This window comes from Mytilus californianus, unplaced genomic scaffold (assembly GCF_021869535.1).
Source record: "Mytilus californianus isolate M0D057914Y unplaced genomic scaffold, xbMytCali1.0.p SCAF_3, whole genome shotgun sequence".
Taxonomy (NCBI): domain Eukaryota; kingdom Metazoa; phylum Mollusca; class Bivalvia; order Mytilida; family Mytilidae; genus Mytilus; species Mytilus californianus.
The window spans coordinates 57,819,436-57,963,614 of NW_026262679.1; the positions used below are offsets into that span (position 1 = coordinate 57,819,436).

A 144,179-nucleotide genomic window follows, 5' to 3' on the forward strand; every position below is an offset into this window, starting at 1 on the left:
ACCAGAGAACAAATGACGTAGAATATTAGCAACTATAGGTCACTGTACGGCCTTCAACAATGAGCCAAACCAATACTGCATAACAAGTTACTGTACTTTATAGAGTCATACACATGCTTTTATTCATTTTTTAAATTACCATTTTTACCATGTATCAATTTTCAGATTAACAACCTCAAATTCCTGGAAGGATTAAACAATTATGCCCCTCAGAAAGCATGGCAAGATGCCAGTCCAGATGACTTCATGACAACTAGTAAAGAGCAGGATGAAATGAAGTTATCGTATATCCAAATGATATGTAAAGTGATTAGTAGATTTATACCCAGTCTAAGTTTTATGGGAAAAGTCGTTCCCCAGATTATGAAAGGAGATCATTCCAAATAATTGACAGGTAAACTATGCAGAATGTACTTATAAATACATATAAGTTTTACATGCAATAACAATAATAATGCAGATGTTTTTAATAGAATAACTGAAAGTTACATTTTGTAATACATCCATTTCACAAATACTAGTAAACGATTTAATATTAGCAATGCATAATTATTTTACAAAATACAATATATTTACAATTTTAATTTATTTAAATTTTATGCCTACTTAAATAATGTTTTTCAGGTGTACATGTTGTACATAAACAAATGGATAACGTGTGGACATTTTCATTCTGTAATATGAGGAAGGTGCTACCTTAAATGCCAGCTAACCAAATGTCCCTACATATAGTTTTTGTCTAAAATTGAAAAAAAGGCTTGTTGAGTGATATTTCCAAGTTAAGACTATCACTATTATATCTTACACTTCCCAATGCCCCAAAACAGAACTGTCAACAAATGAATGTTCCTCTACTTTCTTCCTGATATCAATATATGGGTCAGGCAAAATTACCCTTGCATGTGTATAACCTTCTTTTTCACCAGGGTCTGTCTGATCAGGGGCAGGGCCATTGTCATAAATATAAACAGTATTGGCTTGGTATTCAACTGAGTTCAACATCAATAGGCAATGCAGCTAACCTTTCTTTACTAATAATAATGTCAAAATAATTTAAGCTGGATTATACTGTTTTAAAAAAAAAAGAGCAGTTTGTATTTTTAACCTTCTTACTACAAAATCTTTAGATGTTCCATTTTTGCCCTGCATCCGTACACGAATAATATTAATTTCTTCAGGAAGTCTAGGAAATATTTTGGCTGGTTCATCTACTTCTTGTGGGAAAGTAACACAGTCAGAAGCAATACCCCCATGACCTAACATGTGAGCATTTATACAAGGTGAGATTCTACATATAAGTTGTTGTGTAACAAAAAAATTGTTCCGGCGTGGCATTTGTTCCGCCAGAACTTATTTCATAGGAAATATGTTCCACAGGAATTTATATCACAGAAAATTTATACCCGGAATATATATTATAAGGAAATATGTTCCAGCACTGTAAAATTTGTTCCGGAACTAATTTTTTTACTAAATGATAAATAAGTTCTGGGTGTTATAGATTTACATGATGCATTAACTTTATATCAAGCAAAACATTCTATAGTTGTACCTGACAAATTTGAATAGTTCATCATTGAAGTCTTTAAACAACATGAGATCATTCAAAATAAGGTAAATCTTTTAGAAATTCAAATTAAGTCAGCATATATATTGTACGTAGATAATATGCTTAAAAAACAAAGGCACAACTATGATTAACAACTGTGATAAATATTTAAAACACACTATTTCATTTTTTCTACAAATTCTGATATAAAGTAACATATGTTGAATTGCAAATTCATAAATAAATGATTGATTTATAAAATTTTTCTGATTGATTTTTCTTATTCTTCGCTTTTCTGACTCATTAAATTAGTGTCATTTGGGTATTTTTTTTATGGATCATGTAAACTAATTAAACATTTTGCTATACTCCTCAAATTCTAATATAAAGTAACATATGTTGAATTGCAATATTCATAAATAAATGATTGTTTTATAAAAAAATTCTGATTGATTTTTCTTATTCTTCGCTTTTCTGACTCATAGACAATAATAGTGTATTGACTTGACATATCAACGATATAAGGATGAGGCTTAAAAACGAGGAAAGGCGAGGCTCTGCCTGTATGATTGACAAGAGGAGACATATTGTTTACTGGTGGTATGCGTGGTTAAGAGGTCGAACCGAGTCGAAATTTAATTTTTCTATAGCGATTTAAAGAAAAAAGTTTTTATCGAGATTTAAAATAGTGAAATCCTATTTTATGCCAGAAGGAAAAAATTATATATATTATTTTAGAAAAAATGTGCTGAAACTTTCTGCCGTTACGGTAACACGAAATTTTTGAAAAAAAGAGAGAAAAAGAAATACATTATACACTTATTAAATGTTTGCACTGTGGATTATAAAAGCTTGAGCTAGTTGCTTAAATATACTTAAATCTTACTTTCTTGTTTATTTGACCTGTTGATACTAATTGTATTGCTTTTTTGTTATTTAATGTTATTCAGGGTTATATCTGGTCTATATACCAGCTTTGATAAGTGTTTGGTATAACTATAAATTTTCACTTCGTACTATGAACATCAAAATTATTTATTTTGTAATAATATTTCCTTTCTCTATTGGTACTGTACACGTATACCTAACAACAAAATTATTTTCATTTACCTGTGTTTAAAGTTATTGCATATGGATGGTATTTTTGTTCGAGCATATTGTTTTTCTTTAATTGTTTAACATTTCTTACCGATACAACATGTTACTTTTATTATTCTTCCCTTAGTTTATTTATTTTGTATTCAAAATTATTTATTTTGTAAAAATATTTCCTTTCTCTATTGGTACTGTACAGGTATACCTAACAACAAAATTATTTTCATTTACCTGTGTTTAAAGTTATTGCAAATGGATGGTATTTTTGTTCGAGCATATTGTTTTTCTTTAATTGTTTAACATTATTTCTTACCGATATAACATGTTACTTTTATTATTCTTCCCTTAGTTTATTTATTTTGTATTTACATTGTGTCATAGGTCAAATTTATTTGTTCAGTGTATGTTCAATGGTGTTAATATGTCCTTTGATTGAGTTAAGCTATTTCAGTTGATGTTTTATAGTGTGTCTTTCTATGTTGTGATGTTACACTATTGTTTCAGAAAAAGGGTGAAGGTTTGGTACCATTAAAACGTTTAAACCCGCTGCATTTGTTTGCACCTGTCCTAAGTCAGGAATCTGATGTTCAGTAGTTGTCGTTTGTTGATGTGGTTCTTAAGTGTTTCTCGTTTCTCGTTTTTTATATAGATTAGACCGTTGGTTTTCCCGTTTGAATGGTTTTACACTAGTAATTTTTTGGGGCCCTTTATAGCTTACTGTTCGGTGTGAGCCAAGGCTCCGTGTTGAAGACCGTACTGTGACCTATAATGGTTTACTTTTATAAATTTTGACTTTGATGGAGAGTTGTCTCATTGACACTCATACCACATCTTCTTATATCTATTTACATTAGAAATTCGGCTGTTGCTGTTGTCTGCTCTATGGTCGGGTTGTTGTCTCTTTGACACATTCCCCATTTCCATTCTCAATTTTACATTAGAAATGTCCATGTCACTTGATTTTATTGAATGTTATTACCTCAAATTAATGATATTATTGTCATGTCAAGAATTTATTCTTACTGAGTTTCAGCTTAAATTTACAGTGGAAGAGGGCATAAAATAGAAACTCGACTTGACATAAAAAAAAATAATTTGCAAATATTTTATTTGTGTATATATAATGTTGTTTTTAGTATATCAGTAAAACGTGTAATCGGTCATCTTTACTTGCATTTTAAGGTATATACAAATTAAAACTGTATCAAATAACCTATTTTTAACAAAATAGTTTTACGCTCATATCGAGTAGTCTCGGCTTGTATAAATACAAAGAGGTAAGGTGTTAAGTGTCGTTTGTACGTATGTATCTCCTTCTTTTTCTTTCTCGCATTGCTTTATACTAAATTTCAACGTTCAGGAACTATCATGTAAATGATGTACCAGAATATTACGATAACTACCGAAGAATGACATATTACTCTCCCGGTTCACAATTTATTAGATATTAATCGATGGCATTTGCCAATAAAGGCTAATTAACACCAAGTATGACATTTACATAATAAGAGGGTGATAAAATTTCGGCAAATATCATCTGCTTTTGATGTGGGTTCAGTACTTTATCTATGGCTATTATATCTATGATAGCAGGTTGCACACTTCCTCTAGTAATGGATTTGTACATGTTTTTATAATGTACTTGAATTATAACTTCAAACTCACTGATAACAATGCTCAGTATAAAAGATAACTTGTATAACCAGTGGAACATATTTCACAGACAAGGAACTTATCTCACCAGGTAAGGAACAAATCTCATAAACCCGGAACTTATTTCACTAGGTAAGGAACAAATTTCACAAACCAGAACTTATTTCACCAGGTAAATTGTGGAACTTATTTTATAGAGATGGAACAAATCATTTAGAATCTGTGAAAAAAGTTCTCCCAGAATATATTTCCTGTGATATTTGTTCCACTGGAACTTTTTTCACAGGAACAAATTTTGGCTCACAGTTGTTCAACAACAGTTAACTCGGCAAGTTCAGATGGAATATGTTTAGGGTCCATATTGTTTTCTGCTGAAAATAATTTTATTGATGATTTATCTAAATGACAATGCTTACATTCATTATCTTGTGCCATTTTCATATCCATTTTTCTTTCTTTGCAAATATTACAAAATTTAAAACAATAAGACATTTGTTTAATTTCAAAACTACGAATACAATCCATAACTTTATTGAATTGTTAATTTTCATGAAGAGGTGGAGGATTTGGAATATATCTTTTTCATCAAAATCCTGTACTGCACACTGGACTTTCTATTGAACTGGCAGAAAAAGTTACCAAATGTGTCCAACAAAGACGTGATTTACAAAACGAATTAGCCTATTTAAATTCCAATTATATTGGAAACATCATAGCTATTGTACAGGCTTATTCTACTTGAATTTACAATTTTAAGTGTCAGTACAGCATGAAGGTACAATAAGAACATTTTTTGTTAATTAAGTGTTTTATCACATGTACTAAATAATATGACTAAATGTCTCAGACTTGAAAATGAGGTTCATTTTACAGAGTTCTTTTCCATATGGCCTTATATTTAAAACATCTGTAAAAAGGCATATATACTGCAGATGGGGTGTTTTTTTATGCACATCCCTTCTAGCAATGTTGCAAACATACTTTTTGGCCAGTTTAAAAATATTTAACCAAGTGGCATTCACTTATTAACAATACATCTGCAAATTGAAATCTAAATCTGAAACTGTCCAAAAATTAAATGTCTTTAAGTGTATTTAAAATTGTCATAAACAATAATTATTTGGGGGGTTAAAATCAAGGGCAGATAATTATATTGATATTGATAGGACAATTTGTGTTTTGTTAATACTTCAAGAAAATAAGGCTCTGGCCCTCCAATTTTAATTGATATCTTAGAGATATTTATGAAAAGCAATTTCACTGACTAAGTTTCCCTTACATAACTCATATAAATTAACTGTGACTTTGTTAACTTTAATATATTTAAACCAAAAACAAAGTCTATGATCTAGTTTTTCTGTGAAAGGATGCAGTTTATTGACATCGAATTTTTTTACAGAAGTTGATGAAAAATCTATCATCCAACATTAAGACACCCCAGCTACCTAAAAAACAGATTTCAAATATATAACACATTGTTAGGATTAGGTGTCAATTTATAGACATAAGAAAAACGCCTATATGCCAATGTCAGTTCCATCCAGACCAATCCTTCTTTGAATCCACTCATGAAAATGTGCTGCATCCAGATATTCGCTTGCATCCATTTTGATATTCCTAAAAGACGGATGGACACGACCCAGGCATTTCTGAAATGGCCTAACAGACCTTAAATCATCAATCATCATAAGTTGATCATCATGATATGATGCATGTGAAAGATTTTTACACCGTACTTCCACATCCGAAATTTGATCAAAATTATCACAAACAGATTCAATGCTTGATAGAGCTCTTGTTTTCTTTGAAATATTCTGACTTGATTTATTTGAGAACATATGCTTAATATACTTTTTTGTCAATTTAACTATGTATTCCATCTGCAAATCAGCTGGAATATGAGAATCTATTTTCCCTTGAGTGTTTACAAACATTGAATACACTGTCATAGTTACACTTTTTTTACTAAGCAAAACTGTTTGCTGCATTAAAAAACACAAAACTTCTAAAGCATATTTGCTTAGATTGCTTTTAGCCTTGAAAACAATTAAGCACTGCTTCATTAAGCGAATTAAACGTTTTCTGTCTGGAAGCTTGCAGACACTCAGCAATTCCTTATACAACAAACCTAAATTCAACATAAGAGTAGCATAATTAAGTATTCCGTCTGTTTGTTCAACAATTTTCCCTTTCTCTGCATCCTTTTGTATTTGAATCTGTACATTTTTTTCCATCTGATAACATGATAGTGATAACAGAAGCTTCCTCTGCAAAAAGGCATTTAAAACAATCAATTTTTATCTGGGGACATTTTAATGATATGTTTCAATATGTTTTCTAATACATTGTATTCTAGTATAAAATTTATTGCTTTTGCTAAAAATTTACAAAACTGTATTGTATTTCTAAATAATAAAGAAGTTTAATGATAAATTTTCTATATAGTGGCAAGGAGATTATATGATACCTTCTCATATAACCTCCTTGATAGTGGTAATAATAGGGAATTCCCATAAAAAATATATCAAAAAAGTCCATTGCAAATTGGTCATTACTTTTAGTAAAAAAAAATTGAATAAGATCCTAATCATACAAGTCATTTTCATTTTGTGGAGGTTAAAAGATATATGCAAATTGGTTTTGTTAGTTTGACAACAATTTGTTTTTTTTCATAAGTCAATAATTATAATGTGTAAAATTTTGACTCATTTAAAAAACTTTTATAAACAATAGAAATGTTTATCTCAAAGAAATTAAGGAATGCCATGTGTTTTTGTTATTGTTCATTATATGTAATGTTTTTCCTTCTAATTGGATGTCAGAGTGTAATATCTAACAAGTGCAATAACTTTTCAGGAATTTGAATGTGTTTATCCAATTTTTCACTTTATTCATTTGACTTTTTTTTAAACGTTTTGTTTTGAAAATGTACATAACTATGCATTACCAATAACATCTTCGTGATGAACTTCTCTTGAATCATGGATACCAGTAGTACTACAATGAATCTCTGACTTTCAGTTTGGCTTGAACAAGTATTCATCCAATAAGTCTCCTTAAAATATGAAATATGCCATGTAAGGAATAAAATTAAATTGTTGCATGAAAGAAATAACATCCTTTGTGGTATAAGGGAGATAACTACAATTGTTTGATGCAAATTAAACCAAAATACCAATTAAGGTGGATCATCTTATACTTTGCAAAAATGTAGCTTTCAGCCTACTTTTATACGACCGCAAAAAATTTTGCGGTCGTATATTGGTATCACGTCGTCGTCGTCCGAAGACATTTGGTTTCCGGACAATAACTTTAGTATTAGTAAATAGACATCTATGAAATTTAAACAAAAGGTTTATAACCACCAAAGGAAGGTTGGCATTGATTTTGGGGGTTATGGTCCCAACAGTTTAGGAATAAGGGACCAAAAAGGGACCCAAACAAGCATTTTTCTAGTTTCATGACAATAACTTGTGGAACAGTGTATGGATCTCTCTGAAATTATACCACAAGTTTCCATACCACAAAGGGATGGTTAGGATTGGCTTTGGGGGTTATGGCTCAAACCGTTTAGGAATTAGGGGGGAAAAAGTGAGAAAAAACAAGGGTGTCCTGGTTAATGGACAATTACTTAAGTACAAAATACAGTGTAAGGGAGGTAATTCAAACACAACTTTGAATTACCTCCCTTACACTGCTTTTAAATTATGTATAAAGAATTTTTGTATTGTCTTGAGGTGATTAGCTGTCAATTATTTTAAAAATTCTGATTAAGGTAAATTAATTTTAGCTATGATTATGTATGTCATTTTCTATTTTAAGACTTTTATGATGTATTTAAATGGGTTATTATGGTTGCAAACTCCATTGGAAACTGAATTGAAATTATGACCATGACTGAGGGAAAGAATTTTTTTTTGGAAAAAATGTGGGGGGGGGGGAGGTTTAAAAAAAAATGGGGGGGGACAATTTTTCTCCTCAAGATTTCAGAAATCAAAAAGAAAATCCTTCAAAATTTTTGTTTTGAAAAAAGGGGGGGAGGTCAATTCGCAACAGCATAGTGTATTGCACAATAGCAAAAAATTGAATATAAATTCAAATCATATAACCAATTCTAGTTCTTTGACTACAGTCATTCTGTGTCAGAAACCTATTATGTGTCAAATATTGAATTACAATCCAAATTCAGACCTCTCATGATCAAGCGCGAATATTGTGTCCATTTTTGCCCCAACTGTTCAGGGTTGGACCTGTGCGGTCGTATCCAGCTGCGCTCAGCGAAGCAATTTATTTAAACATAATAAAAAGTATGGGTCATCTTGTTATTTTAAGTTGTGTAAAATTGCCCATTTTTTGCATAGATTATTCCTAAAAAAAAAATATTTTTGTGAATAAAATGAAAATGATCAGATCGAATTTTGAAATCATATATGATAAGATATGTTTTATTATAATCATTAAGAAAATGAAAGAAAAAAAAAACGGTGTCACCAAACTTGTTTATTTTTTTATATAAATACTGAATGAAAATTTCATTAACATTCCCTTTAAATTTTTTGTTAAACAGTATAAATATTTTTTAACCTATTGTCAAGTTAAGCCAGGTTTTTTTTTCTTCATCTCTAATAAACTCAGGAGGGATGTGTCTTGTTTGATTTGAGTGTATCGTTTCCATTCCAAAATATTCCAAAACCATTTCTAAGATATGTGCATCAATAAAGCTCACAATGAAATCCCCGACTGTATCATATGCAGAGTTCTTTAAATTTTGTCTGCTTTATTCTGCTTATTTCACACATCATTGTTCCAACTTCCTTAATAATTAAATTGCACAATGCAGTTTAAAGGCAACTCATATAGTTTGTAAAAACTTATTAAAAGGTATAATACTAATTGAAATATTTTGTTACAACAAGTGTCATTTTTGTAAATCTTCTTTTTTCCTTATAGTTTATATTTTTTTTTATATTCAACTGTACATTTTGATTTTCATTCTACTCTTTAACAAAATTGTGTATTTGTTTAATATATGCTTATGAGCATCAATGATGAAAACATTAATTTTTTTGAAATATGTATAATTTTTTTATGTAATTAGATTTGGTATCTTGTATTGTTTATTTCTATTTGAAAAAAGTGAAGATAATATAAAAAAGAAGATGTGGTATGATTGCCAATGAGACAACTCTCCACAAGAGACCAAATGACACAGAAATTAACAATTATAGGTCACCGTACGGCCTTCAACAATGAGCAAAGCCCATACCGCACAGTCAGCTATAAAAGGCCCCGAAATGACAATGTAAAACAATTCAAAAACGAGAAAACTAACGGCCTAATTTATGTACAAAAAATCAACGAAAAACAAATATGTAACACATAAACAAACGACAACCACTGAATTACAGGCTCCTGACTTGGGACAGGCACATACATACAGAATGTGGCGGGGTAAGATAATGTTCTAGCAGTTTAATGTCTTCTGATGCATCTAAAACCCTCTCTCTTAATATATATAGTAGCGTTAAATTAACAGATAACAACAAAATTACTTAAATTATATATATAAGAAATTAGTCATTTTTCACGTTAACTTATCTGATCCTGAACATGCATGAAATATTTTCGACTAGATGTTAAGCAATCAAACATCAGTCGATACTGTATCCACTAATATATGGAAAGAAACAACATATATAATAGAAAAATAAATATATATTTTGTATCTTTTTGACAATCGTTATTGTTACTAAATACTACCTGGATGCTGCTTTTATCAAACAAGAAAAAGTTGAATGCTTTCAGGAAATTCATGAGAAAATGGAAAAATTCAAAGGTTATTGGATGAAGATGTCCAAACTTGTCTTGTATGTTGTCTGTCCCAGCTCTTAATATCTTGGCTCCGGAAAACCGCTCTCTTGTCAACTGATCACCACCTATTTATGAGGTACATATAAAGAAACCAGACATCTTTTTAATTTTGTTGAAACAAATGCTCTACAACAGATTAAGCTAAGTTGGCAAGGCAATATAAAAAACACTTTGTCAAGTAACTGAGTCTATTGACAGAACTGAATAAATCACCATAGGTTTACATTACGTTGTGGTATAAATCCATCCTCCAAATCCCATTATTTGCTATTCCTTCCCAATTACACAAACCAAAAATCTGGAAAACATAAATATTGCAGAGTTGAAATTATCTTTTAAATTACCCATAAATTAATCCCAAAGACAAATATGTGCACCATTTTCTCTTGGAAAATATCCATTTAACTTCTAAAAAAAATCAGCATAACATGGACACTCTGCAAAAATAAAAATAAACAAATTAGAAAGAACCTTATTCAAACTTTCTCAATAATGACCGATGAATTGAATACTGGAGAAACATACCAATATCGAAACAATCTTCATCTTTAAGATCAACATTGGCCTTCTGATGAAGTTCATCAATCACATTTTCATAATGCTCTAAAATTTTCACAACATCTTTATACTTCTGTTCATTCAAGGGTTTTGTTTCAAGTGGTATAACTGTTGTTTGCTCTAAAAATTTTCACAAATTAAAGATGATTACATGTATACTATACCACAAAGTTTGAAAATACTTACCATGACTTATTGTTGTGATTAGTTACAACAGTATGAACAGCTGCAATAAGTTGTTATCTGTAAAGCATAATGAAAATTAGAAACAAATACTATACAGTAAGGCTTAATTGAAGTAAATATAACTGATATGAAAAAAAAAATGCAAATGTAAACATATCCTAACTTGTATCTTATTATATGGTCAAAAGTGTATCTAATTGCATGGTACAGGCTAACACATATTAATTTTTTTCTAAAGCTGTGAAGTCTTGATCTGTAAGAAAATGCAAATCAATCAATATTTAAACATTTGGTGCTTTGTTTTTCAGCTATATTTCAAGTTTCAAAGTAATTTAGATCCTGTTGGATATGTCAATTTCACATTTTTCCTGTCGGTGACTTTTATAGCCAATTACTGTACGGTATGGGTTTTTCTCATTTCATGTTTTTGGCATGTAAATGCTCACACCCACTTCATTTGAACTCTGGTGGATAGTTGTATCATTGGCAATCATACCACATCTCCTTACTATTTCTTTTTTAGAAACAGCTAAAGTCGCTCAGATTAGCCTTGCCTAATGAAGCTTAAATAATAGACTGAACTATTTCTAATAAATATATACATGTATCATATAAATGGGTTGATGATTCTTAAGTGCATGGTTCAAATTTATAGCATGATTATGAATACTTTAAAAAATTCCGCGAAAATAATTAACCCAAAAGAAAGGGCTTTGATAGTTGTTTTCAAAGACTCTAAGCAAATTAAATGACAATGGTTAAAAACTAGTGTCTGTATTCACTCTTATGATATGTTTTTCTTCCATAGTATTCTCCTCGGTTATCATAGAAATTGCATTGCACTTTGAATTTGATACGCATTTTGTAGAATTCTAATTGGCATCAAAATTCAAAAGGTACAAGGTCAAACTACGCAAGTTACGATAGATCGATATTTTAATTAGATTGCAGTAATCTTAGAAGAATGATGTTTCGCATATACCATATGTATCAACATGTTCACATGTTTACATTTTTCAGGATCGTCTTAAAAATCCATTTTTCTTTAAGAAAGTAGCACCATAATATCACAAAAATCTATACTCATGTTGTAATCATCAAATTTAAACATTGTATGATTAATTGAATAGATACAAGAAGATGTGGTATGAGTGCCAATGAGACAACTCTCCATCCAAGTCACAATTTCTAAAAGTGAAGTATACTTAACCAGTGGCAAATATTTCATGCATATTCAGGACGAAAACAAATGAACAATGAATCCAAAAGGTAGTTTCTGCAAAGTGGATAGACAAGGATGAAAATAAGGTACGTCGGAGAGAGGTTTAATATTAATAAATGAACAATGAAAATTATAACATGGTAAGGGAACCTCCGATAGCAATTGTGCAGATACTCTATAGTGATTCTCTGTCAGATACAAGCTTGTTTGTTTTATACCTGATAGCAACTGAAAAACTGAAAAACTGATCATGAAAACTTTTTATTGATCAATGAACCATGAAGATGAATTGAACCTCAAAGGACGTAACAGTTTAACAGGCATATACAACTTACATTGATGCTTCTTTCAATCTTTCCAATTTATTTTTACAAATTGTTCTTATGTTGTATTGTAACATTAGGAGAGGGTTGAGAGCTCATACACATGTTAAACACACCATATCCTTTGTGTGTCTGTATGTGTCTGTACATGTCCAACGCCTCTTTTTTGAAGTCGGGAACTTGTAATCCAGTGGTTGTTGTTGGTTGCCAGAGGCGGGTCCCGGTGAGGGCGTAATGGGCATACGCCCCCCCCCCCCTAATAAAAAAAAACAAACTATCGTAATCTGCTAATATTCCCAAGAGTTGGAGAATGATATTACTGATTATTACAATGCTAATATGCCTTCGCCTTCAGGCAAGAGATGAAAATCTGGAAGTCGTTTTGGGAAAACCAACCGGACAAACAAGAGTCAATGATGATCAACCTTAACTGATGTAAGGCATGCTCGACTTTATTCCAAACATCATGAAATTTCTATTCTTACTTGCTTTGACGAGCGTCACGTCAAGCTCCACCGAAAGAGCTAACTCATCACTTAAGTTGATCAAGAATGATTTGAGAAGCACCATGAAGGAGGATCGTCCAAATGCTCTGCTTTTTCTTTAAGTTCACATAGAAATTAAACTCGATTATGATAAAATAATTGACGATTACGCCATGAGAAATCCGCGTAAAATGGTTCTAACGAGTCCACTCTAGTCTAAGCATTCATTGAAAATGAGAGTCCGTTAGTATTTCTGTGTCTGTGTTCATTTTAGGTTTTGCGTTAAGGTACATTTATACTAGTAACATGTATACCGGTATTTGGAATAGCATTTTTACTTCCCATCTGGATAGCCTTTGGTAGTATTATATTGTTTCAATATCCATTAGTGAGTAACTAAGTGGCATTGACCTACATTTTGCCATGAAGTTCAAGCACCATATTTATTTATGTGCCATATACCTACTATCGGAACTCAGTAGACAGTGACATGATTGCTTTAATTTAGTACTGTAGTACAATGACGTCATTTTTTCATATTCAATCATGTATTCCACATTAAAGCCTACAATATTTAGAACGAAAGAACTTTGTTCTTCAGTGTTTGTTTGTCTTGTATCATGTGTGTCGTTCAACGAAACCAGAACTTAATCTAAAATAGAGGGATATTTATTAGTCTGGCTACTTCATAATTTGATGCTAAATTGTTGAAATCTGTGCTGTTACTGACCATGATTGATTGTATGTTGATAGTTCCTATTGTTAATTATCCATTTTATGGTGTTTATATATCTCAACTTGTTCGACTCGCTCGTGTATGTAACAACGTATTTGATTTTAACGAAAGAAATCTATTTATAACTGAAAAATTATTACACCAGGGCTTTTTCGTATGATGAAGACATAATCTTTCAGTCAGTTTAATTGAGGTCTGGAGCTGGCATGTCAGTAACTGCTAGTAGTCCTTTGTTAAGTTAGAATCATGTGCAAAACAGTGTAGCCGAGACCATTGATTGGCGCGCTAAAATATCCCATTGACTGGGTCAGATTATGTGAACGTTCGTCTGTAACGCCCACAACTCACGACGTATTTATTATAGACATTTAAACTGTGGGGTCACCAAAGGGTCTCAACGCCTAAATAAAATAATTCGAAAAACTAATCAGGAATAACCTTTGTGTTTTGATTTATATTGAATACTTAAACGTTCTTTACTTGTGTTTTCGTTATGTTTTGATAATCAATTTTTATGATATCGCACGTTCTTTCAGCAAAAAAAAGGATTTAACTGGCTTTAAAAGTTACAATGCATGTGTTGATTATTATCTTTTTTTTTCGGACGTCAAAGCGATTTAACAATTGCGGTTGTCCAATTATGCCATCTTTTAACTTTTATCTGGTCAAAATTTTATTTTAGAACGAATGCATGATCAACTTTAAATAGTGTGCGTACACAAAACCGTGATATAGACAAAATATACTTCTGTCCTGTCTTTTTCGTACTTGCAAGTTATTAGACAATAAAAAGGCTATTTGGATCAAGCCTTGTGGAATTTGCATTTACGTTTTTGAATAGGTAAAATGTATAGTTTGGTGAACTTTTCTGCTAACTACTATACTTGTGAAAAACCCTTGGCAACAGAAACATATTCAGCTTTTTTTTAATCGACCCAATTTACATAGTAATGGACGACTTCGTACATTTTATGATCGCAAATAAAATATGTATATAATATACTGTGCACTGTAGTTCGTATATATACTGAGACCCTTTGGCAACCCCACAGTTTAAATGTTTATAATAAATACGTCGTGAGTTGTGGGCGTTACAGACGAACGTTCACCTAATCTGACCCAGTCAATGGGATATTTTAGCGCGCCAATCAATGGTCTCGCCTACACTGTTTTGCACATGATTCTATGTGTCATTGTCATTTTGCTTAGTTTCTTTTGTTACCTATTCTGACATCGGACTCGGACTTCTTTTAAATTGAGTTTTACTGTGCGTATTGCTGTGTGTTTGTTTTTTCTACATTGGCTAGAGGTATAGGGGAAGGGTTGAGATCTCACAAAACATGTTTACCCCGCCGCATTTTTGCGCCTGTCCCAAGTCAGGAGCCTCTGGCCTTTGTTAGTCTTGTATGATTTTAAATTTTAGTTCATTTATATGTTTTGGAGTTTAGTATGACGTCCATTATCACTGAACTAGTACACATTTTTGTTTAGGGGCCAGCTGAAGCACGCCTCCAGGTGCGGGATTTTCTCGCTCTGTTGAAGACCCATTGGTGGCCTTCGGCTGTATTCTGCTCTTTGGTCGGGTTGTTGTCTCTTTGACACATTCACATTTCCATTCTCAATTTTATTAAATATGAAGTTTTACTACAAGTATTACATCAACTTGAGAGTAGTATCAATGATCCAAGACAATGAGGTCAGATAAACCAAGCCAGACAGACATGTACACCTTACGATCTTTCAGTGCACCAAATATAGTTGACATATTGCACATAGTATCTAAGAAACAGACTAACCCAAAAAAACAAAACATTAATCAATGAACCATGAAAATTATGTCAAGGTTTGACAAAAACCCTGCCAGACAGACATATACACCTTACAATCATTCCATACACCAAATATACATGTAGTTGACCTATTCCTTTAAGTATCCAGAAGAGGACCAAACTACTGAAACTTAACATTGACCAATGAACCATGAAAATGAGGTCAAGGTCAGATGATACCTTGCAGACAGACTTGACACTTTACATTCATTTCATACACCAAATACAGTTGACCCATTGTTTTTAGTATTTGAAAAACAGACCAAAACACAAAAACTTAACATTGACCAATAAACCATGAAAATGAGTTCAAGGTCAGATGAAACTTGCCAGACTGACATGTAAGGAGTCAGGCTGAACCATGAAATGAGGTCAAAGACAATGGACATATGACAGACAAAAAACTTCATAACACAAGGCCTCTGTATACAAGGTAAATGACTCTAGGTCTTCTACCCTTTCAAATACGGTATAAAGCTTCATACAGATAGATTCCACCGCAACTGGAGCTGGATTGTTATCCCTATGTCTTGCATTCTGTGCCTTTCATTACAGGCATGAAAATAAAAACTGAGACAGTGACCTAAGCACAAAAAAAACTTATGTCGATCAATGAACCAAAAAAATTAGGTCAAAGTCACCTCTCAGATGGGCATGTTCTCCTTAAAATGAATCTTTATACTAAATATACTATACTTACTGAGAAAAAAAATCAAATCATGAAAACATAAAATTGATCTATATAACATGATGTTGATATAAAGGTCAAACTTGTCAGACAGACATTTTGTCCTTCTAAAGATTAATTTCTATACACCAACCTTGTTGAATGACCTATTCACAAATAATATTTTCTAAGAAATTGGTAAACTTCAGATGATGGATTATGGATGGCTGTTTAACGTCCAGTGGCAAATTAAATGCATATTCAGGACAAGAAAATGTTAATGTAATATGAATATTAACCCTGCTTTGTACCGACAAGCTCTGCTGGATTTTTAATGTGCTAGTTCACCTGGTAACATTCCACAAGAAGACTTGCCACCCTACCCAGACACATTATTCTGATTCAGAGCCCACCAGTCTTTGTTCTTACTCCTTAATGCTGATTTAGATTTCACTACAACAAAACAGTACCATTGTTTTTGTTAGTGACATATACTAGACTAAAACCTCAGATCTAAAAGAAGCAATTTTGAAAATATGGAAAATATGGATAGTCATGATTTTCTACCTTTTAAAAAACAACTTTGTACAAATAGTGTATGCCATCATTGTTCAGTAACATTCATCACAGCTGACACAATAATGGGAACATTGGAAGTTCATATAAATAGTTATTGTTCACCCCATAAGCTATATTAGTGAAAATAATGAATGACGTGATAGACAATATAACATGTACTGGTGTTTGAGCAAACAAAGTGAGACATTTCTTCTCCTCTAAAAACAGAGTAATCAAAAAGAAATACAAAAGGTAACATAATGATTTTTTTTTATTATTTATTTACATATAATATACATGACTAAAAACAACAACTTTGCATGTCTCATACATAATTAATACAATAACATTTTAACATTCTATTCCTGTTTATTATATCAGTGAAATCTAAAATAAGATGAATAGAGTATGAAGGAATGTGAATACACTGCATTTAAATACACCACTGAAAGTTCATATTTGTTTAAAGATCACAGAATATGAAACATAGCTACAAAGTACTTTTCAACAAGAAATTCAATTGTATGTAACAGATTGACTGAAGTTCAATCAAGTCATATGAATTATTGTTTTGCATCAAATAAAACTACTGTCAATCAATTACCAATAACAAAATCAATTTCATTCTTTTGTTTGTATTTGGGATAAGTAACATTTTTGTTCACTTTGATCTTAAATCAACTGATTGACCTTCAATGGTATAATTATACATATTATATCAAAAGTTATCAAGCTGTATGTGTTTGTAGTCCCACCATCTTTAAAATCATAAAAAAAAGTAAAATATTTATTTCTCCAAATACAATCTAATGAAAATGTTACTAAATCTGTTTATCTTTGTTTTGAGGCTGGATTCTTTCGTAGGAAAAGTTCTGGATCTACACATAAAGATGAGGACTAGCTAATGATGGAAAAATCTGAAACTAAAAATTATTATGCTATATAAAGTCATATTCATTTCACTTCATTCCAAAGACTTCAGATTCTGTTACCTTAGTAACAATTCATAAATACTGTTGTATGTTTAATATGTAGTTTTACTCATGCAGGTGTTACACCTTTTTTGTAAATTCAACAAAAGCCCTTTTAGAATTATATTTTTACTAACATGTCTGTAGGGCAAGTACAAGAAAACACAGCTCGCATGCTTAAACTTGCAACTTGCCTTTAAAGAATACACACATCTTCATATATAAATGCCTGAGCATTCAAATTAAAAACATGATTCTGACTTTGAAGTCCTAAAACTGTTTTAAATCATGTGGAAATAAATGTGGATAGTGTCCACATGTGAACACAGATGATGCCCCCGCTTGCATATCATATAGTTATAAAGGGACATAACTGAAGAACGGTAAAAGTTACGCTACCCAAATTTGAACTTGGATCTGAGTTTTGTGGTAATAAGCATTGTGTGTAAGTCTCATAACATTTGGTTGAAGCTAACTTAAGTTAAAAAACAGAAACAAAAAATTTGTACTTGATCTTAGTTTTGTGGTAATGAATATTGTGTATAGGTTTCAGAAACTAAAAATTCAGCAATTTTTCTATTTGTAAACATGCATAACTCTAGAACGGTTGTTTATAAGTTTTATAAAATTTGGTTGAGACAAACTAAAGTTAGAGAACGGAAACAAAAATTCAGCAATATTTATGTTTATAAAGGGACATAACTCAAGAATGGTAAAAGTGTCGCCACCAAATTTCGTACTTTATCTGTATTATGTAGTAATAAGCATTGTGTATAAGTTTCATAACATTTGGTTGAGGCAAACTAAAGCTAGAAAACTGAAACAAAAAATTTGTTAAAGTGACACTACCGTACCTAAATTCAACTTGATCTGTGTTTTATCAGTGGAAGTCAAAATTAAACATTACATTGTATAAAGCATTAATTGTAGTTGATTCAACTATAATCATGGACAAAGGAAGATAACTCCAATTCAAAAATTACTTGATATTTAGAAGAAAATAAAAATTTTGCAATTTTTCCATTTATAAAGAGGCTTAACTCTAGAACGGTTAAAGTGACGCCACCAAAATTTAAACTTGATCTGTGTTTTGTGGTAATAAGCATTGTGTATAAGTTTCATAACATTTGGTTGAGGCAAACTTGAAGTTAGAGAACGGAAACCAATTTTGGGACGAACGTACAAGGGTAAAACTAAATGCACCCACCTCTATGGCGGGGGCATAAAAATTTCTTTATCCTTGCTCACGACTAACATTCTTAACAGGATTTTCAATGAGCAATATTTGGGGGATTTCCAGATAAGCAGCACATACAAGTTTTAAAGTCTATGGTTTGACCTATTAACATTGTCCAATTACATGCAAGATACAAATGTATGATGTCAGATGGGTCAAAAATAAAAACTGTTTTATTTTTAAATGAATATTATCTGTATAGTGAAAAACAGCTTGTTAATATCAAAAGTTACAAATGCACCTATGTTGACATTTTACATGTCAATCTTCTAACATGATACACTTTACTCATTCTTAATAATATTTACAAATATTTGCTCAATGATGCCAACTATATTACTAATAAAAAATGACTATAAAAAGGCTGCCACTTTAAATGTTTTTGAACTAAGTTATTTGGAGGATATTTCTGGCTACTTATTTGCACGCTCATTGTCTTAAACCCTACACCTAGGTTTGTTCACATTGTTTTTTTTTGTACATCTGTATTTCCCTCTTATCAAACCTACCTTTAACATGATTCCATAATTTAATTATCATCATTCTAATTTATGGTTGGGATCTCCAGTCCATTCCATCTGCATGACTCTTATTAAGTCTGTGCTTAAAGCTGGACCCATCAGAGGATTAAGTTGGAACAAAAAGGCCAATAACCAGCTGAAAAACAGTTCAAATTAAATGCTATATCAGTGTAACTTCAAAAGGTTTATTGTTAACATGTATCCAAGGAAAAGAAAAGAAAAAAAAGGTAAACATTCTGATCGTTTCTCCCATTGTGCAGTGAGAGAGAAGAAGTATTTATTGTGAATTGTATTCTATTATCATATCAAAACTAGACAAGAGGCTGTCAGAGTGACAGCAAACCGGATTTTCCTGCAGAGGTCAAACCCTGAACAGTTGAGCAAGTATGGACACAACATTTAAGCTTACAACAGTTCTGAATTTGGATTGTGATTGAATATTTGACACAGCATAGGTTTGTGACACAAAATGAATGTGATCAAAGAAGTGAAAAATTGGAAATTGGACATTTATCTATAATGGTCCAATATCCAAAATCTAAGTACATTGTTAGAATCAGCATATCAAAGAATCCCAAGAATTCAATTTTTGATGAAATACTTATTAATTACACCATTTCTGTTCAAAGGGAAATAACTCAAAATCATATAAAAAGAATCTCTTTTGCTACTGAAAGGTCTACAACTCAACAACCGGTTTGCTGTCACTCTGACAGCCTCTTGTCTAGTTTTGATATAATAATTTCTGTGTCATTTGGTCTCTTGTGGAAAGTTGTCTCATTGGCAATCATACCACATCTTCTTTTTTATATCAACAAGGAGAACAGCTAAAATCGTGAAAATTTAACTTGACCTTCATTTAGTCACAGGAAACAACATAACTAAATTGAAAAGATTTCGTCAAAGCGTTTTCATGTTAATGAATGGACACTCTTTGGCAGCCGCCTGCCCTCCCGCCGTACAACCCCAAATCAATAACCGATTTTTCTTTCGAAAATCCGGTTAAAAACTGACATGTCAGCAAGGGCTCATCTTGCACATTTTTGTGTGAGGCACAAAAACAAATAATTATAACTGTTGAAAACATAGCAACATACATGTATGTGCAAAGGTATCAATTTTCGAATTTATTCTGAGATGCATTTTAAATAGATATCAACTTTGGTTAAAATTCAAACACTATGATAATTTAATATATTTTGGCATTCATATTGGAAATGGAGGCCAACGCACAATTTTTTACACCTGAAATCAGTTTGATTGAATAGTTTATTATACATATTTATCAATTTCCATTTAAATTCTAGCACAAAAAGATTTTTCTGAAATTAAAATTTTTCTTTAGTAATAAACTGTTGACCATAGATATGTCTCCCCTGTATGTTATTTTAATATTATAATCATGATAATGCAAATGTTGAAATTAAAATGGCAATACTTTTAAACATGTAGGCTATGCAAAACATTCAGTCAACAAACCATGACTGAAGATGCACAACCAAATAATCTCCATGATAATGAGAATTGCCCATGCTAATACAACTGCATACAACATACCATAACATTGTTCTCTCTACACTGACATTAACACAAAGTTTAACATGTAAACTATGTAAAAGGATCAAAGTCAATGAACTGTGACTGAGGGGTAGGGCCATAAAATCTCCATGAAAATTGTACCTGCAAATACTTATATAATTGCATTCAAAATATCATTGACTTATCATTAATGGTTCATCTTAAATTGACCCAATCACAAACTTTAAAATGTATATACTATTCAGAAATTTCAAAGTCCATAGACCGTCACTGAGGGGCCAGGTTTACAAATCTCCATAGAAATGAGATTTGCAAATGCTAATCAATTAATACAACTGCTTACCAAATATCATTGACTTACCATTAGTGGTTCCCCTTAAGCTGACCTAATAACAAACTTTAACATGTAAGCTAAGCAAAAGTTTCAAAGTCAACTGACCATGCCTGAGGGGTGGGGCCAAATAATTTCAATGGAAATGATGTGAACCAATGATAATACAACTGCATACCAAATATCATTGACCTAACACTAGTGGTTCCCCATAACTTGACCTTATCAAAATAATACATTGTTGACTGCTGTTGGAAAGTCCTTAACAGTACCCTCCAGTCTCGCCTTCATGACCCTGTAGAGGCAAGATAAAAATAAGTTTTTAAGGTTTTACCATGAATTTGACACCTGGAATAAATTCAAAATAAATTTGTAATATATTTTACCTATATATTGATTTCCATTGAACTATAGAAAAGAGAGATGTCTCTAAAATTTGTGATATTTGTTTAAACATAAACAAATTTTTACTGCAATTTTTTTTATCCAATTTTCACTTATCAAAAATATGACACCAGTCATCAATAGCCTATTACCGGTACATGTATACCCAGTTTTGTTAAAATTCAAGATAAAAAAGACTAGCTTCTCAAATTTTGTGATTTTTTTAGAGGACTTAGGATTTACTGCTAAATTTTTATCCAATTTCAGTGAAATATTTTTTTTACTTTGGGAATCAATACACCATATTACAAACATTCCCATAAAATTTTGATATCACAAAATAAAATGTCTGACACCACAATACAAAAGTGATTGTTGTATGATGTCAATAGTTCAAGTGTTGCAAATTCTCAGGTAATTTAGTGTCACAGATTCCCTAACAGCTATAAGGTCTACATGGTTCTATATAATTATGTTCTGCATACAAGCAAAGATCAAATAAATTTGACAGTCACCGAAAGAATTCTCAAAGAATTTGGCTTTTTAGTTTATAAAGCCCTTTCAAATATATATACATATATGCTACATGTATTAACATTTCTTTTATATATCATAGCTTTTACATTCTCTTTTGGTCTCTGATTTTCAAAGAAATAGCATTATATTAAGAATACAGACCAGACACTTAATTGAACTGTGATGTAAAAAGTCATTTGTATATTTCTGTTTTTTCATAATAGACGCTGGAGACATTTTCTTTTATCTGGTATATGTCAATGTATGTACATGATGTATTTAACATAACAGTACATGTATAAAGTTCATTTGTTCAGCTGTATTTGCATATATATAAATGGCTGATTGCTTGATATATGATTTTTAGGTGTATAATATACTTACAATAACCAACAGCAGGCTGCAGTCATTGCTAACATTAACTGAACAACTCTGTAATTGTAAATAAGTAAAAATTATCACATATTACATGTACATTGTTATCAAATTCCACTTTAAATTGAGTATTATGAGAAAATTGTAACGAGAAACATCATCAATGGATTAAGAAAACAGACCTGTTGTGAAGTGTTTATGCATTTTGGCCAAATATATTGCCAATACAATCATGCATTTCCAGAATATTAAGATAACTGCACAAAAAAAAAATAATCATATTCACATTAACTCAAGAATTAACAGAACCTATAAAAAGTAAAGCTTCTCCACCATTGTTATTCTAATATTTGCACTTGGCAAAATTTAAGTGACTGGCGAATGACAATCTGAAATTTCTGAAGTGACCAAAACAAATACAAGAAGAAACAAAAGGGTAAGATTTTGAGCTGTTATATGGCCTAATTTATATGATAAAGTGAAAATATGGTGCATGCAGACATGTACATGTAAGCTGTGAGCAGTAAAATTACATTATTTTTTAGATCTTCTAGCAGTGTGGATAATAAAGAGATGAGAGGCTTTTATTTGTCTTGTGTTGTCCTGTACAATGTATATTCATAATTTTGGTATTTGCTTGCAATTATGACAGAGTTGCTTTCACACCACTCTAATCTCCTTCATCTCGATAACAAATTACTCTTTTTACCAAAGAACTACAGTGGATTCATTCTTATTTATGGAAATTGGGTAACAAATTTTTGTGGGTTAAGGTGAACCACGAATTTAAATGTTCAACTGAGAACAAATTTTTTTATAAGCTTGTATGCATACTTTGACAAAACCGTGAAATCAAATATCCTTGATTTTTTCCCTCAATCCATGAAAATTGGTTCACACAAAAATAAAAGAATCCACACTTCAGAGTGTGTTCTGAGTGATGTGGCCAAATCAGAATATTGCTCCTGACTGAGAATCCAAAAGGGAATAAACAAGTTTTCAATTTCCTTTTTATGAATGAACTGTCCATGTGGTAATTTGGGAGAAACTCCACAGATGCAGGACGTTTCGACACTGCTAGTTCGGCCACAGTCGTTTTGGCCTATTCAAGGTTTTTATTGTTATAAAGGAAGGAAAATATAATTGTTTCTAGAAACAGCAGATGTTAAGAAAAAATTGGAAAAATACATTTTTATTATACATTTATTTTCTTTGATAATAATATGTATCAATCAATATTGATGAATGTTACAAGAAAATTCTTAAAATGGTGATTATTAATAAAAAAATGAAGTTTTTAACGTAACAAAAAAGATATGATTGTTATTTGAATAGTGAAGAAGATTGTTGTTTTTATCATAAATATATATGTCTATATGTTTTTATCATAAATATATATGTCTATATATTTTCTATTTTCTGTTATAAAAAATATATTAATGAAGCAACAAAGTCAAAGGGAAACGTTATTATTGTATTTTTCATTTTTCTTCTTGTTTCTCAGCAGATGGTGAAGTACACATTATGACTTTCTCAAAGCAAACTTGTCAAAACAATTAATGCATATATATATATATGTTAAGAACAATATGAAATAGAGTGGCCAAATGTCTTGAAAGCAACTCTACAAAGGACACATTGTGACGTAAAGAAATATGCTCTGCAACATTAAATCTTTCCAGGCAAATGTACTTATTGGAAGATCATGTATATATTTTAAGTAATCAGTACACATGGAACTTTGCATTGTGGCTTACAAAAAGTAAGTGAATTACTGATGATAATGATCACAACATTAACCTTTCGAATATTATGTCGTCTTCATACTAGCATAGATGTATATACATCTATGATACTAGTCATCTACAAGCCAGTTGTTTTTATTGGACATTAAATATATAATCAAATACCCTTTATTTGTTGATCTTCTCATAAACAGTTGAATGAGGATTGGACATATTATTCCAACAAATGCCCAAAACCCTGTTACAATGACAACTGGCAGTGTTTTTCTGTCTACCATAACTGCTTTTCGACTGCTTGACAGGAAATAATATCATGTGATCGATTTTGTTACTGGCTGTTAAAAAATGTATAACAATAAGAGCATAGGGAAATATTAAAATTAAGGTACCAGTCATTAAGAAAAAACGCAGAACGCATCCGAAAATAGAAAATTATATCAGGTACCGACACGAGTATATTCCGTACAAAGGGCACTTTTCGTTACGATGTCTTCTAATACGTCCGCGGTCATTGATTTAAATAATATTATTAAATCTTTTTTTAGTAAAATTCACATTTGTTCGATATAAAGATTAAAAAAAAACTAAGTTTTATTTCAATTTTGGGTTATTGTATAAATCAAAAATAGTCACATGATCAAACTATGGCAGACGCCAGTGATCAAAAGAACAAACACACTAACTTTATATAAATCACCCAGATATTCATGTAGATGTGAATGACATTATCTTTAAATATGATTGTCAATTTCAGAAAGTTATTTCCTTCATTTAGAAAGATATCTGAGTGTTCAAGAACATTTAGTAATGTGAAAAATGATTTAAAGACAGAATATGATGCTGTTATAGTTGGTGCAGGTAATTTTTGTTATCCTTTTAAACTCACTTAGATCTAAAGGTCCATCTCAGCATAATTGTTTCATCACTTGGGCCTTGTCATCATCTGAACTTGTTGTACAGCAAGAACTTTTCAAATATCCTGTCTCTTCTTCTTCCAAATACTGCCCACATTCAACATGATGAATATTCTGGCAAGTTGTGCATGATTAAAAACAGGTTATAAACAGGATAAAAACAAATTGTTCTGTTGATTTAGTTTGTGGTTTTGGTGACTTGAGACTTGAATATCTCAAGAGACTTTGCTGTGGCAGTATCTGGTGGCAGTTTGTTCCAATCCTTGACAGTGTTTATGAAGAAGGACCATTTCCTACAGTCTTTGGTGGCTGGCTGTAATAGGTAAGTATGTTGTCCTGTCCGGTTTGAGCTTCTTGTTGGTTTTTGTAGATATTTATTCTTGTCTATGGCTACAAGGTCGTTTGTTATTTTGTAACACATGATGAGTCGTGCTTCTTTTCGTCTTGTTAATGTAAGCTTTTCCATCCTAATTCATTTATCATGTTGCTGACACTTGATCTATTTCTATGTCTGCTGGTTACATATCGTGCAGCTCTTCTTTGTACCTTTTCAATTTTATCTATGTGGTTTTGCTGGTACGGGTCCCATACTGTCGTGGCGTATTCCATTTGCGGTCTTACTAATATTTTATAGGCATGCTCTTTGATGGATTTTGAGCTAATGTGGAGGTTTCGATGTAGGAAACCAAGGCTTCGGCTGGCTTTTCCTGTGATTTTGTTTATATGTTCTCCCCAATCTAGATCATTTGCGATGGTGCAGCCTAGGTATTTAGTTGATGTTTCATGCACCAGAGTATGGCCGTGGAGTTTATAGTCCCACTTGGTTGGCTTTTTCTTTTTTGTAACAGTGAGGACACTACATTTTTCAGGATGGAACTCCATTTTCCAGAGTTCTTCCCATTTTGCCAGTTTGTCCAGGTCTTCTTGGAGTTTATGGCAGTCACTGTCTGATGAAATTGTCAAATAAACCACAGTATCGTCCGCAAACAGTCTCACTGTGGAGTGTAAGCCTTCTGGTAGGTCGTTGATGTAAAACAGAAAAAGACTGGGTCCTAATATTGATCCTTGCGGTACTCCGGATTCTACTTTTACTTTGTCAGATGTTTCGCCTTCAACAACTACTACCTGGGTTCTATTGGTGAGAAATTCCTTTATCCATTTGTTTGTTTTACTTCAGATGCCATAATGGTGTAATTTATGGAGGAGTAAGCTGTGGGACACCTTATCAAAAGCTTTTGAAAAGTCAAGTATTAGCAGATCTGATTGGTTTCCGTTTTCTGTCTGTAAACTTCTAACCTAAATCAAGGATTTGTATAGTCTAACTATACAAATCTTATTATAAATGCAACCAAACTTTATCTGAATGTTTCTTAGGGCATCTTCATACATGCAAACTTCAATCAGGTGGACAAGCATGCCATTTTCAGGAGCCTCTTTTACTCTGAGTCTCCTTTAAGGTGATACTGCCCTTGTATGATTTGTTTTACTTTTCCCCCTTTTATATCTTGAAAATTATAATAGATACATGTAGAGAGAACATAAATAATATGAGACATTAATTGTCATTGTATTTATCCAGATGATGGCTTTGAGAATGCCAAAATATGTTGGTCCAAAAATAAAATATTGTTTGTTTCCCAATCCCAACCAACTCTGAAAAATCTATGACTGTACGTAAAAATTAAATTGTCAAAATGCGGAGAAAATTTTGCTTTCAGTTCTCAAATTCTGCTGTATTGTTGGCCATGCTTTGACTTATGAGTATTATTATTTATACACATACAAGTGTTTAGATTAAAGTCAGAATTGTAATTAGTGATCTAAAGCGCTTAAGTGATGCATATAACTCCTTGATCCGGGTCACCATGGTCACAGAATAATTGAACATGTGGAGATGTAGGTCACACTATGTACTTTCTTTGATCAAATAAAAAAATTTGGGTCTCAAATGTCTTAAAAGAGTTTCTTTAAAATGGACAGATTTTGTGAGATCCTTTTAGAATCTGTGGATCTGACCAAAAACTAAGAACAATGCCACATGAATGCGTTTGATACCAGTTCGATTTCTGTTGCATTTTCCCCTGACCAACATTTTATTAAGGGGGAAATGGTTCGTGCAGAGTATGGAGACATATTCAAAACAGTATCTGTATTGTCATGACAATGATACCAAGTCTGGCTTTTATTTTAATGGGAGAGAACACATTAATTAACTTTAATTCACAATTAAAGTATGTACTATTTGACATTTTTATTGAATTTCAAATACCAAATATCAGGTTTTTTTCGCGTCTGCTTTTTTTTTATGACAAAATTGGCAGGTTTAATTTTCACTGTGTATAATTTTCGCTGAATGGGAAAATACACGCGAAAAAATAACTATCGTATTGTTACAGATGTAAACAACATGAACTTGATTGACTGACAGGTAATTGATTATAAATATAAAATATGAGTACTATAAACGAACATACACATAATTCAGAGAACTTTCAAGGAACGTAAATTATGTACATTAGGGCATGCTAAAAATTAAAGGTTTTGATCATTACAGATATAAAAATATCCATGAAGATGTTATTTATTTTTAATTTATTTTTAAATTATAGGCAAAATGTTCGGGTTATGACACCAATTAATAGATAGTAACTAATTAATATTTTTAACTTGTCACTGATTGCTGTTTTGCCAAAAGGTGTCTGATTAGCCAATTTAGTTATTATGAAAACAGAGATCTTAATCAGGTATGCACATTCTTATGACCTGTCAAACTTGAAAATTAACATTATAATGTATAAAACTTTCAAACAGCATTAAATTTTGGAATATGCAGGGAAATTTTCGCAGGGTCAAATTTTCGAGTTTCTTTAACTGCCGTGAACAAAGCGAAAATTAAACATATGCGAAAATAACCCGATATACGGTAAAATAATAAAAAAACATACATGAGTTTATTTCAAGATACCTTGTAAATGCAAAGGAAACATGTTGGTGAAGGAAAATATTTTAACTTATGATGGTATATTTCTGATTAAGTCCATGTTGCTCACATTTCAAGTACTTCCATCATCTCATTCTATTTTAAGTTTTTGATGTAACATGTAAACTGCTCTTTGTTCTTGACGTGAAAGATTTGATTCTTGCCTGTAAATATTAGCTGTGCATTTAATTTACTGGGAAACTAGGGTATTAAGTTTTTTAAATTTTTATAGGCCGTCAAATTTTTGACAGGACGTATTATGGTATACAAATGTCCGGCGTCCGTCCGTCTGTCTGTCTGTCCGTCTGTCTGTCCGTCCGTCTGTCTGTCTGTCCATCTGTCTGTCCGTCTGTCCGTCTGTCTGTCCGGCGTAAACATGTCGCACCGTAACTTGAGAATGACTTATCTAAATTTCATGAAATTTAACATAGTTGTTTCTTATGATGGTCAAACGATCTGTATACTTTTTGGTGAAAATAAGATTAAAACTTTTTGAGTTACGGGACTTAGTAACTAAAACAGGTGTGTGTTTTTTTTCACATGTCGCGCCGTATCTCAAAAACAATTTATGATTATTGCTTAAAACTTTACACACTTCTTAGTTATATTAATTTTAAGATCTGTATACTTTTTGGTGATGATTCAAAGTTTTATTTTAGAGATATTGAGTATTTTGTTAAAAAAGGGGGAGGGGTTTTTCACATGTCGCGCTGTATCTCAAAAACAGTCTATGATTATTGCTTAAAACTTTACACACTTTTTAGTTATATAAACCTTAAGATCTGTATACTTTTTGGTGATGATTCAAAATTTTATTTTTGAGTTATTGAGTATTTTGTAAAAAAAGGGGGAGGGGTTTTTCACATGTTGCGCCATATCTCAAAAACGATTTATGATTATTGCTTAAAATTTTACACACTTCTTAGTTATATTAATCTAAAGATCTGTATACTTTTTGGTTTTGATTCAAAATTTTATTTTTGAGATATTGATTTTTTTTTTTTAAAAGGGGGGGTTTTCACATGTTGCGCCGTATCTCAAAAACGATTTATGATTATTGCTTAAAAATTTACACACTTCTTAGTTATATTAATCTAAAGATCTGTATACTTTTTGGTTTTGATTCAAAATTTTATTTTAGAGATATTGATTTTTTTGTAAAAAAAAAAGGGGTTTTTCGCATGTTATGCCGTATGTCAGAAACTATTTATGCTTATTGCATAAAAATTCACTGACAAGACGACGGGCGTATCATGTGCTCATGGTGCAGCTGTTTATTTTAGCATTGAATGATCAGTTTGAAAGCATATGTAAATTGTGCATCATAATGTCACTTTCAATGTCTTGGTTAAACTTGATTGCTGAACTTTAAAGTACAAAATGTTTACATGGCAACATTAAGTCAGTTTTCTAGCAGTTTATGTTTGTGAACATTCCTCTTTTTCAGCATGTTCATTATACAATTTCCATGTAAAAACTTTTCATTTTTTGGGGAATAAACAAAATAATTTCCTACCTACCTACCCATAACTGGCAGAGTAGTGTCTGGTTTGGGGAAACAAACAATATTTTGATTTCGGCCTTGATCTGAAATACATAATACCTGCATTCCTATGAAGTGTTGTGTCCTGTTTATTCTTTGAACTTTTTACAATAAATATATATAAACTGTAAACAGTAAAAAGGACAGCAATACAGGATCTACAAGAAAATCAAGTGACAAAACAGTCAATTGATTTCTTGTATGGTTATTGTCCTTTTATGACATTTACAATGTGAGCTAGAATTGCAACAATGTTTCCACAAATCAGATAGGGTGATTTCTCCTTGTGGACAGATAAGAGAGTCTAAGGTTGGTTAGAGCAGGGTTTCACAGTCATAACACATAATATGTTCATTCATAAATAAAATTGAAAAAAAAACTGGACCTTAAAGTTTAATAGTCCATCCATCAGTGAGTTTTTCCATTTATCACAGCCATCCAATTTAATCAAAAAGCCTGTATAGAGCAGCCTAAACCATTATTAATTTTTTTTAATATAAATTCATCAGTTTCCTTTTGGAAAATTTTATTCACACTCATTTTTTTCATGGTTGACATAAGCCATGAATTACTATCTTCAAGGAGATTTATATTTAAATTGATTTCTTTGTCACAAGGTCTGAAACCATAGATTGCGATTTTCAAGTTTCTAGTCTCATATTTATAAACGAAAAAAGAAAAACCTGATGTTAGGTATACACTAATGAGACAACAACCCAACAACACAAAAAAAACAACAAAAAAGAAAAAAGAATCATACAACATCTCCTTATTTTTATATTTAAAGATATTTCATCTTCCTTTTCAAATCGACTGAATTTCAACAATTTGTTAATTTTTTTTTAACTATTTACTCTTTTTTTTTACAGGACATAATGGACTTGTTACAGTAAGTTGTAATCAATGATTTATTAAATCTCTCCTAGAATGTTTGTGTGTTAGACATCTGAAGCAAGACATTTTGGTCAATAATTTCATGAGAATAAATCTATAGAATCGAAGAGCCTGTATTGACCACATGGTGCATAAGTCACATCTATCTTGATTCTTGACCAATGTTAAGAAGTCTTGGTAGTGGTTGCAATCTTCACTGCCAAATAAAAATATCAAATTAGAACTGTAATACAAGCATGACAAGAAAAGGTATATTTAATCTGTCTAATCACCTTTTCTTAGAAATAGTACAATAATATTTCTTCTTTTAGCAAAAATATTTTTATATCGTTTATTACATCATATTATCCTATTTAGGTCCAATGTGAAATAACTTTGATTTGGTCATGATCTTGAATTTCAGACTTGCAAATTTCAACAAAATTAGATTTCAGCAATCAGCATCGGTTCCATGGTAATAATAATCCAGTGTGTAATATGAACATGATTAAGAAAAGTATATGAAAGTTCAAAGAATAGCTGTTAAATACTTTAATTTTTCATAGGGACCTTGTCAAACTGTAGTTTGCATGTGGCCATCTTGGATATCTGATCTGCATTTAAATTACAAGTTCACAGTAGATTTATTAATGTAATAACCTATCTTAAACCTGCATGCTCTGTCTACTAATGATGGATATTCCTCTATTTGCATTCACACTCCATAATAAAACAGGACTCCTTAAAGTAACTTCAAAACATCCATTAGCGACCAACCTCTTTCTTAAAAATCTCTTTAAACAACCAAAAGATTGTATACCTTACCAGGAGCTATAATTGCTTGACAAAGTTTCCTTAAAACCGTTCAGCATGTTTATATTAAAAAAATTTAATGAGCTGATTCCACTTAGTTTGGGAGATATTAAGTACCGGTAGTGCATGAAAAATATGAGGGGGTTACCAATGAGCACCATTTCCCAAATCCTGCTTTTTTGGTAATTTTTTCCACCTTCACACTTTTTTTCCCTTTTTTTCCCCCAGATCCCACCTTTTTTACCCCCTATAGCCAACATTCCTTTTTTCACCCCCTACATCCTACATCCTTTAAAGCCTGTAATCCCCCTCAAACACGCTTACAGAAAATCTCCTGGAAAGAATAGAGTTATTATGGAGGAGATCCCCCACAAACCAAAGGTTACAAGATATGATATTTGTTGTAGGCTGCATACCTACAGAAATCTGGTAAGAATGTGTGTGTGTTAGAAAGAAGACATGTGATTGGTGGAGCTGCTGTCACAGAAGAAATTGTTCCAGGTATGTCAGAATATATTTAATTACTTCTTATTTGAACATTCTGTATGTTATACATATTGTGTTATACATATTATGTTTGTCCTGTAATTTTTGGGAACTTACAGAAAGACAGAATGTTAATGTATTTGTCCATAATTTATAACTTGTTTCATAAAAAAGAGAAAATGGACCTCCATGAGATTAAATGACACATGTACAATATCAGGGGATTGGGGAGAGGGGAGAGGATTTGGGGTCAAAGTGTTCCATAAATCATATCATTTTTTAATAGAAAGGTGGATAAAAAAACTGCAGCCCTATAATTATAGTTTCCCAGCAGGATTTCCTACAGCATGGGCATTAAGGGGCAGAATTCTTAACATGGAACTAGTCAAAGTGGTATTAATGATATACCATATATATACTTAAAATGATTCTTAGTATTTTTTTTTAGGTTTTAAGTTTTCAAGAGCATCTTATGTGTTGAGTTTATTGAGACCACAAATAATATCAGATTTAGAGCTGAAGGTACATATTATAGTTAACAGAAAGAAATTACAATTTTACAAATTTAAACCTTTGATTAAAAGAGGGTAGATAACTACCGTACACTTATAAATTAAGAAAGTTGAATTTTTCATACTGTCATCAATAGTTTGTTTTTATTGTTAGGCATCCTAGTGGTTTTTATTCTGATAATCACTGTCATGACTGTGGATTTATTTATTTTTCTTGGATACCATTTTTTATGGTTTGAGTATAAGTTACTGTTTCAGGCTTTCTTTATTTTGTAGTAACATAGTAAGCCTATCTCAAATAACTAAAAATTTTCAGTTTTATCGAATTCTCAAGCAATTATTAAATTTACGTTTTTCCTTCACCCATAATCAACAAAGATGATTTATGTCCCGCAAATATCAATGAATCCACAGTACTTACTGACAGAAGTTTACATAATAACAAATAAAACCATCAGTTTTCATGTACCAGTATTCAAAAAACTTATTTTACAAGTTGTGTCCCTTTGGTATCTTTCGCCTCTCTTTTGTGTCATTTTAAACGGGAAAAATATGAGATACTAATCAAAATTTTGTTTGAATAAAGTTAAAACAATTGAATTATTTTTATGACCAGTTTACAATAGTAGAGAGGCATTATGTTTTCCAGTCTGTGCATGTTTCTGTTCATCCTTTCATCCCATATAAGGTTAAAATTTAGGCTTAAGGTAGGTTAAAGTTTTGGTTTTCAAACTTTGTTACTTTGTTAAAACTTGTACTCATGCTTATTATGAATAGAACTGTATAAATTATATGCCAAATAAGGTGTTGACCCAAATTTCAATATTCACTGAAAATGCAAATATAACAAATCAAGCAGGGCATGGACACATAATCTTGTTCTTCATGATATTTGTTTTGAAATAATATTTTTATTACAGAAATATGGACTAAAAGTTTACCTGCGAGATCCTAATTCCTATACACCTCTTATAAAACCTGGTGGATTAAATGGACAAGCTAAATCCCTTCTACTTGGAAGAGACACAGAAGAGAATGTCAGACAGATAGCCCAGTTCTCTAAAAAAGATGCAGAAGTATAACTTTTTATTGATAATTCATATTTACTCTAATAGTATCACTCATTCTTTGAAAATATTGTCATACTTGTGGATTAAAATTGGTAAGATGAAATTTAGTGCTTTTGGCCAGAATTACAAGCAATTAACCGTGATATCCAAATTCCTATGGAAAAAAAATGTCACTGAAAATTTTTAACTGGGTCTTCTGTTGTCTATTTATTTTTCATACAAAAATTAAATTCTTTTATACAATATTTTAATAAGTAGATTTTGTATGATTACCAATGTGACAACTATCCATTGACAAAAGGACAAATATGTAAACAATTACAAGTCACTGTTTGACCTTCAAAAATGAGCAAAACTATTTCCATACAGAAAGCCATAAAAGGCCCAAGTGTGACAAAATACTTGAAAGAAAACTTAATATAACTTTTAAAAGATGACATTTTAGAAATTTAGTAGCATAGCACCTAGTTTCTGGAAAAACCTTCACCAGATAATGTGTGCTAGAGACCTGAAGGTCATGAAGCAAATTACAAGAAATAGCGGTAGAAATGATCATGACTGTTTAAGAGTAATAAGTAATAATGTAGTCATGTAATTTATAAACTGAGAATTTAGTCAGCATCTACTATCTAAATCATGCAACCTATAAAACCCTGGCTACTGATATTGAGGCGTTGATAGTAATGTACACCTGGTGAAAAGCTAAACAACACCCTTAATTTTTTCAATTGTCATACTTGGAATAAGATTAAAGCTGCACCTTTTTAAGCATCACTAATTGACAACAGCTGTTAAAAACACCTAACAATAGCTTTTAAAAAATATGGTAAACTAATCAATATTAAAAGATGAGGGCTGATTTTTGAAGAAGAGCTTGTTTAATTAACCCTGCCAGGTATCTGTTTCAAGACAGGAACCTGATCGATGGTTGTCTTTTGTAATATTCTAGTGCTTTTGTTATTTGGAGAATTTGGTTTTAATGACATATCTTCAGTAGTTTCTGCTTAATTCATTCACAATTGTTTTAAGACTTCAGATGATTTACAGCTTACCATATTGTATCAACACCATTTATTAATGTAAATTGACCTCTTCTCCAGATTTCATTTTGTTATTTTTGTCATTGGGTTGCTGTTCCATTGAAGTTGATTGAAGCATACCCAACATCTCTCTTTCTCTATACTGACAGCTTGTTTTTTTTAATAAAGGAAAAATTTCACTAAAAAGACTGTTATGACTTTAGAAATTTCATGATAATATACATTTTATTCTAGATGTTTGTGCAATATGAACATATGTTAGAGAGAATTGTAGCTGCCATTGAGCCTTTATTAGACTCAAATCCAGTATATTTACCTCATGTCCTGTCGTCTGCTACTTTCAAAGAAAAATTGTCACAGTTGCCATCATTGAAGTCACTGATCCAATCAGGTATGAGGAATAAATGTATATGATTAAGAAAAATTTGCTTAAGTTCATTACTTTTGTAAGTAGTATTTTTTCTTCATGTGAATCATATATGTGAAGCATAGTGACTATTTTTAAACCTTTAAAAAAGGAGATCTCCAGATCTTCTAGCATTTCTAAAGAATATTTTGTAAAGAAATATTTGTCATAGTATCCATATTATAGTGTTTTTCAAAACATTTTTTGTTGCTTTTTGTAGTTTAAATACTAATGTTTAAAATATTTTTACAATAAACTTTTATATGAATCAATCAAAAATGAATTAATTTGCTAAAAACAACATATCACGAAACTAGAAATTCTCTTGTGTTGTAAACAAACAATGCTTCCACAATAATAAATATTTTTTTTGAAGATAATTTCAAATTATTGAAAAAATATAGACAGCTCCCACTTATATTTGGTAACTTGGGTAGATTTGTGACTGCTAAATGACCAGCAGACCCTAAAAACCCAACATATATATTTTCAGTACCTTCTGAAGAAAACGATGTTGCAGCATTTACAGAATTGATGACAGCACCAACAACAAAGGTTTGTGTATTATTCAATGTTATTATGTAAACAACTACAGGTCATCATTCAGCCTTCAACTATGAGCAAAACCCATACTGTATAGTAAACTATAAAAGGCCTCAGATAATATGACAGCGCCAACAACAATGAAATTGTGTATTATTCAATGTTATTATGTATTGAACATGTTTGAAAATAACTTATAAGAAAGTATGAAAAATTATAAAATGTGTATATTTTACCATATCTACCATAAAAAAGCAAGATTCTGATTATTGTAAATGTATTGATATTTTTCTGATTCTAACCATTGTATAACAATGCCCAGAAGCTTCAATGATATTGCCTGGTGCAAGTTATCAAAAATTATTACATTGTTAAAAATTAAGGGTTAAACTTGATATTGTCAAGTAAAATATTTCTGATGCAAAAAAAATATATTTTGTATTGATCTTAATAAAATGATTTAGACAAAAACCATTCAATTATTAAAGTTCCAGATTTTTATTGACAGATTTTAGATAAATGGTTTGAATCTGAGCCACTAAAGGCAACATTAGCTACAGACTCTGTGATTGGTGCAATGATTAGTCCAAAAACACCTGGAAGTGGGTAAGACCATTGATATTAAAAGAGACGTATTTTGTTGAAAAAAAAACCCATTAAGTACCAGTGTGTCTTTATAATAAAGAAGCAGACTTTGAGACTCTGAGAATAAATATTGTATATGTACTAAAACGGGAGTTAACTGTACAAAATTATATCTGACAGTACAATGTTATCATGCAATGTTTCTATTTGATTTTTTGTTATTGGTAAAAAAAAAATTTTGATTGTACTTTTTGCATTTTTTCCAAGCATACCTACAAAAGTTGGATACATGTAACAAATATTATTTCGACCCCAAAAAAAAAGTGTTGGAAGAAAATTGATATACTTTGATAAATTTAGTTTCTATAATATAGGTATGTATTGTTACATCATGTAATGGGAGAATTGGAAGGAATAAAAGGAGCTTGGGGCTATGTAGAAGGAGGAATGGGATCAGTATCACAAGCCATTGCAAACTGTGCTACAGATCATGGAGCATCAGTCTTCACCAATAAAGTTAGTACTGTGGATTCATAATTATTCGTGGGATACCAATTTTTCGTTGATTTAGTGGGTAAAGGTGAACCACAGTATATAAATAACACATAAATGAGAGGGTGATAGAGCAGATTGTTACCCCGAGAAAACATTGTCAACTGAGGCGAAGCCAAGGTTGACAATGTTTTTTCGAGGGGTAAAAATCTGCTCTATCACCCTCTCAGATATGTGTTATTTGATTTATTATACTGAATGTTCTGTTATTACTGTCTATTAAATTTCAAATTCAAAGTAATAAACTATGTCGTCTTGTACATAGCAATCATCCATATTTATTAAAGCTCACACCTGAGAAAGCGTCTCCGTGAAGGGTAATAGAGTATTTGCCGTGGCATAGAGTAAATTGTCTCCCTCGTATTAACCAATCAAAATCTGGCATTTTGACATGAAGTATAATAAATTTAAGGATGTTCGCTCCTCTTGTTTTTGAATTTTTGCCAGATATTTGGAATCCTCTGTAGTGTCATTAAAAAAATTCCCCGCTAACCCCTACTTTTCTTTTTATAATTTTATTACTAATAGTTTAAAAAGCCATATTTGAAAATCCTATAAAATCCTTGTTATTTTTTCTTAATTTTTGAAAGAAAAAGGGTGCCAATGTTAAATGTAAGAAAAGTCTAAAGAGAATTATTTCCCGCCAAATTTTCAATTACTTATATCTTTAAAACAAGCACACGGACCCAACATTTTTTTCTGCTTTTTCAATTCCATTATTTATATACTATCAGTTTATAATAGTCTTTTAAAAAGCTTGTTATTTTGAAACAGAGTAGCTAACATCCTTAAATGTTCAACTAAGTACAAAATTTCTATAGGCTTTTGGGTATGCTTTGGCAAAACCAAGAAATCAAATATCCAAGAAATTTGAATTTTTCCTCGATCAACGAAATTGTAATCCACAGTAGGTCATGTAAAATTTCGATTGCATGTGCTTCTACATTACTTATGTCGTATGATCTTATTGTGAATTTCTTAGATCATCAAAATCATAAAATATTTTGCAGTGACTTTTTATGAGTAAGATCTTAAATTTTGAATTTATAACCCACTAAACAAAGATTTTTGCACCAGCAACAAATATTGACAAGCAAAAATAGAATAACTTGTAAATTATTATGTTTTATGGAACAAGTCCAATTTTTTTAAGATTGTATTATTATATTGAAGTTAAAGGTTGAAATAATTTTTTTAAGAGTTTCTTTATTAGCGATAAGCATCTTAAATTTTTTTATGTGTATATCCTTCAAACTTTCACACAAGAATACGAATGGTGTTTATAACTTCATCTTCAACTTCTAAATTAAACTCAATGATTAAAATTCTTCTTTTTTCAAGATGGCTGAGATCCCGTTTTCATATCAGTCATGCATCTGCTTTGTTAAGGCATAAATTAACAGTTTGTATAAGTATTTTCACAGTGGTCGATTCAGGGGCATAATGCTCCCATTGGATTGGATTGGAAAATATGTCAATTTTTAGCTTAAAATCATCCAAAATATTTTTCAACTTGCTACGCTCTGGGTAATATATTCAGTTTTATGGAATTACGCCCCCTTTCAAAAATACTGCATCTGCCCTTGTTTCTTTTATTTGAATAACTGAACTGATGTTAATTTCAGCCTGTGTCCAGCATTATTGTAGAGAACAATGAAGCAAGAGGAGTGATGTTGGAGGATGGAACAGAAATAAAAGCAAAAGCTGTTCTGTCAAATGCAACACCCAAAGTCACCTTTTTAGATTTATTACCACAGGTAATTTTGAAAATATGTGTATACTAAAAGCATATAACTTATGAAATTTTTGTCTAATCACAGATTTCAATTTCATGTCATAATTCATTATGAATAAACAGGTAAAACTGTAAGATATGTTGATATAATAAACATCAATCATGCGTCACATACATGTATGAAAAAAGTGCATAATGGAATCCACAGTACGAGTAGCTATGTTGGATACAAAATGTTATGTGATTTACTTGAGTATCATATTGTATAATCTTCATTATAGTACTGAAGGAAAAGCTTGAATATTTTTTACAAAATTTGGAAATCATCCTACGAAGACAAGTTTCCATGACAAGGAGGTCAAATTTACATACTAGGAGTAAAAATTTGCATATAAATTTTTTTTTTGCATAAAATGAATATTTAATAGAGAACATTTCTCAACCGACCTTCTATTTTACTGTCATAAATAGAAATAAAACATCTACAAATGAAATGTTTAAACTTTGGATAATTCTTACATATTTTAACAGCAAGGAATAAAGGCATGATATACTAACTAGTTCTGTTTAAATATTGTTAAATACCATACTCATGGGCCTCTCATGAATACTGCCTACGGTATTTCAATTAAACTTTTCAGGAGATTTCATGAAACTTAATAGAAGTGTTTTTTTTCTGATTTTGTGTTTGTCTTTATGAAGGGCAGTATTCAAACCGATAACTGAGATAACTTAGCCAACTTCCTGTAGTAGCGAGCACGTTTTGACCATACTTTCCAATTTGTATGATTTCTTTTATTTCCTTGTTCCAGTAAGTAGTCATCCTGTTGGTATCGGACTGTGCAGGTATTTTATTGTCTGTTTTAATTTTTACAACATATATGGTCGAATTATGTAAAGGGGAGGTTTTGTGCATGTAAAACCGGGTTATTGTTTACCAGATTTTTGCTGCTACCAAGGCTGTCTTAAGCATGAGTTGTTTGTTTTTTGTTTTTGTTTTTGTTGGCTTTTTTCTCAGAGATTCTGGTTGGTGATGGTAAGTGTGATCTATTGTACTGTCGGATATTTTTTTGGTGATTCCTGTTATTATTTTTATGTATTTTAAAACATATAACTAAGTTAATATCTTGAAAATATATTGAAAATATAATATACACAAGTGACTAAAGTGAAATAATATACACATGTGACTAAAGTGAAATAATATACACATGTGACTAAAGTGAAATAATATACACATGTGACTAAAGTGAAATAATATACACATGTTACTGAAGTGAATAGATATGCACATGCGACTAAAAAGAAGTTATTTTCATTTAAAGTTCCAATTACTTGTATGTGAAAATTAGAATAATCAACTTGAAAGTTAAAACTACATGTATTAAGTGAAACATTTTGAAGTGTTCAATTTTTCATTAAAGAAAAACTTGTTTTGAATGTATATATATTTTTAATATTTCAATAGGGCAGCTTACCACAGGATATAGAATTAGATGTTAGGAGTATCTCTTATGAATCACCAGTCACAAAAATTAATGGTTTGTATAATTTGAAAAATATCATGGAATATATACTTTTTATTTTAATCAAAATCATGATTAAACTGATTTTATGCTTCTAAATGGGAGGCTTGCTTTGTTTTAATTTTGTTGAATATGTTAGTTTCACAGGGGTTCATGGTGTTTATATTGAGTTCTTTTTAGCTTCGCATGTTTATTAAAATTTCAGTGGAGCTTTAAATGATATAAGAAATAGTCTTGATTTCTTATGCTGAAAGATAATTGATTCAACATATGCCCAAGAATATTTCAACATATGCCCAAGAATATTTCAACATATGCCCAAGAATATTTCAACATATGTTGAAATAAAAATTAATCATATGCATACTTTATCTTAACACACAATGTATATACTAAAATATATTTTGCATATATGTAAAATTTCATTAATGGAATAAAGCAGGCATGGGTATATTCTTCTATCTTTAGAGAAAATTTGCTTATTAGAAATGAGATTATGACTAAATATTTAAATTTTATACTTTAATAGTCTTTAACCCAATTGTTTTTATAGAAGTTATTGGTCATTCCTTAGTTATCTTGACTCCAATTAAATTCTACACTCAAGAATATTTAATAATAAGAAAAATAATATGTTAAGTAATTATTTTTTAATTGTATTACAGTTGCAGTAAAAGAACTTCCAAACTTCCTGGCAGACCCTAACAGACAGAAAGGGGAGGTAATGCCACATCACCGAGCTACAATACATCTTAACTGTGAACATTCAGACTTAATCCACGATGCCTATTTAGATGCACAGCGAGGAACATTTTCAAAGAGGTGTCTTATGAGTATTCTGTAGAAAGTTATAGGAATTGTAAAGTCTTGTTTTAGTATATGCAAAATCATTGTTGATTATTAAATTAAAGATTAATTGATTGTTTGTTGCTTAACGTCTAGTGGCAAATATTTCATGCATGTTCAGGATGATTGAAGTAAAGTAACTTTGATGTAATGTGAAATCTGTTACAGTACAGTTGTAGTTACATGTGTACATTATATAATTGTGGAACAGTGGTAAATACATTATTTCCCCCTTTTTCAGGGGCAGACATTTTTTCTTGTTGCTCAGAATGTCTATCATTCTGGAAAGTGGGTCTTTTAGTCCATACAGATGACTAATGGACTAAAAGACCCACTTTCCAGAAGGATAGACAATATGAGGAACAAGAAAAAAATGTCTGTCACAGAAAAACTTCAAATTTTCCATAGGCTTGTATGCAGACTTTGACAAAACCATGAAATCAAATATTCATAAAAATTCAATTTTTCCTTACTCCATGAAAATAAGTACAAAAGGATATACATCAGTCCACAGTATTCTTTGCACAACATTGTAAGCAACTTGTTTGGATTTGTTCAATGTTAATTAATTCATCCCATATTAAGCCTCTTTAATAGACTTGTAAATTTATTCCCATAAAGTCTTTTGTTGAATAATAAAAAAAAGAACAAGTAGACCTTATTCTCTTCCTTTTCAGTCCAATGATAGAAATGGTAATACCAAGTAGTTTAGATCCAACTTTAGCACCACCAGGTAGCCATGTTTGTTTGCTGTTTACACAATACACACCATATGATTTACGTGATGGTCAGTGGGATGATGCTACCAGGAATCTGTATGCTGATACAGGTAATTGTTAACTGACAGACAGGTTAAGTACTCTGAGATTACTTTCAATAATTGTGAGTAAGAATTTAAGAAATAATTCTTGCATGCCATGATCTATTCTCATTTTTTACAGTATATGAAGTGTATTCCATGTAAATGGTATATTTGACTGTTTAAAAGATCAAAATGTTGTTATGTGGTCATGATATAATTTGCTAAAAAAGTAATCTATATTTAATGCATAGATGTAGCTATCAATATCTAGCTGATAAATTGTTCCAACCAGAGCTAGGACCATCTTGAAAATGTTAAGTGCATGTAGAATTTTGTGTCATGAATTATGCACTGCATACCTTCATTTTCATTTATTTCAGTTTTTGACATCATTGAGTCTTATGCTCCTGGATTCAAAGACAGCGTAGTAGGAAGAGATATACTAACACCACCTGATATAGAGAAAATATTTGGTTTAACAGGAGGGGTAATATTTTTTAACCATTTAAAAAAGGCATAATGACTTTTTATGTCAAATTGTGATATTTGAATAAGCTATTTCCATATAACCTACTTTTGACTCAGGTGTATATAATTTTTCAGCAGGTTACCTACTCAGAGGTAGAACATTCTGTCAAGGTAGAGTAAATAAAAAAAAAGTAAAACCTACCTTACAATCAGTGCAATTTGGGGGGGAAATTAACTGGCCCGAGAACACAGTTATTTCGTAGTGCATTTCTTTTAGACAATAAATTCAAATTAAAAAAATCGCACCTGCTCTATCTCAAAAAGATTTTCACAGTGTAGTGTACTACTATTGGGACAAATAATTTCAAAATTATAGAAAAGTCTACCAGCTCTAACTCAAAATATTGACAATTCTATGTTAAGGGGGTCTAAAATTCAGTTTGACAGCTTCAGACATACTAGTTTTTGACTTTTTTGAACTGGACCAAATCACTACTTAACATAAAGATTCAGCACCCAAATTTTTTTAACATGTAATTTCATCTCTTGACTTAATATTTCATGCATGAAATATAAAGAAATAAATTTGGAAAGTGTATGAAAACAAAATTTGCAAGTTATACACTGTCCACACTAGGGACTATATTTGTAGACAACGAAAATCTAAGGACGATAACTGTGTCCTCGGACCAACTGTTTTATGTTATCTATACTCAACACAATCATTGGAAGACAGTTACTTTTCCACAAAAATTTGTTTGCTCTTAAAATATTTTTCATTAATGATTGATTACACAATATTGTTTATTGGATGAAATCTGAATATTAAATGAAGTTAATGCTATGTACAGCTCAAAATACACTGACTGAACATAAAATGCTTGTTGTCAATCGAGAAAGATGGGAGATAACTTATCACAAAAATTTCAAACTTTGTATTATTTTTGTTATTAATCTGATTTATAAGCAACCTCCTTTTCTTTAAAGACAAAATGGAATCAAGAAGAAAAAAATAGTGCATTTAGAAAAATTTAAGGTTATTTATTTTGCAAGACAAAAGCAGGGGTTGTAATTTTAATGTCTACTGTTTTTATTTATGATGATTTGCTTTATAGAGAAGTGAATTGACATGTTATCTATTTTTACAAATACTTATTTACATATTTTCAGAACATATTTCATGGATCCATGTCACTGGATCAGTTGTACACCTCTCGTCCAATCACAAAACTGAGTAATTATAAATGTCCAATCAAAGGCTTGTATCTCTGTGGATCTGGTGCCCACCCAGGTATACCTTTTTTACAAATATGTTTAATTTAATATTGCATGAAAAACCCACAATACACAACCATTATTGTTAGAATTTTGAGAAAAATTGCATTTGTATGCTTGATCTATGATTGACAAATAAATTTCACTCTGTGTGTCCATCATGATAAAAAAAAGATAAGCATTCAGTAGTCTGCTGTAACCAATTTAGAAATTGTATTCAGCACAGACCTTAAAATTTTGAAACAACAGTATGCACCTGTGTGTCAACATCATCTATGTCTGTGCTCGAACAATTTCTTCAACCAAAACAACAAATATCATATGTTGAGAACAAACTGGTAGATATTTTTTCAGAAATTTAAAAAAAATGACTTTTCAGGATTGTTTTGGCTGATTATAGTCTTCAAACAGATTACATTTCACACATTCAGGACACCAACATTTAAGTATGATATGAATACTTTGTTTAAGGACTTTTGAAAGTTGTTTTTGTAAATTTTTCTGTTGTCAACTGATTTAACAAGAAAATGTTAAAAAAAATGTACTTTTCCTTCAATTTTTGTTTGATATAAATACTTATCACATCTTTTTTTAGAATTCTTTGCAATGAGGAAACATTCTATCTAAGTATGTGAAATGTTGAAAAAAATTATTTCATCACAAACATAAATAATATTACTACACAATTAAGAGTCTGTTTGATTAGAAATTTAGAAAGGTGTATTAATTTTTAAGGCTATTGTTTCAGAAAGTATATGGATCTTGTTAGCCTACTACAAAATTTCTAAATTTAACTATAGCAACTTAATAAATGTGTATTTTCATCAAAAATTACTATCAGAGGTAGACGTGTACAATTCAGATAATGATGAAATGGTTAAATTTAAATATAGTGTTTATGTTGATATTTGATTTCTTTTATGTGGGTATCATTTGGGTCTAAGCGGGACGCGGGATTAGCCGATTTTTTTGTAAATGTGACTCATGAAAGTCAATTATTGTGCGTGAAAACAGGAAACAAAGTTGGGGCAGGACACGTGAAATTACAAGCGTTATTATTACAATGATAAGGGGGATAAGGGAATCTGACAATACAATAAATGGGATCCGGAATCAGACCCCTCCAACGAGACCCCCTTTTATGTTTTATCAAATAAGGCCAAGGAAAATATCTTAGAAGAATACTATACATGCTATAATACAATCTGATTAAAACACAGATCCTATGTTGCTTTTGCTTACAATGCTCCTTCTACTTTCTGTTTTGAAGACCATGATAATTATCAGAACAGAATGTGGGAAAGAGCATTGTCAGATCCTTATAAGCCAGCGTGGACTCAGGATCTGCATTTTAATCAGATTGACTATAATAAAACAAAACACATAATTTAGTCAGTGTCACATGAGACAATACTAGTAGGTCAAATATACAATCTATATATGATTCTTACCACTGTATTTTATGTTTATTTTTAAGGTGGTGGTGTAATGGGTGTACCAGGTAGACAAGCAGCACTAGTGGCTTTAAAAGATCTTAAATAATTCGCACAAAAAATAGAAATTTGATTATGTTAGTAAACGTGATATTAATGTCTTTCCTAGAACATTTTAAAATTCTAAACGAAGTCATGAAAATTATGCAGTACTCAGGTTGTTACACCATAAAACCTGCATTCGCTAACCAAATTTTTTAATATTTTTGTTTAAAAAATGTCATGTGATAACACTGAAGATGGTATGATGAAATTTAAGATGAATTTCATGTAAAATCACATCAGTGAAGCTGTTTCACAGAACCAATGAGTTTACTACCTAACAGTTCAAAATAAAAATCATTTTGAGCTGACTGATTGCATAAAAGTTGGTTAACACATTTATTGTTTATAGTGTAATAAATAAGCTATTTGGTTGTGAAATTTTTTTTTTCTTAACATTCCTGTGACTTTGAGACGATTATTATTATGTACTTTAAATATATTTTATACAATATTTTTGTGTATCATTTACAAATAAGAAAATTGTGTATATTTACAATTGCAATTTACAGCTGTGAAATCCATATTGTTCTCTTATAATGTACCACATGTATAAAATCTCAACATGATGAGACTCATTTACAGCAATATAATGTGTTTAAAGGCTGAGTCAGAATTGTCTAGTATTAAATTGTCTGTTTTGATTTTGTTATATTATTATCTTCCTTTGATGCTTTTTACTAAAACATGTAATTAACTTCACTTTAAAGTACCATTTATTGTCTCGCCTTGACAGAGTCAAAAAGTGAGACATAGGTATGCTGTTTCCGGCATCGGCTGCGTCAACAATGAATTAGTTTGTGATTAGGTCTAGTTTATAGTGAACCACAAGTGGAAGGTCAATGATATTTTGTATACAGTTGTATAAGCATTGGCACATCTCAGTTCCATGGAGATTATTTGGCCCTGCCCCTCAGTCATGGTCTATTGATTTTGAAACTTTTGCTTAGTTTACATGTATTAGTTTGTGATTAGGTCAGTTTATGGGGAACCACTAGTGGTAGGTCAATGATATTTGGTATGCAGTTGTATAAGCAATGGCATATCTCATTTCCATGGAGATTATTTGGCTCCACCTCCTTAGTCATGGTCTATTGATTTTGAAAATTTTGCTTAGTTTACATGTATTAGTTTGTGATTAGGTCAGTTCAAGGGGAACCATTAGAGGTAGGCCAATGTTAATTGGAATTCAGTTGTATAAGCATTAGCACATCTCATTTCCATGGAGAATATTTGGTCTCGCCCCCTCAGTCATGGTCTATTGACTTTGAAACATTTACTTAGTTTATATGTATTAGTTTGTGATTAGATCAGTTTAAGATGAACTGCTAATGTTATGTCAATGATATTTGGTATGCAAATTTATTGGCATTTGCAAGTTTCATTTCCATGGAGATTATAAAGCCCCACCCCCTCATCATGGTTCATTTGACTTTGAAACTTTTACATAGTTTACAAGTTAATGTTCGTGTTTAGGTTTGTTTAAAGGGAACGACTTATGATTAGTCAATGGTATTTGGTATGCAGTTGTATTAACATTGGCACATCTCATTTCCATGGAGATTGTTCAGCCATGTACCTTCAGTCATGATTCATCGACTTTGAATATTTGCATAACTTACATGTTAAAGTATTGCTATTTTAATTTCAACATTTGCATTATCAAAATTACAAAAAGGCGAGACATATCTCTGATAACAGTTTATTGTGAACTAGTCAACATCTTGGTAATACGATACTCATTAATTAACAAACATAAACCTCAATGTGAAGCTTTAAATATATTGTTTTCAGCAAGTATTTTTTATTACACATTTTGCTGTACAGCTCACTTTGACTTTGATGCTTGCTAAATCTTTGTTTCTTTTTTTATCTCATTTATGTGCTTCATTACCTTATGTGTCTCCAACATGGTCCAATTCAACCTGCCACCCTTGGGGGTTTGGTGGGCAACCTTATGACCTGACGTTTCATTTGTTTTGACCTTTGACCTTCAAAAATGTTCATAATGAAGAATCAGATCAGTTTAGAACTATATTGTTTGCTTAAAAATTACCCTTTGACCTAAGGAGGGTACTCTACTGGAACCTCTAGTATGAATGAAATAAAAAAAGATTGATCTTTAGAGATTTATCCCTTGCTAATTCATCCTAAGTTAAATCCATAAAAAGAAGGTTTTTTTTTAAATTCAGAGTTGCAACATAGGTATACCACTGATATTTTTTTCCTGTTTCTATAACAAGATTTTACATCACTGTGTATTCAAAGTATTGCACTTTTGCCATCTAGAATGGTTTTTTTTTTGTACTGTAAATTCAGAAACTATTGCAAGGTTTTTATTTAATGCAAATAATGTGAATGGGTGAGAATCGCAATAATAAGAACTCGCGCATTCTTATATATGATAATTATACCTATTTGAAAATTTTCCTGAAATTGCAATATTAATCACGCATTTTTGTCCATTCTTCAAAAAATGCAATTATTTCTGAATTAACAGTATTTCCTATTCTATTGTTGGAATTGATAGTTTATAGCATCTTTTGAGTTTGATGATATCAATAGTTTGGCAGATACAATGATAAAAAACTTTGTTAAATATACCTTTTCTCACAAGGTCTTTTTTCAACAAGGTTGGTGAAAAATTTATTATTTTGTTACTAGTCATGTATTTCTGACAATCACAACACTTGTACGCAGTAACTTATTTATTAAAAAATATTTTACCAAATATAGTGTGTTTGTGTTGTAAAATGCATTTGTGTATTTTGTTGTTGCAAACATGTTTAGACTGTGGGGCTTAAAATTTGTTTAATGTATTTATTAGGGCCCCGCTGAATGGCGGCCACCCTATAGTGATCAGTCTGTCTGTCCGTCCGTCTGTCCGTCCGTCCGTCCGTCCGTCCATCCGTCCGTAACAAATCGTGTCCGCTCTATATCTAGAGAACCGTTATGATTTCAAAGTTTATACTTGACATGTATATTAACCAACACAAGAGGGTGTGTCATAATGTATGTTCAACTTCCTAGGTCAAAGGTCAAGGTCAAAAACTTTGGTTTTAGTTGACAACCCCATGTCCTATGGTAAAGATCGTGTCCGCTCTATATCTTGAGAACCGTTATGATTTCAAAGTTTATACTTGATATGTATATTAACCAACACCAGAGGGTGTGTCATAATGTATGTACAACTTCCTAGGTCAAAGGTCAAGGTCAAAAACTTTGGTTTTAGTTGACAACCTTTTTCCTATGGTAAAGATCGTGTCCGCTCTATATCTTGAGAACCGTATTGATTTCAAAGTTTATACTTGATATGTATATAAACCAACACCAGAGGGTGTGTCATAATTTATGTACAACTTCCTAGGTCAAAGGTCAAGGTCAAAAACTTTGGTTTCATTTGACAACCCCATGTCCAATGATAAAGATACAAATTTTTTACCACACATTATTCACAGCGGGGCCCACAGAGATGGCTCCCATCTCAATGATATCTAGTTAGTTCTAGTAAAGATATGTAAATATGTTTTAGTAAAGATATGTAAATATCAGTTTTCAAAGTAGAAGTATAAAAGAAAGAAAACATTTGGGCCTTGATTTTAATCATTCAATTTATGTATGTTTGAATCAAGCTACAATGGAAAGGTGCTATAATCTGGGAAAACAAGGTTTATTTATCACTAGTAGCTAGTAGTGGCTTGTAAATAGCTTTCAATAACTACCGATACAAACAGTATTAGATCAGTACTTTGTGTTTTTTGTCTTTATGTTATTTTATTTGTGCTTCATGCCTATCTGTTAAGCCATCTCCAAATGATTTTTATAGTTCTTTCTTATGTTGTGCTGTTACACTGTTGTCCAAGGTTATGGGGAGGGTTTGAACACACACAAAAATGTTTAATCCCACATGCTATATGTGCCTGTCCAAAGTCGGGAGCCTGTAATTCAGTGGTTGTCGTTTGTTGCTGACGTAAATCAGCCTGTTGTTTTTTGTTTTTGTTTGAACTGTTTCATTTTTGTCATGTCAAGGCCTTTAATAGCTGTCTATACTGTATGGGTTGTTTTCGTTATTGAAGTCCTTACAGTGAAATATAGTTGCTTAAATCCATTTCATCTGGAATCTGTTGGATAGTCGTCTCATTGGCATTCATACCACATCTCTTAATTTCATCAAGTTAAATGTGAATCTTTTTTTTTAAAGAAATACACTAATGTAAAAATTCCATGATATATTTCCCTAAGGATTGTTTCTGATAGTGTAATACACTAGTGTGAAGAAAGAATACACTCATACATTTTATGAACTGAAAATTTAACATTCCAGATTGTAAGTACCGGTATGCTGAATCAATTAGTTTATTGTGGAAAGCTCAGGTTCTTAAATACATTTCAGAACAATAACCCGATCAAAAGTACAGTCCATACAATAAGTAGACGTTGGGAGGTGCTGGGAACAGATGTTACTTCTTGTGAAATGAAATGTTATGTTGGTGAAACAATTCTAAAATTGAGAATGGAAATGGGGATTATGTCAAAGAGACAACAACCCAACCAAAGAGCAGACAACAGCCGAAGGCCACCAATAGGTCTTCAATGCAGCGAGAAAATCCTGCACCCGGAGGTGGTCCTCAGCTGGCCCCGAAATAAAATTGTGTACTAGTTCAGTGAAAATGGACGCCACACTAAACTCCAAAACATATAAATGAACCAATATTAAAAAACATACAAGACTAACAAAGGCCAGAGGCTCCTGACTTGGGACAGGCGCAAAAATGAGGCGGGGTTAACATGTTTTGTGAGATCTCAACCCTCCCCCTATACCTCTAGGCAATGTAGAAAAAAAAAGAAACACATAGCAATACGCACAATAAAACTCAGTTAAAAAGAAGTCCGAGTCCGATGTCAAAATAGGTAACAAAAGAAACTAAGCAAAATGACAATGATACATAAATAAACAAAGGACTGCTAGCAGTTACTGACATGCCAGCTCCAAACCTCAATTAAACTGATTGAAAGATTATGTCTTCATCATATGAAAATTAGATATGTAATACTCTGCCTCTGTCATCCTTCCATAAGTTGTCTATCAATATTTTTTCACATTTTGATCTTCTTACTTTAATGACCCTTTAACCAATAAATATCAAATTCTAATGAAAAGTTCCTTGTGAGGTAGTTACTAAATGTTGCATCTTTGATGATAATAGACCTTATCACTATTTCTGAATCTGCAACAATCAGGCCCAGAGATTTTGCGACTCTTAAACTATTGACGTCATACAACAATCACTTTTGCAATGTTGCATAATAAATTTTCTCTTATGAGTTAAAAGTTTGACAGGAACTTCTGTAATGACTAGTAAGGTATATCAGCTGTGATGGTCACTTTCTTCATGAGAATTACTCCACCAATTAGCCCTTTTAGAATCTTAAGGACTATACTATAGGTGATTTTATTCTTTGCACCTCAAAATGAAAATAATTTCACCTCAATGATTGAATTTTCATTGTTTTGGAAGTTGTGAGCCCATCATGAAGTTTTGGCAACACTTTCTAAAATATTTCTCAGACAAAAATACTTCAGATTCTGAAATGGCACATTGAAATAAAATATAGCGGGAAGGTTTCTTGCAAGGAAAGAGTACTGTCATTTTGATTTAGTCCTACCCTGACCTACAGTATATGGCAATTGGTACATAATTTAGTATTATATCAAAGCTATTGAAAATAAGTAAAAAATTCTAGAAAAACTGCAGAAATAAAATTATGACCGAAAGATATTCACTAATGTGTCACTTTGGTACCAACTGACCTTGTATTATTGACACCAGTGTTTGATTAAGTTACCAGTATACTTTTGAAATTATAAGAACAACAACAACAAAAAAACTGTTGACACAGAGTATGTCTCGCTTGTCACAGAAAATTCAGAAAAACACAATCTGATGGACAGCAACATTGCTAATTAATTCAAAGTTGCTGGACCATGATCTAAGAGACAGGGCCTCAAAATAGTTGTCAAACTGATATGTACTGATAATAATGCAACTTCATACAAAATATCATTGATCTATCACAAGTAGTTCCTATATATATATATCAAAATGAATTAAGCAGAAAACCTAACATTGAAAATTGCTAATTAATTCAAAGTCACTGGACCATGACCTAGAGGACAGAGCCTCAAAATAGTCGTCAAACTGATATGTATTGATATTAATGCCACTTTATAGAAAATATCATTGATCTATCACAAGTAGTTCCTATTAAACTTACTTATGCAGAAAACTTAACAATCGTTGACACCTATGCTGCCAGAAATGCAACACCTATGTTTTGTTTGCCTTCCATGACTTGGCACAAACGAGACAAAAACTGCAAACAAAAGAAGTATGAAATTTGGTTTTAAAGATTTGACAAAGCGTTGTTACTTTGGTGTCAATTAGCTGACTAATTTGGATACCTGCAGAAACAATTCTCCGTTTCAGAATCTAACACACATACAGTATCCTCTGGAATCAGAGGAAAAGTTGGGACAAGCTAATATTCTTTGGTCTCTGGTGGAAAGTTTTCTAATGGCAATCATACCATATCTTTTTTTTTTTTATTTTGACATATAACTAAAAAGATGCCAAGCACAGCATTTTATTTGTTTTTATTTTTCTTGCATAATGAAAAGTATTACAAGGAAAATTTGTAGTTGCATGTATTTACAACTTTTTCCTTTACAAAAAAGCAATAACAAAATATTGAACATTAGGAATAAAGCATGGTAATCACAAATTTTAACAAAATATATGGAAAGCACATATATCAAACACAGCACACACAAAAAAAGGGAATTTACAACGTAACATTAATACATGAAAATCAATCAGATTGAAATACAGACCTCACTGTGTCCACACTTCACTTACAAGGATCTGATAATGCTCCAGTCTACTTTCTGTTTTAAAAACCTTTCGGGGATCTCTGGTTTTGTCGATACATACCTTCATAAATTTGAAAGCAGAAATTTCATTGGTTGAAGTAATATTAATTACTAGAATTTAAGAAAGTACAGGTGTTGTCAGATCATTGTAAGCAGATGGTGGACACCACATCTGTATTTTAATCAGATTTCATGAAAATAAACATTTAATAAGAATACTTGTTGTATATATATATATATATACAATTTCATGTAACATGTATTTTTGAGGTACTAGGTTTATTAAAATAATACTTCTAATTTATACCAGTAGTTTGTTTTAATGGAAAACAAAAAGAAATTGCAAAAACAACCTGACATAATACCATCTGTATGAAATGTTCATATATAGATATTTCCAAAAGGTTGACAAACAGTGATTAATTTAATATACACAGAAAAATAATGAAAGTGAGTGTAAACAAAATTTGAAATCCACCATCTTGAGCACAAATAATATTGAATGACCTTTTTTCAAAGGATACGTTAACTAACATTAGCAGTATTGTTTGGTTTCTGCATCAAATATAAAGTAATAAATAAACGTTTACATGAACAATATATTATCTGTGCAAAAACATCTATGATGTTACAGTATTATAATATTAATACAAACATATAGGAATTGAACATTGGAAATATGCAGAGAAAAATTGTTGGTCACCAAAAGGTGAAATCAAATGATTGGCTAAAGCTTGTGTTGAATCGTATTGGCAATTGAAATTAAGGTGGTACCAAACACCTTGAGTAAAATAAATTTGGCTCGTTTAATTGCATAAAATTTTGACAAAACATTTACTTTGACCCTTTGACAAAAATATAAAAATTTCAAAAAACTTGAAAAACACACTTTATCGGAAAAAATTCATTGGATATATAGCAGTTTGACAAACACTAATTTTGATCATTGAGAAGCTTAATATTTCCTGAACAATAGAAGGTGATTAAAACGTTCAGCTGATTTTTAAAGAGTTATCTCCCTGTAGTATTATGTACCACCTTAATCCAAGAGTGTTTTAAATTTTCATGTCTTTTAACCCCATGCACCACATTTTGTGCCAGTAACAAGTCAAGCTATCTGGACCATGTGTTGTTTTTGTGGTAGTCTTCCCTGTTTTTTATGTCTATTTGTTTTGGAGGAGTTTGTGGTTGGTGTGGTCTATTGCTGTTTTGGTAATTCCTTGCTTTTATGATCAATGTAATATTAAAGTTTTTGAATGTTGCATATTCTTTTGACAGAATAAACCGAAAAGAGACTTTCTTTTTTCAAATTTTTATGAGAACAAGGTACTTGAAGTAGTATATAGGTTGTCTCACATCAGCATGAAACGTATAAAGCTTGGCAAACTAAATAATTCAAATTGCAGTTTCCTTACTTAGAACAATTCAACAAACATAAGATCCTTGGTCTGTTGCAACAACAACCATATCCAGTAATTATAAAGACCATATAGTCCCCTCAAGTGGCCCATATTTGTAAACTTTTATTGTTAGCTTGCTGTCAATGTTGCTGACCATCATTTCCTTTTATTGATGTTTTTCTGCTTATGAAGTTTGAAGTCATTTATTTATTTCTTATCATTTTTGTGGCATTCAGCCTTCATGAGAATTACGATTGTCATCAAACCCGTAAACTCTAGTGTGGACACAGAAATGTATGGTTTAGTAGTCCAAATATCTAAATACTGTAAACTGACCTAATTTCATGATTTACAAGGTTCAGCCAATTTTGTGAAATTATATTTTCACCATTACCTTTTTTCTAAACCACAGAAGCATATTTATAACTTTGACATGAATTTTTTTTGCAATTTTGTTTTGATTTAAAATTAGCTGAATAAATTGCATGAAAGTTCATTTCCAGTAGTATACAAGTAATATGGATACTTTACAAAGGATTATTAAATTGCACATGACACGGTCTGTTACAGTACAAATGACATACATAAGCCCTGTATAAAAATACATGTATTAAAAACTTGGAATAGATTACGAAAGCTTAACACTTTTAAAATAAATAAATTAATCAACAAGTAAAAATATCAATTTCTAAAAAATGCATACAAAAATAAATAACTTATGTACACTGAAATCACACTTTTTTGGTCTAAGCACTATTTTTATTGTTCAGTAATGTACAATATGTAGTTTATGATAGTCTATTTAAAAGCTCTCATATAAATTTTAAGTTTACACTGACTGTCTTACCCTATTTGCAGTATTATTATTTGCTTCAGAATTGTATTCAGAATAATAATCACTTGATTTGGGAATGGGAGGGATTTTTTTTTTTGGATAGGGATATTAACCTCCCACTAACAAAATTAGTCTTCAGATGAAAATTTCAAAATTTCTTCCAGTTTTAAATATACAATAAAACATTGACTAATATAAATATTCTTGTGTAGAAAATTATAAAAGCTAACTCTCTAATATAACTATAGTAAAAAAAGACAAACAGAAAAAAAAGGAAATTCTGTGAAAAATGGTTTTAACATTGCAATGATATATCTATTATTATACATGTTATATGATTGTACAGAAATATAATACAAAATGAGAAAAATGGTATTTTTACTTTGTAACTAAATAATGATAAACTTGTTTAATAATATAAGGATTACTATACTGCTTAAAACTTTTTATCATCACAAAAAGTACATTGTTACTCTTTATTGCATGGCCTTTTTATTAAGATTAATAAATTAAAGAATAATTTTGTTATATCTGTTGTTAACATGTGTGGGTTTTAAAGCAAGTAAAAAAATTGTATTTTATTGTGAATTCTCTTTACCAAAAAAATCCATTTACTGTATATTGACTATTTTTCATGAGGTACTAATTTTCAAGGATTTCATGGGTATAGGTGAACCAATGAAATAATGAAATTCAAGTATCAAAGGAAATTATTATTTCCTCTAGGGTTGTATGCAGAATTTGTGAAAACATAGGAATCAAATAGTTTTCCAAAATCTTCCAGACTTGGTACCCATGGAAATAAATGAATCCACAGTAACTTGGTTACTGTAAAAATGTCTGACAAACTTGGTTACTGTAAAAATGTCTGACAAACTTGGTTACTGTAAAAATGTCTGACAATTGACATTTTTTTAATAAAATATAAATGACTATCGCTACATACTGTGTTAAAAACTTGATTATGTTGCATCAGTTATGTGGAAGGAAATATGTCAAAATTTAGTTGGTCAAAAATAATTAAGGGCCACTTACCTCTTATGAAAAAATTGCAATTTGAATATTTTTCTTGAACCTTTTATGGTAGTTGAGAGTTTGAACACACTTCAAACAGTTTGGAATTTGTAGACTTATAATTAATATTGAAAATGACATGACTAGATTATAAGGTAAAAACCATGGCAAAATAAAGAGAATATATGAAATTTTAATGAAAGTGAGTTGATAAAATAACTGATAAATCACTAGTTCATAAGCAATAAATAAGATTACTAGATGTGTCCAAGATTATCAATTCAAATGTAGAGTGTTTTAACGGAACATTATTTCATAGACAAAAGCACAAACTTTTCCCAAGATCTTAATCAAAGTATTTGTGAGCACTGACAGGTAAAGATTGCTTTCATTTTGCAATTTTGTGAATTTTTAAATAAAACATTGAATTGTATTTTATAAGGCAAGTTACTTTGAGTTAGAGTTATCTTCCTTTGTTCATGTTTGTACATTTGTAGTTTGACCTATTTTTATAACAGATTCATACACCATGCATTACTTATGTAGTTTTTAATAAAAAATAAAGTATGGCAATTCAAATACACATCATATTGTAACTTAAATATCAAAGTATAACATATCATCAACAAATTGCATGAAATTGACTGGATAGGATCTAAATAAAGGTAGTGATCAACCATGGAAGATATCAAGTCAGTACCATAGGGTTTTGATTGCATTTCATGCAATCTTTACCCCAAAAAATGGCATAGCATAGAACTTCTGTTCCTTAATTCTCATAAAATATGCATTTGCTTTGATAAGGTAAGGAGTTAGTCAATTCACCCTTAAATGTCATTATGCAACATGACTTAACACTATACTTCTGAAAATATCTTGGAATTGATGAAATAAAATTTGCTGTGAACTTGGTGATTCTCAACTTATGACCATATATTTTTATGAGCTGTGACTTGTTTATGTTTATCTAATCAATATTGTTAATTGTGTATACAACACTAAAATGTATATATGCTGCATACAAATCTGTTACCATAGTAACCAACTTCGTTTCTTCTGTTGATTTTCATCAATTTGACTACTACTTCGCTGTGGTGATTCTGGTCTCTAAAATGGAAAAGAAAAAAGTAAAATAACAAAAATACCGAACTCCAAGGAAAATTCAAAACAGAAAGTTCCTTATCAAATGGAAAAATCAAAAGCTCAAACACATCAAACGAATGGAAAACAACTGTCATATTCCTGACTTGGTACAGGCAATGATATCCTTATGAAATTAATCAAACTTTCTGATGACTTGATATTTTACACTTTCATCAGCATAACAATTTTTCTAGGGAATGAAATTGGGGGAAGTGTACTGAAAATTTTCTTCTTGTTGATCTATTTTGTAGATTTTGTTTTGCTGATCATTTTTGCTGTACACCGCTTAAAAAGGTAAAAAAAAAATTGTAATTTAAGGGAAATAACTCCTATCAGGAGTCAACTGACAATTAACATATTTGTTGATCTCGTCCTGCTGATATTTTCCGCTATATAAAGTATCTCTCTATCTTTAATTGTTTTCAAGACAAAAGTGAAAAAAAATTGGTAGAAATCATCATTTAAGAGCAATAACTTCTATAAAGAGTTGTTTGACAAAATGGACAGTAGGTTGACCTTGACATTCTAAACATTGCTGCCACTGTCCTGTTGGCTGTCAGGCTGGATCATCAAACACATTTTTTTTAACCTAAATACTCCAAGGATGATTGTGGTTAAGTTTGGTTCCAATTGGTCTTGAAGCTTCAGAGGAGGTTTTAATAAAACTAAAAGGTCCATGATAATGACGATGACAGAAAACGGACAATTACTGATGGCAATAGCTCACACTGGCACTTTAGGCCAATTGAGCTAAAATACTAGTTTATGACTGCTAACTCAATCACCATTTCGGGTATCAAGATAAATCTAGTAATTTTTATACCATCCCAACTCCACTGCCTTCAGAAAAAGAAGAGACAGGCATCTTTCCATGATGACTAATCTCATTATGTGGTCCTCAATGAAAAATATTTAAGTCTCTCTAATTATTTTTGCTCAGTTTCTTATTCCTCTGCTTTCTTTCTGCACCACAAGTACTTGTCCTTGGCAAATCATAGAAACCATACGTTAGATGTTTTCAAAGCAATAGGACCAGCAAGCCTACATGTAACCAGTTGTTGTTAGAGGTTAAAATTTGCAGTTTGGGGGTGTTTTAAAGCTTTATTTTTTTTTGGGGGGGGATAGAAACCTATTGGAAAATATCTCGATAAGACATCATTAAATACTATTGTACAAAAGATCAGATCTACTGTCAAAACGAACAAAATCAAAACAGCTGTTTATTTCAGAATGACAAAAGATCTGAGGTTGAGTAACATTGTAAGCATGGTGCTTTGACGTAAATTTTAAACAAGAGTGCACACCCTGAAATGTCTCAGCTGCTTTACATGATTGCGCTGAAAGCCTGTAGTAAGAAGTTTTATTACACGTATTACATAAACATTACATTATCAATTATCCATTTATATGAGGTCATGGTCAGATGAACCCTGCCAGACAGACATGTTCACCTAACAATCATACAATTCACCAAATATACAGTAGTTGATCTATTGCTTATAGTATCTGAGAAACAGAAATGATTAAGAAAATTAAATTTTGACCAATAAACCATCAAATTGAGGTCAAGATCAGATGAACCCTGACAGACAACAAGTATACTATGCAATCATTCCATATACCTAATATAGTTTGACGTATTGTTTAAGTATCTGATAAACAGACAATACCATGAAAACTTAACATTGACCAATGAACCATGAAATGAGGTCAAGGTTAGATGAAACCTGCCAGACAACAATCATTCTATACACCAAATATAGTGGTCCTATCGCTTATAGTATCCAAGAAATAGACAAAACCAGAAAACAAACCTTAACATTGTCCAATGAACCATGAAAAGAGGTCATGGTCAGATGAAACCTGCCAGACGGACATGTACACCTTTGCTTACAGTATCTGAGAAACAGACCAAACCACAAAAACTTAACTTATGGTAACCAATGAACCATAAAAATGAGGTCACAGTCAGCTGAAACCTGGGCCATTCTTAAAAAATTCCTAGATTGATGTTGCCTACTCATGCCTTGTAGGGTTGGGTAGGTAGGTAGGGATTTTAAATTTTTTGGCCAACAACATAAGTTAAATGTTTAAGACAAGAAAGAGCAGGACAAAATCTTTTTTAAAAAAAATTTAATTAAAACGATTGGTGTCGTAAAATTTTTCAGGTAGGCTGCTTTTGAAGTCGGTAGGAAGGCAACATCAAACAATTTAAAATTTTATTTTTGGCCCTGCCTGTTGGACATGTACTTGTAACAATCATTCCATACATGAAATATCGTTGACCTTTGAATTATAGCATCTGAGATATGGACTACCAATGAAAAGTTAACCTTGATCACTGGTACATGAAATGATGTTGAGGTCAGGTGAACCCTGTCTGAAGGACATGTAGACCTTGCAAGGATCCTATATACCAAATATAGTTATCCAAGTTTGTTTAAATTGACCTTTTGTTTTCAGAGAAGATTGGTTACAAAGTTTACGATCAACAGACAATGGATGAGAAATGATGGCATTACCTCCCATGGCCCAGTATGTCTTGTGAGCTGGAAGGATGTGTGGCATGACAACTTACTAATATAAAAACATAGCTTGAAATGATCCAATACTACCACAGCAGGTGTCACTTGTGGAGCAGGACCTGAAGACCCTTACTGTTCAACCATGTTCAATTTTTGGTAGGGTTCAAGTTGCTCTATCTTTAGTTTTCTGTGTAGTGTTTTGTGGATGTTGTTCCTATTTTCTCTTTTTTTTATCATGGTTTTGACTATTTTTCTTAAACTTATAATTTTTGAGTGGCTCCTTGGTATCTTATCCCACTTTTTTTACCAACAATTAGTCATTTCTGGGTTTAGAACTGACCTCTCTTTTTAAGAAGTCAGACAATTTAGAGCTTGACACTTATACATATACTTACACTTCATACACATATTGGACACTTGTCTATTGTTGAAGACAATATTTAAGCATCTAGATGTCAGTTAGTCGTCTTGAGTTGTTGGGTTACTGTCTCACTGACATAACCTTTCATTTAAAAACAAGGAATTATTTGGATCTGGAATAATTTTGAATTCTGGAAAATTGATGAGCAATTTATGATGAAAACTAACCCAACTAAATAGGGTTAGCCATGCGCGCATGGCTAAGGGGGGTTAGTTAGTTCATACTGAAATGATAGTGAAATTAAAATTAACCTTAGCCATGCACGCATGGCTAACCCTATTTAGTTGGGTTAGTTTTCATCATACATTTCTAATAAATTTTCCAGAATTCATAATTATTCCAGATTCAAATAATTCCTTGTTTAAACCAGAATATTGACTAGAAAACATGCCGCAAGGTAAAAACTAGCAGGTACAAGTAACTGTATTAGTATAGGGACAAAAGCTAATAAATAAAACAAAATAAAAACATGCCTTGAACAAACACAAACACATGCAAATTAGTACTAACATTTTTATTGAAATATATAGTTTGCTTATATAAAGCTTTTACATACAGCATAAAAACTAATACATGTAGTATCAAATAACATGTTGACATATTTCTACTTTTAAAAAATAAATATGCAGTTTTTTTATTATGTTGTTTTTTTAAGTTTTGTTGTGTATTTGCTATGTAATGTGAGTATACATGTAATACATTGCGGATTCATTGATATTTTTGTTGGATATTAATTTTCATTGATAATATCAGAAGGGAAAATTTAAAAAAATCTAAGAATTTATAAACCGGTTTGCCTGTTATTTATCTGTCAACATGAACCTTCCATGGCAACCAAACCTAGCTTCACGGAAAACTGCAACCTAATAAAAAGCTGTCATCACAGTGTTTTTCGTTAATTTATGTTAAGTTCCAAATTAATTTCTTGTAAATCCCTTCACAGAGAGTACAAAACTTTAGGCTTTTTTTGTGGCTCGGGTTTTAGAAAGGGAAGTTAAATTTTTGTTGTTTACTTTGTTCATGGCATTGTACAATGCCCTTAAATGGACAGCAAAATGTCGCATATATGGTAAAATTCAAAGAAAAATGCCTACCATGAACAAAGTGAAACTAAGACACACACGAAAGTTTCACAATATATGGTGTGAGCAAATGTAAGCAAATGTTTGTGATACTGCAAAGTTGACACCTACAAAAATAAATGAATCCACAAAATATACATATCTTTGTCAAGAATTAACACATTTTTAGAAATAAATTAACATTTGCACTGTTGTTTTTAATTTTTTTATGAGTTACAAATGAATATATTATACCTTCTTTAATATGTAATTTTGTTTAACTTAAATATTTGTATTATAGGTTTTAAACAAATCTTCTATAACAGACTTTTGTAATCTCACATTCTGCCTCTTACATTAATTTCAAATATAAAAAAAATAACATATCTAAAACTTTGGTTATTAGGTTATTAAATTCTATGCTAAGAAATAACACATGGTTGATTAAACTAATAAATATTATCTCCACAATACATGATAAGATATTTAAGAGTATCATTAAAAAAATTCATAAAAACATGAAAAATTTAATAAATTTCATAAAAATCTAACAAGATATATATAAAGTTACAAAGTTTTTAAGGAAGATAGTTTTATCTTTTGTTCTTTATAACAGCATCCTTTGTTCTTTAAAATAATCTAAGACTAAAAAAATCTTGTTCAGAAATAAGTATTTATACAGAAAATTTTCAGAAGAAATTTTCAGACGGTCACATAAACAGTGTACAAGATACCAAATAAGGACCGTCCAGCTCTTCTACCTACTGAAATATGAAGCTTTAACAAGAAGCAACACTTTTGCCAATAGAAAAGCATCCCATAGTCTTGCATATTCTGCACTATTCATCACAGGGGTGACAAAAACAGTTTGAACTATAAATTTGAATTCATAACACTTGATTAAAAATCAAATTAAGTAAAACATGGATCCAATTAAAAAAGTCTTGAAAAATTACATAATCTGATATTGGTTTAAAAAATTAAGAGATACAAAATTTTGGGCTTTTACATTTTTATATAAATGCAAAGTATACATGATTGGAATTTATTTTAAATTTTGATGAAATTTACTATGCATGTAGAACTCATTGATCTCTGCTATCTGAATAAAACACATTTTTAAGTCCAAATATAAAATCAATTAAAAAATTTGTAAAAAATATCTATAAATGTAAAGAATGAAAGTTAACAAGCGGCATAAAATATGCATTTCCACTTTAAATTGCGTTTCTCAAAATTCCATCCACAGAAATTGATTAAAATTGAAATGTTATTGCTGCAAACATTTCTGTTGTATTGTTTGCAAATTTAAGAGGGTCAATGATTAAGTTTTTGCAAATTTCATCAAAATCTAAAATAAAGTCCTATTACGTAAACTTTGCATTGATTTAATAACATTATCAACAAACAAATGAATTTTAAACTACACCAGATCTTAAGTCCTACCTTTATGTAACTTTACATTATGTATTATGCATTTTACAGTCCTTGTATTTTATTCAAATTTCAAAGCATAAATTACTACATTTCATTTAAAATTATTACAAAACCAGTGATAAAAAAATTCACCTTTAAGGTATCACTACATAGAGGGTTGAAAATTATAAAAAAATTCAGACCAAAAGGCTGGAATTTATCATTAAGTTTTCCCATTATGCATTAATTTGTAGAAGAGTTATATATTTATTTCATTAGCATCAAATTCTGAAAGCATGCATTCAGTCAAAATGTAAATATTAAATTATTAATTGCATGAGATATATCATGTACAATAATGGAACTTTAGGTGGCTAGGGAGTCTTCCTCCATTTTGGATTTTGAAATAGGAGATAACGTTGGTCTAGATCTTTGATGAAATGTGCAAATTTTGAGAGTAGTATGTAATTTATGTGTAAGACTTTTGATGTAAATATAGAAAATTGTGGGTTTTATCATAATTACAGCTGTAATTTCTAAAAAAAAAACCTTTAATATTTGTGTTTGATTAATTTGTTTTCAACTTTGCCAAATAAGGGGAGATAACTCAGATAAAGTAATTTTTATAATAGAAAGTGTTGTGAATTTACCTATTTTAATCTATAGCAAGAAAACAAGTTCGGTGACCCCATTTTTTCTTTTTCTTATCTGAAAGCATGTTATAAGAGCTATCTTCTCACATTTTATCTCAAAATTCTATCATGTAGTTTTCTTATTATCACACACAATTTGATTTTCCATGCATAATCTATACAAAATCTGACAATTTTGCACAACCTGTAGTGTGAAAAAAAGTCCGGTGACCCATACTTTTTTTTATATTTTTGAAAAAAGCATGATAAAAACTTCATTATGACAAATTATTAAAAAATTCTATCATTATATACTTATTTGTTTAGGGGCCAGCTGAAGGACGCCTCCGGGTGAGGGAGTTTCTCGCTGCATTGAAGACCCATTGGTGGCCTTCAGTTGTTGTCTGCTCTATGGTCGGGTTGTTGTCTCTTTGACACATTCCCCATTTCCATTCTCAATTTTATCAGTTTTAATTAAGACGCCCCAGCCACCTTAAGTGAGTAGACCATTTGACAATAAAAGTATTCATAATTTCTGACTAAAAATGTATCAAGTTTCTGTTTGTGTTGTCTTTTACAAGAAATTTTGAAAGTATACAATTGAATATGAAATAACTACACAATATTTTTTTGTAAGTTTTATAAAACAATATAGGTGAGTTTTCAGACTACTCTTAAAAAACCCAGTACTGTTGTATTAGTACTTTTCATAAAGTTTTTATTGCACATCTTTTATATCTGAGATGAAAAGAATGGTCAGATCATACTCGTAAAAGTTCATACATAAAATAAACATTTACATACACACGAATCATAAATTATTCTATTCAGGGCGAATGTTTTGTTAGATGAAGAATGTTGATTATTTTCTTATTAAGTTACTTGTAATAAAATCAAGTGAGAAAGGAAGCAATCACAAGCGACAATTAGTTCAACAAAAGTTATGAATAAGAAGGAATATGATGTACTAATTCATGACACAAAATCTCTACAAGCAATAGACAAAACAAAAACCGACAGACAGTGCTTGCATTGCTGTTATTCATCTCAAAGACACAGGGGTTATTTTCATTTACAGTGAAATCTGTCTCAACAGAACACGGTGTAACTTGAATATGAATAAAAGGAGACGTTGGTTATTCTATGTACCGGTAAATGGATAAACATGAAAAATATCTCAAATGACTGTATCCAAAAAATGTAAACTGGACCAAAAATAATGCAAACTTTCTAAAGCTTCATTACTGACCAAGATCTATTGACTTACTAAATATTAATCCTCTATAGCTGAGAGCTGTTCACAACAGGACCAATGTACACTACTGAGAGTCATGCATGAAATTGGTAAATGAGATACATGTGTAGTTTTGACCTTCACTTCACCTTCCAAGGTGTGCCCACTGACATAACTGTCATTCCTCTTTAGACTTAAGCTTATAATTGCATAGATTTGGACTTTAATGTAAACTTTGCTAGAATTATCTTTAAAGTAAAATGAGGTATAAGAGAATATTTTATGTCTAATGCTTTGCTACTATCCATAATATATCCACTAACAAATTTCACAACTATTTTTGGCTTCTGGTTGATAAAATTGTCCCATTCAGCAAAATTTTCAGTAAAATAATGGTTTTAAGGAATGTAAAGAAAACAAATATCAAAAACAATTCAAACACCTTAATAACTCAAAACAAATAATTTTTTGCAAGTATTTTCTTCTAATAAAACAGAAACTTTAATTAGTTTTAAAGCATTAATTGCATTCTTATTGGTTTATCACATTTAAAGCTAATATAATGCCTTATTTTAGGTATAGAGATCATATCTACAACAAAATTTTAGTTATGTACCGGTAATTTTACAAAAGTCAATTTGTAAAAACTGAGATCAGAAATAAAAACATTGTTCTTGAAAAATTCACTTTTATTATGTAAAGGTGAAAGGTTACAATATGACCCTCAATTTGAAAAGAGTAGGTGTAGTAAGATTCTTATTTGACCTAAATTAAAGCATGTACAATTAAAACAAAAAGCATTCAAGGTCATAAACCTGTTAAAATAAAGTTCGGTTAACTGGGGTTCAGATAGGACATGAAGAAGAAAAAAACTTAAAACATCATCAGTTACCATGACAACAGAGCATGGTAGAAACTGCACATTTTTTAAACCCTTAAAATCTTTGTTTCATTATTTATATTTACATAGATACTGAACCAGAAAAGTATACCCATATAAGAAACAACATATTGAAATAGGTAATTACTTATAGATACAATGCAAGTTCTTTTAAAATACTTCGTGGTTTCACAAATGTACTTCATGTTTCCTTAAAGCAAATATACATTGTCACTTTTGATAATTTTTAAGATTTTGATAAGATGTCATAATGTTGCAAATTTCGTCTAACTTTTTCATTTTTTATACATTAATATATATTTTTCTTTGTTCAATGTATTAAGTATTTATTACAAAACTTTCATCTTCTTGAGGAAAATCAATCAGCCTTAATGCCACTTTTCCTTTTATCAATTGACATTTAAGCAAAAACACACACCAAGTACTATAATGATGTAATATAGCAGAATCAACTGCCATAGAGATTTTAAAGAATAACTGAATATTGTGCTTCATAGCAATGATGTAAAGAATGATTTCTCTTTGATTGAAATTCTTTCACGCTCTGCCAACTTCAAATAAAGTTTTATCAGTATTCCATCATATAGTTTTGTTTCAAGTAGCTCTATCTCTAGCACCAATTCAAAAAGAAGAAACATCTATTCAGCATCCAAGAATTGTTACAGTATCATTTTAACTTTCTTGCATATCATATCATTTTTCATTCAAATAATTTTTGTTGTATTTAATGCGTTTATAGTGGGTTTTTTTAAATATGAAAGAACACATCCTAATTGCTCATTTATCTGTGTCACGTCCAAACCTTACATAGTCATATTGTATATGTTTAAAATTAACAAAATAAAAAAAAAACTGCTGTGATATAAACATTTATATTGCATTAGATTTTTAAAATAATCTATAAATTAAGAGAAAATAACAAGTTAATTCGGTGGATTTCAATAGAGCACTTTCAATTATAAATGGAATGTGAAAAAAGAGACCCTGCATGGGGTTATCTGATAATCATACAATCATAAAAATGTTTAAAGCAGTAATCATTTAATCAGTCAGTAACTTTTACCGGTACATGAATGGTAATCAAATAATCAAAGTATCGAAAAATTAAGAGCTTGTTTTCAAATATTTAATTATACTTAGTCCGTAATCAAGTATTATCAAGTAGTCAACTATTATCAATTAACCCATGCAGGGCCCCAGAAAAACAAAGGCATGGCAAATTCTAGTGGTTTTGATAACAGTGTATATAAAATCATTCATCAACATAATATTATCTAAATGTAACAACATGTAACTAATTAGCTACTGGTAACCATGGCAATGACATGCAGGTCATACCCATTCTTTACTAGGAAACACCCTGGTCACTGCCATCTCCTGAGAGTTCGTTGGTGGCCTCCGTAGACTCTGTGTCTGCAATGATATTTGAAATATTGAGAAATTAATGATAGAAAACCATTAATAATTTATTCATAATAATCTATCAATTACTTTTAAGAACAAAATGAGAATCTATTAGCTCATATTGGGGTCACAAAATTTCCAGAAAGTTGAGTTTTGTGTATGAGTGTGAGAAAGACAGTTTCTTCATTTGTACTACTGTTTCCAATCACCATATGCGGAGATTGTCATCAGTAAAAATGTTGACGACATCATGATAGTTTTTAGATATCTTTGAGAAAGACTATGCTAAATTGTATTCAAAGTTTAATGTGATAAGAGATTGTTGGTATGCACATTTTTTGTTCTAAATTTGAATAAAATGCTCCACTGGGCGCAGCTTGATACGACCTCAGAGGTCGAACCCTGAACAGCCGGGGCAAGTATGGACACAACATTCAAGCTTGATACAGCTCTGAATTTGGATTGTGATTAAATATTTGACACAGCATAGGTTTTTGACACAGAATGAATGTGGTCTAAGTACTTAAAAAATTTTAATTTACATATTCAAACCATATCATTATTATTTGCTTTTATATATAAATCAGAAATAACCAACTTAAAATGGAAAATTAAAAAAAAAAAAAAAAAGGAAACCCCCCCCCAAAAAAAACATTTTTGAACCACCTTATGATTCATCACCCCCAAACTCAATCCCAACCTTCCTTTTGTGGTATGGTACCTTGCAGTACAATTTCAGAGAGATCCATACACTTGAACACAAGTTAAAGTTTTAAGTCTGGAAACTAGAAAAATGTTTGTTTTTTTGCCCCTTTTTGGCCCCTATTCCTAAATGTTTAGGGCAATTACCCCCAAACTCAAACCTAGCTTTTCTTTTGTGATATGGAACCTTGTAGTACAATTTCATAAAAATCCATACACTTACACACAAGTTATTGTCCTGAAACTAGAAAAATACTTGTTTTTTGGCCCTTTTTGGCCCCTAATTCCTAAAATCTTGAGGCAATCACCCCCAAAATCAACCCCAGCCTTCCCTTTGTGGTATGGTACCTTGCAATACAATTTCAGAGAGATCCATACACTTGAACACAAGTTATTGTCTGGAAACCAGAAAAATGCTTATTTTTGGCCCCTTTTTGGCCCTTTATTCCTAAACGTTTTGGGCAATTACCCCCAAACTCAATTCCAGCTTTCCCTTTGTGATATGAAACCTTGCAGTACAATTTCAGAGAGATCCATACACTTACACACAAGTTATTGTCCTGAAACTAGAAAAATGCTTGTTTTTTGCCCCTTTTTTTGCCCCTAATTCCTTAAATTTTAAGGCAATATTACCCCCATAATCAATCCCAGCATTCCCTTTGTGATATGGAACCTTGTGGTACAATGTCAGAGAGATCCATACACTAACACACAAGTTATTGTCTGGAAGTTACAAAAATGCTTATTTTTGGCCCCATATTCCTTAACTGTTGGTACCATAACCCCAAAAATCAATCCCAACATTCCTTTTGTGGTATTGAACCTTATGGTAAAATTTGATAGAGATCCATTCACTTTAACTAAAGTTAGAGTGCGAAAACCAATGTGTCTTCGGACGACGACGACGACGACGACGACAACGACGCCAACGTCATACTAATATATGACCGCAAAAATTTTTTGCGGTCGTATAAAAATGAGAACTATTTTAACTTGTGACCGAACAAAGTTAAAAAAATCACTTATTTTATTTGTTATATGGGGTCTTATCAGTGCAATATAAATAAGTAACTCTTTAACATATGTAATATGGCTTATTAGATTTTTTCCAAAAAAGGGAAGACGAATCAGTTTAAAAATTGTTTTTTGCCCTTTACAAATGCAAAAATTTTGTCATATTTTTGTAAAAGAATATAAAGTTATGTTGCATCACTTCTTCAGAATATAAATGTATCATAAATTTAAACACTATATCTTATATTTATTCTACAAGTATACTTGTAGTTAGTGTAGTAGATCTATAAATGCAATGAACTTGAAATTGCAAAAAAAGGGACTTAATACATCATATAATTCTGAAGGCCTGTTTAATTCCAAATGAAAGCAATTTGTAAAAGCACATTTACAGAATTTTATAAGAAAAACAATAATTCTGTAACTGCTCATAAACAGTGGTATAAAATGATCACCAAATTGACATCATATGAATAAACATATCTGAAAATCCGATATTATCGAGACAAAATTAAAAGATAACACATGTGCATGATATTACACAGCACAAAACCACTTCAAATTTTAACAAAAGAATACTTGAAGTGATAAATACAATATAGCAAAGCTTTCAGTGCAGATCTAACCCAAATTTGTCAGGTGCTGATGATCACTACATCAAAAACATGTGAGAAATAAAAGAAAGGGCTGTGCCAGGAGAACATGATATGCCTGTCCTCATATTAGTGATAGTATGTAGATTGTATTTTCTAGTAACAGGTTATTGAATGAATAAAATAGTATGTAAAAATTTCATAAGGATTCATTTTTTGCAATTGGCTTTTCAGTTTCACTTCGACTTATGAGTTTTTAATGTTCCCTTGGTATCTTGTACAACTTTGTAAAACCTTAAATAAACAATAATACGACCAAAAAGGACTTGGAAGAAAATGACAAAAACCGTCTAAAATAAATTTAACATGTAATAACATTATTACAGTAATGTGTGTCTATTTGATCAAGCAAAAACAAATGATATACACTACAAAAGAAAATAATAAACTGAATATTAGATAAAAATCATTTCAAAGTTTATTTTCTTCCTTTTTCATGTATTTTTACAAGTAAAAGGTCTCAAATTTGTTAAGTGAAGACACTCAGCTTTATTTTTTCTGGTGAAAATTTCACACTTAAAAGCAAAAAATGAAACTGACACAGACATGTGTCCTGCTTTACAGTAATGGCATGACTTTTAACACCACATTTAAAATTACCATTGAAAGCTTACTATCTGAATTAAGACGTTTATAGATTATCAATGGATCTTCAAAAAAGAGGGAGTTACTCAGCTACAATCAAAGGGTGATAGTCCTGAAATGAGATGTAGCCGAGAATCATCCTTGAGTTTAAAAGATAATTGATAATATATCTATCGCTGTTTGCTAGGCAATGTCAATAATGTAGGCCTATGACGTCATGCATTATCTTTCTACTTGAATGAGAAAAACAAATATCATTAGAGCAGCACAAGATGGAAAATGTTCATACCGTATGATCAAAGCAATTTTTGAGAAAATAGTGATAAAAATAAATGCCACTCTCTCTTTGAGTCAGACTAAACAAGTTTATACTGTCGGTTAATGACGGACAAATGTTTTATCGAACCTCGTCAACACAACTTTCATCAATCAATCAATTACAAACAACACACTTGATCAATCATACCAGGAATAAAATCATTCATTTTAATTCCAGCCATGGTTTTAACAAATATTTTAATGAGCCCTGTGGTTATTTAAATGTTTGTATTGTTTCTGTATTGAAGAAAGAGAAATAATGGCATTATTTGCTAGATTTCTTTGCCTTTTAGTCTGTAATCTCTTTTTTTTATACCATGTTATATTACGCATCAGTTTTCGCCAAAGCACTGACAACAGCCTTATTGAAGTCTTGCAAGGATTCTGGCGCCCCATCAATTTCTAGCTGCCATTCTGAACTTACAGTGAAGTGTGAGATTTTTTTTTTTGTACTGATGGCCTTACTGTGACTTAGAGATGGAGAACAGCAAGAAGCAAGCTGTTACATTGTTTTGTTTAAAAATTGAAAAGAAGGGCAATCTCATTAAAATCAGCTGTTAGTTTTCGCTATGAGTGTAGCATATCACAACATAGGATCTTAATCAGATTGAAAAGAAGGGTATAATGAATTAATTTATGAAACAAAATCTCCTTGAACATAAGATAAAACTTTTGTCAAGTGTACAAGGATATTTTGTGTCATAAATTCATTCAATAAATCCCATCTTTTCAATTACTCAGGATTTGTCAGTAGTGATATGACAATAAGCTTTCAATGTTTTTTTTAACACAATGTACATATATGAAAACAGTATGAATATTATTTTACCAAGCATATGATCAATCATTCAAAGCAATTTTCAAGTCAATCAAGCATATTATAACATTTAGAGAAAATTACATGTGATAAATGTTTTTACTAAGATGTTATGTACAAGGATTATATGTATTTATAAAAGCAGTTGATGATGATTATAGTTTTCTCTAACTTGCTGCTGGGTTGGTTTATAAATTGTAAGGATGGATTAACATATGATGCAAGCAAAAGCATGAAAATGTTGAAATGCAAATATTATTTTTTCTTTTAAGTACTTTAATTTCCATGGGAACCAGTAGTAACACTGATTCTCTGATTTTAGCTTATAATGTTTTACTCAGATTTAATTTCATCTACTTTAGTGTGAAATGGAATTAAAATCAACAGCAATTTCACACAATTATTTTACATAAACAAACAAATAAAAAATCTTTATTAGAGGGAACGATATTACACATTATTCAGTTGATCTGTGCAAAAGAAGGTACCACTACCTTGACTGGGTGATTCAGGTTGTGCAAGGATTCGTAATCCCTTTACCTCAAACCATTGATGCATAAACAAATTTTCTCTTTACAGGGGCCTGTTTTTCCTGACTTTCATCTGATACATCATTTGGACTCTGCTTACCATACACAAGAAAGGTTGTTATGGTTATAATTCATAACAAGAACAAAATGGTGCATGCATGTTGCCTTTTCAGAATCTAAAGCATTCTGGGTACTATTTCAAAAGTGTGCAACAAAATGTTGTGATTGGTTAAAAACATCTTATATCATGGACATTGACAATGACATGAAGTTCTTTTCATTTTGAGGTACAAATAATGAAATTATTCACAGTCATTTATATTCTGAAACAGTGAAGTGGAACAACATTGTATTTCCCAGATACCTTTTTGTCTTGATTGTATAATTACTTATTGACAAAAATAATTCACATCCATCAATATTAATATTTTATAAACCCATCACAGAAATGGACTGAAAGTCATTCCACAACAAAAATGTCATAATTTGGATACTGACAACTTTTGGACTCCTCTACCTATGACCCAAACTACATGAAATCGGATGAAGCCGTACTACTGCAACTCTTTGTTAATATAAACATGCTATTTGCATATGACACACTACCATGCATCATCTTCTTACAGCAATTCTTCTATACCTAATAAACTAGAGCGTCATGCAGACATGTCTTGCCTACATAAGTGACTATGAGAAACTGACCTAAATTACATATTGAAATTCTAAGATACTTTGGTCAAACTACATTGGTCATTAAAATCAAATAACAGACTATAGATATTATAAAATAAGGTAGAACTATACTATTCATTAAACTAATGTGAATCAATGAACCATGAAAATGAGGTCAAGATCAGGTGAACCTTGTCAGACAGACATTTTATAATGATAGACCAAATATAGTTGAAATGCATTGTATTGCTTACTGAGAAACTTATTCAATGAGCTAATAAAATAAGCTCAAGGTCAGGTCACCTTATTGGACAGACATTTATACTTAATAATAAAAGACCAATACCAATTGACCTATTATTTATGGCAACAAAACACTGACCTTTGCACTACCGATTATTGTAAATGAGATACTATACTAATCATGATAATTTTTTAGAAGTCACTGAATCATGAAAATAAGTTCTAGGGCAACTGAAATAGGCTAAACAGAAACTTCAGACCATATACAAATTATGGATTGTGTAGCTCTTTTACCTCCAGAAATATTTAGCTTTTGTCACCAGATTAGCATTCATGTCTTGCCTTAAGGACCATTCCTTGCAGGCGAGACAAAAATTAAATTACAATCAAAATAGTACCAGATGAGGTCAAAGTCAAATTACGCCTGTTGTATGGACATGCATTGTCTGTAATGATTTCATAAATTAGTAACAATTATTCACAAATGGACCAAAATAAAATGAAATTTGAAACATTGTTCTTTTTTTAAGGTTAGATGTAAGAGTGTGTTGATAAATTCGGCATAATGTTTTATACCATGTACATGTATATAAAGAAGGGTGATAAGATGCCAATACACAATGTACATGTGTATACATAATTACAGGTGAGAAAATGCATAACAGTATATCACACAGCACCAAATATTAAGACAGTTAACCAGAGCATTTCAGTTGATTGAAAGAAAAGAAGTAGACTATATAATACAACATAGCTTTATATCAGAGTACAATGTCACATAAACCTCAAATTGATTGCTTGTTTAAATAAGCTAAAATATGCAAAAATTTTACTGAGTATTATGCAAATCATGCTTTAAAAAATTGATATAAAAAATTTTGAAATTAAAAAATAAATAAAAAATGCAAGTTATGAAAAAGAATATCCAAGGTACAGCATAATACTTAGGACAGAATGCGAGGTAAGTATTTATAAGTAGTGGTAACTTATTGGTCAGTATGGAAATACTATGAGACTGCAGAATTTCTTAAGAAAATGGTTCTGTTTATATTTCTACAGTATCTTTAATCCAATAATTTTTCTAGCTGACATATTATTTGAAAACCATAGTGGATAATATCTAAAAGAATATATTGCTCCTAAGAGCCTGTATCTATCACCTGGCAAATTTGAAATTATAAAAACTGAGCAGGACTTACAAATCCCACTCTCTCTTTAATATAGATTAATTGATTGTAAGTTGCTTAATGTCCAGCAGCAAATTTTTCATGCTTGTTCAGGACGAGAACAAATCAACATAAATACAATAGGTAGGGCCTGTTAAAGAGGCCATCCGGGATGAAGGTTGGGGAAATTCTTTAATACAGATGTTACTAAATAAATGGGATGTGTACAATGTCATTGGACACTAAAGTTTCTTGGAAAGTTCCAGTCTTTAATTCAGAAGGAGTCACAGATTAAAAGTGTGGATAGACAAAGGAACGAACAAATGCACTAATGAACTAACAAACTGATCACTTTACACTATTGCTTCATGTCATTGGAAAATGTTCTATATTTCCAATATCAAATTTTTATCAAAACAACCATTGAATACTGTAAAATACTATCAGCAATGACTAGACTTGTTACAAGAGTATTTTCTGTAAAATCTTTATTAACTTTTAACCTTCTGAAACTACAGTTCACCTTTGGCGGCAAATAACTGATAATGGCACCCAACCTGTAAACCTGGTCAATTCAAAATTCCTTAGTTACTGAAGCATAACTAAGGGTGCCAATAAAACTGCATACCACATATCAATGATATGTAACTACCTAATATGAAATGGACCTTATCAGAAAACTTTCCATTTGGGGTTGATGACATTGACTACACAGAAAACAAAGTCATTTGAAATACAACATTTGCCTTGCTTTGCAACACTCATCATAGGTGGAACAAATATCTACAATTTTTTACAGTATTAGCTATAATTACTTTTTGCCTGGTTTACCTATCTTATCTTATATTTAGAGAAATGGTAGCCATGTTGTTTTATACTCAGTGTGCTTGTCTGACATACTTTTGAAAGCAGAAACTCAAAGGTTGAAATCAATTTAGTTTCAGAGCACATGATCTTTGGGAAAAGTAAATGGATAACCAACAGACAACAGATGAATGTGATGGCAATGACTGAAATGGCCATTTACACCATATGAGCTAAAAATGTAAAAAAGAAGTAAATTTTAAAAACCATGATAGTATAAAGCTTAACTGTCCCAGGACCATGTGATATATGTAATGAAAGTTTAAAAAAAAAAATTATAACTAAACAAAATTCTGCAATCAATATAAGGTTAGAAAAGATTACCATGAGTCAGATAGCAGTTTCACTCATCTGTAGATAAAAATAACATGCTTACATTTAAAAAAACAAGCAATCATTCAAATATTTTAAATTGAAAACAAACTTCTACAAACAAGCAAAGATTTTAAAATAGAAATTGACAGTTTCTAACAGAGCTAGATGTAGAAGAAAGTCAAGAAAATTATTGATGTTAATCCTTATCATTAACTCAGTTATTCAGTAACCTTGGGATTTACTAAAAAAAAATATAACTTAAATGTAAAATATTAGAAATAATTCAATACTATAAATAAGTATTAACAAGGGATAAGAATCAGGATTACCTATCTTATCTAAATATGTTCATTTCTATGCGAAATACCCACATGTCTAATAACAAAAATATTTCAATAGACTTAGAAATAGACATAACTGATAGCAAAAATGGCCTTGTATGATATAGATATACAAGAATGATATATTTTAGAAACAAAAGATTGCATGCTCAAAGTTGCAGATGAAATTTTATTTATCATGATAGGAAGTCATTACTGTTTGATAATGAGATTCAGTTTGGTATCTTTGATATACCAACTGGTTCAAGAATTATATATATTAATCTTTTATGTGTTTTTGTAAGTTTTTTTACGTCTAACAGTTCAATCTTCACTATTTTTTAAAGCTTTATCCCACCCCTCCTTATATTCTTTATGTGCCTGCCTCAAGTCAGGAGCTTGTAATTTATTAGAGGCTATTAATGGTTGCTGTCTGCCATATTTGTGTGTCGTTGATTGTTCTATCATATTTTTTGTTTGAATTTTGTTCACAGTTTTACATGCTGCAGTGTCAAACAGCTTACTATATATATACTGTATGAGTTTTCTCATTGTTGAAGGCCTTACAGTGATCCTTGGCAATCATACTTAATCTCCTTATTTTTATAAATTAAATTTTAAATTAACAGAAAGTGCAGAGCTTTGTGTGTTAATTTTAAGCAGCATTCAATATATCATTCCATACTTTATTACCTTTTTCATCTAGTAACATTAAAAATTATGATTTCTTAAGTTTTTTTAACATGTTTCAATTCAACACATTTATCAATTCTATTTACCAAATTATATAATTGTAGTTATAACTATACACAGTTAGTTACAGAAAATGGAGTTTAAAATCAGAGAAATAGACCAAACTCCAAAGTCTAAGCATAAAAGAAAAACTTTGAAACCCCAAATACTATTGTGTTAACAAATTGTCTTGTTAGTACTGAATTCTCCTTTTATCTTAACATTTAGTCTATCAAGTGATGAAATAGTAAACTATTTTAAATACGGATATGTCTCAGTGGCGGATACAGGGGTGTCCGTATACGATGACGTCCCCTTTGATTGGAAAAAATATCCTTTTTTTTTGCATAAAATAGTCAAAATAATTTATCAGAATTTTCGTCATTTTGGACAAGTATGTTCTCCCTCCCCTTCCATGAACACTGGATCCGCCACTGTGTCTTGCCTGTGTAACCTAATCACAAAATGTAGCAATTGTTGACACTGCCAAAAACTGCCGGCATATGTCTGGCATTGGCAAGTTCCATCACAGGCAAGACAAAACTGCTCTGGTGGAACTAGAGTAAAAGTCAGCTTTTCTAGGTGAGTATTGACTTAGTCTTAAAAAAAATAGTTAACAAGTATGGCTTTTGTTGTAATGATCTAATTCATTAAGCTTGCATTAGATTTAAAAATTTAAAAATGTTTTTTTGGTTTAACATTTTAAAACTAATTCATCAGATAAAGCAATAATAAAAAAAATTGCATACTGTTTTACTTGATACAAATAATAAAAGGAATAACATAAAAACTTTTGGTTTTTAGTAAAGCATTTAAGCATTTAGATGTATAGAAAGCTTGCCTAGCTCTATACAAATTCAATCCCTTATACAATACTACCTTGAATTGTCTCTCCATTTGGCCCTGTTAATTTTGTCTAAAATATTTGTAAAGTTTAAACAGCAGGCGATATTCCTCTAAAAAAAATCTAAAATTCCATTTCAAATACTGTAAATGAAGGGAAGGTAGTAATATATTGCCAGTGTGTTTTATTGAAAGCAAAACAACAACAATATGAAAACTATGGAAAAAATCTGGATCTTTGCAGGATTCTTCTTATACATGTATCATTCAGCATCCAACAAAAGAACTCATATAAAATGAAAATCAATTGGTAATTATGGAGAAGTCACAAAAATATAAATTTGTCCCATTGATTTAATTCTTAAATAACCAGATCCTTGTGAAAAATCTTCCAAAAATAGCCTTTATCCTCCCCTATCTAAATTTATAGGATCAATCTGAAAATACCACAATTAACCCCTACTTTCAAACTCAAAAGATTGATCCTGAAGAAGTTTTGAAGAAAGAGAGTTCACTGTGGGACACTGTTGGAAGATGATATAATAAAAAATATTTTTGAAATAAAAGTGAAAGATAAATTTTGAATGAAAGTGCTTTTTATTAATTCCGAGATGAGAAAAAATCAGAACAATCAAAACAGGTAAAAAAATAAGTTACATATTGTTACTGTAGATTAGTATTACCATCTTCCCTTTTTTAGGTCAGCCTTTATTAAAAACCTGTTATTTAACAGCCCTTATTAAAAACCTGTCATTTAACAGCCCTTATTAAAAACCTGTCATTTCAAATAGTTGAGCTTAGAAAAGATCAAACCTATCATTTCTGGGCATATGTATCCTGAACTCAGGTTGAAGAATTTTTACCTTTAAAGATTTTCCCTTAAAGTGTGTTTAAAAATACCACTGAAAGTTCATACTTGATAACAGATCAAAAACATGTTGTACTCTTTGACAACTTTAAAATTTATGATCCATATATGATTGAAAGTTAATGAACTGGCCTCGATTTCAGGTTGATTGATGGAAAAACTGTGAATCAATATGATGATAGAAACTTGGTTCATTTACCCATGAGAATGAAAGGCCTAGAGTATATTCAAGTTTTATTGATTTCCAATTTGTTGATAAACTTTCAATGGAATTTTTAAACATTGTATAAATAAAAAACAAAATCCCTCAAGCTTTCACCAAAGGGTGCTTATGGTTTTTCCAAGAACATCTCATGCTATACTTGAACCTTTTACCCGGTAAATTATATGAATTCAATATAACATACCAGTGATATCTGAGTTGTTGGTAAGTTTTGCTTCATCATATTCACCCATTTGTCAGTATCTGCAGGATCATCACACTGTAATTAAATGGTTAAACCACATATTATGGATTACATATTTTATATGTTTTTTACGACTACATTACATATTCATGGACAGATAAAATGTTCAAAGAAATAAACGAAATGACTCCAACTACTTACTTTCTGATCAGATGAAGTCATTCATCCATGTAAACAATACTACTGGTTTATAAACTCTGTGTTAGAAGCGCTTTTCTAGATTTACTTTCATCAGGCACTCTTGACCCAAACATTTAACTGGATTTTACTGTGCGTATTGCTGTGTTTGTTTATTCCATAATGGAAAGAGGTATAGGGGGAGGGTTGAGATCTCACAAAACATGTTTAACCCCGCCAAATTTTTTCGCGCCTGTCACAAGTCAGGAACCTCTGGCCTTTGATAGTCTTGTATGTTTTTTAATTTTGGTTCATTTATATGTTTCAGAGTTTAGTGTGACATCCATTTTCACTGAAATAGTAGACATTATTGTTAAGGGGCCAGCTGAAGCCCTCCTCTGGGTGCGGGATTTTCTAGCTGTGTTGAAGACCCATTGATGGCCTTGGGCTGTTTTTTACTCTTTGGTAGGGTTGTTGTCTCTTTGAAACATTCCCAGTTTCCATTCTCAATTTTATTATAAAGCCAAGGATGTATTTAAAAATTGAATGCTTCTTTTGTAAATTTATTGGGGTGCAAAAGCGTTGACCAATGTACATTTTGTATGAAGCACGGAAGCACTTCATTCTAAAAATGTGCGTACGGTCAATGCTTTTACAACCCTATAAAATTACTAAAAGAGGCATTCAATACTTATAATTACGTTTTTTTGCTAGGATCATGAAAATACGATTTCTATTAAGTTTTTCTTTTATTTACCTGTGCACTTTATTGTGGAAGCTTGTGTCATCATGAATGTTACATTTCATTTTGAAATGAAGGTTAATTTCAGAATGACGCGAGATTGCTGTTAGCCAATCAAAATAACGTATTATAATGAAACATACATGTAATGTAATTATAAATACATGAGGGGCTACATGACTAAAAGGCACTTCAAAAAGAATAATCAAAATCATCTAAGGTCAACTTTGCCTGAGGGAGTTTGAACTTTAGTTTCTAAATAATTTCTTATATTATCAGCAGGGAAAATAGAATTGATTTCTGGCAAGAGATCTGACTTATCTTTGTAAGAACCTGAACAAATTAAGGTAATGGTGACCTATAGTTCCATACATCAAGGTCATTTGGTGTCTAGTGGATATTAATCTCATTGGCAATCATGCAAACCACAGCTCTTTATTTTCATATTGTAATCATATAAGGAAATCATTTAATCACCTGAATATAGAATGTTCTTTTGGCTGTTACTACTTCAAACAAATTATCCCTACTTGAATGCCTGTAATAAATAAAATATATGTTGTTGTTTTTTTTTTTATTATACTTGCTTTTCATTACTAAATTAAAAAGACTAATCAGTATTGGAATTAGTCTGGTTATTCCCCCTTGTTTGGTATAAAAATCAAGTTTTGTGTTGGAATTTAGATAAACACAGTTGTGTGTGTATTCAACCTTGGGATTCCACAGGAAATACTATGGAATTGCCAACATGCAAGAAACAGCTATAATAACATCATAACATCTCAATTTCCCATCATATTAGGCATGGTGTTCCTGCTAACAGAAAATATATAATAACATCATGACATCTCAATTTTCCATCATATTAGGCATGGTGTTCCTGCTAACAGAAAATAATGGAGAGAGATAATTGTAAATGTAAATTATCTGATCATTAAATCTGTAAAAGAAAACCCAAACAAATTGACTGAACCAGTCTATATTGATATTCAAAATGTCATAACTATGGTAACAGAATAACACTTTTAATCAAACTTTAACTATAATATGCATTGATGAATACATATGTTAAGCAGTGAGTTATTGTGTAAATATCTGCATATCATAATAGATGCGTAATGACATATTCTACATAAAATTTCACAATACGCTAAATTCATACTTATTTTTCACTATACACTCAGCGTTGTTTTTATTTGATGTGTTTACGTTTACAGTAATACTGATATACTGAACTACTGCTTTTTCTTACCTCAATCTGTTTCTCTCTCTCATTAATGGGTGCCTATAAACAATATGCTCAAACAGGCAGTTAAAAACAATTTAACCTCATGTGGTTTAATTTGTCTCCAACAATAAATCCATGTGCAACTTTTTGTAGCTAAATCAATAAAACGTCACTTAGGTGTAGCTCTATTGGTAATAGAATCTATATACCAAATTTAAATGTATTTAATCTGATCAGAACAAATGGAACTTTCTGTGATTTTGTTGTATATTTCACATTTGATATAACCACCAGAATCAATAATGTAGTTGATTTTTTCATGACCAAGACGATTTCCATTTTAATTAACTCAAACCTAGTCCAATAAGGATCAGGGTAAATCTATATGCTCTTTGACACATGTGGAGCATAATCATTAAGGTACTTACCCTGATGAAGATCTTCTTACATCAATGATGTCAGCCTTTGGTAATGTTCTTAGGGGTTCTTTTGCCTGCAAAAATGAAATAGGAAAGTTTCTATTTTAACAAACTTTCAGATGAAAATTATTATGAAATCTATTTCATTTAAACTCAACTTTTTTATTGCTTGATTTCATTTCAGGTTTTATTTCAGCTTCCGCTTCAAATAAAAATTTGTAAGGGGTTCCGCAAAACCCAGTGTCTTGCCTGCAATTGTAGCTGTCAGTTTAAAAGTGTAATGTTGACTTAAAAAGTGTGTCCATTTATCAGTAAAATACAGAATTCTAAAAAAAATTCAAACTTTTTCTTTAGATGCTATTTCATGGTCTGGAAGATTAGCTTCTGTCTAAGTTTCATAACAATCCACGAAAGTTTAAATATTTATTATGACAAAGAAGTTTAATCCCAGACTGTCTGTAAATGTTAAGTGTAAAAAACTAAGTCCAACTATCAGAAAAATACTGAAAATGACAAAAAATATATTTTCAAAAGTTTGCTTCAGAAATTATCTCTTAATCATAGGCTTCTGCAAAAGTTTCATGAAATTCTATGAAGGTTTGATAAAGTAATCAATGTGTAAAAAACATTAACCCCAGACTGTATCTATTTGTCAAATGTAAAAAAAAAAAGTCCATTTATCAGTTATATATGGAAATATGAAAATAAGTTTTTTCAAAAATTTGCTCTGAAAGTTGTATTTTGGTCATAGCTAAGCTTCTGTCCAAATTTCCTATAGAAGATATTGATGACTGAAAAACTTTAACCTCAGACTGTATCTACTTGGTAACTGTAAAAAATAACTAAGTCCATTTATCAGTAAAATACAGTAAAATGAAAATAAATATTTTTAAAAATTTTGCCCTGGATACTGTCTTTTGGTTATAAACAAACTTCTGTCCAAATTTCCTAAAATTCCATGAAGGTTTGACAAAGTTATTGATCACTGAAAAACTTTAACCTCAGACTAAATCTGAATCTGAATGTTAACTGTAAAAAAATCCATTAATAAGTAAAATACGGAAAAACGAAATTAAATATTTTCAAAATTTTGCTCTGGATATTGTATTTTGGTCATAAACAACCTTCTGTCTAAATTTCCTAAAATTCCATGACGGTTTGACAAAGTTATTGATGTCTAAAAAAAATCTTTAACCACAGATTGAACCTAAATGTTGACGCTGCCAAAGACAGAATCTATCATCGCCAAAGCTCGCTTTCGCAACATAAATGTTGCAGGTTAGACAAAAACCAGCCAATAATGCGGACGGACAAGGGTAAAACTTAATGCCCCCTCCGCTACTGCTGAGGGGCATAAAAATGCAGATCTATCTGTTTATGACCTGTTTTTGATAAGATACCACCATCTTTCATTAAACTTCCACCATTGTCAAGTAATTGCTTCCATAGTTAAACTAGCGAGTTCCCATTGTTGAAAAGTGTAGAGAAACTGTTTTGACTTTTTTTCCTTTTGCTAGTAGATGCCATTCTGGTTTTTTTTTCCAATTACATGTTTAAAATTCTCCAACATAGTAGTAAATCTACAGGGCAGTATCGACTCACAAACCCCTCTTGTAAGATTATCCTCAGAAAAGGTTAAATTTTCATCCATGGAGCTCCCTGCAGTTATACTAATCTAAGAATATAAGCATTTCCAATATGCAAAACTTACTCTATCAGAACTATAATACTGAAATCCATTTTCAGAAAACACAAAATATCTTCTCTTCCAATTCTTTCTCTACAAAATGCAATTATTACTTCTTCATAATTTATATAAAAGTATTATAAAAAGTAAAGACACTAGTAACATTGGCTTTACCTAAGTCTGTTTTACATATAATTGCCAAAAAGTACAATTTCTTACATAACGAAATATCAAATCTATAATTTTTGAATGAGGAGGAAGTTCTTTTTAAATAAAAATATATATGTGACAATTACATAGTACAATTTAGTTATTCATTAATACAATTCATACAATTTAAAAAAATCTTGGAGCATGATATTTATTACTATATACAATTTAATACAATCTTGGATCATGATATGTATTATCAAAACTTAATACACTCTTGGAGCATGGTATACACACTCAACAATTATGAATTCTTTCAGCAGTATATAAATCCTTTCCAATATTATCAAGTTCTTTAATATTACAAACTGATAAGTTTATAAGAAAGAAATTAAGTCAAGCATACAATCAGTACAATTTGGGGGAAACAAATAACTGTTTTATGTTTTCTATACATGACAAAATAAATGGAAAACAGTTGAAGTTGTGACCGAGTACCACAGAGTAGGTTAATTGTTGAAATAAACTGTTATCACAGAGATATGTCTCGCCTTTTTGTAATTTTGATAATGCAAATGTTAAAATCAAAATAGCAATACTTTAACATGTAAGTTATGCTAATATTCAAAGTTGATGAACCATGACTGAAGGTACATGGCTAAACAATCTCCATGGAATGAGATGTGCCAATGCTAATACAACTGCATACCAAATACCATTGACTTATTAAAAGTCGTTCCCTTTAAACAAACCTAAACACAAACATTAACTTGTAAACTATGTAAAAGTTTCAAAGTCAATGAACCATGATCAGGGGTGGGGCTATATAATCTCCATGGAAACGATACTTGCAAATGCCAATAAATTTGCATACCAAATGTCATTGACTTAACATTAGCAGTTCATCTTAAACTGATCTAATCACAAACTAATACATGTAAAGTAAGCAAAAGTTTCAAAGTTTATAGACCATGACTAAGGGGGCGGAGCCAAATAATCTCCATGGAAATGAGATATGCCAATGCTTATACAACTGCATACCAAATATCATTGACCTACCACTAGTGGTTCCCCATAAATTGACCTAATCACAAACTAATACATGTGAACTATGAAAAGTTTCAAAGTCAATAGACCTTGACTGAGGGGGCAGGGCCAAACAATCTCCATGGTAATGAGATGTGCCAATGCAAATACAACTGCATACCAAATATCATTGACCTACCACTAGTGGTTCACCATGAACTAGACCTAATCACAAACTAATACATTGTTGACACCGCCGACACCGGAAACAGCATACCTATGTCTCGCTTTTTGACTCTGTCAAGGTGAGACAAAAATTTTTTACCCTGCAGTCAAAAGTTGGTTAGATGAAAAAAGTCTATTTGGTGTTAATGTTTTGTGTGTCCTTTTAAATAGAAATATGAGTATGTGGAGGGGTTAATTAGATTTTTAAACCTAAACCCACCTCCTATCAATCTCACTAAGTTAAATAACAAAATAAAAGTACATACCATACCGCCTTGTTTAACACAGTATCCACTAATATAACTCGGGATTGTACTTGCTGACAGACCTGATGACTCATTTGGACTTTCATCTGATGACCCTGGTTCTTCATCACTGACCTTCATATAAAATCAGTCAATGTTATTTTGCTCAGAAATTATGTTAATAGTTTCATTATATTAAGAAAACAATCTGCAGTTATAAAGAGATTTTTCACCAATTTTTTTGCAGTTCTTTCTGTCATTTTAAAAAGTAAAATTATTTCAACATATCAAAATGCAACTACATGTATGTTTAGAATTTAGGGATGTATTGGCTAAAATAAAGTTTTAAAGTTCTTTAAAAGATATATTTCCACACTTAAAGCATTTTTAAAATAGTCATTTTCAAGCAGTTCTTTCCAAGTAAAGCAACTTTTAAATAATTTTCAGAAAACAAAGTAACTGGAATTTGTTAAAACAACTCACAAAAATCATTTCTAAGAATTGTTAAAAAAAAACAATGTTAATCAACTTACAATTTTATAATTTAGATTGTTTCTTCCAAAAACTCTAAACAGGGGAGGTGTGAATTAGGGAATCAAGACTATTTTTATCCCTATATCTCTTCCCCTTCCTTTTAGCAAATAAATAAAGTCAGCATTTCAACTATTTTATATCCTTGTGGAATGCTTTTTTTAAATTATCCCCCCTCTCACTAAAAAGTATGGTTTGGTTTTTCACCATTGGCTGCATGTATTTTACTAGCTGAAGAACTAGCTCTTATGGTCCTTATGATATTTTTTGCGGACCATATCTATTTTATCTATGGTCCGCAAATAGTCAAAAATTATCATAAGGACCATAAGAGCTACAATTCCGCAGCTAGTATGTTACAATCTACATGGTCATTTTTACAATGTCCATTTATACTTTCTTTTTAGAGCTATTCCATTAAAATGTATGTGGGAGGGTAGGAAGGGAATTTAATTATTGAATGTTGGTCATGGGTCTTTTTTCAGTATGCATCTATTACCATTGTGCAAAATTATCTAAAAAATGGTTCTTGGTTGTAGGGATATTTTGAAAGTCCCTTCCTACCCTCCCACATACATTTTAATGGAATAACCCTAATTGAAGTTGATTTCATTATGATGAATTACGAGACATTAGTATGCTAGCAAGGATTTTTAACAGCAAAACATTCTATTAAGCAAATCATGTAACTCAAACATGTTTTTATCATATAAAAACTTAACATCTATGTTCTACAATATCAAAGCCTTGAAATAAAATCACATAATTTGTGTTCAATCAGATAGCCAATCAGAATATTGCCGTCTGGAAAAAATATCCGGAAATTTGACTGAATTTGCTTTGTTAAAAAATTACCGAAGAGCCTTAACATACATAGTCTATTTTGAAGTACAAAGGAAAGGCTACCTTACAATTATTCTCCCACTTAGCAAGACCAATTGTAAAATCTTATTAAACCAGACCCCTAACCTCAAACAATATTACAGACCGGGGCAGAGTTGTGAATATTATCTAGAAATGCTAGAGTGAAGTGTATCTTTGAACCCAAAATCAAGAATTTTAATAGATAGAAGAAAGCACTGTTGTTAAGTTTTATTGTGGAATATTTAACTATAAAGTCACTGTCATACAATATTTTACAATTTTGTAAAAAGCAGCAAAACTACTTTTACTGTGAGAGAGTTAGTCTGTCAAAAAAATATTTTCAATTATTTCATTCAAGGATTAAATCTTTAATGACTGAATAAGTTTTAGCTGTTTACATTTATGCTTTTAAAAAGAATTGTTTTACCTCTGTGCCAATAATAAAAGGTGCATTAACAAGATCATTATTCTATAAAAGGGAGAGTAAGAAAATGTTCTTAATTTAAAATAATTGGTGGATACAGGCAGGGAAAGGTCATGACAGGGGTTTGAAAGCCCTTTCTATAGCTTTTTTATAATCCCCTTTAAAACTAAGACTTGACCCCCCTTTCCAGATGGAACAACAAAATTATAAAATGCTGTTAGATTGGTCAAATAACATATTAGCATCCTCTTCATTTGAACTTTGGTGGATAGTTGTCTCATTGCAATTGGCAATCATACCCTATGTCCTTATTTTTATAAGAGACTGAAAAGGTCTTTCTTTTTTATTGTGACAAGATTGCCAGGTTTAACATTTTTTTTTAGCTCAAGGACTGTTAATGATCAAGCTTTATGCAAGTAGGCAAAAACATACAACCCTAGCCTATAAATTAATGAAATTATTAAGTTATTAATCCATTTATTGTAAAATTATTTTCTTATTTCATATTTCAATACTTCTTGACACAGTTCTCCTCTTTATGACCCTCTCTGAACTAGTTACAGTTAAATTTCATGAGAATATGATAAAAAGGAAGTAGCTAGTACATTTGTACTATATTTCAGGAAGGTCACTTTTAACATTTAACATAATTAGGTCAACCATTTATTTTTCAAATAAAATTTTGTAAATAAATATTTTAAATTTCAATCAATAATTTTTTGAATGTAGCACTATGTTAATGAGAAAACAACAAGTCAATTTTATCATTTAACATTTAGGTCACACATCTATTTTGGAAGGAAATTTGTAAATAAATATTTTAAATTGCAATCAGTAAATTTTGTATCTAGCACTATGTTAATGATAAAACAAGCTTTATCCTAATGCTTGTAGTTTAATGGTTTTGTTGGCTTGCTTGCTTTGTTTGTATAAATGTTTGCTCAAGCATTGTAATTAAGATTGGCATCTGCAATCAATAGATAGGCGGGGCTTCAGCTTGTATACATTATTGACACTTAAATGTTATTGGGTGTTACGTATAATGTAAACAAGCTGAAGTCCCGCCTATCTATTGATTGCAGATGTCAATCTTAATTACAATGCTTGAGCAAACATTAATACAAACAAAGCAAGCAAGCCAACCAAACCTTTAAATTGCTAGCATAAGGTAATCAGCTTTAAACATAAAAAAAATAAATTAATAGGTCACATATTCATTTTTTGTATATAATTTTTTAAACAAATTTTTTCAAATTGCAATCAGTAAATCTTAGCATGTAGCCATATAAATGATAAAACAACAAGTACTAAGATTTTTTCAAGGCATTGATATGATCCTGATGAAAAAAGCTAACCAACTGGTTCTGCACACAACAAACTATCTTACCTGAACCTTATTGTACTGTATTAATCAAATAGTTAAATCAATTATATTTTGCTATGATTGTTTCTTTGCTCCTGGGGTACCTATATCTGGTTGTGATGCTACACAGTGTTTCAACAAAAAACTTTCCAATAATTTAAGCATTTAGTAGCCTTCTTTGTACAGTATAACTATGAGAAAAAGTACCATAGAAAATGAAAGGATATGGAGTAAATGTACATGGGACAAAATCGCACACAATACATAGAAAACATAGAAAATTATCAATGAACAGGGCTTTTATTCCTGTTCTTCATCTTGACAGCTGATGTAGGGTCTTCAACAATGAACGAATCATTTATACCCTACAACAAGGTCAAGATGGCCCCTAGCGTCGACTTAAGCGGTACTATTGATAAAAATAAACACAGTTCACCTTCTTGCTCCCCATGATTAGGTAGGATTTAGTGAATCTTTACCCCTTTAATTATTAACTGTCATATAAATTTGCAGATGTTTTGAAAATCCAATATTAACTTTTGTTCATGACTTCAATTTTCTCTGTTGTTAAACATGATTTTGAGTTGCTCTTGGTTTATAATAGTTGCTCTTGTTGTGGGTAGTTTTGAAGTTACTGTTAATGGCATCTAACCAATTTGATGGAATGAAATTGACTGACATAAATGATAAATCAATTAAGAATCAAAATTAAACTGTTGATCTAGAATACAGATCTTGCATTTTTTCAATGGAATATGGGTTGGTGTAAAATATCCTTTTATTTTATTTCATCTATTGGTACACAGGTAAATAGATCGAATGATTCTGATTTTTGACCAAATAAATAAATACTTCATGTAACATTTGATTACAAATGTCATTAAATAATCTCTGACACATTAAGCTATTTTCCTAATGCTTGTAGTTTAAAAGGTTTGGTTGGCTTGCTCGCTTTGTTTGTATAAATGTTTGCTCAAGCATTGTAATTAAGATTGACATCTGCAATCAATAGATAGGCGGGGCTTCAGCTTGTATACATTATACTTAAATGTTATTGGATGTTTAGTATAATGCACAGTATAACATATACAAGCTGAAGCCCTGTCTATCTATTGATTGCAGATGTCAATCTTAATTACAATGCTTGAACAAACATTTATCCAAACAAAGCAAGCAAGCCAATCAAACCTTTAAACTACAAGCATTAGGAAAATAGCTCTTACTGCAGAACAAACATTCCATTTCAATCTTGTGTCAAAGATTGCTTACCTAAGCAATTTGTATTTTAAATTCCATATCAAAATACCTTCATAGGTATTTCACATACACGTTTGGCCCCACCAGCAATTTCTGGTTCAACTTCCATATTTAATTACCTTCATAGGGATTTTACACACAACTCCACCAGCAATTTCTGCTGTAAATCCTGCCTTTGTTTCCTTTTTACCATTACCAAGATCCTCATGCTTTACTGGTACCTGAAATCAAACAATTAAATGTTTACTGATGATTTAATGAAAACAAACATGAGTGCATATGCTGAAATTTCTCGCCTGCCTTACTGATCATGATTGAATATATGTCGAAAGTCTTAGAGAAAAGGTCAAACGACAAGTACTACATAAAATAAACATTATCAATGATCCATGTAATTGAGGTCAAGTCTGTATCTTTCCCAGTGACTTTCCTAGCTGGCAAGACAATAAAACAGTACACACAAGTTTTAAATCTGTATGAGTAATAAAATAAAGCTTAAATCTAAAATTAGACAATGTGATAGTCAAAAATGATATAGACATTATGTCTGGGTAAAACTAGTAAATGAATTAGGCAATACCTAAAATGAGAACTTGCATCTAGTCAAAAGGACATCAAGACATTATAAGTTAAGTCACTAATAAGAAATGTTAACTTTTTAACTTATTTTTTTTGGCTGTTCTAAAACAAATAGAGGGAAAATTTGTTTTTAAGTAAAAACAAAAATTTCATAAAAGTTGATTTAAAATAGAATTCCACTGACATGTGCTGTCATTTTCCATCACCCACAAAATGTATATTAACAACAGAACATGCAATACATTTTATACACATGTAATGAAAATAATAAAGTTTTGAAATGTAAAAAAATTGACAATGTCTTGCTGAATTCAACAATTTTCCCGTTTTTTTTAGCAAATAACTTTAGGTCCCTTTTGTTCATATAGCTTATTTAGTGTTTCATTACTTATATATCCTTTGATTTCAAATTTTGGCTTTGACCTTCCCTGATGGCGGTAATCCAGGAAAGTGCTTTATACTCATAAAATTTATATCGTTATTTTCATCTAGAAAAGTTTTTTTTTACTTACAGTTATTTTACTAGCATCATTTAAAGCTTTGATCCATCCTTCAAGATCATCTCCATCCTCTGCCTCTAAATAAATGGTCCTCCCGGCATATGTTATTGCTAAAATTCAAATAGACATCTTAGAAAAGACAATGAATTTTTGTAAACAGGGATCTAACTTTATTCATATATGTATTCTTAAGCTTCCTCCACCAATAAAAACTGACATCCACGAAATAGTCAATAGTGTTGAAAGTGGCGTTTATAACCAATCAATGTATTCTTAAAATTCAAGGTTGGTGTTGTGAGAAAATTAAGAGTGGTAATGAAAATGTAAGGGTGGAGGAGCTGTTATAGTCTGTGATTGACTGTTAGTTGCTTAATGTCCAGTGGCAATTATTTCTTGCATGTTCAGGACAATGTTATAGTCTGTGATCCTGAGTTATGTTCTGAAGGGAATTATTTATTACAAAACAATATTTCATATCAAATTTGACTAAAATTGAATTTTAATATTTTGCCCAACTACTTTTAAATAAAGTAACCACATTTTTTTTCTCTTAATCTCATTGTATATATTCACATGTGCTTTTAATTTGTACTTACAGAAGCAGTTATCAATTTTTGGTCTAAGCTTCCTGGCATCACTAACCTATATAATAAAATAATAATACTGGTAAGTTGCAAATTGGGTCATTATCATAATCACATTTTAACAATTCTTAACTGATACAATTTGTACTTAACAGAAATTTAAGGTTGCAATTCCCTCAGGCAAAGATGATCTAAGGTGGTTTTGGGTCTCCTTTTTGGTAATTTTTATAAAGTACATGTAGATTCAACATTTTTATTACTAATTGGCTATCCAAACTTTTGAATGTGGGGCATCCTGATGATAGTTAATCTAAAACTGTATATTGAATGCAGCAGAACCTGTAATTTTTACTTTAAATCAAATAACCTTATCCACAATTACTCTTTGGTTGCAAGTTTTAAATTCTACAATTCAATGGAATGTTTCAATTGATATAATTTGAGTGAAAGTTATTTCCCTTGTATGCCATGTTGGAGGTCAACATGCACAAATTCCTTGATATACCATGAAATTAAACTTGTTATACTGACTGCTTCACTTAATAAAAAGTTGTTTTCTGAACAATTTTCATTGGTTTAAGCATTGTATAGTTCATCACTACATATGTGATTGTAGTGATGACCTATACAATACTTAAACCAATGAAAATAACTATAACTATAAAAGAAGAGTGTTCCACTGTCTCCCGCAATAAATCTGTGACAATTTTACTTCAATTGGTATTAAGTTGCTTATAATCTAACAAGAAATGACTGTACAATAATTTTTATTGAAAAAAAATAGTTTTAAATGAAATTTATAGCAAAAAAATTGTAAGTAACAAATACTTATTGCATAACACTGTATACATGTATACATGTATCATCAACATCAAAAGATAAAATACTAATTTTTAAGTGGCATACCCTTGAAATAAAGTGAATTTCTATCTCTCCACAAGTTTTACTGTAGTCAGCATGTAAATTCTGAAACAGGAATATCACAATATATATATATATCAAAAAATTATCATCATCATGTATATATCATGATAGTAGAATTGTAATACATTGTACATGTACATGTGATATTGTGAACCCTACATGAATAAACTGGTTAAGGAGTCGAAGTAAATATGAAATTGTACATTTAGTATAGCATGAACTGAATACATTCTAATTTGAGGCAAATAAGAAATAACATAAGCATTTTATAAGGTCAGATAAAAAAAAAGTTATAATACTGTACATAATGTACTTGACTAAACCTATTATTTTACTCAAAGTTTTTCTTGCTGGTCATAAAAATAAAGAGTTTCAGTTTGCTTCAACCTTTTAAAACTGTATCAAGTTTTGTCAGTCATAACTTCAGGCATGGCAGAAAACATCTGAATTTCACTACTATACATATAAACTTTACCATTATGTTTATACAAGAACAATCATGACAATAAAGTATATAAAACATGAAATTTAGAAGGTATGTCACTTACTCCAGGATTGTCTTTATAATAATACAGTCGACTTTTCTTCTCATCTAACAAAAAATATCTACGTAGAAATTTTCCACTTCCCTCTTTTTCCTCTGCATTTAAGAAACCACAAAATTTTCCGTTCTTATCTTTGTAAGGCATTGTTCTTCATCTTATAGTGTCTGGAAGTAATATTTAAAAACGTTATTAAAGTTAATGTAGATTTCTCATTTTCATCTGCTCATTATGGGCAGCTCTCTTCTCTGCCAAATCAATTTGACTGGATTATGTGGGTAAAGGTAAACATGGTAAATCATGTATTTAAATGTTCAACAAATTAAGAATTTTCTGTATGCTGTTATGCAGACAATGACAAAATACAAACTCAAATTTCCACAAACATACATAATTTCCTCAATCAACAAATATTGGTATCCACAAATATTAACACTGATTAATGAATATACAGTAATCATAAAGTATGACTTTATATCAAAAATATTAAATACAAAAGTTTAACTATAACTTATCTTTTCTCTGCATGCTAGTTATGTTAAATTCTTATGATGAAAGAAAAGAAATGGCATGTCCGATCTTAGATTAGGCCCAGGGGACTTTCTAGAAGTGTTTCCCACTCTATGCCTTCTCCCATCATGGACAGGAGGAAATGATAAAACAATAAACTTTTCAAATGTAGGGTTATACATATAAATAACTTACAAAACTTGTATAGAATGTTAGTTAGTCTCAAATAAAATGTACCAAATGTTCTGATACTAATCATTATCATGTTATATACATTTACATGAAGCTATACACATATTAAAAATAAATGCCTTCTCAACTAGGCTAAGCTAAAGTCAAATTATCTATTTTAGATATGTGGGAAGGCTAGTACTGTTTACATGACTTTTGGGTATGGACCTTGAGGTAAGATTTGAATTTGGAACCCCATATTTATCTTACTTTAATATCACACAAAATCTACATAAAAACTGGGCTGCATCATGTGTATGCCCAACCCTAGATATAATAGGCAAAAATGAAAAAAAAATGGTAAAATTCATGATTTAAGGGCAATAGCTCCTATAAGAAGTCATTTTACAGTTTTTATTTAAATGGACAATAATTGAAAAGGATTTAATTCCTGCTGAATTTAGACCTGCCAACTCGCCCCATTAACAAAAAAAATGTATAATCCCTTATAATTTTGGCCTGTCAACTACATTTCATAAGTGGGGCGATTTGGTAGGTCTAAATTCAGCGGGATTTAACTCACTGTCATGGGTGGGGGTGAGTTGGTAGGCCGGAAATCATCGGGATCAGAGTGGGGTGAGTTGTTACATGTAGGCCTAAAATCATGGGGATCAAACTACATTTCATAAGTTGACGCTTTGGTAGGTCCAAATTCAGGGGGATTTAACTCTTTTTCCTGAGTGGGGCAAGTTTGAAGGCCGAACTTCAGCCAATTGTAATAAACCCTTTTCCTAAGTGGGCCTTAGTGGGGCGTCAATACACCTTATCGCTATTTGTCCGCCATTACTGGACATCACACAAGTTCCCGTAAAATTTTGACGTCATAATAGAAAATGTCTGACGCCACAATGGAAAAGTGATTGTTGTATGACGTCAAAAGTTCGAGCGGGACAGATTCTCGGGTCAAGCGGGAATAGCGATAAGGTGTATTGGGCAAGTTGTCATGCATTTGCTGTGATGATATTGTTTTGAAGATGACATATATACAGTGTATGTTATATTGTGGTTCTGTGGTACACCAAAGAGAGCAAGTTTTACAAATGAAGCATTTACATGACATTATCTAACACAAGCCTATTTTCCAAGAAATTCCTTATAAGGTCTATTTATTATATGCATGATAATGATAACTAAAACAGTACAATTTCACTGGAGATGTGGGCTTAGAAACGCTACTGAGAACGGGGCTACTTGCAGAAGTATGTCAAATGAATACAAAACGGTAATGTGCATGTTTTTTAACGAAACTTACTGTCTTTGTCACAGAAAAAGACTGTTTACCTTTTCCTTGCCGTTTCAGGATACGGAAGTAAAATAAAATATGGGGACAATCTCCAAATACAAAAAGGTTGGTTCGAGATTAATCGCTTCACTATGTCTATTTTCTTATTTCTCTGAGTTAAATTAAGAATTAACAAATACTTTAAGTATAACTTTATAAATGAAAGTATCATAATTATGATATATATGCTTTATTTTATTTAGACAATATCATTTCTTATGCTACACCGCATTTTTCATTGGAACTAAGCGGCATTTGTATGGGCATAAGCGACGGAAACGTACTACGAAGGTCTTTGCTATTAAGATGTAAACAACTTTTCCCCATTTGAAAAAGGTAAAGAATGTATATTTAATATAAAACCCATATCAGTTAAATTGCCCTTTTTCATACATTTCAGATGGACGTGCCTGCTTACAAGTCGACCATTGAAGAAAATTAAAATATAACAAATGATACAGTTCAAAAGAGATCGATTTTGAATCACTGATTATAAGTACCCTTTTTCAAATCTATATCAAGTAAGCAATAAAATAAGTGAAATTAATAACAGTCCAAAAAAACTGTTAAATGTCTGACTTATTTTTCGTATACAATACAATCATAACATGAAAACTACTTTGCATGCAGTGTAAATAGTGGGGATACAGTGTTTTTGGTGGTGGAACCGTTCTACATACATCATGTGATTGTATGGTTATCCTATAAGGATGTAAATATCCACTGAAGAAGATAAGCATATCCCTCTGTCCCCTAAAATTAGTGATGACCCAAAATCAATCACCATGTTCACTATTCAGAATCTCGTTTTTACTGGAGATTTGTTGTTGATGTAATTTATCATCAGTACAGAAATATAATGTCTACCATACAATTAGCTTAACCATTACTCGCGACATTTTGTGAATGATCCTTGTGTTGTAAGTGGTATTCACCTTAAATAATAATGTAAGAATTTCACAAAACTTGTCAAATACATGTAAGTATTCTAGTAAAAGAAGCATAGTAGGGCAGTCTGTCGTCAAGGGACATAAATGTCCCTAGCACAGTCAAAGGGTTAATGATAACTTTAAATGAGATTTTAGTTAAGTATTAATGCTTGTTTTAAATTTCACTTGAAAAATGTTGTTATTTGTTTTAACCTTTTAAACCACCATTTGACATGTTTGACAGCCAATTATTTAAGATTACATGTAGTCTATTTTACACTGTTTAACATCTAACAATCCAGTACATGTAGTCTACTTTACAGTTTTAAAAATATAACAATAAAATTTATACATGAAGTCTGCTTAACAGTGCTAAAAATATCAGTTAAACAATCAAATACATGTAGCTTACTTTACAATCATTGTGTTAAATATATAAATGATTTAGACTTTTGGCTCTCTTGTAGATCAACAAAACATCTTAGCAGTATGTCATTCCAATTGAATTTGCCACCCTCTGCCGTGGCAAAGTTGGCCAAAACAGAAGATGACTTGCCAAAGAAAGTGTCCAGAGAGGAATGGAGAAAACAGAAAGAGCTTGAGGAAGCAAGAAAGGCAGGAACAGCTCCAGCTATGGTGGATGAGGAAGGAAAGTAAGTTTAATTTATACGTAAATAAAGGATTCATACATTGAAAAAATCTAAATGCTTTGAGTGGAGATTATATATAGATTTAGGTTGTTTCCAGTAGTGACAAAATGAAGCCACCTTTTAGAAAATGATTTCTTTATTACAAGAACATCTTTCAGTTGCTACATTGTAACATGATGCTGTAATAAATGTATAGGTTTTTAGTTTTGCTTGAAGATTTTGTCCAATATATTTTGAAAATGGAGAGTTAAACAACTTCAAAATCAGTGACAAACATGTACACCTCACTACATATCCATTTTTTTCATTTATCCTGCAACCAACCTTTCTACTATACAAATACAGGTGTGCAGATAACATGAAGCGATAAAGGTTTATTTTCCTACAATGTACAGTTATTGTCTATATATTTTATAACATAATAAATGAAATCTTAATTGTCTTTTAGAGAAATAAATCCTCACATTCCTCAGTATATTATGCAAGCTCCTTGGTATTATGGTGTAGATGCAGCAACACTCAAGCATCAGAGAGTTCAACCAGAGACAATGAAACCTATATCTGAAGTGGGAGCATGGTACAAAAGGGGTGTTAAACAGGTATTTTCAGAAAAAGTTGATCTGATACACAAATACAAAAATGTATTTAAATTCGTGGAGTAATCAAAGAATAAATGCTTTTTGAATAACAACGTGTATATATATGATTTTATCAGGTGTAAGTGCCTATAAATAGCAACATATAACATACAAATCTATTAGAATGTGGATTAATCAGTACAAACACTAAACATAAACAAAAAGTATATACATTGTATGCAGTTTATCAGGATCTTAAGTACTTCAAACTTCTTCAGTTATATGAAAAGGTTAGAATAGGAAATTAATTCCATAGTTTCAATAATTTTGTTGAACTTAAATTTAGTCACAGAATTTGATGGTCTCTGTGTATCATGTTTTTCAAAGATGAGCAAAGAAATGATTGTCTTAAAAGATTTTTGCTAAAAAGAAACTGGATATAGAGCTTTAAAAGGTCTTGCAAGAATATTGTTTACTAGTACATAATGTTAAAAAGATGATGTCATTTTATAAACAAAGGTTGAGTTTAATTATTGAATAATATTATAGGGGTCAGTTGCTACAAAATTCAGAAAAGGAGCATGTCAAAACTGTGGTTCTATGACACATCAAAAGAAAGATTGTTTTGAAGTAAGTATTATTCACATATTTTATAGCAAAATATATTCTGAAAAAAACTTTAAAATATTCAGCTTCATCACATTCCTCAGTATATTATGCAAGCTCCTTGGTATTGCTACAAAATTTAAAAAATGTGAAATATTTTCCTGTATTTATTACTGTGTTGGAACAAATTTTATAATAATATTTGATTTTTATACATCCACCAGAATTTGGCCAAATGATTGCTTTTATGTATCTTTGAAATTGTATATGAGCAACTTATCTGAAATGTCTTGTTTAAAAGTTTTTACTGTTTCAATTGTGTCTTTTGCATTTTTTGCATTATTGAAAACAGCAATATTTTCTAAATTTGATCCATACGATTCCATAGCAATATTTTCTATATTTGATCTAAGACATTTGGATCATATGTCCTTTTAATCCTTACAGAGACCAAGAAAGATAGGAGCTAAGTTTACAGGGGACGATATTGCACCTGATGAACATCTACAACCCAACATAGATTTTAGCTATGAAAGTAAGCGAGATCGATGGAATGGCTTAGATCCAGAAGAACACCAAAAAAAGATTCATGAAGAGTTTGCTCGTATTGAAGAGGTGTGTTAACAGCTAACTAACATAGCTTTTCTGACCAGTACAATCATTTTCAGATACATCATCTGAACAAAATGACATTTTATTTATTTTTATTTCATGAAGTACAAAGCAGTCATGTGAATGGTGTTTAAAAGGGAGTTTTTTTTTCGGTTTGACTTTTGGTATATATGGCGTGAAAATTATATGCATATTGAATTTTTTTTTTTATTATTTGTAATCTTCTAAAGAGACCAATAATTAAGATAATATATAAAATCTATACAGTAAATTGGAGAAGAAAACAAATGATTGCCAACATTTGGATATCTGTAATTGAAGAGAAATTTTAAAGAAATTTGGATGAGAATACTTTATGGTGTGTTTGTTCTTGAGATAAATTTTCATGAGGGTCTAGAAATTCTAGATAGGATTTACAAAATTGAAAATAATGGCCAAAAATACAAAGAATAGAAAAATATGGCAAAAATAGAGAATAATGTGGTGCTCGAATATTAAGAATAGAGAATAATGGGCTACATTCTGTTCTTTTATTATGTTTGTTCTTTTCTGGTATTTTCTATGTTGATTATATCATATAGTTCCACCCATATCCTTTCTTTAAAAATTCCCCAACACCTTTTATATGATACAATGTATATCTTAAATAAATGAAAGATTATTTTTGTTCTTATAATGGTAGATTACCTTTAATACATTATTAATATTGATAACTAATACCTTATAATTTATACATATTACAGGCAAAAAGAACTTTAAAAGAACAGAGTTTAGACTTGTCATTAATGGAAGGTGATTCAGACAAAACAGAAAAGGTAAGTTGGTAATGATTTGTATACATTTATAGATATTGTAGTTCCTTTTATTGCATATTCTTAATTGTTAAGAATTATCTGTCAGTTTTTTTCTCACCTGCCCGATATAGGATTGCTATTTCAAATGATGGCTACAGCAATGTCAAATATAGTTAATTTTGTGATTAGGTTAGTGTTAAGGAACCTAAAAACAGAAAGTCAGTGATATTTGGTATGCAGTTGCATATTAAAGCTTTTGCACATTTCATTTCCAAAGAGACTAATTGGTCCCACCCCCACTCTCTGTCATGGTCTATTGACTTTGAAAGATTTGTTTAACTTGAATGTGTTAAAATTTCAACATATGCATTATCCTATTGAAATTACATACAGACAAGACATCACTGTATCAACAGTTTATTAAACTTTCTTTTTTTCTATGAATTGTTTGGTCTTTATAATTCCATTTTCAAAAAAAGTAGTCTCAGTTGGTTAAGCACTTGAGTAACTCTTTATCACATATATGCTTACCACCATTAATTTTGCCTATCACTTGTTCGTAGACAATAATTAGGTTAACATGACCTAAGTTTGATCCACTTGCATCTTTTACTTTCAGAAGGATTTTTATTTCTCTTAAACAAAAAATTAAGAAATGTTTGAAGCTTTAAACTGCTTTGTTTTGATTACAGAAAACTGACAGTGATGATGAAGACAAGTATGCAGATAATATTGATATGCCTGGTCAGAAATTTGAGACTAAACAGAGAATTACAGTCAGAAATTTACGTATTAGAGAAGACACAGCTAAGGTAATTGTCAGAAAATTTGCACAATGGAAAATAAACAAATTTGGTTGTCAGAAATTTATGTATCAATGAATACAAGGCTACAGAAATTTTCAGAAATGTATATATCAAATAGAGAATTGACAGTTAACATGGTTAAGGCAATCGTTCCAGTCTTAAGTATCAGAGGAGATACAGCAATGATAATTGTCAGGGAACTGTAGATTTAGGAATAATAGTTTTATACCACTTTCAAAGACAAATGATCTATTCTGCTATTCAAGGATCAGGAAGCAGTCATATTTTCCATCCAATACCTAATTAGAAGAAAATACTACCCAGTAAATAATTTTTTAAGTGAAAATATAAAAATTATGGTAGAGAAAATTGAAAATGAAAATTGATCAGGGTCAGTAAATTTTATTTTTACATCTTGTCCACATTTCATATCAAGATCAATAACTTCTCCCCAGCATTTCAACGTTTTTTCAGACTTGCAATTAAATTGTTGATTCTTTTCTCACGAAAAGGATCCCTTAGTGTTGAATCTTATACATGTACTTAAAATAAAATCAAGTACCTGAAAGTTCATAAAGTTGAGTCAATATTTTGTTTGATTGTAGGCAAATATTTTATTTGTAATCAGAATAATCAAAACTATATACTGTGGATTCAATTATGTTCATGGGTACCAATTTTCGTGGATTGGTGGAATATTGCATTTTCATTGATATTTAATTTCGTGGTTTTGCCAAAATCTTAAAAAGAGGCTTATGAAAAATGGGTACTTCATTAAACATTTTAATTCGTGGTTCACATATATCCACGAAAATTGGTAGCCCAGGAATAATAATGAATCCACAGTATAAAGTTGTTGTTAAAAAGACACGTCAATTACATGCACAGATATGTTTAAAAAAATATTTCTTGCTCATATTTTTGATTATTTTTTTTTCAAAAATTAATATTTGATATAATTCAGACATGTGATATATTTCTTTCAAAGAATTACACGATTGTTGCATTTCATTTTGTTCTTATTTTTATCTACCTACACATAAATTATGTTTTAAAATACATAGATTAATATGTATTTTGTAGTATTTGTACAATTTGGACGTGAACTCTGCATTCTATGATCCAAAAACCAGATCTATGAGGGAAAATCCATTCCAAGGCAAAGACCAAGCTGAGTAAGTTTAATATATTCTACATTAAATGACAGGAAGTCTCATCAATTTTTTGAAGATTTTGCGGGGCCTTAGTGTACAGACCCAAATCAACATTTTTTCCATTTCAGCTCCCTTTGGGTGCATATTTTTTGTCTTGTCTGCATTGAAAGTCTCAGGATAGGAGAAATATGTATGCTAATCCAATAGAGGTGTAAGCTATTTTTATAAATATTTATATTTCAGAAGGTAGAAAACCTGAATGCTTCATACCTAGTAAATAGATGCCTTATGCTACGAATTTCTCAGTCTGTCCATTCTCTTTGACCTCATAATGATAGTTCAGGGACTGCTTTCATGTAACTTTCACATTCATTATGACTAATTGGATTATAATATTTGGTGTATGGGATCCTTACAAAGTTTACATGCACGTCAGATAGGGTTCACCTGACCTCCACCTCATTTCATGGATCAGTGATCAAAGCTAAAGTTATGTGATAAGGTCCGTTTCAAAGATACTATACACAGTAGGTCAACTATATTTGGGGTTTGGAATCATTGTAAGGTGTACATATCTTTCTGACAGGAATCATCTAACCTTAACCACATTTTTATGGTTCATTGGTCAATGTTAAGTTTATGTGATACTTATGGTAAAGCCTTTATCTCAAAGGCTTTCAACATGAAATCAATCAAGATCAGTAACGAAGGCAAGATATTTCAGCTTGCACACTGTTCTTTAAAATAAGTTTAAGTTAACAGTAAAATAAGACTTACACACAATAACCTGCAGAGGTACTTTGGGGGTCTGGACCCCAAGGTTAAACTAAAAATGTTAGGTCTAACACAATTAAGGATATTTTAAGAAATTTAATACTAACCATTTTATACATGTATCATATTTGACAGCAAAATGTTTTGAATAAATGATTTTATTTCTGATATTTTTAATGAAACTACTCAAATGTATCTTATGCCAACATAATGCTAGTGTTGACAATAAAGTATGGATAAGAATGTAGGAATGCTGAAGAAATTGTGTGATTAGAGAACATTCCTCTCATTATAGTAGTAATAACACTTGTTAACAAGAGAATGAGATTACCACATGTAGGATTTGTCATTAAACATGGATTCTATCCAGTATGTTTTGTGCTCAATATATACTGCTGTTTATTTCTTGATGTTTTACAAAAATTTGACTTACATTGGAACTTATGGGTATACGTAGTATAACTGTTTTTGAATTGATGCCAAATATTGAAAAATTGCTAGTTTTTCTTTACACCACCTGAATCAGTTTTCAAAAATGAAAGAAATTATTTAGTAGTTTAAAAGCAATAAATGGTGAACATATGTGTTTTATTTTTATTTTTAGGGTGAAGTTTACAGGAGATAATTTTGTAAGATTTTCTGGTGATGCTGCTGAATTTGCATCAAATCAAGGTAAATTAACATTTTAATTACATAATTTTTTGCTGGATATTTAGATGATGTACAACATATATGTTTGGAATAATCCCAAGCATTTAAAATCTAAATTGTAAACCAATGATTTTCACAAGTGATTTTGTTTGCACAACTTTTGCTTGTAGAAAAAGAAACATAAAAATATATTGTGGTGAATATTTTAAACTTTGATCTTCTTTTATATAATAACTTCAGCAAAGTTAGAAAATTGCATTTTAATAGAAAATAGCTGTGAAATCAGCTAAAAGGGACTAAATACGAGAAAAATTATCCACAAATATAATTTGGATTACAGTATACCCTCAGCAGTGAATTTGCAGATGCTATAGATATAATGGTATAGTCCTTTATCTCTTTTTACTTTGTTTATTGCCTGGATCATGCCATTATTTCATAATGGACGCCTTGAGATTTAAAAAAAATGATGAGTTTATCTGAAAAATTGAAATCAGATACCATTTGATTTCGGAGGAGGACTTTAGAAGTATCACATAATAAAAGAACTTTTGTGAGCACGCTCACATACCCGATGCCCCCATGATAAAAATTTCATGTGGATATGCATATCTACATATTATGTCCTGATTAACTAAAAAGTTTTATGAAATTCTGTTGTGTGGTTTCAGGGGAGTTGCCCAGATTGTTGCAGTAGTATATTATGACCAAAGGGGCATAACTCCTAGAAAAACAGTGAATCATATTTTCTGTCAATATACACATCTAGATAGTATATCCTTATTATCTATAAAGTTTCATGAAAATCTGTTGTGTGGTTTCAGAGGAGTTGCAATGACAACCCGTTGCAGAAGTATATTTAGGCCAAAATTCTAAGTTCGAAGGGGCATAACTCTTAGGAAAAAATTGATTTATAATTTCCTGTTGATTTGCACATCTACATAGTATTAAAGTCATTATTTTAACATGTTATCTCTGTTGACAGTATTTGCCTGGAATGCCTATGAGTCAGGAACAGATGTTCATCTGCAGGCAGACCCTACAAGGTTAGCAATGCTGAATAAAGAAGTAGAAAAGAGGAAAGATGATTTTAAAACTAGTTTAAAGGAGGGTGTTTTAGCTAAGTATGGTGGAGAGGAACATTTACAAGCCCCTCCTAAACACTTACTGATGGCACAAACAGTAAGTTATTGTTAGAAAATTACAATTAACCTAACTGACAAATTACACATACACCCCGTATATGTAAATTCAGAATTAAGTGTCTTTAGATATAGGAAGATGTGGTATGAGTGCCAATGAGACAACTCTCCATCTAAGTTACAATTTATAAAGGTAAACCATTATAGGTCAAGGTACGGCCTTCAACACGGAGCATTTACTCACACGGAACATCAAGCTATAAAGGGCCCCAAAAAATTACTAGTGTAAAACCATTCAAACGGAAAAACCAACGGTCTAATCTATATATATCTTTATCTATATTGAATATTAGACTACTGTGATAATGCTGGGTTAATAAATTTCAAAATAAACCTTTCTGCAATACAAATGTGATTTAATGAAAAATTCCCTGCATGAGATTTCCAATCTATTTTGTGGGAAATAATATGGTTTATCAAAAATTTATCCAACTAGATAGAACTGGTTTAAATGCACAAAGAATAATTGAAATGCTTTTCCTGATATTAGCATTAACAAAAAACACATTGCATTATATTTCTGAATTTACAGTATACATGTATATAAGTAAACTAATATTGGAACAAATTAAAGTTCTTGAAACAATGATTAATGTTTAAATTCAAAACAGAATGCTATGGATTCAGGCATTTTTGTTGGTACAATTTTTTTTGTAGATTGATGAAATATTGTATTTTCTTGGATGTTTAAGAAATAATTCTTTCATGCCATGCTCTATGCTCATTTTAACAAGAGGTAGGCATTATATTTGTCAATATCTTTATACCAAGCGTTAGTGAGGTGTAAAACGTTGACAAATATAATGCCTACCAATGTTAAAACTAGCATAGAGCATGGCATGATAGAATTATTTCGATTCTAATAAGAAAATTTTGAACTTTTGTACTTCGAAGCGGACCTATAATTCACGTTCAAAAGGCATCCATTTTGATTTGATGAAGCCAAAACATTACAGAAAATCAAACCGCTTCACAATAAACAAATGAAAAGATACATGTAAACTTACTTTTAGAATGATTTTTTTTAATTTCCTAGCGAGCAACACCAAAACAAATGTCCATTTTGATTACCTGCATTGTCCAAAACACAGCTGTCATTGCTATTTCAATTGTGATGTCACTCACGTGCAGCCCATGTTTTATTGGAATTAGAACATGGCTTTGTGAAAAAAAGAATATCATATTAGAATTTAGTTCTATGTATTGGAAATAGAATTAATACACGCTTTAGGAAATTCATATTTTTTTAACATTTATATTTATGGTATACCTACATGTATTCCAAGGAAAATCCACAAGAATTAGTACATCTGAAAGAAATGCTAATTTTTATTATATTATAAAGTTAAAATGTTGCACAAAGCTTAAAAATTTTTAAACAACAATTTACTTTTTTATGGTGATGTCTTCCGTTTTTGGGGCTTATATCATTTGTTCATTAAAAAAATATCAAAATTTGCAAGTTTGTAATGTAGAAAAAAACAGGTTTGAAAACAATTATAACTAGTATGATATCAAAGTGGATTAATATGTACAACTTGATGAAAATTAATGATGGCGAGAAAAAATATTTTGGAAAAACAATTTTTCAGAGATTGTGGGACACGCATGTATCACCATAACAAAGACACAACTCAAAAAATGGCTTAAGCTTTACATTAATTACATCAAAATTGTTGGTACCAGCTATTTTTTTTTATTAGATATTTTGAAATATCAATGAAAATGTAATTATAAAGCAACACTTTTAAACCTGATAGTAAAACTAATACATGTAGCATCTATTATTATATTTTAATATTTCCATTGATGTATTGGATTTATGTATGAAATGTGATGAAAACTTGACATGTTATGTTTTTACAGGAAGATTATGTGGAATATTCTAGACATGGAACTATTATTAAAGGAAATGAGAAACCTGTTATTAGATCTAAATACGAAGAAGATGTGTATATAAATAATCATTCAGTAAGTATTTGTTCTGTTTCTTGAACAACAGAGGGTCAGGATTGGTGGGAGGGGGTTCTTCGTTTCTGTTTTTTTAAATATTTTAGGTAATTTTTTTCTAATCTTTATAGATTTTGCCTGTTATTCTCTATTCTTTATATTTTAGCACCCCATTATTCTTTATTCTTTATATTTTTTGCCCATTATTCTGCACTTTTTGCTCATAGTTCTCTATTCTGTAAACTCCATCCAGACCCACATAACATGTTGATTGATTGATTGTTGTTTGCCTAATGTACAGTGACAAATATTTCATGCATTTTAAGAGTGTGAACAAGTAAACGATAAATTCATCGGTAGGTTCTGCTAACTTACTCTTGAATAATATATTGAACTATACTATTGTTTAATGGAAATTAAACCAAAAAAATATTTATGCTTCTTCTGAAACAAAACTGAACTGTATTTGGCATATAAAATGATTGTAAGTGTTACATGTCCACCTGACAGGGTTAATTCGACTTTCACCTCAATTTCATGGTCAACCCTTGTCAATCTTATGGGTTTGTCTAACCTTCACTCGATTTTCATGGTTCATTGGTCAATGTTAAGGTTAGTTTCTCAGAAACTATAAGTAATAGGTCAACTATTACATGTCAGTCTGATAGGGTTCATTTGAAGTGTAGAGAAAAGGAGATGGTCAGTTTCTGAAATACATTAAGTAATTGTTTATAATGTTAAGTTTTTTTGGTACCTGTAGTAAACCATGATCTTGAAGACTTTCAATATAAATTTCATAATCAATAAAGCAGGCCAAAGTTCTTCAAAAGTGGTCATCAGAAGGTTTTGACCACCAAAAGTTGGAAGGGACTGACACATTTTTATACGACCGCAAAAAAATTTTTGTGGTCGTATATTGGTATGACGTTGGCGTCGTCGTCGTCCGGCGTCGTCGTCGTCGTCGTCGTCCGAAGACACATTGGTTTTCGCACTCTAACTTTAGTTTAAGTGAATGGATCTTTATGAAATTTTACCACAAGGTTCAATACCACAAAAGGAAGGTTGGGATTGATTTTGGGGGTTATGGTAATAACAGTAAAGGAATTAGGGGCCAAAAAGGGGCCAAAAATAAGCATTTTTGTAACTTCCAGACATAACTTGTGTGTTAGTGTATGGATCTCTCTGACATTGTACCACAAGGTTCCATATCACTAAAGGAATGCTGGGATTGATTTTGGGGGTAATTGCCTCCAAATTTTAGGAATTAGGGGCCAAAAAAGGGGCAAAAAACAAGCATTTTTCTAGTTTCATGACAATAACTTGTGTGTAAGTGTATGGATCTTTCTGAAATTGTACTACAAGGTTCCATATCACAAAGGGAAAGCTGGGTTTGAGTTTGGGGGTAATTGCCCTAAACGTTTAGGAATTTGGGGCCAAAAAGGGACCAAAAAACACATTTTTTTCTAGTTTCCAGACAATAACTTGTGTTCAAGTGTATGGATCTCTCTGAAATTGTACTGCAAGGTACCATACCACAAAGGGAAGGCTGGGATTGAGTTTGGGGGTGATGAATCATAATGGGGGTTCAAAAAATTTTGGGGGGGGATTTATTTTTTTTTCCTTTTTTTTCTTTTTTTCCTTTTTTGTTTCTTTTAAAATTTTCCATTTTAAGTTGGTTATTTCTGATTTATATTTAAAATCAAATAATAATGATATGGTAGGAGATACACACCAAACAGGATGTGTAAATTATTATATAATAAGTATTGTGCAATAGCAAGAAATTTTCAATTGCACAGTATTGCACAATAGCAAGAAATCTTCAATTGCACAGTATTGCGCAATAGCAAGAAATCTTCAATTGCACAGTATTGCGCAATAGCAAGAAATATCCAATAGCACAATATTGCGCAATAGCAAGAAATTGTCAATTGTACAGTATTGCGCAATAGCAAGAAATATTTAATAGCACAGGATTGTGCAAAAGAAGATACTTCCTATAAATTGCTTATTTCTTGACCAATTTCAATGGGGTTTTATTCTTGATTTCATGGGGTTCTTTAATATGCTGAATCTAACCGTGTATTTAGTTTTTGGATTTTGGGCCCCGTTTTTAAATTGGTCCACATTGAGGTCCAAAGGGTCCAAAATTAAACTTTGTTTGATTTCATCAAAAATTGAATTATTGGGGTTCTTTGATATGCCGAATCTAACTGTGTATTTAGATTCTTAAATTTTGGTTCCGTTTTCAAATTGGTCTACATTAAGGTCCAAAGGGTCCAAAATTAAACTTAGTTTGATTTTAACAAAAATTGAATTCTTAGGGTTCTTTGATATGCTGAATCTAAACATGTATTTAGATTTTTGATTATGGGCCCAGTTTTCAAGTTGGTCCAAATCGGGGTCCAAAATTAAACTTTGTTTGATTTCAACAAAAATTGAATATATGGGGTTCTTTGATATGCTGAATCTAACCATGTATTTAGATTTTTGATTTTTGGGCCCCGTTATCAACTTTGTCCACATTGAGGTCAAAAGGGTCCAAAATTAAACTTTGTTTGATTTCATCAAAAATTGAATTATTGGGGTTCTTTGATATGCCGAATCTAACCGTGTATTTAGATTCTTAATTTTTGGTTCCGTTTTCAAATTGGTCTACATTAAGGTCCAAAGGGTCCAAAATTAAACTTAGTTTGATTTTAACAAAAATTGAATTCTTAGGGTTCTTTGATATGCTGAATCTAAACATGTATTTAGATTTTTGATTATGGGCCCAGTTTTCAAGTTGGTCCAAATCGGGGTCCAAAATTAAACTTTGTTTGATTTCAACAAAAATTGAATATATGGGGTTCTTTGATATGCTGAATCTAACCATGTATTTAGATTTTTGATTTTTGGGCCCCGTTATCAACTTTGTCCACATTGAGGTCAAAAGGGTCCAAAATTAAACTTTGTTTGATTTCATCAAAAATTGAATTCTTGGGGTTCTTTGATATGCTGAATCTAACCATGTATTTAGATTTTGGATATTGGACCATAATAGGTGAATGTCCAATTTAAAATTTTTAAGTTCTTAGACCACATTCAATCTGTGTTAGAAACCTATGCTGTGTCAAATATTTAATCACAATCCAAATCCAAAGCTGTATCAAGCTTGAATGTTGTGTCCATACTTCCCCCAACTGTTCAGGGTTCGACCTCTGCGGTCGTATCAAGCTGCGCCCTGTGGAGCATTTTATTGGTATTTTACAATGGAAATAATAGTGAGGACCAGCAGATTTTGTTCAAGGACCACCAAGGGGAAGAGATTTAGAGAACTATGGCTGGCGACATTTCAGTATATGCATTCTTATTTAACATTTGGATAAAAAATGAAAGTTGTCAGTAAAGAAAATATATCATATGTTCAGTCAAAATATCAGTAAATTGACATTTTAATTGTTTATTTACAGAGTGTATGGGGATCTTTTTGGTCAAATGGAAAATGGGGATTCAAATGTTGTTACTCAACCATCAAAGAATCATACTGCACAGGAGAAGCAGGGAAAGAGGCAGCACAGGTGAGCATTAACCTGATCTGATATATAGTACATTGTACCAGACTTGTCTGTATGAGATATAAATAATTTTGGTCATAAGATCACTTTTAAAGTGATGTCTGCTCAGTTGGAACTGAAAATGTCTGAATACTGACTGTTTATTTGAATTCAGCTTATTAGTAATTTTGCTGTTAAGAATCTTTGACTGACCAGATGAAGAAGGTTTTTGTTTACTGTAAATTCAGAAATTTTTGCATGCAGTTATTTTTTGACATTGTTAGACAATGGACAGAATGCATGATTATTTATTATAAATTTAGGAAATGCTGCATACAAATAATGCCATCAAAATGTAAAATGGGAATTTTAATTTTGTCAAACCTGTCCGGCACAATTTTTGGAATACCGGTAATAAAAAACATTTCCAAATTATCAGTATTCAAGGTTGTTGCATGCATGTTGAATAAAAGCCAATCTATTAGATACAAATCGTCATGGATTTTGTGAATGAATTTAGATACTAGACACAATTCAAATTTTTAAGTAATTTTTTTTTAGAGCGAATGAATAACCTAAGAAATTAAGAACCCTTGAAATAGAAAGTTTTTCTACAACCAAAAAAGTTGATATCATTGATAAATGAATGAACCCATGCTATATTTGAAATTGATAATTGCATAATATTTACAGATAAGAGGTGTTATGTTTTGTTTTGTTTTTTTACACTGTTATAATTATAAATAAATTTCTACATCAGAATGAGATATTGGCCATTGAGAATGGAGATGAATCACCCGTAGAAGAAGAGCCACAAAAATCATTATTAGAGGTAAGTTTATGTATGTCAGCTTTATACATTTTGATACATTTTTACAGTACATCTTTTGAAGTATAAAGACGTAATCAGACAAAGATTGACAGTAATCAACAATATGCTTATTTACAGAAGTGGATATACATGTATCATTTTATACTTTACAGGACAAAAAACTTTGATTTCCAGTAGTGTGGGCTATGCACCAATGAGTAAAAACCCAATTACACAATAAATAAATATTATATACATTTAGAACTCATCATTTGGTCTTCAACAAGTCAAGCTGTAAAGTTCCTAGAGATGAGACAAAAAGTTGTGATTATAACAGATACTACCAAAGATCTATCATCATCGTGAAATTCTCTATAAGACAAAAAAAAACAGAGATACCAACTAAGACAATCATAGGCGTGGTTCCTGACTTGGGTACATGATAACATGAGCTGTGTTTAATTTTAGTACTAAACCTTTCTCTCGCTTTTTTTCTCAATCTATTGTGGTTTGAGACACAGACACTTAAATCCTACCTCTTTCCTAAAAGTAGTGTTGGGAATTGGCTGGAAATTGTAATCGATTGCATAGTATGCTTTTAGTTATTTAGGAACTGGTAAAACTTTTGCATGTCATATATATTACTTTAATAAAATTACCCAAACATACAGATGCATAAATGCAGAGTTCTGTACACCAAAAACATTTGTGTATTTACAAAATGGTCATTTTATGGGGGTTTCAGGACATTTCTTATATTTACAGGGAAATATCAAAAGGTTTTCATAAAAAAAACATTTTATACATACAATTTTATTTTATCAATCATGAAATTGCTAATTTATTAAAATAAAAAACTTTTAATAATTGACTGATTTTCGATAATCAGAACATCACTTCCTAAAAGTAATTTTCTTCTTTGCAGTGAACTAAAAATTAAAGAACTCATTAATAACTTATTTTAGAGTCAGATTCCAGCTTTAGGGATAAGTAACATAGATCGAGCTATTACTAGGATAGTTTCTTTGTGTATAATAGTAATGTTGATGGGAAGTATTAAGAAATGACTGTAATTTGAATTCATTATGCTTACAGCAACATCAAGAGAAAATGAACGGAAAGAAAAGAAAAAAGAAAAAGAAGAAGAATAAACACAAGAAACATAAAAAGAAGAGTTCATCAGAAAGTAGTAGTGAAGAATCTGAAGATGAAGGAAAGATAAACGCAAAGAAATTGAAAAAGGTAAGTTTATCACAAAAACCAGTATACTGTTTACATACTTTCTTGCATCAGATCAACAGCTTGTGCATATTGATTTTATAAAGTTTTACATGATCAATTTTGATTTTATAGCTATTTGCCTTTGCAGCCAAATACACAAAGTATTATAGTTACTATATATATATAAAAATATTAATTTTCGCGAACCATTTAGGTCACGGAAATTCCATTTTTTGCCATCAGTAAGGAGAGTTGTACAAATAATGTGAATACACAGAACCCCGATCCAATTCATCTTTTGCTAAAAATATTTATCATTTTCTGTTTTATATCTCCTAACATCATTCCATTTTTCTCTAATTTCGATTAAAATATGCCAAAACCTGCAGTAAAAATAGATGTATGCCCCAAATAAACATTCCCCGATTGGTTGAACTACTATGGCGTCGATGTAAAGCAACGAAAGCCTCGATGTAAAGCAACGCAAGCCTCGATGTAGAGCACACGCTTCCCAAGAGTAAGGAGAGTTGTACAAATAATGTGAATTCACAGACCCCCGATCCAATTTATCTTTTGCTAAAAGTGTTCATCATTTTCTGTTCTGTATCTACCAACAACATTCCATTTTTCTATAATCCCGATTTAAACATGTCGAAACCTGCAGTAAAAATAGATGTATGCCCCAAGTAAACATTCCCCGATTGGTTGAAAAGCTGTGGCCTCGATCTAAAGCAACGCAAGCACACGCAAAAATTTCCGTTGAAATGTTGAACTTCGACCCCGAGCCAATTCACATAGAGATTTTCTTGCGCTCAAATGTAATTCTAAGTGAAGTATACTGGTAAAGTAAAATTATGTTCTTTTACAGAAATATTTACACATTTTATTATAAATGTATTGTCATGCTTCTGCATATTTACGCTGAGCTTTAGTTAAATATAATTCTATACAAATTTTGTTACGTCAAGCATTAAGAGTAAGAATATATTTCCCACCCTAACAAGAATATAATCTGTGTCACCAAATAAGTTTATCAGCATCTTTCTGAAATTTTCCAACAGAAAATAGCGTTAATTATAGAGATATTTTGGTGAGTATTACTTATTAATGTTAAGGTTCTCCAGAGGTGGTTCTCTACACCTTCTTGGCGGTCAATTTAATCCCATTTATCAATTATCCCCGATGGCGATGACACCCAGTCAATATTTGTGTCATGAGTGAAAATCTTATCTATTTGATGAAATAACTTCTTCATTGACTGTACATGCAACATTTTTGTAGTTTTTGATAACCGTGCACATTCCCATTGCATGTCCGCAAGATAAATGGGTTATGCATTTGTGAATTGTGTAAGTACAGTAATATTGTGTGATAAAAATTTGTGACGGTCAGTGCATGATCACGTGACATTATTATTTGTAAACAAACGGGCTCCCCATGTAACACGTGTCGGAACTATCCATACAAGGTGCAATCAATCTATTATTTCACTATTTGATGATATTTCTGTGTCTGTTTGTAGGTTTTGCAGATCAGATGTCATAGTGTAGTTTCATAGACAAAAAAGTACATGTACCATGAATCCGGGTCCGTTCGCGCCCATTCACGTTCGCCCCCTTTCACGTTCGCACCCCGGGTCCGTTCGCACCCTTTTTATTGATTTTGTCTTAAATAATTTTTCAATCATATTTTGGTTAGTGTTTTGCTTTAAATATTTTTTTTGTTCATTGTTTTAAAATGAAGTGACTTTCTAAAAACGATTTTTGTGTTGAATAATTTTTTAATCGTGTTTTGGTTATTGTATTGCTATAAACTGAGACTACTATAACACAGAGATTGGTCACTAGAGATTTATCGGATTATCTGAGTCTCCGGTAGTTAGCTACGTTATTTTAACGTAGTTTCGTATTCGACCGTAGCAGACGACATATATCACCTATCACTGAGAATACTATAACAGTATCGGATATTATTATTTTTCTTTTAAAAATAATTTTAAAACAAAATTTAATTAATAAAAAAAAAAAGAATATAGTTTTATCTTTCAAATGCAGTTATCTCTATAATTCATATTTAAATTTTTGTTTTTAATCATTAATAATTTGTTAATAGTTTGTTATTATGCGGCCACTCTTGAAAATGTGAATGTGATTAATCTTATCAATCTTACAGTTACATTGTTTTGCTACACGTCCGTTAATTGTATCTAATATACAAATATTTTACCTGTAAAGACAGGTAGTCTCAAAAGCATGGGAGATGAATTTTGTTTCACAGCGGGGTGCCCAAGGTACACGAGGCTCCGTTTATTGCAGTAAACTTTTATTCTATACTTGTATATTAAAAAAATATAGATTCTATGAACGTTTAGAAATATTGAAGTCTCCTTCATCTTATTTATTGTATGAGCATTTCTAAACCTCTTGAAATCAATGTTTAAACTGATAATACTATAAAGATTTAATTGACAACTAAACAATTATGACAAATAATGCGAAAACACATATTAACAGCACTTTATGTCAGTTTTCTCTGCTTTTTTAATTGAAAAACTAGAATGTTATTTCATAACTTAACTGTTTAATTGACAACTAGAATGTTATTTCATAATTTTACTGTTTAATTGACAACTAGAATGTTATTTCATAGTTTTACTGTTTAATTGACAACTAGAATGTTATTTCATAGTTTTACTGTTTAATTGACAACTAGAATGTTATTTCATAGTTTTACTGTTTAATTGACAACTATAATGTTATTTCATAGTTTTACTGTTGAAAGGACAATAAAGTTGTTAGAAGTGTAGATTATATCTGAATATTCTTTCAAAAGTTTAATTATGAAATACAAAATTTGTGTATATAAATCCTGATAAAAGTTAGTGAAATAAATTCAAGATTTTTACTTATAGATCTAATGAATGGTAATTACTATTGAATGTATTTTCTAGGTATGGAAGAGTTAGAATTAAAGTAGTTGGTATGATAAGGCCCCAATATGGCCCCCATTTCTAGCTAAAATTTAAAATTTAATGGCCATAATCACAATGTATCATAGTTGAAACAATAACTATTTAAAGGCATTTTTATTGAACATTTATGTATCTGTGTACTTTTAATGACATTGATTTGAATAAATTTCATTTTTCAACCAAATTCAACATATGAAAAAAGCAAATTTTCATTTTTGATCCAGCCATGCTGGATCTATGTGATCACTCTGGAATCCGAGATGGTGCAGAATTCAAAGTTGGAGACATATCATGAAATCAATTATGTGTTTTTATGACTTGCAAAAACTTTATACATCATTTTAATCATCTACTGTCAACTTTTGACATGTTACTTACCCTTAAATTGAATAAAGGATGGTCAAATAGCTTCTTTATTTTAGATATACACTTGCATACAGTCCTTTGTAAATCAAAATTAATTGCTATTTATGAATTAATGTGAAAAAGTAATATATCAAATTTAAGCAGTTGAAAAGAATTATGAAAGTATTTTATCAGTATCTTATGCTTGTGTAAGTAATTGAATAAAATTTGATACAAGATGTGCATTGATATCAAAGTTGATTCCCACACTTTTTATAAATGCTATTTTTCTATTTCTTTTCTTAGGCAAGTTAGAGTTCTGATATAATACAGTATGATAGACAACTGTCATTATTTGCAATCAATTTCACTCAAAAGTGATTAATGCCAATCGTAATTGACCACTGTTAATATCTATTGTATTACATAAATGAATACACAATTATAGACCTAAATAGTATACATAAAATTACTTTTGATTTACACTACATAAAATTATTCTGTAAACTATTTTTCAAAGATGAATGATGAGGGATAAATAAGAACAGACAAAAAACAAAATATGTATAAAAATGCAAGCCGGGTCTTAATAATATTTTACTTGTAAAATCAGTGTTATAATCATATGATATATATTAGACAATAATTTAGGTTTATTTAAGTTACAATTATCTTTAATTTGCTTGAAACAATTAACAAAATTGCACAACTCTAACCTGGGGATTTTCTACAGGCTTGTATGCAGAATTTGACAAAACCATGAAATCAAATATTCACAAACATATAATTTTTCCTAAATCCACGAAAAATTGGGACCCATGAAAAGAAAGGAATCCACATTATCAATTATTAATAACTTTTCAATAGAATATAATGCATACTTTTAATTGGAATCTGATGAAGGCAACTAAACAGATGTGGTATGATTGCCAATGAGACAACTATCCTTCTGACCAAACCTTAGTACACAGTGATTATATAACATCTAAGACATATGAGTAATTGTTTCTTTATTTTATAGGCACTGACGAAAGAGGATGAGCATCGAAAGAAAGCAGAGGAGTTATTACAAATTGATGAGAGGAAACGTCCATATAATAGCATGTATGAGGCTGTAGTTCCTACAGAAGAGGAAATGGAAGCATGGAGAATGAAAAACTTACGAAGTGACGATCCTATGGCTCATTTTAAGTCATAACTACTGTTGATGTGATACTAAATAATATTGTTGATGTAAAATACTGTAAATAAAATAATGGAAAAACTTGTACAATGTACCGGTAATACAATTTCTTTCCTGATAATTCAGGACGAGTACACTAGTAGTTATTGACTCTCTTTTGTTAATAAAGTGCACAATGGGATATCTTCCTTGTCAAATGGAGATAAAGTTATGTAAATTTGGTGCTATATCAGTTATATGTAACAGAAAATTTCTTGTCACTGTAAACATTTTGTCTACAAAAAAATAGGTTTCTTCAACCTCCTTTTCTGATTGACTGGTTAAGTTTTGTAGATTTGGTGATGACACTTTCTCTTTATTAAGATAATTTCATGAAAGTCTATAATTTTTTGAGGTTACAGGAGTATGATTGATTGATTTGCATAATATTCCAGTGGAAAATATTTTATGCATGTTCAAGTTGAGAACAAATTAATACATCAACCAAGTTCAACAACAACAACAACAACACTTTATTTTAAGAGGGTTACACATTTAGCTATATAACTAATCTTCCTTGAGGCCCTCATCATAGAAAAGTTCTGCCAAGTTAGTTGACCAAGATGGAGGTTGGAAAATTTGGACAGCCACTGGGAAGAGAAGGGATTGTTGGGATTAGGCAGAAATTTGGCCTTGCAACAAGCCACCTACTGGGGTTCTTAAACATTCAGAAAATATGGCATTGTCTCAACACAGGATATCAAGTTTCATGTCCCTTTTCCAACCTGACATGGCTGCATATTCATATGTTCCACACTGGCAAACAGATTCTCTCCAAGCATGATTCTGACTACAGGATGGGAGAAGTCCAGGTAACCATATTGCTATACACCAATGTATTTTGTATATTCACTGACCTGTAGCAAACTTGGGTAAAAGGCCTTTTACATACCTCTAGGTCAATGTACCTTGCATTTTTTTTGGCAAATGAATGGATTGAAACTTGATCCTATACCAAATTCGAGATAGGTGTTTTTTTTTTTTTTTTCATTTTATCATTTTTTCGACAGTCGCAGAATGCAAGACATAGGGATTATCACCAAGTGGTGGTGGGGTTAACTATGTAAGGTTTCCCCCCTACGTGAGAAAAGACCTTGTTGCTAAGGTAGTTTTTATACGACCGCAAAAATTAAAAATTTTTTGGTCGTATATTGGTATGACGTTGGCGTCGTCGTCGTCGTCGTCGTCCGGCGTCGTCCGAAGACACATTGGTTTTCGCACTCTAACTTTAGTTTAAGTGAATGGATCTCCGTGAAATTTTACCATAAGGTTCAATACCACAAAAGGAAGGTTGGGTTTGATTTTGGGGGTTATGGTACCAACAGTTAAGGAATAAGGGGCCAAAAAGGGGCCAAAAATAAGCATTTTTGTAACTTCCAGACATAACTTGTGTGTTAGTGTATGGATCTCTCTGACATTGTACCACAAGGTTCCATATCACAAAGGTAATGCTGGGATTGATTTTGGGGGTAATTGCCTCAAAATTTTAGGAATTAGGGGCCAAAAAAGGGGCAAAAAACAAGCATTTTTCTAGTTTCATGATAATAACTTGTGTGTAAGTGTATGGATCTTTCTGAAATTGTACTACAAGGTTCCATATCACAAAGGGAAAGCTGGAATTGAGTTTGGGGGTAATTGCCCAAAACGTTTAGGAATAAGGGGCCAAAAAGGGGCCAAAAATAGCATTTTTCTAGTTTCCAGACAATTACTTGTGTTCAAGTGTATGGATCTCTCTGAAATTGTACTGCAAGGTACCATACCAAAAAGGGAAGGCTGGGATTGATATTGGGGGTAATTGCCTCAAAATTTTAGGAATTAGGGGCCAAAAAGGGGAAAAAAAACAAGCATTTTTCTAGTTTCAGGACAATAACTTGTGTTCAAGTGTATGGATCTCTCTGAAATTGTACTGCAAGGTTCCATACCACAAAGGGAAGGCTGGGATTGAGTTTGGGGGTGATGAATCATAAGGGGTTTCAAAAAATTTGGGGGGGGGGATTTTTTTTTTTTCATTTTTTTTCTTTTTTTCATTTTTTTTTTCTTTTAAAATTTTCCATTTTAAGTTGGTTATTTCTGATTTATATTTAAAAGCAAATAATAATGATATGGTAGGAGATACACACCAAACAGGATGTGTAAATTATTATATAATAAGTATTGTGCAATAGCAAGAAATTTTCAATTGCACAGTATTGCACAATAGCAAGAAATCTTCCATTGCACAGTATTGCGCAATAGCAAGAAATCTTCAATTGCACAGTATTGCGCAATAGCAAGAAATATCCAATAGCACAATATTGCGCAATAGCAAGAAATTGTCAATTGTACAGTATTGCACAACAGCAAGAAATATTCAATTGCACAGTATTGTGCAAAAGAAGATACTTCGTATAAATTGCTTATTTCTTGACCAATTTCAATGGGGTTTTATTTTTGAATTCTTGGGGTTCTTTAATGTGCTGAATCTAACCGTGTATTAAGTTTTTGGATTTTGGGCCCCGTTTTTAAATTGGTCCACATTGAGGTCCAAAAGGGTCCAAAATTAAACTTTGTTTGATTTCATCAAAAATTGAATTATTGGGGTTCTTTGATATGCCGAATCTAACCGTGTACCGGGGTATTTAGATTCTTAATATTTGGTTCCGTTTTCAAATTGGTCTACATTAAGGTCCAAAGGGTCCAAAATTAAACTAAGTTTGATTTTAACAAAAATTGAATTCTTAGGGTTCTTTGATATGCTGAATCTAAACATGTATTTAGATTTTTGATTATGGGCCCAGTTTTCAAGTTGGTCCAAATCGGGGTCCAAAATTAAACTTTGTTTGATTTCAACAAAAATTGAATATATGGGGTTCTTTGATATGCTGAATCTAACCATGTATTTAGATTTTTGATTTTTGGGCCCCGTTATCAACTTTGTCCACATTGAAGTCAAAAGGGTCCAAAATTAAACTTTGTTTGATTTCATCAAAAATTGAATTCTTGGGGTTCTTTGATATGCTGAATCTAACCATGTATTTAGATTTTGGATATTGGACCATAATAGGTGAATGTCCAATTGTTAAAATTTTTAAGTTCTTAGACCACATTCATTCTGTGTCAGTAACCTATGCTGTGTCAAATATTTAATCACAATCCAAATTCAGAGCTGTATCAAGCTTGAATGTTGTGTCCATACTTGCCCCAACTGTTCAGGGTTCGACCTCTGCGGTCGTATCAAGCTGCGCCCTGCGGAGCATTTTATTCTTTTTTTTCTTCCATCATTTTTTTTACATGGCCTCCCCCTGTTTCTATTGAAGTTATCATGACCAAATTTGGACCATCGATAGACCTCATCATGAAGTATTATCAGATGAGGCTGTGTAGAATTTCATCATCTCCTTTAGAATTTATCTCACTTTTATTAGTTTTTTATCGACATGACATCCCCCTTATTGTTTTTGAAGATATCATGACCTTATTTGGACAATAGGTAGATCTCATCATGAAGTATTATCAGATGAGGCTGCTTTGGACTTCATCATCCCCTTTAAGAGTTATATCCCCTTGAAACAATTTCTTTTATTGCATTTTCTTCAAAATTATTAGGGCCTTGGTGGCCGAGTGGACTAAGTAGTTACTACTGTAATCACTAGCCAGTCAACACTGAGGTTGTGAGTTCGAACCCCGCTCGTGCGGGTGCACTCGACTCCAATCTTAATTGACTAGGATTGTCAGTTTTCCTATCGAAGGTCAGTGGTTTTCTCCGGGCACTCCGGCTTCCTCCACCAATAAAAACTGGCCGCCACGAAATAGCCCAAAAGCGGTGCTTAAAAGTGGCGTTAAAACACCAAAAATCAAAATCAAAATCAAATCAAAATTATTACAGATAAAATCGATTTGTAAATGGCAACATGTACAGGAACAGATGGCAATGTTATTTAACCTAAACAATTATTTTGTTATCAAACCTTATAAGAGTTATTTCCCTTGAAATATTATACACAATTTTTGAAAATTATATTTCGAGAACTGGAACTCATGGAATTGGAGAATTGGGACCTTCACCAATAATCTTTAGTTCATGTGACCTGTCATTTGCACCCTAGGTCAAAGGTCACCAAGTGCAAAAAGGTTTTGTACACTGAAATTTCAAGCTTACATATTAACAAAACGATAAGAAACTACTGCATACATACAGTGTATAAAATGTTCCTCTCGAAAAGCTCTACATTTTATATATAGGCTCAAAACTGTCCAACCATCTGTTCAAAAGATACGAGGGGATATTTCTTAAAAGTATAGTATTTTTAGCTCACCGTTCCGAAGGAAGATAGGGGTAAAATGCAGTTTTTGGCTGATATCTCAAAAACCAAAGCATTTAGAGCAAATCTGACATGGAGTTAAAGTGTTCATTAGGTGGAGTTCTATCGGCCCTGAAATTTTCTGTTGAATCTGATAACCCATTGTTGGGTTGCTGCCACTAAATTGGTAATTTTAAGGAAATTTTGCAGTTTTTGGTTATTATCTTGAATATTATTTGATAAAGATAAACTGTGAACAGCAAAAATGTTCAGCAAGGTAAGATCTACAAATAAGTTCATATGATCAAAATTGTCAATTGACCCCTTAAGGAGTTATTGCCCTTTAAGGACAATTTTACACAATTTGTTTATCATGTTTTCTGACTAAAAATCTTCTTCTCTGAAACTACTGAACCAATTCCAACCAAACTTAAGCTGAATGATTCTAAGGGTATCTAGAATAAATTTTGTGTTTTATTTTCTGTTTCGTAAAAAAACATGGCCGCCATGGCTCAAAATAGAACGTAGGGGTAAAATGCAATTTTTGGCTTATATCTCAAAAACCAAAGCATTTAGAGCTAATCTGATGAGAAGTAAAAATGATTAATAGGCCAAGCTCTGTCAGCCCTGAAATTTTCAGATGAATCTAACAACCCATTGTGGATTGCTGCCACTTAATTGGTAATTTTAAGGAAATTTTGCAGATTTTGGTTATTATCTTGAATATTATTAATGATAAAGATAAACTGTAAACAGCAAAAACGTTCAGCAAAGTAAGATCTACAAATAAGGTTGTATGACCAAAATGATCAATTGTCCCCTTAAAGAGTTATTGCCCTTTAAAATCTATTTTTCTCAATTTGTTCATTTAGTTTGCTTACTTTAAAAAATCTTCTCCTTTGAAACTGCTGAATCAATTTCAGCCAAACTTGGGCTGAATGAGTTTCAGAGTATCTAGTATAAATTTTGTATTTTATTTTCTTGTACGTCAAGAAACATAGCCACTATGGCTAAAATGAAACATAGGGGTAAAATGCATTTCTTTGATTTTGAAGAAAATATGACAGATACAAAGAACATTTCAATGGAAGTTTTAAGCCATTCATTAATATATATTGAAAAGTAAAAATAATCATTGATGAAAGATTTAAGCAAAAAATTACAGGTAAGCGATTCAGGCTCTTGAGAGCCTCATGTTGTATATCTTTGAAAAGATAATATATATCAACCTACTATAAATTGCAATAATTATCAGTATTTCAAGACCTTCAATTTGAGGTCAATGTCATGGTCATGATGAAATTTTACCTTGACCTTCAAAGTGTACTATGACCTTGACTTTGTGACATTTGAGAGGTCAAGTGGTTCTGAGTTGAATAGTGGTAGTCCCATGTCTCTATGACATCTGGTTCTCAAGTTTGGTATTGCATCATATATTTGATTATTCATTGTGACCTTGATGAACTTTGGAATTGTCCCATTTTTTTTTTGTTACAGTGTTGTACTTCAACTGCAGACCATTTTTCACTTAGCAGATTTGAGATATCTGTTGTTGTTTTAGAGATAATGCCGTTTGAAACTTTGTGAGCGGGGGCATGTATTAACAATTTTCAGAAATTGAAGAGTTTAACATGGTTATATGTTTGACTAATTACCAAAAACATTCAATGAAAACCCCCAAAAAAAGCAATTTGAAATTTTCATATTTTGCATTGACTTTGTAAGTTTCATACAGAAAGTTCAATTTATACAATTGATATTGCATCATTTTTTGGACTTTGCCAAATGAGGAAAATTTCAAACCCCCTTTTCATCCCAGTGAGAAGGGTGGGGTCATTTAGTGCAAAAATTAAAACTTCTAAGAAGGTAAGGTTGTTGTATATCAAATGAAAGGTCATAATGTGAATATTTCAAATATCAAATTCCTGTCCTCCAAAAATGAGTTGGATGGGGTTATTAAGTGCAAAAATCAAACTTTCTAGAAGGTGGTGTTATCGCATATCAAATGAAAGATCATCAAGTCTACATTACATTTATCATACTTCTGACCTGGAAATTTTAGGTGGACAGGGTCATTTAGTGCGAAAAGTGAAAAGTTTAAGAAGGTATACTCGTTGCATATCAAATGAAAGGTCGTAAAGATTGCATTACAAATATCAGACTATAAAGGGAAAGACCTTTCAATTGTTTTACAATTTTGAAAATAAATAACTCAGCCTTGATAATCACAAAAATAAATGGTTTGTTCTGTGGTAGTTTGAAAATAAATTACCTGACTTGCAATGTATTGAAAATAAATAACTCAGCAGGTCTAATCGAAAGTATGAGATGGCACCAGATTCTTTCTTAAATTCATTTTTTTTCCAAAAAAAAAATCGGGGAAACACTTCCCATATCTTTTAATAATAAAAGTATAAATATTATTTAAATATACTTTAAATGTCAGAAAATTGGTTTCATTTAACTTGAGGTTAATTGTCTCAGGAACACTTACCTCACTTTTATTAAATCAGGGCCGTAACTACATTGAGACAAATGCCTCATGTAGGAAATTTCAAAACCAAACGCTTGTCTCCATATCAAATTGTGTTCACCGTGAGTGCCTTGCAAGAAGCAAGTTCTGTTCTCCCTCAGACGTAGCCCCTGATTTTTCGGGATCAATGTTTCTTATTTATTTGTCTTTTGTTCATTGATTGCCCTTCTGTATTCTGTTAGTGTTGCATTCATTTTGTAATTTAGTAATTTTATTATTAGCTTGATCATGAGTTTAAAAAAACACAGCAGCCACAGACTTAACTATGTGAATTACATTTTTGCTTTATCATGCATATTTGTCTTTTGATGTTGTCCCTAGAAACTTAAGTCTTACACTGAATCTATAACGTGATATTTTGCTTTGAGACCAAAATATTGTCATAAAATTATTACAACAGAACTTGCATTTTCAGTTTAAGAAAGGGTCTGGGGAACACCCAGAAGGCATGATTTTGCATCATTTGTTCTATAGCTTCTTGGGCCTTCAGCGGTTCAAAAACCCTTCAAAAAAAATGTTGCCTCGCTCCGCTCGGCGAAACATGTTTGCCAATACTTTTAAAAGAGCCTTAGTTACAACCAAACTTTAATACTATGTATGTATGCAATACATGTATATGCATTGGGGAATATAGAAGATTCATTTCTGAAGAGGATAATAATTAATTCTGATTAAATGGTACATAATGACTTGACTATACATGAATTATTTATAATAAACAAATAATTTTAAAATTGTATGTTTTCGAATATTAAAAATATAGTTGTGAAAATAAATAATCAGTCCCTTGCTTTAATGAAAATGAAAAATCTTGCTTCAATAGTGCAGAAAATAGATAATCTGTCCTCTTAGTTTACAAAAATAAATAACCGATCCAAAACAAATCCTCCTGCCCCCCCCCCCCCCCCCCGAATATCAAATGGTTGTCCCCTAACTACTTGTAAAATATAACTTCCAGTAACTATTTTAAGGATTCTAATAATTTCTCTTGTATTCATAGTGTTTGTATAAGTAAGAGGACGATAACATCCTGGTGTGTATCTCATAAAGTTTTGCTTGATCTAATATCTTCTGAATCCAAAATTTATTAATTTTGGTAGTTATTTCACACATCCATTGTTATTTAGAAATTGGATTGACTAAATATTGCTTTGGTTCATTCAATTCATATTTTAAAAATGTTTTTTCTCAATAAACTGAACCAACTATTACTATTTACTAGATTTTACAATTAATTGTCTTCTGCTAATTGCCATCCAATAGAACTTTTTTCTTGTCTAGTAATATTTCTATTTAAAAGTTAAAATTTTGACATCCATCTGAGCTTCCACAGGTAACATCCCAGAAATTATATATATTGCTGGATCAGCCACTGTTTTTGGTAAAGATAATAACTGCTTCAAGAATTTTTGGAATTGAATATTTAAGTTTCTAAACATTTTCCTGTTGGGATCACTATTTCCAATCCATATAACATTATTGGTATTACATTTGTACATAATTAAGTGACATTGAAGTTTGTATCTAAAACATTTTCTCCATAAAGTCCAACCCCCATTAAACTATAAAGTGTTCTTCTTGTTCATCTATTGTAGCTTTACATGAATCATCATCTGTACGACAAATTCCAGTATGTGTTGTTTTATTAGAAGTTGGGAGTATAGCGTTGCCTAGAGACCAAAAATGTTCATTAACTTTCTCATGGTGACAAGATTTAGATTGTATAACACAACTTTTTGCTGGTTGTAGTAAATATGCGTCTTGTTTACTAAAGTCAAATGCCATATTAATTAAAATCTGTGTCTTAAACGGACAATTACTGAGCATGGCTAAATCATCTGCACAAGTTGGAGCACAACATGAGATTGATCCATTTTCCCTCCATATCTTGAATCAGTTAAAATTTCTAAAAGGGTATTTATATAAATTTCATACAAATCTGCACTAAGAGTTCCACCTTGTCTTACACCTTGTTCTATTCTTAAAGTTTGGTTATTCCATCTTACACAAGAAACAGCCTGTTTAGCTCACCTAGCCCACAGGGCCAAGTGAGCAATTCTCATCACTTGGCGTCCGTCGTTCGTCGTCCGTGGTCGTCGTCCGTCGTTGACTGTTAACTTTTACAAAAATCTTCTCTGAAACTACCAAATTTAACCAAACTTGGCCAGAATCATCATTAACCCGGGTATCTAGTTTACAAAATTTGTCCGATGACCCCGCCTGCCAACCAAGATTGCCAACATGGCTAAAAATAGAACATAGGGGTAAAATGCAAGTTTTGTCTATTTATTTTGAAAACTGTTACAAATAGAGAAAATCTGACAAAAAGGAAAAATGTTCAGAATGTTGAGCTCTACCAATTGTTCTTATTCGTCAAAACTATCAGACGACTTTTTATAGGAGTTATTGCCCTCAAATGACAAATTTTACCATTTTTTTTTCATTTTTGCTTATTATCTTGAAAACTATAATAGATAGAGAGAAACCTTAAATATTGCAAAAATAATCAGCAAGACAAGCTCTACAAATAAGTCTAACATGGTCGAAATAGTCAGTCGACTCTTTATTAGAATTATTGCCCTTTGATGTTGATTTTTACCATTTTTTACATTTTTGCCTTTTATCTTTAAAATTATATTAGATAGATAGAAACTGAAATAAGCAAAAATGATCAGCAAGACAAAATTAAGTTCTACAGATAAGTTTACATGGTCGTAATCATCAGTCGACTCCTTATTAGAGTTACTGCCTTTTGATGATGATTTTTACCAATTTTTTTGCGGTTTTGCCTTATATCTTAAAAATTATATTTGATAGATAGAAACTTCAGTAAGCAAAAATGACGATTTTTTAAAATTAACACGCTGAGATTTGAAACCACACTGACGGATTTAAAAAATCTTACAAAGCAGTACTGTAGTTGCCGTCGTCAATTGACGATTTGATGGTCGCAAATGCAGTTTTACTGGCGACGCGTACCCCTGCAAAATCACCTATATAGTTGATTATATCAAATCCTAATTCTCGAAACATCAGTGGAAGCTTGGAAGCGACAGCATTTGTATCACGCTGCACAGGCACTTGACAAAATACTTATATACTTTAATACAACGTGTAATATTTAGGTATTTTGTTTCAGAGGCAAGTGCCTGCCACACGCTTACATATGTGAGCTGCTGATCGTAAACCCGTATAAATAACTGAAATTTCCAAATGTTACCAAATAAGGAACTTTATTTAAATGTTTATAATAAATCAATGACAAGTCCCGTTTGAAAAGAAAACAGTTGCGGCCTTGCTTTTAAATTAACTTTGCATATGCATTATTGTCTGGATATCATTTAAATTAAACCCCATTCCCTAAGTAACTAGCTGTCTTTGTCAACATAACCAATGATAGCACCCATTCCTTTTAAACTTAAATCTAAAATGATCACCTGTTCATGAGAATAGTTTTGGTGGAACACTTTTCAACGGCGAAATAAAAAATTGACATGAAAAGGTCCTTCATACGACTTTCTTTTCGATTTCTTTCTTTAAATATTTATTTATGATCATCTATGATAAAGAATCTATGTCATTGGGGACCTCGATGGTTCCCTTGTGACTTCAACGACCTTTTCAGCAACCAGCAGAGGTGGGTCCGATTACTTTCAATGTAATTGATTAAATTACAATTACTTTGTCAATTGTACGATTAAATTAAATTAATGATTACATCATTTCTCAAAGTAGCTGATTAAATTAATGATTACATTGGCAAGTAATCATGATTACATCTGATTACAATGAATTTCAAAATAACCCATTTGAATGATGTTAATAAATAAAGATTACAACTGTAGCATGTTTTGAGAAAGGATTTTATTTGATAAAATTTTCTTCATTAGGAAATAATTGCCTGTTAACTAAGTCAGGAATATGACAGTTGTTACCCATTCATTTGATGTGTTGAGTACAGTATTTTGTTATTTCACTTTTTGATATGTTATGAAATGATAACCTCCAAATTCAAAATGAAAACTTCCAAATTCATTGATTTAATATACCACAAAGATTCACAACATATAAACATGAACATTTTGTCACTGGTTATGGCCCTTTACACTTTACCATTCTATAATTATTAATCTATGAAATATTTTGACTTCTATTGAATAAAGGTTTCTAAATTAAAGAGGCTTGGCTATTGTCTTTCTGACATCTTACAGATTTTATATGTATTTCAGTTATCAGTCAAAAAAACATCTAAAAATTGTAATAGTATTGTTTAATAATCATTACATTTTACGTGTACTTATATATACCAACATTTGTTTATTTAAAAAAAAACATATTTGTCACAATTTTGCTTGTGCTAGTTAGATAAATTTTCTTTTATCTTTTATCATATTGCCCTAGGTACAGAATAGGTAATTGAAATAAAAACATACTTTAATTGGTCCTCTACCTGTCAATTAAAATGTGACAATAATCACAATATCAACAAAAGGCTTTTAATTCAGGTTTTAAAATAGTATAACATGAGTAAAACAATCATCAAGTACACATCTTTTAATTGTGAATATATGTATAATACTTTTTATTTAGGCTAACAATGACTTTCAATATTGTAACAGTTTATTTTTTAAAGAAGAAAATAAATCAATTAAGCCTAAACTAATACTAGCATGAATTATTTACAATAAAAACCTATGATCAATGAAACAGTTATTCCTTAAAAAAACTTATCAAAATAAAACAGAAGTCAACATTTTCCTTTCTTTTTGATAAAAAACCCAGAATGTTAAGCCTTTCACCAATTCACTTCAAATCTGAATTATATAAAAAATGTAGATTTTTGAATCCTATAAATTTGCTATAAATATTAATCATATTTCTATTAATTTATTCAATAAAAATTAAGCTCAGGGTTTTAATTTGTTCTCATTAACCCCCAATACATCTAATAAATCAAACATATTACATTATCATCATCCTTATCTTGCAATGTGTCAAACAAGTTTGAAGTTGTCTTTGTATGTTCAAATATTACAGCTGTACAACTAAGAAATAATCACACAATTTGAGAATTTTTTCATTGTAATCAGAATGTAATCAAAAAGTAATCAGGATTACAAGGTATTTTGAAATGTAATTAATTAAATTAAATTACATGTAATCAGATTTTTTGCTGATTAATGATTACAATGATTACTTGAAAAATTGTAATCAATTACAGCTGATTAATGATTACAATTACCCCAAGTCTGGCAACCAGATACGTACTTTTTTAATAGGAAAGCCAAATTCCAAATATCGACATTTGTGTCTGTCAATATAGTCGGATTTGAATTTGAATAAATCATTATTTTAATGTGAAAAAAAGCTAACCAAACCTTTAAACAGACTTATTCACAAGTGATATATTTACGATACTGTTGTCAAGTCATTAAAAATGGCATTTTTGGAATTGATATTGATTCACACATTGGGTCTTTGCAACGGAAATAAAACACATTTATTCCAAAACCAGTTGTTGGCATGATATATTCCTCGCGAATGATTTTTGATGGCATGGTACTAAACCCCTAACGGGAGGGATTGTGCTTGATTTTCATATGATGAAGACATAATCTTTCGATCAGTTTAATTGAGGTCTGGAGCTGGCATGTCGGTAACTGATAGTTGTCCTTTGTTAATTTATGTTCATCATTGTCATTTTACTTAGTTTCTTCTGTTACTTATACCAACATCGGACTCGGACTTCTTTTTAATTTGAGTTTAACTATGCGTATTTCTGTGTATTTCTTTATTCCACATTGGCTAGAGGTATAGGGGGAGGGATGAGATCTCACAAAACATGATTAACCCCACTGCATTTTTGCGCCTGTCCCAAGTCAGGAACCTCTAGCCTTTGTTAGTCTTGTGTGCTTTTTTTATTTTGCTTTTTTAATATGTTTCGGAGTTTAGTGTGACGTCCATTTCGCTGAACAAGTATACATTATTGTTTGGGGACCAGATGAAGCCCGCCTCCGTGCGCGGGATTGTCTCGCTTTTTGAAGACTCATGTGTGGCCTTGGGCTGATTTGTACTCTTTTGTCGGGTTGTTGTCTCTTTGACACATTCCCCGTTTCCATTCACTATTCTATTACTTTCCTTTATTTGTTTGACAAAAACCGTATGTCGGTGTAATACAAAGAGACCGAGAGTCTTTTGATATGAGTTTCTTGATATATAAGTAGTTAACTGAGGTTTAGGTCAAAGGTCAAGGTCATGTAATAAAATTCTAATTTCGTTTTACGTCTGGATGCAACGTCAATACATTTGGGTTGGCGTTTTCTGGTGACTGTTTTAGAAGGAATGTTGTTCCCTTAAATATTTGAAATGGGCAGTTTTGCATTATAACTCATAAACCTTGCTTAAAAGAGACCTATGGTCTTTCGATTTGAGATTCATTACCTCTGACCTTCATTCTAGGTCAAGGTCGATTTGACGTTTTACAAATTGACCTTTTTTATAACTTCATTCTGGTATACTATAAAGCCATAGGGTATTTTGCATTGGGTTGGAAGACATATGGTAATTTGGTTTATGCTAGATATTTGTCTCATTGGCAATCATACCAAATCTCCTTATTTTATTTAAGACATTGAATAAGGTCAACTGGGAGTGACCTTATGTATACCGAACGTAAGATATTTTAATTACTGTATGTAAAAAAAGCTAGAAACATATATCTTTTTAAAGCAGAATGACGTTGCCTATCATATCAAAAAGGTAAGTGGCATTTTGACACTCTGAAATTATTTCCCTTCATTATTTCAAACAAAAGTTCATAGATATCTTCTTCTTGGAATCATTGTTGAAATTCATATCAACTGAAAGCAAACGTGACTTTTTAGACCGTAAATTTGCATATTATGTTCATTATTTCAAGAAAAAAGAACCTAAATATTTGTATTTTTGGAAACAGTCTGAAATGAACTATCTTCTATTAATGGAACTAACTTTAAAACCGAAGGTTACTATTCAACTTTCATGTAAAGTAGCAAACAATTAATTTCTATGGACATTTTTAATCCATATAAAAAATGAAAACAACACGTTATAAATTCATGCGTCAAAAAGCGCTTTTCTGGATTTACCTTCATCAGGAACGCTTAAAGCCGAATATTTAAGAGTTAATTAAGGATGTGTAAGAACCTAAACAGTTGAAGAGCTATATGCCCCAAAAAGTACCTAAAAATAGCCAAATCCGTCTTAGGGTCAATTTTGCCTGAGGGAGTTGAAACCTTAGATTCTTTTTAATTTAAAAATTTTTATAAACGGAAAATTTTAGAAATGTTTTGTTATAAATCATGTCAATACCGAAGTACTGACTACTGAGCTGATGCCACCCTCGGGGACTGATAGTCCACCAGCAGAGGTATCGACCCAGTGCTGTAAAAAATGAAAACAACACGTTATAAATTTCATGCTTCAGAAGCGCTTTTCTGGATTTTCCTTCATCAGGAACGCTCAAAGCCGAATATTTGAGAGCCAAGTATCTTTTAGAACCTAAACAGTTGAAGAGCTATATGACTATTTGTGTTAATTGTGATATCATAGGCATCCTTTAGAATACGGACCAGGAACTCATCTAACACATTTGATTTGATCAATTAAAAAAAAACTGTTAATAACTGTTGTTTTAGATGATCAGATTATCAAACATGTATCAATCTGCTTCAATTTTAGCTGTTAGGTAAAAGTAATTGAAAGCCTTGAAATTATATTATTTTCACCTAGTAAAGAGATGCGATTCATTAGGAATGAGTTCATAAATGGCCAAACAAATGTGCCTAATACACATCTTTGGTCTAAACTACATGTATTTTGATATAGTTTAATTGTATCTCGCTTTGATCCTCTCACGACAACATGGTTATATGGTTCAACGGTTCAACTAACAGCAAAGGTAATATACTAGCAGTCTACAACTATTACCATATTGATGTATGGTAAAAAGTATTAACTATAAGATATACTGAAAATACAATTTTTTAATCCATAACTGCATTTATATATTATCTTTTATTGCGATATCACATGCATCCTCTAGAAAACGGACCAGGAAATCATCTTACCCATGGGGTTTGATATCAATTAAAAAAACTGTTTAAAATAAAATATTATAATGAAGACGACTCGAACTGTAAAGAATCTGTTTGAATCTGTGATCAGATCAAACCGACTCGAACTGTAAGGAATCTGTTTGAATTTGTGATCAGATCAAACTTAGGCAATAAGGAACCAACCATGACACTAATAACATTTCAACACAAACTATAAAACCGAAATCAAATGATAGACTGGTACACTCTTCATAATAATTTGAATATACAAATAAGAAACAATGAAAATGAAAATATGCATTATTTATTGGTCAATATTTATATTTATCTATCTAGGCTTTGCGGATCATCATGACTGTTTCTTTCAGTGAGTAGTGATATCCCTTCCAGTGGTACCAGTTGACGCCATTAGCATATGATTTGTGTTTCCCTTTCAGATAGAGACCATTCAGGTTGCTAAAGTGACATGTATTATACCACCAGGCACCCTTGTACACCACTGCACATGACTTGCCCCATTTATCGTTATCCTTATCTTTTGCCGAGAATTTCTGTCCATTCTGAACAGCCAACGAATCTCCTGTAAATGTACGTAGTATGTTACTATAGAAATTTAATTACTCAAGTCATATCCAAAATGCGTAACAACGATGGTAATGTTAATTATGTAACTATGTTTTCGGATGTAAAAATAATTTGTTTCAAACTAATCATTGCGTTTTCCGTTGAAGAGACGTTGAATATCAATTTTATTTTGTCCTTTCTTTGTTTAGTAATTTAAAGTTATTAAAATATCCAAAGGGTTTTGAGGTGAAAGTTGCTGGATACGTACGTACGGTACGGAAAAATAAATCGTACTGTGAGAAGAAGTAAAAACATCAATATAATTCACTTTTATTTCAATTTGGTTTTGTTTACTTGAGCATTGGATACCCCTTCTAATTGTCAAAATTTCAATTTACGGAAAATTTACCTTTTAAAGATTCGTTTTTTTTTACATTGGCTGTGACACAATTTTTTTTCTTGAAAACAGAAGTTGTGAAATTTTATTCATATATATATTTTTTTATTGAAATAGCAAATTATTTATTAAATAGATACCATATGAGCAAATTTCCAAAATTGAATACTTTGATACAAATGAGTGTGTGGTGTTTACTGATTTAATGTTTTGAGAGTTAACGATAGTAACGGTTTGAAAGCAACCTTATTTTATGTTTCGGTTATGATACCTAGATAAAACATAGAAACGAACAAGATATTTGATAGGTAAATTTGAGGTCAGGTTAAATGTAAAGGGGTGTTCGAAGGGAAAAATCTAATGAGCTATGATGATTTTTACCAATTTTTTTGCGGTTTTGCCTTATATCTTAAAAATTATATTTGATAGATAGAAACTTCAGTAAGCAAAAATGACGATTTTTTAAAATTAACACGCTGAGATTTGAAACCACACTGACGGATTTAAAAAATCTTACAAAGCAGTACTGTAGTTGCCGTCGTCAATTGACGATTTGATGGTCGCAAATGCAGTTTTACTGGCGACGCGTACCCCTGCAAAATCACCTATATAGTTGATTATATCAAATCCTAATTCTCGAAACATCAGTGGAAGCTTGGAAGCGACAGCATTTGTATCACGCTGCACAGGCACTTGACAAAATACTTATATACTTTAATACAACGTGTAATATTTAGGTATTTTGTTTCAGAGGCAAGTGCCTGCCACACGCTTACATATGTGAGCTGCTGATCGTAAACCCGTATAAATAACTGAAATTTCCAAATGTTACCAAATAAGGAACTTTATTTAAATGTTTATAATAAATCAATGACAAGTCCCGTTTGAAAAGAAAACAGTTGCGGCCTTGCTTTTAAATTAACTTTGCATATGCATTATTGTCTGGATATCATTTAAATTAAACCCCATTCCCTAAGTAACTGTCTTTGTCAACATAACCAATGATAGCACCCATTCCTTTTAAACTTAAATCTAAAATGATCACTTGTTCATGAGAATAGTTTTGGTGGAACACTATTCAACGGCGAAATAAAAAATTGACATGAAAAGGTCCTTCATACGACTTTCTTTTCGATTTCTTTCTTTAAATATTTATTTATGATCATCTATGATAAAGAATCTATGTCATTGGGGACCTCGATGGTTCCCTTGTGACTTCAACGACCTTTTCAGCAACCAGCAGAGGTGGGTCCGATTACTTTCAATGTAATTGATTAAATTACAATTACTTTGTCAATTGTACGATTAAATTAAATTAATGATTACATCATTTCTCAAAGTAGCTGATTAAATTAATGATTACATTGGCAAGTAATCATGATTACATCTGATTACAATGAATTTCAAAATAACCCATTTGAATGATGTTAATAAATAAAGATTACAACTGTAGCATGTTTTGAGAAAGGATTTTATTTGATAAAATTTTCTTCATTAGGAAATAATTGCCTGTTAACTAAGTCAGGAATATGACAGTTGTTACCCATTCATTTGATGTGTTGACTACAGTATTTTGTTATTTCACTTTTTGATATGTTATGAAATGATAACCTCCAAATTCAAAATGAAAACTTCCAAATTCATTGATTTAATATACCACAAAGATTCACAACATATAAACATGAACATTTTGTCACTGGTTATGGCCCTTTACACTTTACCATTCTATAATTATTAATCTATGAAATATTTTGACTTCTATTGAATAAAGGTTTCTAAATTAAAGAGGCTTGGCTATTGTCTTTCTGACATCTTACAGATTTTATATGTATTTCAGTTATCAGTCAAAAAAACGTCTAAAAATTGTAATAGTATTGTTTAATAATCATTACATTTTACGTGTACTTATATATACCAACATTTGTTTATTTAAAAAAAAACATATTTGTCACAATTTTGCTTGTGCTAGTTAGATAAATTTTCTTTTATCTTTTATCATATTGCCCTAGGTACAGAATAGGTAATTGAAATAAAAACATACTTTAATTGGTCCTCTACCTGTCAATTAAAATGTGACAATAATCACAATATCAACAAAAGGCTTTTAATTCAGGTTTTAAAATAGTATAACATGAGTAAAACAATCATCAAGTACACATCTTTTAATTGTGAATATATGTATAATACTTTTTATTTAGGCTAACAATGACTTTCAATATTGTAACAGTTTATTTTTTAAAGAAGTAAATAAATCAATTAGGGGAAATTCGCCTAATTGCGGACACTTTTTCAAATCCGGAAGTTTGGATACCGTAGGGGCCAATTGCGGACACACTGGTGGTTGCACTAGACAGGAGAAGATAGAGGGGTATCAAATGAACTATTTCCCGCGTTTTCAGGTCTCCTCTCTTGATTGGTAGATTGGAAACACTTAAAACCCGCGGAAATGTCCAGTCGTGTAAATGCGGACAGAGGGAGTTAAAATACGGACACTTTATCGTCAAATTGCGGACACTTATTTTCAATCTGTTCTTGCTATTCAAAACGTAGTTAGGGCCTACTATGTATATATATATATAGTATTACCTTTCATTAATACCATTTCAGTGCATCTTAGAGCATGTCTGGAAATGGTTTTCGCACATGAACCGGTAATACACGTGGAAAGGTGAGAAAAATGAGATTAAAAAAGTTCATTAAATATCTCATATCACGCCAATTATAAAATGATATAAGAAGCAGAAACTTTTTTGTACTGACAAATTCCATTGTGATATTGTTTTTCAAGATGCATGCACGCAAATATATACGTGATATATTTGTGATAATTATCAATTTCAAATCGCTTGGCATTCGTTACAATTCCCAATCACTTAAAAATCAGGTAGTCCTATAGCATAAAACGCCTTTGTGTTAGATTTTTATATTTGAAATTTCAGGGAATTATGAAAAAAGACAGTATTATGAACACTGACCCGTGGCACTCCTCAATGAAGGGCCCGGCTGGCCTAAGTCCAATATATTCAAAATGAAAATTAAAATACAATGAAAGAGAGCATCCCCTAATGGTACTATAAAATGTTGTGTTAAAATTCTTTTACAATTTACCAAAGCAAACTTGAATTTAGTCCTACGGCATAGAAAGTATAGACGGACGGATTGATAGACAGAGTGATAAATATAGGGCACCCGCCTAAAGACGGCGGGTCATAATAAAAAAAGGTAGTGCTGGAAATTATGGTCACTTATGATGATACGTTATTGGTGTTCGTTGCATTTCGTCACACATATATTTAATTTTCTACATAATACCCGATCTCTGACCAAAAAATGGCATCGGATTTTAACCGGCTGGCGACAGGATACCAATGTATGCAGAATATGCATACCAAGTTCGGTGCCTTAAATAAAATGTCTAAAACACAACAGGTTAACGATAGGTGCATAGTATGATTAACTAGACATCGTTGAGATGGGAGCCATCTCTGTGGGCCCCACTGTGAATAACGTGTGGTAAAAAAATTGTATCTTTACCAAAGGACATGGGGTTGTCATCTGAAACCAAAGTTTTTAACCTTGACCTTTGACCAAGGAAGTTGTACATACATTATCACACACCATCTGATGTTGGTTAATATACATGTCAAGTATAAAGTTTGAAATCATAACAGTTCTCTAGATATAGAGCGGACACGATCTTTACCATAGGACATGGGGTTGTCAACTGAAACCAAAGTTTTTAACCTTGACCTTTGACCTAGGAAGTTGTACAAACATTATGACACACCCTCTGGTGTAGGTTAATATACATGTCAAGTATAAAGTATGAAATCATAGCGGTTCTCCAGATATAGAGCGGACACGATTTGTTACGGACGGACAGGTTGATCACTATATAGGGCGACCCGCTATTCGGCGGGGCCCTAAATACCAATATTCATCTGTCCAAGCAGGGAAGAAAACGTGAGGTATATGTCGTTCACATGAGAAAATTACAGAACCAAATATGGAAGAATGTACTCAAGTGCTGCAGAAGGGAGAGACATATCGTTCATAAAGACATGTACTGCGAGTACAATGGATTTTGGATTGAAAGTTGTAGAGCTATTCCTCATTGCTCATTATTTCAATTTTTTTTCAGATTACTGTGATTGTTGTATCTTTATTTCTAATTTTTTTGTTTTTGTTTTTCATTTTCAGTTTCTTTGATTTTTTTCACTTGCCGTTTTTCAGATCAAAAATATTCAAATGGTGTATTAAGAACATATGTCGTACCTCAGGCTGTTTCTCATACTATGATGTCTTTTCTCTTTCATGTTTTACGTGGAATTAGACAAGGACTTCGGATAAATTATGGGACGATGACTTTAAGATTGTTGTGCAATGGTTTGCCAATATATGTATATAATTCGTCGTAGAGTTGTCACTGGTTCAGACGTACTTATATATACATATATATATATATATATAAAGATCGATGCATTATTTGTCTTTGAAAATGTCTGTACCAAGTCAGAGACAATGATATATTATACAGTGCTTTTATTGTCCATAGAGAAACCCAAAATTGATATGACCAAAAAAGTATCAAACGGTCAACACAGGGATAATTTATTTTGTCCATACAACGCTAATTGATTTCGCTTTTATGTCCATACAAATAATTTAAAATAGTATTAATAGACCTCACTTAATTTTCTGTTTTCACTTTTTTGTCCTTTCTACTTTTACATTTAGTAGCCTTTTTTGACTCCACTTCAGCTTTCTTCATTTTTCTCTCAACTTTTTTAAGTTTATTTTCTGCCTTTTTCTTTTCTCTTTCCTCTTTCTTTTGCTGCATTAAGAGTTTTTCCTTTACTACTTCTTCTCTTGTTAGAAGACGGTGTGATTGTTTTGAAACGTTTTTATACTTTTTTGTTTTAGTCTCTGGGGCGACTTTGTTATTTTCTTGGGCATTTGATTCAAATGGGAGAAACAATGAATGTACTTCGGTGTTCCAACTCTCAAACAATTCCATCGTACCATCATCATCCGCGGTACCGACTAAATGTATCTTGTTATCCAAGATAAGTTGAAGTAAAGCTTCGGGGTCATCAATTTCTGGTTGTACGAAATCACCCGCTTCTGACATGGTTGACGCTTGCCCTCCATTTTCAATTGATACCATTTCATCGCCAGATGCCGTTGGAATTGCTGTTGCGCTATACACTTGTGCTGTGGTACTACAGTGGGCGTTGGATTTGTCAGATGATTGGTCAGATGTAGGGGCTTTATCTTTGTTTTCCGATGCTTCACTAGGGAGATAGGCCTCCGACGGTATGGCATGAGTGTTAAAGGGATATATACCACATGCTCTGAATCCACTTTTGATGTTTTCTTTGCTTAGAGCCTCATTCCATGCAGTTTTAAACAAACTTGGGAATGTCCATTTGTCAATTTTGTGGAGCATATTCTCCTGCAAGAACTCCGAGCAGGCTCTATCATATTGTTTATTGAATGGGCCAAATACTGATCGATCCAGTGGTTGTAAATAATGAGTGGTATGTGGTGGCAAAGACAAAATTACTATGTCTTCCTTGATTCCTTCTTGGATCAAAGCCAGTGATTCATGTGACGAGTGTCCGTCGAGGATCAACAGCTGGGGTCGATCCCCTCCACATTGTTTCAGGAAAATGTCCTTAAACCATTTCTCACCGATTCTGTCGTTCATCCAACCACTGTCTTGATAATCCCACATAGTGCCACTCGGGGCCTCTGTGATATTAAATCCAAATACAGACCGCTCTGTTTTGCCCTGTACAATTGACAGTGGACTAATTTTCTGCCCCTCCGCGTTCACACAAGCTACGATTGTTACGTGCGTACTCATAGCACTAGTGCGACCTGGGACATTTCTAGCACCCTTCTCTGCCAATACTTTAACTGGGTCATGCTCAAATGATTTACCCGTCTCGTCCATGTTCCAAATAACTTTAGGTTTATTTGTAATATCCTTTTCAATCAGAATTTTCTCCAATTCCTGAAAATACTCTTCTACTTTCTGTCTGTTCATCATCCTGCATCTAAGGGAGCCTTGTTTTTTCAGGCTTTCTAATAACTAGGTCATTGTGGCGTTCTTTCGAATTCTGCCACCAATCTTTTCCTGGTATAGAGTTTTTGAAAGGCGTTTTGATCTCTAGCCTTTTAACTAATGTCCCAGTTCTCACAAGAAGTTGCCTGCGTGATATACCAACTCCTAACTGTGATGCCCGTTTTACAGATTTAACTATTGAATTTTCCAATTCTAGGGGCAGGGCTGGTTTGCGGCCCCTACCAACTTGTATATTTCTTTTTCCGGTAACTCTATCCCCAACGGTTGACTTAGGAACGTTGAAATGCTCCATTGCCTTTCTCACGGACATTTGGCCAGTCTTAACGGTCTCGACAGCATTCTCGAGCGATTTCAGGTTATATTTCAATATATGTGATTTATTTTTTGCTCTTAACATTCTGAAAAAAATATCAGAAGATTTATTAATATTTTGCTCAATGTTATAGGAACCGACTATTTACTATACGGTATGGGTTTTTCTCATTGTTGAAGACTGTACGGTTGCCTATAATTATTTACATCCACTTTATTTTAACTTTGGTGGATAGTTGTCTCATTGGCAATCATACCTCATCTCCTTATTTTTATATAGAAGATAGGTATATACAGATATTGATAGCAATTTACATTGTTTAAAATGGCAGCAAGTACGATAGATTTCTTTTCGTCTGTCTTTCTGATAGTCGGTAATAGATTTAATTTCAAGACAAGAGACAAAAATCTGAGATTCATTCACCAATTTATCTTAAATGTGCCTAGATGGATACACATGACATTTAATACCAATGGAGGAAGCTCCATTCCGATTTTCATGTGGAGCATTTCCGATTTTTCGTTTTTTGAAAATGACCGGTGATGCCTTTCATGACGTTGTCAGTTTTCTAGTTAACGTTTGTTTCCCGATTTCCCGGATTTTTTTTTTTCATTAGACAGACGGACAGACAGACAGACGACTGGATGTACAAGGTCATTACTGTTGGACGCTCGCAGAAAATCTAAAGAGATCTTTAAAACCGATGTATGGTTATTTTATTTCTATCATATTTTAAAAAAGTTTTATTAAATCATTTCTTCAAAAGAATATCCGTGATATCAATGAGTTCGTCTGCCTCTTCTGCAGTAAGAATGTCCAACTCTTTACCTCTTTTACTTAATTTTCTAGCAATAAACACAATGCTGCTGAATTCATTTTCCTTATCACTTTCAATAATTTCACATAGTAGTGTTGATACATATACATGTTTTGATAAACATAATAATTTCATAAATAAACAGCAAACAGCATCATTGTCAAATAGCCACTCGTCTACGAGACATTGTTGCAATTTCATTTTGGCGACGGTTTTAGTACCTAAAACTAGGTACATTCCATTTTCTCTTGCAAAAAGTCCTAAACATGTAGACATTCTGTAAAGAGAGAGAAATAGATTGACTTCAAAACCCGGCTTTGAGAAAGATGTTTTTCAGTTTTTGACCTAGTGAAGATGGGTGCAACTGGAGTGAAAATCAGACTGGTAAACGCATTATATTCGTAATATGCAAAATGAAAGGAAAACAAATAAACCCAAATCAACACTTTATTGATATACTGAAATGTATAGGATTCGCATTAATACTAGGAGATTCTAAGAGAATTTTGCTTATTTTCCACATCATAGTATTGACATTGCACCACTACACGTGTTCAAAATATCTTGTGTCCGCATTTTGGCTATCATATTATTTTTGGTAGTGTAAATGCGGACACTTGCTTTTTCCTATTTTGTAATCAAAATTTAGACAAATCAGTAAAAATAATTAAAAGAAATGTTTCCTTGCATATAATACACAATGCCTATTGCTTTTCAACACATAAATGACCATACTTACATGAATAACTGTGTATAGACTGACACGTTGACTTTAGATCTTTTTCAAAATTTCCCGGGTTTCAAACTTGTTGACATAAGCTATTTATAGCATGCACTTTCAATCACATGACATAAAAGTAAATCGAAAGTAATAAACGTGATATCCTTATTGCAACAAAATAGAGTGTCAATAGAAAACAAAACACCTTATTTCTTATATCTATTTTATTTGAATTTTTCATAATTTCATTGAAAAGTGAGATATCCGTTTTCCGTCCGCATATCGGCGCTGTCCGCAATTAGGCGAATTTCCCCTAAGCCTAAACTAATACTAGCATGACTTATTTACAATAAAAACCTATGATCAATGAAACAGTTATTCCTTAAAAAAACTTATCAAAATAAAACAGAAGTCAACATTTTCCTTTCTTTTTGATAAAAAACCCAGAATGTTAAGCCTTTCACCAATTCACTTCAAATCTGAATTATATAAAAAATGTAGATTTTTGAATCCTATAAATTTGCTATAAATATTAATCATATTTCTATTAATTTATTCAATAAAAATTAAGCTCAGGGTTTTAATTTGTTCTCATTAACCCCCAATACATCTAATAAATCAAACATATTACATTATCATCATCCTTATCTTGCAATGTGTCAAACAAGTTTGAAGTTGTCTTTGTATGTTCAAATATTACAGCTGTACAACTAAGAAATAATCACACAATTTGAGAATTTTTTCATTGTAATCAGAATGTAATCAAAAAGTAATCAGGATTACAAGGTATTTTGAAATGTAATTGATTAAATTAAATTACATGTAATCAGATTTTTTGCTGATTAATGATTACAATGATTACTTGAAAAATTGTAATCGATTACAGCTGATTAATGATTACAATTACCCCAAGTCTGGCAACCAGATACGTACTTTTTTAATAGGAAAGCCAAATTCCAAATATCGACATTTGTGTCTGTCAATATAGTCGGATTTGAATTTGAATAAATCAATATTTTAATGTGAAAAAAAGCTAACCAAACCTTTAAACAGACTTATTCACAAGTGATATATTTACGATACTGTTGTCAAGTCATTAAAAATGGCATTTTTGGAATTGATATTGATTCACACATTGGGTCTTTGCAACGGAAATAAAACACATTTATTCCAAAACCAGTTGTTGGCATGATATATTCCTCTCGAATGATTTTTGATGGCATGGTACTAAACCCCTAACGGGAGGGATTGTGCTTGATTTTCATATGATGAAGACATAATCTTTCGATCAGTTTAATTGAGGTCTGGAGCTGGCATGTCGGTAACTGATAGTTGTCCTTTGTTAATTTATGTTCATCATTGTCATTTTACTTAGTTTCTTCTGTTACTTATACCAACATCGGACTCGGACTTCTTTTTAATTTGAGTATAACTGTGCGTATTTCTGTGTATTTGTTTATTCCACATTGGCTAGAGGTATAGGGGGAGGGATGAGATCTCACAAAACATGATTAACCCCACTGCATTTTTGCGCCTGTCCCAAGTCAGGAACCTCTAGCCTTTGTTAGTCTTGTGTGCTTTTTTTATTTTGCTTTTTTAATATGTTTCGGAGTTTAGTGTGACGTCCATTTCGCTGAACAAGTATACATTATTGTTTGGGGACCAGATGAAGCCCGCCTCCGTGCGCGGGATTGTCTCGCTTTTTGAAGACTCATGTGTGGCCTTGGGCTGATTTGTACTCTTTTGTCGGGTTGTTGTCTCTTTGACACATTCCCCGTTTCCATTCACAATTCTATTACTTTCCTTTATTTGTTTGACAAAAACCGTATGTCGGTGTAATACAAAGAGACCGAGAGTCTTTTGATATGAATTTCTTGATATATAAGTAGTTAACTGAGGTTTAGGTCAAAGGTCAAGGTCATGTAATAAAATTCTAATTTTGTTTTACGTCTGGATGAAACGTCAATACATTTGGGTTGGCGTTTTCTGGTGACTGTTTTAGAAGGAATGTTGTTCCCTTAAATATTTGAAATGGGCAGTTTTGCATTATAACCTTGCTTAAAAGAGACATATGGTCTTTCGATTTGAGATTCATTACCTCTGACCTTCATTCTAGGTCAAGGTCGATTTGACGTTTTACAAATTGACCTTTTTTATAACTTCATTCTGGTATACTATAAAGCCATAGGGTATTTTGCATTGGGTTGGAAGACATATGGTAATTTGGTTTATGCTAGATATTTGTCTCATTGGCAATCATACCAAATCTCCTTATTTTATTTAAGACATTGAATAAGGTCAACTGGGAGTGACCTTATGTATACCGAACGTAAGATATTTTAATTACTGTATGTAAAAAAAGCTAGAAACATATATCTTTTTAAAGCAGAATGACGTTGCCTATCATATCAAAAAGGTAAGTGGCATTTTGACACTCAGAAATTATTTCCCTTCATTATTTCAAACAAAAGTTCATAGATATCTTCTTCTTGGAATCATTGTAGAAATTCATATCAACTGAAAGCAAACGTGACTTTTTAGACCGTAAATTTGCATGTTATGTTCATTATTTCAAGAAAAAAGAACCTAAATATTTGTATTTTTGGAAACAGTCTGAAATGAACTATCTTCTATTAATGGAACTGACTTTAAAACCGGAAGTTACTATTCAACTTTCATGTAAAGTAGCAAACAATTAATTTCTATGGACATTTTTAATCCATATAAAAAATGAAAACAACACGTTATAAATTCATGCGTCAAAAAGCGCTTTTCTGGATTTACCTTCATCAGGAACGCTTAAAGCCGAATATTTAAGAGTTAATTAAGGATGTGTAAGAACCTAAACAGTTGAAGAGCTATATGCCCCAAAAAGTACCTAAAAATAGCCAAATCCGTCTTAGGGTCAATTTTGCCTGAGGGAGTTGAAACCTTAGATTCTTTTTAATTTAAAAATTTATAAACGGAAAATTTTAGAAATGTTTTGTTATAAATCATGTCAATACCGAAGTACTGACTACTGAGCTGATGCCACCCTCGGGGACTGATAGTCCACCAGCAGAGGTATCGACCCAGTGCTGTAAAAAATGAAAACAACACGTTATAAATTTCATGCTTCAGAAGCGCTTTTCTGGATTTTCCTTCATCAGGAACGCTCAAAGCCGAATATTTGAGAGCCAAGTATCTTTTAGAACCTAAACAGTTGAAGAGCTATATGACTATTTGAGTTAATTATGATATCATAGGCATCCTTTAGAATACGGACCAGGAACTCATCTAACACATTTGATTTGATCAATTAAAAAAAAACTGTTAATAACTGTTGTTTTAGATGATCAGATTATCAAACATGTATCAATCTGCTTCAATTTTAGCTGTTAGGTAAAAGTATTTGAAAGCCTTGAAATTATATTATTTTCACCTAGTAAAGAGATGCGATTCATCAGGAATGAGTTCATAAATGGCCAAAAAAATGTGCCTAATACACATCTTTGGTCTAAACTACATGTATTTTGATATAGTTTATTTGTATCTCGCTTTGATCCTCTCACGACAACATAGTTATATGGTTCAACGGTTCAACTAACAGCAAAGGTAATATACTAGCAGTCTACAACTATTACCATATTGATGTATGGTAAAAAGTATTGACTATAAGATATACTGAAAATACAATTTTTTAATCCATAACTGCATTTATATATTATCTTTTATTGCGATATCACATGCATCCTCTAGAAAACGGACCAGGAAATCATCTTACCCATGGGGTTTGATATCAATTAAAAAAACTGTTTAAAATAAAATATTATAATGAAGACGACTCGAACTGTAAGGAATCTGTTTGAATCTGTGATCAGATCAAACCGATTCGAACTGTAAGGAATCTGTTTGAATTTGTGATCAGATCAAACTTAGGCAATGAGGAACCAACCATGACACTAATAACATTTCAACACAAACTATAAAACCGAAATCTAATGATAGACTGGTACACTCTTCATAATAATTTGAATATACAAATAAGAAACAATGAAAATGTAAAATGTGCATTATTTATTGGTCAATATTTATATTTATCTATCTAGGCTTTGCGGATCATCATGACTGTTTCTTTCAGTGAGTAGTGATATCCCTTCCAGTGGTACCAGTTGACGCCATTAGCATATGATTTGTGTTTCCCTTTCAGATAGAGACCATTCAGGTTGCTAAAGTGACATGTATTATACCACCAGCCACCCTTGTACGCCACTGCACATGACTTGCCCCATTTATCGTTATCCTTATCTTTTGCCGAGAATTTCTGTCCATTCTGAACAGCCAACGAATCTCCTGTAAATGTACGTAGTATGTTACTATAGAAATTCAATTACTCAAGTCATATCCAAAATGCGTAACAACGATGGTAATGTTAATTATGTAACTATGTTTTCGGATGTAAAAATAATTTGTTTCAAACTAATCATTACGTTTTCCGTTGAAGAGACGTTGAATATCAATTTTATTTTGTCCTTTCTTTGTTTAGTAATTTAAAGTTATTAAAATATCCAAAGGGTTTTGAGGTGAAAGTTGCTGGATACGTACGTACGGTACGGAAAAATAAATCGTACTGTGAGAAGAAGTAAAAACATCAATATAATTCACTTTTATTTCAATTTGGTTTTGTTTACTTGAGCATTGGATACCCCTTCTAATTGTCAAAATTTCAATTTACAGAAAATTTACCTTTTAAAGATTCGTTTTTTTTACATTGGCTGTGACACAATTTTTTTCTTGAAAACAGAAGTTGTGAAATTTTATTCATATATATTTTTTTTTATTGAAATAGCAAATTATTTATTAAATAGATACCATATGAGCAAATTTCCAAAATTGAATACTTTGATACAAATGAGTGTGTGGTGTTTACTGATTTAAAGTTTTGAGAGTTAACGATAGTAACGGTTTGAAAGCAACCTTATTTTATGTTTCGGTTATGATACCTAGATAAAACATAGAAACGAACAAGATATTTGATAGGTAAATTTGAGGTCAGGTCAAATGTAAAGGGGTGTTCGAAGGGAAAAATCTAATGAGCTATGAGGAATGTAAGGTAACTTCCCATCTACAATAATGGTTTGACCATTAGAGTCGTATATGAGCTAAGGAGCATTCTAGTTCAGTGTCACAAGTCGCAGGTCTACGAAGGCAATGACCACGATACGTACGGTACGTGATTATGACGAGGGGGATTTTAACGACCTTGACTACCCATGAGATTCTTGCACGGTCGGTCACGTGATTATGAGAGATTGTAGTCTCTAATATGACATTTCATCGAAGGACAAGGTTGAAGCCAAATCTTTAAGACTTAGACAAATGTTGTAGCTTATCAAGTATACATTGTACCTTATAATACAAGACATAGCTTGTAGGGTATCAAATTCTACAATAAGGACAAGTTTGTCCCTTACGCAGATAGTAATTGAAAAAAATTGTATCAGTGTATATATATTGATAGGGAAATGATTTTTATAAATAAATTTAACTGTCAAAGAAAGAGCAGTTGTACATATTTTTAGTTATTGATACCATTTTATGAATACAATTAACGTTTTGAGTAATATGAAAATAGAATATTTCGGATCGAGCATAAAACTGGTGTACACGTTACAAGTGTTTTGCAGGATATTTTTACGAATCCATATATGAACATAAATTGAAAACCAAATAATACATGAAAGGATAACATGGAGTTATAATACGTGAATGTGGTTAAAATGTTTATGGGTCCTCAATCCTCTTTTAGTCTTCAAAAAGCCTTTGTATCATCTTCCCTTTTTTACCTGCATGTTTTGGGAAATCATTTAAAACACCAGTAACATTAAAACTTGAAAATTTGAACATTAATTCTATTATTGCCTTAGATCTTCAAAACCCATATCATTTAGTCAGATTTTAAGAACGTTGGGAAAGTGTTAAATGGCTTTCTTTCATGTTGTATAGATAAATAGTCGACTTGAAATCTGCAAAAATATGTTAAAATATTACGTCATCAGATATTTTCTCCTCTCATCAAACGGAAAGTCAAAAAAAAAAAAAATGAATAAAAGTATGGGTTGAAGATAAGATAAAAAAACCATAAAGGCTCTAAAGACAAAAGAAGCTTACCTGCATCGCCAGAATAACCACCAACATCCAAAATATATCCAGAACTTTCGCTACCAACGCTGAACTTCTTATACAGGGCATACTTTTGGTTGTTTTCGAAGTCTTCCATATCAATCCTCAATTTGTATTTTCCTTGAGAGGTAAGTTGATGCAGATGGTCGTTACCTTACGTAAATTCAAGTTGAAATGTACAATTAATGACATATCTTAATATTGTTTGTTATTTTCTAGAATTGGGTGATATTGGCAGATCTTGATTGCATCTGGTAAATTTAACACCTGCGTGATGTTGAAGACTGTACGTTACTGTCTAGAAGTCTTTTTTTGTCGATGGTTGCTGTCTCATTGACGCATATACTCATCTGCTTTAATTCATATCAATTAAATGATTTGGAAAAATGTCTGTTCATGGTATAATCAATCAATCATGCAGTCATTCTACAATAAGTTATTTAGACTAAGACAAACTCATCTTGAAAAAATCAAAGAATGAAAGGATATTTCAGATATTTGTCATTGTTACAGCAATACAGATACACAAAAAATTTGTAAGCTCTAAATTAGACAAAGTCTGAAAATTTTAGATAGATTTTAGCAGAAACTATCAAAGATCTGACAGCCAAACGGAATTCCTTGAAAGCCGGAAACAAAGTTATTAAAGCCACTGAAAAGTTTCCCTGACTCAAGACGGGCACATACACCTTTCATACTTTTTATTAGTGACATTAAAAAGCTACATTAAAAGCGTACGATAAAATCATTACAGAAGAGCACTTAATATAAAAATAAGGAGATGTGGTATGATTGCCAATAAGAAAAGTATCCACCAAAGATCAAATGAAGTTGATGTAAGCAATCATAGGCAACCATACGGCCTTCAACAATGAGAAAAACCCATACTGTATAGTCGGCTATAAAAGGCCCCGACCTGAAAAATATGAAACAATTCAATTGAGAAAAACTAAAAGCCTGATTTATAACAAAACAATTTACAAAAATCAAATATGACAGACATGAACCAACGACAACCACTGAACTACAGGGTCCAGACTCCCCCTAACCTGGGACAGTGGTGTAACAGCACAACATAAGAA

General features: G+C 31.3%; 4 protein-coding genes across 11 annotated transcripts in view; 2 read left to right on the forward strand and 2 right to left on the reverse strand.

The window, feature by feature from the left end:
- The first annotated feature begins 25,001 nt into the window (after positions 1–25,001).
- On the forward strand, positions 25,002–45,499 carry LOC127733018 (pyridine nucleotide-disulfide oxidoreductase domain-containing protein 2-like). Its single transcript, XM_052242270.1, has 16 exons — positions 25,002–25,209; positions 30,658–30,677; positions 31,882–31,975; positions 32,409–32,482; positions 33,393–33,548; positions 34,817–34,973; positions 35,482–35,543; positions 36,040–36,137; positions 36,491–36,632; positions 38,294–38,425; positions 39,872–39,944; positions 40,595–40,751; positions 41,453–41,604; positions 41,958–42,064; positions 43,216–43,336; positions 44,798–45,499. Exons 1-16 carry the CDS (start codon positions 25,071–25,073, stop codon positions 44,860–44,862), a joined length of 1,749 nt encoding a protein of 582 aa, XP_052098230.1. The 5' UTR covers positions 25,002–25,070; the 3' UTR covers positions 44,863–45,499.
- An 8,858-nt stretch (positions 45,500–54,357) lies between these two features.
- On the reverse strand, positions 54,358–92,339 carry LOC127733027 (pleckstrin homology domain-containing family A member 1-like). 7 transcript variants are annotated; one of them, XM_052242282.1, is made up of 15 exons: positions 92,282–92,339; positions 90,295–90,455; positions 89,729–89,788; positions 88,835–88,880; positions 88,251–88,348; positions 87,279–87,380; positions 85,927–85,941; positions 82,742–82,855; positions 81,099–81,167; positions 79,397–79,461; positions 78,218–78,278; positions 76,822–76,896; positions 75,583–75,606; positions 65,707–65,781; positions 54,358–56,142 (listed from the first exon to the last, which is right to left on the reverse strand). In XM_052242282.1, exons 2-15 carry the CDS (start codon positions 90,433–90,435, stop codon positions 56,065–56,067), a joined length of 1,023 nt encoding a protein of 340 aa, XP_052098242.1. In that variant the 5' UTR covers positions 90,436–90,455; positions 92,282–92,339; the 3' UTR covers positions 54,358–56,064. The 7 variants fall into 7 exon arrangements, with proteins under 7 accessions (XP_052098242.1, XP_052098247.1, XP_052098243.1 ...); XM_052242287.1 differs by having other exon boundaries at positions 75,583–75,619; XM_052242283.1 differs by having other exon boundaries at positions 92,311–92,337.
- Positions 92,340–92,550: 211 nt separating this feature from the next.
- LOC127733019 (pre-mRNA-splicing factor SLU7-like) lies at positions 92,551–113,223 on the forward strand. Its single transcript, XM_052242272.1, has 15 exons — positions 92,551–92,647; positions 93,708–93,893; positions 94,339–94,489; positions 95,018–95,098; positions 95,522–95,689; positions 96,430–96,501; positions 97,173–97,292; positions 98,370–98,461; positions 99,819–99,886; positions 100,851–101,047; positions 102,934–103,038; positions 106,470–106,577; positions 107,314–107,385; positions 108,460–108,606; positions 112,923–113,223. Exons 2-15 carry the CDS (start codon positions 93,730–93,732, stop codon positions 113,097–113,099), a joined length of 1,722 nt encoding a protein of 573 aa, XP_052098232.1. The 5' UTR covers positions 92,551–92,647; positions 93,708–93,729; the 3' UTR covers positions 113,100–113,223.
- A 15,097-nt stretch (positions 113,224–128,320) lies between these two features.
- LOC127733033 (microfibril-associated glycoprotein 4-like) overlaps positions 128,321–144,179 on the reverse strand; it is an 18,493-nt gene continuing 2,634 nt past the window's right edge. Inside the window, exons 5-6 of one of the 2 annotated variants that reach the window (XM_052242301.1) lie at positions 143,086–143,250; positions 128,321–128,612 (exon numbers count right to left, since the gene is read on the reverse strand). In XM_052242301.1, coding sequence (XP_052098261.1) covers positions 128,365–128,612; positions 143,086–143,250 — 413 coding nt within the window. In that variant the 3' untranslated portion in view covers positions 128,321–128,364. Of the gene's footprint in view, positions 128,613–140,976; positions 141,268–143,085; positions 143,251–144,179 lie in introns of those variants that run through there. The other variant, XM_052242300.1, reaches the window with a different exon arrangement.

Coding starts and splice junctions, on each gene's coding strand:
- LOC127733018 (XM_052242270.1), top strand. CDS start 25,071: ATGACATTATCTTTAAATATGATTGTCAATTTCAGAAAGTTATTTCCT. Junction 30,678..31,881: donor GACATAATGGACTTGTTACA/GTAAGTTGTAAT, acceptor TATTTGTTGTAG/GCTGCATACCTACAGAAATC. Junction 38,426..39,871: donor TTTTAGATTTATTACCACAG/GTAATTTTGAAA, acceptor ATATTTCAATAG/GGCAGCTTACCACAGGATAT.
- LOC127733019 (XM_052242272.1), top strand. CDS start 93,730: ATGTCATTCCAATTGAATTTGCCACCCTCTGCCGTGGCAAAGTTGGCC. Junction 93,894..94,338: donor ATGGTGGATGAGGAAGGAAA/GTAAGTTTAATT, acceptor ATTGTCTTTTAG/AGAAATAAATCCTCACATTC. Junction 101,048..102,933: donor ACTTACTGATGGCACAAACA/GTAAGTTATTGT, acceptor ATGTTTTTACAG/GAAGATTATGTGGAATATTC.
- LOC127733027 (XM_052242282.1), bottom strand. CDS start 90,435: ATGCCTTACAAAGATAAGAACGGAAAATTTTGTGGTTTCTTAAATGCA. Junction 79,462..81,098: donor AGTATTATAGTTCTGATAGA/GTAAGTTTTGCA, acceptor TCATTTTTGCAG/GCAAAAGAACCCCTAAGAAC. Junction 65,782..75,582: donor AAATGGAGAGACAATTCAAG/GTAGTATTGTAT, acceptor ATATCATTGCAG/ACACAGAGTCTACGGAGGCC.